This window comes from Phascolarctos cinereus, unplaced genomic scaffold, assembly GCF_003287225.1.
Source record: "Phascolarctos cinereus isolate Bilbo 61053 unplaced genomic scaffold, phaCin_HiC Scaffold_1;HRSCAF=81, whole genome shotgun sequence".
NCBI lineage: Eukaryota > Metazoa > Chordata > Mammalia > Diprotodontia > Phascolarctidae > Phascolarctos > Phascolarctos cinereus.
In genome coordinates this window covers 33,769,657-33,889,100 of record NW_027555514.1, presented here as the reverse complement: position 1 = coordinate 33,889,100, position 119,444 = coordinate 33,769,657, and the positions used below count along the sequence as shown (strand labels likewise).

The 119,444-nt window shown below is 39.0% G+C and overlaps 2 protein-coding genes and 1 pseudogene across 3 annotated transcripts; 2 read left to right on the top strand and 1 right to left on the bottom strand.

The window, feature by feature from the left end:
* The first annotated feature begins 11,390 nt into the window (after nt 1–11,390).
* On the top strand, nt 11,391–62,925 carry RAB5A (RAB5A, member RAS oncogene family). Of its 2 annotated transcripts, XM_078151421.1 has the most exons (7): nt 11,391–11,666; nt 13,718–13,799; nt 14,768–15,023; nt 46,615–46,766; nt 47,165–47,287; nt 50,772–50,865; nt 61,392–62,925. In XM_078151421.1, exons 3-7 carry the CDS (start codon nt 14,861–14,863, stop codon nt 61,505–61,507), a joined length of 648 nt encoding a protein of 215 aa, XP_078007547.1. In that variant the 5' UTR covers nt 11,391–11,666; nt 13,718–13,799; nt 14,768–14,860; the 3' UTR covers nt 61,508–62,925. The 2 variants fall into 2 exon arrangements, with proteins under 2 accessions (XP_078007547.1, XP_020842863.1); XM_020987204.2 differs by lacking the exon at nt 13,718–13,799.
* A 179-nt stretch (nt 62,926–63,104) lies between these two features.
* Nucleotides 63,105–95,385, bottom strand: PP2D1 (protein phosphatase 2C like domain containing 1). The gene is made up of 3 exons (XM_020987202.2): nt 95,264–95,385; nt 81,752–82,890; nt 63,105–64,009 (listed from the first exon to the last, which is right to left on the bottom strand). The coding sequence occupies exons 1-3, from the start codon at nt 95,281–95,283 to the stop codon at nt 63,105–63,107; spliced, it is 2,064 nt and encodes a 687-aa protein (XP_020842861.1). The 5' UTR covers nt 95,284–95,385.
* A 17,004-nt stretch (nt 95,386–112,389) lies between these two features.
* LOC110209034 (small ribosomal subunit protein eS1 pseudogene) lies at nt 112,390–113,179 on the top strand (annotated as a pseudogene).
* The last annotated feature ends 6,265 nt before the right edge of the window (nt 113,180–119,444 follow it).

Below are 119,444 nucleotides of genomic sequence, written 5' to 3'. Positions count from 1 at the left end.
GGCTCATTTTATCTTGGCCCAGAAAGTCTCCCCTAACAATCCAATCAACAAACATTTATTGAATACTTACCATGTGCCAGGCACCGTGCTAAGTGCTAAAAAGATACAAAGAAAAAGCAACAACAGTTCCAGCTCTCAAGAGACTTATATTTAATTGGGGGAGACAATTTATAAATGACTACCTACATATAAGACACACAGAGAAATAGGTAAAAGGTAACCTTAGAGATGAAGGCACTAGAAGCTGGGGCTGCCAGCACAGGCCTCCTAAAGAAGTAGCATTTGATCTGAGTCTTAATTGCAGCCAGCAATTCTAAGAGGTTGGGAAGAAGGGCATGCCAGAGGCATGGGGAACAACAGCAAGGGCAAAAGTAGGGAGACTGAAGATAGAATGTCCCGTATTTTAGGAATAGCATGTATGCCAGTACATCTGAATCATAGACTGCATTAAAGTGTTTAAGATTAGAAAAGTGGGAAGGTGCCAGTCTGTAAAGAGCTTCAAATGTCAGACAAAGTACTTTACATTTAATCCTGGGGGTAACAGTGAGATACTGGAGTTTAATGATTAGAGGGTGGTGTGGTCAGATCTATGTTTTAGGAAAATCACTTTAGCAGGTGTGAAGACTTTGGGCTGAGGAGTTAAGGAAAGGAGACTAATTAGAAAACTATGAAAGAAAGAAAGAAAGAAAGAAAGAGAGAGAGAGAGAGAGAGAGAGAGAGAGAAGAGAGAGAGAGAGAGAGAGAGAGAGAGAAAGAAAGAAAGAAAGAAAGAAAGAAAGAAAGAAAGAAAGAAAGAAAGAAAGAAAGAAAGAAAGAAAGAAAGAAAGAAAGAAAGAAAGAAAGAAAGAAAGAAAGGAAGGAAGGGAGGAAGGGAGGGAGGGAGGAAGGGAGGGAGGGAGGAAGAAAACAATATACACAATGACTATAATCATATAAATAAAAAGAATAACCACCAAAAAAAAAAACCTGAAGCAAATGTTGCAAAATTACAAAAAACAAGAATGTCCTCAAGAGAACTGAGAATATACTTCCCCAACATTTTTGCAGAGGTGAAAGGTACATGGATGTGGAACATTGTTTTTCAGATACTGATTGTTTTTGCTCACTGTTTTTTTCCCCTTCTTCCTCTCTTTTCTTTCTTTCCTTTTTTTCTACTTTTTTATTTTTTCCCAATTGCATATAAAAACAATTTTGACATTTTTTAAATTTTGAGTTCCAAATTCTCTCCCTCCCTCCCCTCTCCCCTCATTGAGAAGGCAAACAATTTGATATAGGTTATACATGTACAGTCACACAAAATATACTTTCATATTAGTCATGTAAAAGAAAACACATACAAAAAAAACAAAAAAAGTTTTTAAAAGTATGCTTCGATCTACATTCAGACTCCATCAGTTCTTTCTCTGGAGGTGGATAGCATTTTTCATTATAAGGCTTTGGAATTGTCTTAGATCATTGTATTGCTGAGAATAGCCAAGTCATTTACAGTTGATCGTTAAACAGTATGGCTGTTACTACGTACAATGTTCTCCCAGTTTTTCTTATTTTACTTTGCATCAGTAAGTCTTCCCAAGTTTTTCTGAAAGCATACTGCTTGTCATTTCTTATAATATAATTGTATTCCATCACTATCATATACCACAGCTAATAAGTCATTCCCTATTTCATGGGCATCCTCTCAATGTCCAATTCTTTGCCACCATAAAAAAGCTGCTATAAATATGTTTTACATTCAGGTACTTTTACCTTTTGCTTTTATCTCTTTGGGATACAGACCTAAAGTGGTCTACTGCTGGGTTAAAGGGTATGTACAGTTTTATAGCCCTTTGGGCATAGTTCCAAATTGCTTTCCAGAATGGTTGAATCCGTTCACAACTCCACCAACAGTGTATTAGTGTCTCAATTTCCCCACATCCCCTCTAACATTGATCATTTCTTTTTTTGGTCATATTAGTCAATCTGATAGGTGTGGGGTCGTTTTACTTGAGTTGTTTTAACTTGCATTTCTCTAAACAATAGTAATTTAGAACATTTTTTCATATAACTATAGATAGCTTTGATTTCTTCATCTGAAAACTTCCTGTTTATATCCTTTGATCATTTCTCAACTGGGAAATTATTTGTATTCTTATAAATTTGACTCAGTTCTCTATATATTTGAGAAATGCAGTCTTTATTAGGAAACTTGCTATAATTTTTTTCACAGTTATGATTACTGTATGTTCCCTCCATCCTTCCCCCACCCTTTTATCCTATTCTCTCTCTCCTTTCACCTGTCCCTCTTCAAAAGTGTTTTGCTTCTGACTACTGCTTCCCCGAATCTGCCCTCCTTCTATCAGTTGCCACTCCTTCTCTTATCCCTTTGCCCTCCTACGTTGCTATAAGGTAAGCTAGATTTCTATACCCAACTGAGTGCATATGTTATTCCTTCTTTGAGTCAATTCTGATAAAAGTAAGGTTCAAGTTCCTCCCTCCCAAATTCCCTATATTCCCCTCCACTGTAAAAGCTCTTTCTTGCCTCTTATGTAAGATAATTTACTCTATTCTACCTCTCCCTTCTCCTAATACATTCCTCTTTCTCACCCCTTAATTTTATTTTTTTAGATATCATCCCATCATATTCAAGTCATAGTTATGCCCTCTCCCTATGTATACTCCTTCTAACTGTCCTAATAATGTTAAAGTTCTTAAAAGTTACAAGTATCATATTCCCATGTAGAAATAGACACCATATAACTTATTGATTCCCTTATGATTTCTCTTTCCTGTTTACCTTTTTATGCATCTCTTGAATCTTGTATTTGAAAATCAAATTTTCTATTCAGCTCTGGTCTTTTCATCAGAAATGCTTGAAAGTTTCATTGAATGTCCATTTTTCCCCCTAAAGGATTTATACTCAGTTTTGCTGGGTAGGTGATTCTTGGTTGTAATCCTAGCTGCTTTGCCCTGTAGAATATCATATTCCAAGCCCTCTGATCCTATAATGTAGAAGCTGCTATATCTTGTGTTATCCTGACTGTAGCTCCACAATATTTGAATTATTCCTTTCTGGCTGCTTGCAATATTTTCTCCTTGACCTGGGAGCTTTGGAAATTGACTGTAATATTCCCAGGAGTTTTCATTTTGGAATCTCTTTCAGGAGACGATCAGTGGATACTTTCCTTGATTCTAGGATATCAGGGCAATTTTCCTTGATAATGCTTTTTGGTTCTTGTTTTTGTTTAAGGACTTTCATGTAGCCCAATAGTTCTTAAATTATCTCTCCTTGACCTATTTTCCAGGTCAATTGTTTTTCTAATGAGATATTTCACATTTTCTTCTATTTTTCATTCTTTTTTATTTTTTTAAGGCAGTTGGGGTTAAGTGACTTGCCATGGGTCACATAGCTAGCAAGTGACGAGTGTTTGGTCTGAGATCAGTTTTGAACTCAGGTCCTCCTGACTTCAGGGCCAGTACTCTATCCCAATTCTAATCTTTAAGGAATTATTTTCTTCAGTAAGCTTTTGTACCTCCTGTTCCAGTTGGCCAATTCTACTTTTTAAGGAGTTTTTTTCTTCAACGGATTTTTGTACCTCTTTTTTCCATGTGGCCAATTCTGCTCTTTTTTGTTTGTTTGTTTTTATTTTTGGTTTTTTTGTTTGTTTCTTTTTGCTTTTTGATGAGGCAATTGGAGTTTAGTGACTTGCCCAGGGTCACATAGCTAGTAAGTGTCAAGTGTCTGAAGCCATATTTGAACTCAGGTCCTCCTGACTCCAAAGCCGGAGCTCTATGCACTGCACATCCTACCTACCCTTCAATTCTGCTTTTTAAGAAGTTCTTTTTGGGGTAGCTAGGTGATTTAGTGGATAGAGCACCAGCCCTAGATTCAGGAGGACCTGAGTTCAAATGTGGCCTCAGACCTATAACACTTACCAGCTGTGTGACCCTGGGAAAGTCACTTAACCCCATTGCCTAACCAAAATGCAAAAAAAAAAAAAGTTCTTCTCCTCAGTGGATTTTTGTGCCTCTTTTACCATTTGGCCTATTCTTTTTTTTTCAGGTGTCATTTTCTTCAGTATTTTTGTTTTGCCTCCTTTACCAAGTTATTGACTCTTTTTTCATAATTTTCTGGCATCATTTTCATCTTTTCCCCAATTTTTCCTCTACCTTTCTTATTTGAGTTTTCAAATCTTTTTGAGCTCTTCTAGGAATTCTTTTTGGGCCTGAGACCAATTTACGTTTTTCATTGAGGCTTCGGATACAGCAATTTTGACTTTGTCATCTTCTTCTGAGTTTGTTTTGATCTTTTCTGTTACCGTACTAATTTCCTGTGGTCAGGTTCTTCTGTTCTTCTTGTTGTTGTTGTTTGCTCATTCTTCCAGACTATTTCTTGACATTTAATTTTATGTTACAGTTGGACTTTGTTCCCAAGGAGCTTCCGTTTTCTTTGAAGCGGTTTGAAGACTAGTTCTAGGGATCTATAAGTTTTCAGTTCTTCCAAAGTGGTGTGATCTTCAGAGAGGCGCATTTATTACACTCTTGGCCTGTGCTCCGGTCTGTGAGCAATCACAAGCGCTCTTTTCCTCCCTGAAGCTGCGATGAAGGATCCCCTCTTCCCTGCAGCTGCAAGCTGGGGTGTCCTAGTGCTCCTCCACACCCTGGGACCATGACTCAGGACTGCGACCCAGATCCGAGTATCAGCAATGCAGCAGAGATCTGCATTCAATGCCAGCAAAGAGACCCTTATATCTGTCTGACCAGTTCTTCCACCCCCTTAATGTTGGCAGACTGAGAGGTCCAGAAGCCACTGATGCCAGTTCAGTCATCCACAAGGCCAACTGCATGGCGCTCTGCTGGGTGCCTGGTGTAGGGTCCAGGGCCTCCCTGCTGGCTTGCCTGGGGTGGCCTGACCTGGAGCACACTCCGCTCTCATCTAGTACAACAGATCTTTTCTGCCAATCTTCTACATTATCCAGGATTAGAAAATTGTTTGACCCTGTGTCCTGTTGTGAGTTCTGCCACTCCAGAATTCTTTTTGAGGCATAAATTTAAAGTAGTTTAGAAGGGAATTTGGGAGAGCTCAGGAGAGTCCCTGCCTTTTCTCCACCATCTTGGCTCAACCTCCCTTCTTTAAAAAAATAATTCTTCTGTATATGGGACAATTTTCTAGGAAGAGACCTAGGGGTGAGTACATGTAATGTAAAAACCAAGGATCAATTTTTTTAAAATTAATAGTATTTTAATAATCCAGGCAAGAGGGGATGAGGGCCTGAATTAGATTGGTAGCTGTGTAGGTGGAGAGAAAAAGACATTTGGAAAAAATATTGTAGAAAAACATTACAAAGATATGGTAATGCTTTGAATATGAGAGATAAGCAAGAGAGAGGAGTCACTCCAAGTCTTCAAAGCTGTTTGAAAGAATGAAGGTCCCCTCAACATTAATAGAGAAGTCAGAAGAGGGAAGCTTTTGAAGAAAAGATAAGTTCTGTGTGGACATATTGATTTTGAAAAGTCTACTGTAGGGGCAATTAGGTGGTGCAGTGGATAGAACACTGGCCCTGGAGTCAGGAGGAACTGATTCAAATTCAGCCTCAGACACTTAGAAGCTGTGCGACTCTGGGCATGTCACTTAACCCCAATTGCCTCTAAAAGGAAAAAAAAAGGAAGGAAGGAAGGAAGGAAGGAAGGAAGGAAGGAAGGAAGGAAGGAAGGAAGGAAGGAAGGAAGGAAGGAAGGAAGGAAGGTCGGTCTACTGTACATCCCATTTGAGATGTCCTAAAGGGTGTTGGTGATGCAGAACTGCAGCTCAGGAGAAAGACTAGGGTTGGACAAATAAATCTGGGAATCGTCTGGTTAGAGATAATTGAACCTATGGAAGTTGATGAGACCAACAAAAGAGAGACCATGGAGAGAAAAAAGATGGAGACCAGAGACTTGTGACACACCCACAGTTACCGGGAGTGACATAGATTAAAATCCATCAAAAGATTGAGAACTAGCAGTCAGATAGGTAGGAGGAAAACTAAGAGAGCAAAAATGAGGATGAAAACCAATACTACTGCTAGACCTATAATCCAAAGGGATCAAAGAAAGGTGAAAATGATCCATATATGTAAAAATAATTATAGCAGCTTTTTTAGTCATATCAAAGAACTGGGAATAAAGGCAGTACCCATCTGCTAGGGAATGACCAGACAAATTATGGTATGTGAATGTAGTGAAATAGCACTGTAAGAAATGATGACAGGGCTGGTTTCAGAGAAACCTGGAAGACATATATGATTCAGAGCAAAATAAGTAGAACCAGTGCTACAATTTATACAAAAACAGTACGACTGTAAAGAAAAACAATTCTGAAAGACATAGGAACTATGGTCAATGCAATGACCAAACTTCAGAGGACCATGATGAAGCCCATTACCCACCTCCTGATAGAGAGGTGAGGGACTCAAGATGCAGGAGGACAAACTGGACAAGGCCAATGTGGGAATGCATTTTGGTTGATTGTATATTTATTACAAGGCTTTCATTGCTCTTTTGTTTTCTTTTTTTCCAGTTTGGGGTTGGGTAGGAGGGAGTAAGAGACTCGGTATAGGATAGCATCCTTCCCCCTCCAACCCAAAAGAGAAAAGCACGTCACTGAAGCATTTTTGAAGGTACAGAAAAGGATAAACAGAAAGAATCACATTGCTGCAGGATAGCTTTAAAAGTTACATGTTGAATTAATTATTAAAAACAAGAGGAAAGCTGTATATAACATGTGAAGTCTGACATACAATCCTCTTTTTCTTGTTCTATATGGAATTGCCCATTTTACTGTCTGTTAAGTTCAGAATAGAAAATATATAGATTTTTAAGAAGAAAAATAAGGCATAGGAAGAGATAGAAAGATAAAAGATTATCATCAGATAAAGCACATTCAGAGTTCTTGAACATGGAAGTAGAATACTTATCGGTGATAACAAGGTCAAAGGTATGACCACTCCTATGCTGAGGTGAAATGGAAGAACAGATCATGAGAGTTGACTTGACTGAGGACCTGGGAACTTTAAGATGAAAGTGGTAGATTTTAGATGAAAGCAAGTTCGTTCACTACGGAGCAGATAGACAGTCCAGAGAAGAAAATGGAAGGGGTGAACAGATCTGGAGGGAATATTGGGAGGTAGAGTTGAAGAGGGTGGGAATGAGGGACAAGGCCAGTAATATTGAGGAGCAGGGTTTGTTCTTCAGTAGCCAGGGGTTCAACATAGAGATAAGGAGAGTAGAAGACACTGAAAGTATGTTAACCACTGGGGAATGAGTCTGCAGAAAGTAATAGTGAATATAGCTTCATAATACACAGTATTACTCTTCCCTCAGCCCATTACCTATTCAATTTTACCTGTTTCCTTTTGAATAAGATATATATCCATCCAGAGACATATTTCAGTCAAGGGTCTTGTTCCACCAACTCAGTGATTACTATGACGTCAAATTTGCCTCCCTGTATTGTAAGCTCTAATTCATCTTTCTTATTTCACATACTTTTCTACAGATATTTATGGCCATTGATCTTGTCATTTTGTCTTGCATGAATTTCTAGTTATTTTTTGTTCTAATCTTCCTGTGTCAGAGCTAGGTACACTATCTAGCTTGGGGAGTATTTTTAAGTCATTTTCTTCCTCTGCCTTCTTTTTCCATTGAAAGACCTTTTCAGTAGACTTGAAAGACATTAGGCAACTAACATTTTTACCCATTCTAAGTGCATTGTGATTGTCTTTTGTCTGAGAAACAGCATGGAGCATTGGACAGAGAGCTGATCTCAGAGTTAGTGGAACCTGGGTTCAAGTTCTGCCCCTGACATATACTGGCTGTACTCCAGGACAAGGGTCAACAGGAATATTTCCCTGAGGTGTGCTGTACCTTTTCATGCAGGCTTCTGGCCTTGAGAATTTCTTGGTCATATCTAAAACACATACCCTGGAAACACAGTAGACCTCTTTATTGTTGTACTGATTGATAAACAGTTGCCTCAGTACCACTGATTTGACAACCCCTGTGGAGGCACACCATTAATCTTTAGAAGACATTCTCACCAGTAGGGTTCTCTCCACCATTCACATGGTCACCTCTCATAACAAGTTCATCATCTCATTACAAGAAGCCTGGAATATTGCAATAAATTCCTGATTCAAGAGGTCTAAGCATTTTTGCATCATGGATTTCTTTGGCAGACCAATGAAGCCTGTGGATTCCATCTCAAATACTGGTTTTAAATAATCAAAGGAAATTAATTTTTTTTAAATTTGAGCTAGAGGCTAGTATAAGTACAGATGCAATTTTTCCCCATTCATGTTCTCCCTGAAATCTACCCGTGAGAATAACTTCGCAAAGAGGAAAAAGGTGTTAAATTTACTAAGCTATCTATAGAAAGGAAGTTGAAATCAGAGAAGCCATGTGAAAAGCAATATACAAGAATCATTGTCATTATTTCCACTTCTCTAAAAATGTATTGAATATTAAAGGTGCTTCTCAGTGGACAGCATTCATCCCGGGCAAGTCATTTGTATGACTGTACTGACTTACATTATGATAGGTGTTTACAAAGGAGAAGTGACCTTAGAAAGGAAGTTAGTGGTCACAAATGAATGAGGAAGGTTACCTTGAGAGGATAGAGATAAAAATGGTACCAGTGGTAAGATTCCAGATGGAAAGACTGTACTTCTCTAATTTTTTTAGTTGTCTCAGACTTGTCTCACTTAATTGTGACCATTCGGTAGATTTTTTCAAACATATTGTATTCACGTAATACATTCATGTTAAGCATATTTATAATGAAAAGGGGTTCAACATTAACAACTCATAAATTTGAAAACCCATTGTGATACTGGTGAGGGTTTCTTTCCAAACATCCTCACATTTACTTTTAAGAAATTGCTGACAGCATTTTCATTTGACAAAACTAACCTGACACACCCAACTTCCTGATTCTTGGTGGAGTCCGAAATGTATTATCATGAGTAATATGTATCATAGTAAAATAATTCAAGAAAGTAATAGGGGTGGTTTAATTTACTTATGATACATCAAACATCTGAGAATAAGACAACGTTAGAATCAAAAAATTTTTTATTATGGTAGCATTAGAGATATATTTAACAAATATTGCTGACAGAGACAGCTAGTAGCCATACATATATGCAGTACTCACACAGACATATCTATTACTTTCTATATAAGCACAGGGAGTGGACCTGGGCTTTCACTGATAAAGGGGACTTTGGTTGAGGGAACTCCCTCTGTCAACCTAGGTTAGCACCTTCTCAATAACTTATTAAAAGAGTGGCCTGGAGCTCCCCGTCTTGGAATCCTTAATTTTCAATATTTGTTCAGTCACCACCTTCTACATGAAGCCTTTCCTGATCTCTATCCACCCCCACAAACCACACTTCCCCCCATTCTCCATGCTGATAGTGGCTTCTCTCCCCTAAAGTACCTTGTATTCTGTGTGTGTGTGTGTGTGTGTGTGTGTGTGCATGTGTGTGCATCAGTCAGTGGCATTTATTAAGTGCCTCTTTGTACATCTTTGTGTGTTAAGTGCTAGTGATACAAAGAAAGGCAAAAATAGTCTTTGGCCTCAAGGAGTTAACATTCTAATGAGGGAGACAACATGTAAATAGCTAAGTGAACAGGGAATTGGACTTGGATTCAAGAAGACTCCAGTTAGAATGCTGCCTTAGGTACCTACTAGCTTTGTGATGCTAAGCTAGTCACTTAACCTCCATTTGCCTGTAATGGGGGTAATGATAGTACCTACCTCCCAGGGGTGTTGTGAGGATGAAATGACATAATATTTGTAACAGCCATTGCAAACCTTGGAATGTAAGATCTATGAACCAAGGTCAAACAGGAGATAGAAAGTTTAAGTATCTTGGGTATCAGTGAACTTTAAATGGATATAGGAATGCATGAATTTAATTCAGGTGATCATTACATATACTACTACTGTGGGCAAGAATCCCTTAGAAGAAATGGAGTAGCCCTCATAGTCAATAAAAGGGTGAGAAAAAGCAGTACTGGGGCATAAAGAAAAGATATGGCTAAAGAAATTATGTATATGTATGTATGTATGTATGTATGTAATGAATATACGGAGTGTAGCATAGTGTCAAGTTTGCAGGCCTGAGTGAATGCTGAGAGTGGGGGATAGTGCCCTGCAAGGTAATTATATGCATATAATCCATCCCATCAGAGTGAAGGGATTCGTTTGGCTTTGGGGTTGGACTAGATGGCAAGTACTGACCCTTTCAATTCTCAAATTCTGTAATCTTGTTAATGTAAGCTCCTTCAGGACAGGTTACTGTTTTGTTTTTGGTTTTTTTTTCCCCCACATGTCCATGTATCAGTCAATAAACATTAATTAAGCATCTACTACGTGCCAGTCACTTTGCTAAGTGCAGGGGATGCAAAAAGAAGCAAAAGGAAATCCCTGCCCTCAAGGAGTTTACAATCTAATGGAGGAGACAAAAAAACAACAAATACATACAAACAGGCTGTGCTTCGGGAAATCAGTAACAATGCTTAGTACACAGTGCCTCGCACACCGTTGGCACTGAATGCGAGTTCACCGACGGGTTCCAGCTAAAGCGCTAGGCTTCTCAGAACGAGATCCCGGCCTCATCACCTTCCTGAGCAGCGGATGGAGATCTCTCCATCCCTCCTTGGCTCAGGACAAGGCCATCGCCTGGCAGAAAGCAAGCTCCTGGAAGTCCGGGCAGTCCCCCTTGCTCTGTGAGCAGCCGGGCAGCCTAGTGAGCTTCAGACACTCAGCAGCTGGGCGACGGCACTGGCCAGGTCACCTCACTGTTCGCAGCCTCTGTTTCCCCATCTGTAAAATGGTGCTGATAACGGCACCTGCCATGATCAATTAGAGGCGCTTTGAACAACTTGATGCGCTATGTACATGGCTCCCGTTACGGTGGTCACTGCTGATGGCACTGGGCCGCCGGGTCCCTGGGGTTCGTGGGGCTCCTCCCGCCCCCACAGACTACACCCCGCGGCGCCCGGGCCGCGCTCAGCCGCCCTTTCCCTGCGAAGCGGGCCCGAGCCTGCGCCTGAGGGTGAAGCGTCCGCGGCGGTGCGCGGCGCGGGGCAGCCCGTGCGGGCCCGTACACCGCGGACCCAAGCTTCCGGGACCCGCGGTGGCGGAGCCGAGCAGAGCGCAGGCCCGAGAAAGCCGGGGAGGGCGCGGCCGCGTCCAGACAGGGGCGGGGCCGAGACTAGCCGAGAGGAGGGGCAGGAGGCGTTGGGCGGGCCCGCGGGCAGGAAGTGACGTTATCGGCTCGCGTTACGTGCGCGGACGTGGCGGCGGCGGCGGTGGGGTTGGCGCCGGGGGGCGGAAGTGGCGGCCGCGCTGGGGCTGGTGTTTGTGTTTTGGTTTCGGAAGGCGCCCGGCGGCTGAGCCCGGGGGAGCCGGAGGAGGAAGGGGCGGAGGAGGAAGCGGCGGCGGCCGTGGGCGCCCGGCTCCGGCCGAGGGGGAGGAGCGGCGGGAGGCGGGGACGGAGCCCGACGGGGGCGGTCCCAGCGGCGCGAACCCCGCACCGGCCAGTCTGAGGGAGGGGAGCGGCGCGAGGAGGTGCAGCAAGGCCGCGGAGGAGACTCCGGCTCCGGGCCTCGTCCTTGAGGAGTCTCCGGCCCCGCCACGCCAGGTAACGAGCGGAGCCGCGCCGCGTCGAGCTGGCCGCGGGCCCCAGGCCCGGCGCAGCCGGTGGTTCTGCTCCCGGCCCAAGATGGCGGCCCGGGCAGCCGGGCCAGGTCGGGGAGGGCTCTCAGGGCCGGCCGAACCTGCCCCGGGCTCGTCCCGGGAGTCTCTCAGCCCCAGCCTCGTCGTCCACCTGTTGGGCTAATGCGGGGTGCGGGGTCCCCTCCTGTGGGGGGCAGGACTCAGCGGGACTTGAGCCCAATCCCGTGCGGACCCCGGGGGCCGCAGACGTTGGGAATGCCCTCGGAAGGCTTCGGGCTACTCCCCTAACCTCTCTGGGCCTCAGTTGCCTCCTCTGCAAAATGACGGGTTTGGATTAAATGATCTTCTCAAGGTCCTTAAAGGAGCTCTGATGAGAAAGTCTGTGCAGAGCCGCTGGCGGGGTGGAGGGGACTTAGTGAAAAATGGGGTGTTGTCTATTATGCGAGAAGCTCATTTTATACAGTAATCTCTGTTGTTTTTTAAAATACTGTAGGCTTCAACTCAATTTTCTTTCCAGGACCTCAGTAGGTGAGTTACCTGTCTGCCTAGGTTGAGAGGAGACACCTAGTTTGCCCACAGATGAAATGCTGACCCCATACTCCTTCCAAAAAGATTATAAAAAAAAAAGACTTTATTGTGTTAATTAAAGAAATTATAGACAAGATACCCTAATTCTGTTTTTGAGGATAAAATAAGGTAATTTTGTAAAGTGCTTTGCAAACCTTAAAGTGCTATATCATTGTTACTTATTATTATGTGAGCCAAAAAATAAGTAATTTTTACTTTGTCTATATTTTTAGTGCTTCAGAATTGTTTTTAAAACCTGCTGGAATGGGGGAGGAAATACCTTTGATAAGTTATCATCCACTTAACTGTCTTTTGCATTCTTAAAATACTATGATAAATAATTTAAATATTCTATTAGAGGTGAGTGATGTGATGTGAGAGCTGTATCTTGTGTAAATATGAAGCCTTGAAAGCCTGTATTTATTATTTTTACTTAATCTGGTCCAACCACCCAACTCAACCTTTTTAAAAAACTTTATGATTAGTTGACTAGAAAACAAATCCCAAGCTTAAATACCAAAATACTAACAGTCACAGAATGAAGTGCAAGCCTCGAAATTTTGGAAAATAGAATGCCTTTAAAGTTGTATGTCCCGAAGCCTTGAAAGCCTCTAGGTGAAGTAAAGAAGGCCATGGATTCAAATCCAATCTTAGTTACTAGCAACTGGAGAAATCATTTAACCTTTCCAACCTCAGTTTACTTATCTGTAAGATGGAGGTGATAACATGGGATAAAATGAGATATTTATTTCTAAAGTGCTTTTCAAACCTTAAAGTGCAATAGAAACTTTAGCTATTATTATAAACCACTATTTCTTACTGCTGTTATTGGCAGCCTGAAAGGCCTAGATTAATTTTATGCAAGTCTGGCCTTTTGATGCAAATTTTAGAATTAACACAGCAATTCATTCAGCTGTGAGCTTCAAACCGAGACATTCTTTTAGTCGAAGTTTAGCATAGTACATATCATCCCACTAACATTTATTAAACACCTAACATACACATAGTAGGTAGTTAATAAATGCTTGTTGAGTTGAAGGATTTAACAAGTGCCTCTATTTGCTAGGCACTGTATTCGTATAGTCAAAAACGTTCCTCCCCCTCAAAGAGCTTACTGTTAGATAATTAACAAGTCTAAACATAACATCCTTGCTCAGTATTTTAATATGCAGTTTTACAAATCATACCACATCACACAAGTAGGGAGTGTTTCAATTGCTGTCAGTCATATCCTGGGTAGGTGTGTTAGTGCATTTTAAGTCTACAAGACATTGCATTGGCGATTAATCATTACCCCCATCATATGGACACCTACTAAGCTGTTTTCCCATTAGTTAAGAATAGTTCTTGCAGGCAGATGTTTCCACCTGTGTTTTATGGACTAAGAACAATTAGTTGTTCGTTCACGTCTGACTCTTCGTTATCCTGTCTGGGGTTTTCTTTGCAAAGATACTGGAGTGATTTGCTGTTTCCTTCTCCAGTGGATTAAGGCAAACAGATGAAGCGACTTGCCTAGGGTCACACAGCTAATGTGAGTGTCTTAAGAATTTGAACCAAGGTCTTTTTGACTCCAGGCCTCGCATTCTATCCACTGAACCACCTGGATGTCAATAGATAATATTTTTTCATCATTGAGAGTATTATTGCTTATATAAACTGCCACATTTTTGTAGGAATTAAAGTATGCTTAAATTCAAGACCTACTAAAACAGTGGGTCAGGAATACTATTGGAGATATCTGTAAGTTCAGTGACTTATTAAGTATACTGTAGAGAGAAAAGTAGCAAGTCTTGGTTAAAGTTGGAAGAAAAAAATTTGGCTATTATCCTTAAATAATGTTATTGTTCACTAACTCTTAAGTTTAAGAAATAGATTGGTGGTTTGTGGTTTTTTTTTGGGGGGGGGGTTGGTTTTGCAAGGCATTTGGGGTTAAGTGACTTGCCCAGGATCGCACAGGTAGTAATTGTAAAGTGTCTGAGGTCAGATTTGAACTTGGGTCCTCCTGACTCCAGGGCCAGTGTTCTCTATCCACTCATCATCTAGCTGCCCCAAGAAATAGATAGTTAAAGGAGAAAAGAAACAGGATGGAGTAGTTTTTCTAAGAGAATAATTTTCTTTAAACCACTCACTGTACTGCCTATATTCATGGGTGATTTAAAACATGTGAATTATATGCTTTTATATATATTGTGTTGAGAAAGATAACTACTGCAAATATATAGCAGTATATCTGTGCAGTCATAAATGAAAAACAAAATACATTTCCATAGCGACAGTGGCATGGGGTGATTTTTGACGATTATAATCCTTGACATTTTCAATTGTGGAATTAAAAATTAGGAAAATTTTTAAAAAATGAATGAGTGTATTTCCCAGAAAATCAGGCAACTATCATATAATATTACACTGTGGTCATTAAAATAATGCATATTGGATTTTATCTGTTTTATTATTTTCTACATTTAATAACTTGATATTCACTTTGGTTTTGATTAACAGGTTATTGGCAATAGAAAGGAAAATATTGACACTTGTATCCTGGAAATCTTCCACTTAAGAAACTGAAATTAGGGACTTTATTCTGATTTGGACATGGCTAACCGAGGAGCAACAAGACCCAATGGGCCAAATACTGGGAATAAAATTTGCCAGTTCAAACTAGTACTTCTTGGCGAATCTGCTGTTGGAAAATCAAGTCTTGTGCTTCGATTTGTGAAGGGTCAATTTCATGAATTTCAAGAGAGTACCATTGGGGGTGAGAATACTTTTTTTCCCTACTGAATTTAATTTAATTCATATACTGGCTTGAATCATGTTTTTGTGATCTTTGTTATTTATAATCTTTATGTAGACTATCTGACATCTTTCCTAAGTATAAAATAATAATACCTTCACTTATAAATGATGGGTAAGATGAGTGAGAGTGTGTGTGTGTGTGTGTGTGTGTGTGTGTCCAGTGTCCTGCAGTTGATTCAGTCACAGTAGCCACTTGCTGATGACATAAATATAGTAATATATTCTTTTACTTTAATTCCATTAAATTTATCACCTTGAAGGGTTCAAATGCTGTAATGTGCAGAATTGTAGATTGAGAACTAAAAAGAGCCTCAAAGGCGGCTATCATGTGTAGCCACCTCACTGAGGCTTCGGGAGGTGAAGTAATTCACATGATATTCCCCATGTCAGAAGTGTCAGAGGCAGAATTTGAGCCAAGATCCTCAGATTCGTCCCCAGAATAACAGATTTCCATTGTATTTTGGCCTTAGCAGTGTGGTATAGTGGGGAGAACACAAAACTTGGGTGTTAAGACCTCCTTTGTAGCTAACCTGATGATTCTCGAAATTTGCTTAACTTTTCTGAGACGCTTCCCACATCTATTAAATGCGTTTAGATACTCCATTTGAGTAGTCATGAAAAATCACTTCCAGAACACAAGTGGGCTGCCCAGAAGGCAATGTGTGCAAATGTATGGGATGCCAAATTAGTAGGGAGAATTTCTGATAGTAGTGGGATGTTTAATACTTGGAATGATGCAAATAGTACAGTTACCCCAATGGTCACTTGGGAAAATGATCCAGTAGTTCTGTATACTCCAACTCTGCTCTGAAATTTGATTTTCTAGTCAATATTGTCTCTTTTTTTGAAAGATGTTTTGGAAATAAAATAATAACATTCTTTACTCTCTACCTGTACATTTTCTAATAGCAGTCAATCCCGACTTACACATCTGTTAGATAACTTATAGGTAGACAAGTTAAAAAAATTCCATATTTTTTTAGGAACAAAGTTTTAAAATAGATATAGATATATATACAGATTATCTGAATTTGATGTAAGGTGGCACTATGTTGAAGGTTCTAAGATATAAATAGAACTGAGTAATATAGGTTTTAAAGATCTCAAGTAAGGTCCTGTCCCCTATCTCCTCCTCCCTAATTTGCTGGTGGTGGTACATTTCAAATAAGGTTATGTAAACCTCTGTATTTTCATTTGAATATAGCAACCATCTTCCTCTCTTAAATTGTTTAACGTTGCTAAGTATTGTTTAAATTCCCATTTTAACATTGGCTGTGAGTTTCAGTGATGAATATTTGCTATAAAGATTTATACAGGGGCAGCTAGGTGGTGCAGTGGATAGAGCTCCAGCCTTGGAGTCAGGAGGACCTGAGTTCAAGTTGTGCCTCAGACACTTGACACTAACTGTATGACCCTGGGCAAGTCACATGACCCTGATTGCCTCACCAAAGGAAGAAAAAAGATCTATACAGTTTCCTTAATATCTTCTGTTTTATGTAGTTCAAGTCACAACACAAACTGACATTTAAATTTCTGTGACAGTGGTTGCTAGGCTTACCATGTTTGGTGTCTTACTACTGTGGAGCAGCTAGGTTCAGGGAATAGCGCTGGACCTAGAGTCTAGAAGACCTAAGTTCAAATTCAACTTCAGGCATTTACGAGCTGTGTGACCCTGAGCAAGTCACTTAACTGAGAGTCTACCTTAGTTTCCTCAGCTATAAAATTTTGTTGTTGTTTAGTTGATCAGTCATGTCTGACTTTTCATGACTCTGTGGACCAACTATCCGTGGGGTTTTCTTGGCAGACATAGTGGTGTGATTTGTTATTTCCTTCTCCAGCGTATCCCTTTGTCAAACAATCAGAGGTTAAGTGACTTGCCTAGGGTCACACAGCTAGGAAGTGTCTGACGTTAGATTTGAACTCGGGTCTGCTTGTAATCCTCTCTGCCTTTTACTGTTATTTGTTATTCTTACTATTTGTAATAACGTGTATGAACAATATGTGTTACTGGTTCTGTAAAATGATAATAACTGACATTCATACAGCTCTTCATAAACTTACTAGAGGGCACAACTTGAAGTTGGGGAGGGAGAAGGTAAGGGGTCACTGAAATACATGTATTTTGCCTTCAAGCCTCACAGAAAGGACAGGTTGGTTTTTTTTAATTAGTTTTTAGTTTTCCACATTTACTTTTATAAGATTTTGAGTTCTAAATTTTTCCCTTCCCCAAGACAGCACACAATCTAATATAGACTATACATGTACAATCATATTAAACATATTTCCACATTAGTCATATTGTGAAAGAAGAATCAGAACAAAAAGGAAAACCACAAGAAAGAAAAAACAGAAGAGGAGAAAGAGAGAAAATAATATGCTTCAATCTGCATTCAGACTCCATAGTTCTTTCTCTGGATGTGGATAGCATTTTCCATCATGAGTCTTTTGGAATTGTCTTAGATTCTTATATTGCTGAGAAGAGCAAAAAAGTCAGTCATCCCACAGTGCTGCTATTACTGTGTACAATATTGTATGTGTGTGTGTGTGTGTGTGTGTGTGTGTTTTGCCAGGCAATGGGGTTAAGTGACTTGCCCAGAGTCACACAGCTAGTGAGTGTTAAGTGTCTGAGGCCAGATTTGAACTCAGGTACTCCTGACTCCAGGGCCAGTGCTCTATCCACTGTGCCACCTAGCAGCCCCTGTGTACAATATTCTCCTGGTTCTGCTCACTTCACTCAGCATCAGTTCATGTAAGTCTTTCCAGGTTTTTCTGAAATCTACCTGCTCATCATTTCTTATGGAACAGTAGTATTCCATTACGTTCATATACCACAACTTGCTCAGCCATTCCCCAATTGATGGGCATTCCCTGAATTTCCAATTCTTTACCACCAAAGAAAGAACAGCTATAAATATTTTTGTACATGAGGGTCCTTTTCCCTTTTTTATGATCTCTTTGGGATATAGACCTAGTAGTGGTATTGTTTTATCAAAGGGTATGCAGTTTTCTAGCCCTTTGGGCATAGCTCCAAATTGCTGTCCAGAATGGTTGGATCAGTTCACAACTCTACCAACAATGCATTAATGTTCCAATTTTCCCACATCCTCTCCAACATTTATCATTTTCCTGTTTTGTCATGTTGGCCAGTCTGATAGGTGTGATGTGGTGCCTCAGAGTTGTTTTGATTTGCATTTCTCTAATCAATAGTAATTTAGAGCATTTAGAAAGGACATTTTTAAAAACGGTACTTAAGGTCACACTGGCTTCTACAGTGCCTTCCAAACAACATTTAGCTCTGTGAGGACCTTACCTGTGGAAAGTGAGGCCAAATGACCTCAGTGGTCACAGATATAGCAAGTATTATAGGAACAATTTGAACCCAGTTCTTCCTCACTCGAAGTCTAGCACTCTGCTATACCATCTATTACCTCTCTTCTGCTTACTATTTATGTTGTCCACTTTTGATGAAATTAGCAGTAATTTAGGGTTTGGGAATTGGGGGGGGGCGCACACACACTTTTAAATTAATCCCTTTGTCACCAAAGAACACTGGTAACTGCAAGGAATGTTAGAGTAGGCTTTGCTCCTATATCTCTGGGTGCACAATATCTATTTAATAAGCCCCTGATGATCTGTCTTTTCACTACATACCCTAATTTCTTCTGTTTTCATAACCCTTAGAATATCCTGAAGACACAAAAGCATTCGTGTTCGTTTTGATTGACTATTAAGTAACATCTGCAAGGGTACACACCAAGTCACTGTCTGATGAAGGAGCCTTAGACTTGCCATCCTGCCTACAGACTCTGGCATACATAGACTGTGGTTCCCTCCAAACTCTCCCACATGTCCAGAGAAACAGCTTAATCAGGAAATAGCAGAGGCCAGTTCTTGAGCTAAATTCAGCATCCATGTTAAAGTACTTGAAAAAATTTCTTAAACCTCCACTTTTTCAGTATCAGCATATGGGGGAGAAGGCAAGTTAAAAGCTGTAATAATAGGATACAGTATATTATCATTGTCCAGTCAGCTCCTTCACAGACTATTACATACTAAAACTATCTAATTACGAACAGCATTTTTGTTTAACACATGACATGGTATCCATCTAGTTTGATGACTTTTATTCCCAGTTGATTCATAGGACAAACTACTGCTCAGTTGTTTGAAATTTAGAGCACACTTATTAGGGACCATATTAAAATGCTAAGGACTTTAATTTTTAATAGAGTGGTTAATAAAACAGATTATTGTAGACAGCTGCATATGCCCTTCAAAAATACATTAATTTACCCCATTCAGCATTTCATGCATGAAACATTTAATTCTTACTGTGATTCAGATAAAAGGCAGCAAAGCTCCATAGATAGCAAGCTAGTCCTGAAGTAAGGAAGACCTGGATTCAGGTCTTGCCTTTGACATATACTGGTTGTGTGACCCTCAAGAAGTCACTTAAGATCTCAGAACTCTAGGCAACTCTCTCCAAGACTAAATTGCAGTTAGGGACAGCTAGGTGTCACAGTGGATAGAGCACTGGACCTGGCGTCAGGAGGACCTGAGTTCAAATGTGACCTCAGATCAGATACTTGGCACTTACTAGCTGTATGACCCTGGGCAAGTCACTTAACCTCAGTTGCTTTACCACAAAAAAAAAAAAGACTAAAGTGCAGAGAAGGTGCTCACCTACTTTGGTAGAGGGAGTCTTATCATGTAGGACTTGCCTTTATCAGTGAAATCACAGGGCGTGTCCCTATCCTTGTCCTACTGTCAGGCATTCTTCTGGACATTAGGCATACAGAGACAAAAATAAAAGTCCTTGCCGTTCAAGAACTTATATTCTTTTGAATTAAGTGACTTGTAGAGGTTTTCTTATGAAAGGTTTAGAGGAAGGACTCCTAGTATATGAACACTAAAGTGACTTTCTAAACTGAAGTGAATACCATCTAGAAAAGCTAAGTCTGAGTAATAAGAACTAGGTCAGAAGAAAGTTTACATGCTGAAGCAAATGGAGCAGTATCAACTTTTCCTCATTGTAGTGGACATTGCCATTTTACCATTGTGGCCTTTAACATTGAGCTTAAGGCAAAGGAGAAGGACTGCCTTTTGAACAATGGCTTCTAAATTTTGTGTTCCTGTTGGGCATTGTGTATGCTCAATCTCAGTATAATTTTTTAGGAAGATTCTTTTCCTTGGAGAAGAAGGAATGGAAAACAGGCATTCTCACTGAGAGAAATATCTTCTAAAGCAATCATACTTCTTTATGCTTGATAACTTTAAAATTTTTAGAGGCTTTGGTTTTAAATAGAAGAATATACTGTTAACTCAGTTGTCATCTTTAGAAGGCATGTAGTCTCCAGGAATATAGCACATTGTGGGGGGGGAGGGTCAGATTAATGCAGATATACTTTGGTTTCAACTTGACCTATAAAGGGAAAAAAGTACTTATGTCCTTGTTAAGTACTAAAAATAAACTTTCGCAAAACTTTGAGGCAGATTTGAGCTTCAAGTAAAGGAAAGCTTCCTAATGAAGATATCTAAAAGTGAGAATGGTCTGCCTTGGCAGGTGCTGGGGTCCACTTCTTTGGCGGTGTTGAGGCAAAAGCTGGAAGACCAGTTATTGGGGAGTGTTGGGGACTGATTCTTGTTCATACAGTTGGAATGGATGATTTATAGGTTTTTTTAACCTAATGGTCTGAGTAATTGACTATCTTCTTTTTGAATTTTACTGCAATTTTTGTTCTTACTTCACCTTCGTTTCTCAATATATTCCTTCCCTTATAACAAAGAATCAAAAAGACAAGGAAAAGCAGCTCAGCAAACACACTGATCAAATCTGATAGTATATGTTGTGTCCCCTGCCAATAGCATTCCACTTCTGCAAAGAAAGGAGGGAGGTACATTTTCTTCTCTTTTGGGGGCTTTAATTATTATAATTATACAGTATTCTTTTTTCATTTTTTTTTTGTCTTTTTAAGTATCATTGTATATATCAATTGTTCTTAAAGTATGATCTAAGGTGGGACCCTTTCAGTGAGACCACAAGGTCAGAACTATTTTCATAATAATACTAAGATGTTTTAATTTCTAGTATGATAAATATAGATAGATATAAATGCATATAAACAAGAGCCCTTTGTGGGTTCTTCAGTTTTTAAGAGTATAAAGGGGTCCTGAGATCAGAAAGTTTGAGAAGCACAGGTCTACATTGTTTTTCTGGTTCTGTTTACTTCACTTTGAATCAGTTCATATGTGTCTTCCTAAGCTTCTTTGCATTCTTCATCATCATTGTTTCTTACGGTACAGTAAGACTCCATTACATTCAAATAACACAATGTGTTTTTGTCACCGTGGATGTCTACTTTGTAACTATTTTCAAGCTCTTATACCTCACAAAGAACTCTCAAGTTGGAAAGTCAGAAGACACGATTTCTGGTTCTGACTGACAGGAATAGCTTTGGCTTTTAGGAGGTCATTCTCTTTGCCTTAGTTTCTTGTTCAGTTATTTAATCATGTCTGACTCTTCATGACGCCATGGACAGCACTATGTATGGTGTTTTGTTGGCAAAGATACTAAAATGGTTTGCCCTTTCCTTCTCCAGTAGATTAAAGCAACCAGAGGTTAAGTGACTTGCCCACGGTCCCCTAGTTAATGTCTGCGGCTGGATTTGAACTCAGGTGTTCGTGACTCCAGACCCAGTGCTCTACCTGCTGAGCTTTACTTATCTGTAATATGAAGAATTATTTCTCCTAAGATTCTAGGTCCAGAAATCCAAGGAATGGGGTATCTCACAAAAGTTCATTTGCTAGGGACCAAAGTTTACTGCTTTAAGCATCAATTTGTTTTTTCCCTTTTAAGCTTCCACACACCCCCTCCATGGAAATCTTTTTTTTCTATTAATTTTTAAATGAATTTATTTTGATTTATCAACAATCACTTCCATAAGCTTTTGAGTTTTAAATTTTTCTCCACCTCCCTCCCCAAGACGGCTCACAGTCAATATAAGCTATACATATTCATTCCTATTAAATATATTTTCAAACTAGTCATGTTGTAAGGAAGAATTAGAACCAATAGGAGGAACCACAAGAAAGAGAAAACAAAACAAAACAGAAGAAAAAAAAGAGCAAATAGTATGCTTCCAACTGCATTCAAACTCCATAGTTCTTTCTCTGGATGTGGATAGCATTTTCCGTCATGAGACTCTTGGAGATGTCTTAGATCCTTGCATTGCTGAGAAGAGCTAAGTCTATCAAAGTTAGTCATCCCACAGGGTGGCTGTTACTGTGTACAACGTTCTCCTGGTTCTGCTTTCATTCAGCATTAGTCTATACAAGCCTTTCCAAGTTTTTCTGAAGTCTGCCTGCTCATCATTTCTTATAGCACAATGGTATTCCATTACATTCATATACCACAACTTTCTCAGCCATTCCCCAATTGGTGGGCATCCTCTCAATTTCCAATTCTTTGCCACCACAAAGAGAACTACTATAAATATTTTTGTATGTGTGTGTTCTTTTCCCATTTGTATGATCTCTTTGGGATATAGCCCTAGAAGTGCTATTGCTGGGTCAAAGAGTATGCACATTTTCGTAGCCCTTTGGGCATAGTTCCAGATTGGTCTCCAGAATGGTTGGATCGGTTCACAGCTCTGCCAACAATGCATCAGTGTTCCGATTTTCCCACATCTTCTCCAACACTTATCATTTTCTTCTTTTGTCATCTTGGCCGATCTGCTAGGTGTGATGTGGTACCTCAGAGTTGTTTGGATTTTCTTTTCTCTAATCAGTAGCGATTTGGAGCATTTTTTCATATGACTATAGAAAGCTTTAATTTCTTCATCTGAGAACTTCCTGTTCATATCCTTTGACCATTCATCAATTGGGGAATGACTTATATTCTTAGAAATTTGACTTAGTTCTCTATATATTTTAGAAATGAGGCTCTTATCAGAGAGACTGGTTGTAAAAATTCTTTCCCAGTTTTCTGCTTTCCTCCTAATCTTGGTTACATTGGTCCCATGGAAATCTTGGTAAAAATCTTGTGACATTCTTTTAGAAGGCTAGTAGGGTTAGGGTGTGGCTCAAAAGATCCACAGCAGTTAGAGCTGCATCTGACATAGAAGCCAGCAGACATTCGGCCACTGTCACCACTTGTCCTTGCTCCGCTTTAGTGGTCACCATCTTCCGGAGCCTGGGCAAGGTGCTAAAGAAGAAGATTAAGTTAAAGGAGCATCATGATGCCTTTCCTCTGCCTGGGCAGAAGCACACCTCTGCAGGAAGGTCTCTGTGATGATGGCTAGATTGTAGAATTTAAGGTCAGTGAGAAGAATGACATGGTTATCATGACGACTAAGGCCAAAGCTAGGCTTGGCACTTCAGTGCTCCTGAAGTCCTGTCTCTACAGCTGCCAGCACCTTGGACCCCTTCCTACCTCCCAGTCCGATCCCACAATTGCTCCCCTGCCTCTGCCTCTCTCAGCTACTAAAACACTTCCAGAAAGTAGAGCTGGGTGTGCCCAGGTCCCGGCACCCAAAGATGATAGAGAGAGCACCCGCAGCAGGAAGGCAGATCACTGAATCGGATACTAGAAAGAGACTTGGGAGAACTTTTGGTCCAGCCTGTACCTTAGCAAGAATCCTTTCTAACAATACTCATTACCTCCTAAAGCAACCCACTGCCGTGGACTGCTCTCGTTTTTTAGGAAGTTTTTTCTTATACCTAAGCTGGCCTTTCAGCAATTTACCATTGTTCCTGTTTCTTCCCTCAAGCTAAATAACAGTAGTTGTCTCCCACTTAACAACCTTTCAAATATTTAGGCTGCTATTATGTACCCTCTGAATGTTCTCTTTTCCAGACTAAACATCTTCATTTCCTTCATTCCGTCCACGTGACATGTTCTACACCCCCTCACCATCCTTATTGCTGTCTAATAACTAACATTTATATGTCGCTTTGTTTTCAAAGCACTTTAAGTTTTCTCTCATTTTATCGTTACAGCAACCCTGGGAGATAGGTCCTATTGTTATCTCCATTTTACAGATGAGGGAAGTGGTGAAGTGATTTGCCCAGTCACACAGCTAGGAAGTGCCTGAAACCAGATTTGAACTGAGGTCTTCCTAACCCCAAGCCCAACACTATCCGCTGTACCACCTAGCTGGCATTCAATTTTATTCATAAAAAAGGAAGGCAAGAATTATAATTTAATCTTTTCTTATTTCGGAATTAAGAATGCTGATTATTGTGTTACCATTTGATAGGCGGTAATGGCCCTATCAAGTCATTGATGCACAATGATCCATTTGCTCCAGTGCTAAATGGCCTCTATAATAGCAAAAGTTGTGCTTTGATAATTCTGTCTGCTTCTTACAGTTTTTGTTATGCCAGTGTGCCTGCTTCTAACGACTGACCTCCCATTCCCTCGCCCCTTCTAATTTCTTGTTAATCTACTGTAGTCCACAATACTTAATAAGCAATCTTTTTTTAATTCTAAGAATAATTAGTTGTTGAATGAGGGCTTGGGGGGGGGGCGGGGGAAATCTTCCGTGGGAAAAGTATATGGACTTTTCAGTGCTAATTTTATTTAGTTAGAAGGCTTTTTTTGCCTGCTTCCTGACTTTTTCATATAGTTGAGTTTGTTGGATAAGTGTTTTCTGTATAAGTGATTCTGTAACAAAAAAGTTTGTGCTTTTAAGCCTAGAGCAAAATATAATGATTTATAAATATTGGAAACATTGAGAACTCATTCCAGGGTGGGGGAGGGAAATGATCTTTCTCTTTTTCCTCTTGACTTAGATTGTAACAGTAAAGTGAAATAACTTGGAACCATCTTAGAGAGACTTTCATTATATTTCTTGGGAGAGTATGAGAAAAGTAGTAGCTATCTATGTGTCTGTAATTCTAAGTATAATCATTAGTTGTCTTGAAGTGTATGAAGGAGTTCTTTAGGAGACCATTTTAGTCATCTCCTTACAGATGAGGATTCCTCAGACTGAATACTGAGTTATTCTGCCCTCCCCATTTAAATTTTGAAAATGAGTCATACTTAATGCCTTATAAACATGGGCAGACAAAATGATATGGAAGATAAATATCCTTAATTTACTAAAAGATGTCACTGTTTCCTAAAGGTGGCAACAATAGTGTGAAAGGACAGAACTAGGAACTTCACTAGGCATTCTGCTAGACCACCCATCTCAAGGTCTAGAAGCTAAGGCTGCTGGAAGTGCTGAACTTACCCACACACTGATAGACTATTACAAATTCTTACAGATCCTAACAAATTGGAAATACTTCTAACTATGGCCCAAGCAACAAGCGTGTGCCAAGCAGGCTGAATTCAAAAAAGATTGACCTTAGGATGATGATTTTTCCAGTTACTGGAACTTTTTTTTTACATTAGAGAGTTTGCTACATTGGCCTATACCTGCACTAGTGAACCATATGTCCTTGGAATATTCATACTGTATTTTATGTTCTATCTCAACTGTGTAGACACCAACAAATTTTCACACATAAGCCTCATATTTCGAAGTTTAAATAAAAATAAACTATTGACAACCTTAAAGCCAAGGGCAGATGACTACTGAAGACCCCAAACCAGTATTTTAGAATACCTTTATTTATGGCCCAAAATCCAAAGCACAATGGATAGCTTATAAACTGAACTCTGTTATGAAACATAAATAGCACCTAGTTTAAAGTAACCAGTCTTCCCTGAGTTTCAGTTCCAAATGACCAATTGCCTATTTTGCATTTTAGCTAGATCTTCTAGAGATATCTTAAACTCAGCATGTCTTTCCTCTTAAACACTCTCCGTTTCCAAAATTATCCATTTCTGTGAAAGGCGCCACCATTCTTCCTCGTATCTTATGTTCATAATTTTGTCATTGTCCTGGACTCCTTTGACACTCAAATTAACAGTTTGCCAAATCTTTCGGTTTCTACCTTCATAACAGAATGCATGTCCAACCCCTGTCTACTCACATTGATAAAACCTTATGTGAGGATCTGATTATTACAGCAGCCTTCTAATTGGTGTCCTGCCCTCCAATCCATCCTACATGCTGCTGCCAAAATAATTTTCCTTAAGGACAAATCTGACTATGTGTCTCCTTTAGTCTATCACCTCTAGCGACTTCCTATTTCCTCTAAGTTAATGCCTTTAGATACCTCTGTTGAGCTTTTAAAAGCCTTACACTGCCTGACCCCAGCCTGCCTTTCTAGCTTTGTTGAACCCTGCTCCCTCTCCCACACGTTGTGTTCTGGCCTGTCCCCTTACCTTTGCATTGGTTATTCCCTGTGCCTGGAATGTACTGCCTCCTCACCTTTTGTGGAATAGTCTCTCTCTTCAACATGCAGTTCTCAAGCACCAAATGGCCTTTACTGATCCCCCCAGCTTTTCGTCTCACCCATACTGCCTTATGTTTTAACTACTTTGTACCTGTTTGTATTGTGTACTTCTTGTCTGTCACCGCCCCCATCAGAATGTAAGCTTCCTACGTGTAGGGATTTTTTGTCATTGTTTATCCTCAGCATCTTATGTAATATCTGGCAAACAGTCCAACAGTAGGCCCTTAATAAATACTTGTTGAACTTGAGAATCAGGATTTTAAATTTTTTTCTGGTCCAAAAGCCTAAACTACTTTTAATTCTTAAGAGGCAGATAACACAAATTACCTTATATATTATGGAAAAGGGGTCTCATAAACATCAAATAATTCATTAGTGTCGAGGAATTCGTTGAAATTACCTTAGTGCAATATCAGTATATTTATTTTCATTGTGGAGTATCCATTTCCTAAAGTAGGTAGAAATTAGTGGAGTTTTTATTGTAATTCTTATGATCCAGTTCTAGACAGTGGATAAAGCACTGGACTTGGAATTAGGATTTAGAACTAGGAATTAGAATTTCGTGAGTTCAAATCCAACCTCAGACATTTACTAGCCATGTGACCCTGGACAAGTCACTTAATCCTATTTGCCTCAGTTTTCTCATGGCAAACCACTTAAACATCTTTGCCAAGAAATCTCCAAAATGGGATCACAGAGGTGGACAGGACTAAAATGACAAAACAACAACGATGATCCATTTCAGTCATTTATTAAATATTTAGTCTGTATGTGTTGGATACAGTGCTAGGCACTGGGAATACAAAGACAATAGGAAACCCATCCCTTCTCTCCTGGATCTTACCTTCTAATGTGTTTGCACCTACACCTCCTTATGAAGTAGTGCAACATAAATTATTTGTAGAGGAAAAGGGAGCAGTAGTTAGAGAATATGGGAGGCCTCACCTAGGAGGGTAGTCCCAAACTGATTCTAAAAAGAAAATCAAGATTCTGAGAGGCTGGGAGTACAGTGCATTACAGGCCTTGGACATAGCTTGTCGAAATACATGGAGTTGGGAAATTGAATCAAATTTAGAGCACAGCTGACTGTCCAGTTTTGCTAGAATGTAGCATATTTGCAAGGAATATGAGATAAAACAGGAAGTGGGTCAGAGCTAAATTGTGTACTTTAAATGCCAGGCTGAGGAATGTATATTTTATTCTGGAAGGTAATAAATGTTAATTGGATTTGGAATTAGTGATCAAATTAATGAGATTCTGTTGTAATTATAATAATTGTTGAGATGCTTTAGGTTAATAATTTGCTATTTCTTCCACCATTCTAGCAGCTGTAATTACATAATGGCTGTTCTTGGGATAGAGTTAGAGCTAAAAGGGATCAGAGACCACTGAGTCCAGCCCTTCCATTTAACAGATGAGGGAGCTGAGGCCCGGGCGGTAGTAATATTGGCTAGTGAGTGTTAGAGGCGGGGTATGAAGCAAGCTTCTCTAACTGTGCTAACCCATTCATTCATTTGATTTTGGTGGGTTTCGTTGTCCCTGTGCATGTTAAAAGGTAATGTAACAATTCATGTTCATAGCCCACTATTTTAATAATTGGTTTTGTGATTGTGGATATAACTATTAAGTCACCAGTATAATAACTGGATTTGTGCCAACCGAGAAGTGATAAACTAGTTTTATGGTGATCAAACTTTCTGTCTGCAAAAGCAACTTTGACGCCAACCTAGAGAAAACTTTCAAGGATGTATTAATCTGAAATGTGTTTTTGTAAAGGAGTATTGTCTTCATCTAAATTTAAACTTGGAAGTAGAATGATATACACTAAAGATATATGTGTGTGTGTGTGTGTGTGTGTGTGTGTGTGTGTGTGTGTGTGTGTGTGTGTGTATATATATATATATATATATATATATAAATAAAATTAAGTAGGGACAGTCTTTTTTTGATTCTTCATTTTTTCCATGCCAATGTTTGGAAGATTTTATGTAGAAAATCCTACTGTTCTAAAGGGGAAGATGTGCCCTTCAGACATGTGTAAAATGTAATAGCTAGTGCTTTTAAGGATTACAAAATCCTTTACAATTATTTAATTTTATCCCCACAACAACCCTGGGGGGCTGGTGCTATTATTACCCCCATTTTAAGGTGAGGATCCAGATCAGACAGGTTAAGTGACTTGTCCAGGGTCACACAGTTGGTAACTGTCTAAGGCCATATTTGAACTGAGGGCTTCCTGACTCCAGATCTCCTGTGCCACTCCCCTTTCCACTGTGCCACCTAGTTTCCTCAATAAAATATTTTGCTGCCTAAATAAAATATTTAGATTCCTCGAATATCAAACTCCTCTGATAATCTGTGTGGTGATAATGGTATATTAGTCTGGATTTTTGCTTAATACCTGTTATCCCTGCCTTCCCATTCCCACTGCTTCCATCTTACTGGATCATTTTATACTGGAATTAGTGGTCTCCTAACTGATCTCCCTGCTTCTTGTCTTTTCCTTTCTCCACCGTATTTTCTAGAGCAGCAAGATGGAACAGTAGGTGGGCATTGAGTCAGGAAGATCTAAGTTAAAAATCCAGCCTCAGACACTTAATAGCCCTTTAACCTTGGGCAAGTCATTTAATCTCTGTTTGCCTCAGTTTCCTCAACTGTAAAATGGGGATAATAACAGCACCTAGCTCCCAAGGTGGTTGTGAGGATTATATGAGATATTTGTAAAGTGCTTAGCACAGTACCTGGCACATTGTAGGAGCTATGTAAATATTTATATCTCTTTTCTTCCCCCCAACACCCATTTTATTTTAGGCACTTTAATCTTCAGAAGAAAAGCAAAACCAATACTTTGACTAACCTCTGTAAAAATTTCTAGTGTCTCTCCTTTGCCTGAGGGAGAAATTTTATCTCCTGTTACTGAGTTACCCAAATGCTCTATGCAGGCTGACATGATTTATTGTAAACACATGTACTTCCTAAAGTCCTATACCTGGGCTGGCCATTTTATGCAGCTGTGAAATAAAAATATAAAATGGCCTTCAGTCCTTCACAGCTCCCTTTCTTTCTTTAGTGACAATGGCAGAGTAGCAAAAGAAAAGTGCTATGACTCATTTGTTGGGCGGCTACGTGGTGCAGTGTATAAGGCACCACGCCTGGAGTCAGGAAAACCTGAATTCAGATCCAGCCTTGGATACTTACTGGCTTTGTGACCCTGGGCAGGTGACTTCACCCTGTTTGCCTCAGTTTCCTCATCTGTAAAATGAGCTGAACAAAGAAATGACAAACTATTCCAGTATCTTTGCCAAGAAAACTCCAAGTGGGGTCATGAAAAAATTGGACCTGACTGAACAACAAAACTCATTTAGTTATTTTTAGACAGTCTGTAACATTAACTTAGCTGCTGTTAACTCTAAATAAGAATTCTTTGTCAAGTGACTAATGAATAGACATATGTGGGATAAGAAGAACATTAAAAGGGAGAATAAATAATGCCAAGGAGAGAATAGCTACAAGCAAAGCAAACTTCTTGATCCTGAATGGAAGGTAAAAAGGTGAGAGAAGGGAGGGGAGGGGAAAGCATACCCTTAACATTTGGAAGAACAGCTGAGCAAATTGTGTAATGTGTAAATTACAAATAAATGTAATAAAGCATTGCTTCATAAGAAATGGTAAAGGAAACTGTTCTAGATGGAGAGAGCAGAATTAGACATGGAGAGCAACATTGTAAACAAAAAAAAAAACTTTGAAAAATTTATTAACTCTGATCAATGTAATAACTAATATCTCTCCAGAAGAGCTACAATGAAGCATATTACCTACCTCCTGATAAATAATGGACACAATGTGCCAAAAGAGACATATACATTGTTGAACATGGCCGCAATGTGGATTTGTTTTGCTTGACTATGTTTCAAGGTTGTTGGATTTTTCCCCATTTCTCCTGGTTGGTATTGGAGGAAGGGGAGTATGGCAGTAGTGATGCCAAAAAGAGGAACGTTGAGACTGTTTTTTTTTTTAATGTTCAGAAGAAAACAGAAGGAAGCACACAAGCAGGATAGTTTTGAAAGTAATGTTTAGAATTGATTGCATTCTCTTTTTTCAAGCGAGCAATATGAAATGGAGATTAATGGTTTCATAGAGAACCCTCTTTTACATTCCTCTTTACATGAAAAGCTTTTGTGGGGTATGGAGGGCGTTTTGTGTTCAGAATTAAAAAATAAACACCCTGTGGAGCACCTTTGTCAAGCAACACAAACGCCATGTAAACGTAACCTCATTTGTAAAAGTGACGGAGAAGAATGATAGAAGCTGATGAAAATTATTACCTCATAAAGAAAAGCAGTAGAGTAATCAACTTGGCTTGGCAAGATACCTAACTGAGCAGTTATTTCAAAGACCTTTAAAAGTGGAAGTGGAAGGAGGGCACAAAGAGAATGCATATGGAAAAGGTCTGCAAAGATTTTAATAAACTTTTTAAAGCTACCACATTTAACGTAATGGTTCCTGGTGTGCTTATAGGAGAAGTAGAAAAATGACTAAAAAAGAACAGAGATGGAAAAAGCAGGCAAAATGGAGCAAGTGTACACAGAAGGAATCTGTGCATAATACAATATGATCAGTTATGAGGATGTGAAAGGATTGATTCACAGGGTATTTGAAGGAGCTGAAGATGTCATAGTTATGAGGGGGACAGACTATTAAATGAAAAAATAAATAGACTAAAAAACTAGTTGCTGCTGACAACTGTCTACTCGCACAGCTTTTGACCCTCTCTTGCTGTTAGGCAAGGCATAAAACCAAGATAGACAGTTGTCAGAGGAGTTCATTAGATCCAGCACGAAGTCCAAATTAGAAAAGCATTCTTTCTTCTCTCTGAATGCTCAGTATCTCTAACCAATGTAATTTGGGCTGAAGTGTTCTATGTCTATTAAGTATCCCTTTCCTCTTGCCCAGAATTATCTCTCCTGACCATATTGATCTTACTGTCCATTCCCTGGTCTAACAACTTAGGGATGTATCGCTGGACCTTTGCCTGTTGCCCTGTAAACAATAGAATAGGCAACCTGATTTCTTTAGTGACTTGTCCTGACAAATGATCCATTATGCTTACCTTTTTACTTGTAACATAAAAAGTTACTAATTCCATAACTGACAAAAATAAGAGGGTTAGTCATTGTGTGGCACAGCATAAGAGACTTGTGAAAGGAAGAAGAGAACGTGGCTAAGTACTGACAAACAAAAGGTGGCTTCTAAATACCTTGGTGCAAATGCATGGATTCTAATTCACAACTGCTTTTCATCCTTCAACATCAGTATGTTGTTTGGCTATCCATCTCTCCCCAGCAACCATTTCAGACTGGATACCTTTCTTTCCTAAATTTCCATCTCTTATCCATCTCATATGATGATCACCACCCTTATCATCTGTCTTCTGCACAGGTTCCCATAGCGTGCTAATTGATCTCCCTACCTCAGTCACTTATTCTCTTTTCCCCACATGTGCCAAATTGTTTGTCCTAAAGCATACATCCGACAATATCATTTGAACCTTTGGTGATTCCCTGTTGCTTCTTAGGGGAAAAAAAATGCTGTTCAGCTGGCTATTTGAAACCTTTCCTAATCTGACAACCTGTCTAGGTTTGTTACACACTGTACCCCTTTATGCCCTCCACATCCTAACCAAACTGGCCTGCTTGCAGTTTCCCAAACCCAGCATTTTATTTACTGCTTTATTTATTTTGTATATGGTTGTGCCTAGAATCTTCTTCACCTGGACCTCAGCTTATGCACCACTTTTTTTTTTGCGCTTAATAGTATTTAATTTCTTCCAATTACATTTAAGGATAGTTTTCACCATTAATTGTTTTATGGTTTTGAGTTCCATATTTTTCTCCCTCCTTCCCCAAGACAGCAAGCAGTCTGATATAGGCTATACATGTACAATCATAGTAAACATTTCCACATTAGTGATGTTGTGAAAGAAGAATCAGAACAAAAGGGAAAAACCACAAGAAAGAGAAAAAAAAGAGAAAAAATCTAGCAGAGGGGGTGGGGCTGGGAGAGTAAACTTGGGGAACATTGTTTGATCTGGTGGCTGGGAAGTAAGGTGGAAGACTGGTTCCCAAGATAAGGCAGAGAGCTTACCTGTCAGAGCTCAGGGTAGTTCTAGAGTTGAGAGTCCAAGGTTCCTGTGGGAAGGAGTTGGAATGGTGGCTGGAATGGAAGTGGCATTGTTTGGAGCCAGTGGCTAAGCATCTGTATGTTTCTTTGTATTTTCACAGCCTAATACCATGCTTTGATAAGTAGACCTTCAGTAAATGACAAAATGTTTAGTTGATGATTCTGAGATGTGACTGCCTTAAATATCAGTCATGGCTTCTTGGACATTTTCTTCAGTATAATTAGATGACAGCAAAGCAGTTGCCGTAGTTGGGAGGAAAAAACAATAGGTTGGCTATGGAAACATTATGAGGTCATTCTAAAGTACAGCTGAGGGTATTTAGTGCAATATAGCTGTAAAAAGCTAGGAAACAGCTGTATTAAACATAAATAAATCAAGGTGACATGGTAAATCAAGAAGGAATTGAGCCAGAGTTTGGCACTGTACGTTTTACTCTTTAGTAGTTAGGTTTCAACTATCTCTACAAATAAAAGTAGTGATGTGGACAATTCAAAATATTTCACCTTTGACTTTAGGGAGTGTATGTGTATCTATGTTTTTAATCTTCATTTGAATATGTATTGTGTTGGAGCTTCTTAAAACTCCATGAGCCTGTCTTAGCTTCTAAAAGAGGTAACAAAAGAAAAACACTGTAATCTTCACTACTGATAGTCATTCTGAATTCCTGCCTCGATTTCTGTTATATGATAAAGAGCATGTTGTAAAATTTTCAGAGGACTCAGGTTCAGATCCCAACTCAGGCAAGTTATTTAACCTCTCTAGGTCTGAGTTTCCTTTCTCTATCATAAGGAGGTTGGACTAGACCAGTTGCCAGCATTTTTTGGTTTTTGTTTTTTAGTATTTTTTCCGAATTACATGTACAGACAATTTTTAACTAAAACAAATTTAGTTCTAAATTCTCTCCCTTCGTTCCCCTTCCAAGACAGTAAGCAGTTTGATGTAGGTTATACATGTGCAGTCATACGAAACATATTTCCATATTATAAGTCATGTGAGAGAAGACACAGACCAAAAAAAGAAAGAAAGAACCCAGGAAAAAAAGTGAAAAGTAGTGTGATTTGATCTGCATTCAGACTCCTTCAGTTCTTTCTCTGAATGTAGATTGGCATTTTTCATAAGTCCTTTGTATGGCTGTGAATAGCTAAGTCATTCACAGTTGATCATTGTACAGTATTGCTCTTACTGTGTACAGTGTTCTCCTGGTTCTGCTCACTTCATTCAGCATCAGTTCATCTGAATCTTTCCAGGTTTTTCTTAAGTTCGCCTGCTTGTCATTTCTTATAGCACAGTAACATTCCATCACAATCATATGCCACAACTTGTTCAGCCATTCCCCAATTGATGGGCATCCCCTCGATTTCCAGTTTTTTGCCACCACAGAAGGAGTTACTCTGAATGTTTTTTGTACAAATAGGTCCTTTTCTCTTTTATGGATCTCTTTGGGTTATGGACCTAGTTGTAGAATTGATGGGTCCAAAGGGTATGCACAGTTTTGTAGCCCTTCTGACATAGTTCCAAATTGCATTCCAGAATGGATCAGTTTACAACTCCACCAACAGTGTGTTAATGTCTCAATTTTCCCACATCCCCTCCAACTTTTATTATTTTCCTTTTCTGTTGCATTAGCCAATCTGATATGTATGAAGTGACACCTCAAAGTTATTTTAATTTGCATTTCTCTAATCATTGATTTAGAGCATTTTTTCATATGACTATGGCTAGCTTTGATTTCTTCTGAAAATTGCCTCTTTGTATTCTTTGACCATTTCTCAATTGAGGAATGACTTGTATTCTTATTAATTTGATTCAGTTCTCTATATATTTGAAAAATGAGGCCTTTATCAGAGACCCTGGTCATAAAAATTGTTTCCCAGCTTTCTGCTTCCCTTCTAATCTTGGTTGCATTGATTTTGTTTGTGCAAACCCTTTTTAATTTAATATAATCAAAGCTATCCATTTTACATCTCATAATACTCTCTTATTTCTTGTTTGGTCATAATTTCTTCCCTCCTCCATAGATCTGACAGGTAGACTATTCCTTGCTTTCCTGATTTGTTTATGACATCTCCCTTTAGGTCTAAATCATATATCCATTTTGACCTTATCTTGATATACAGAGTAAGATGTTGATCTATACCTAGTTTCTGTTTTCCAGTTTCCCAACAAGTTGGTCAAATAGTGATTTCTTGTCCCAAAAGCTTGGGTCTTTAGGTTTTTCAAGCACTAGATTACTGTGGTCATCTACTGCTGTGTATTGGGTACCTGATGTTCTACTGATCTACCACTCTGTTTCTTACCCAGTACCACATAGTTTTGATGATTACCACTGTTTAATACAGTTTGAGATCTGGTCCTGCAAGGCCACCTTTCTTCACATTTTCTTTCTCCTCAGTTCCCTTGACATTCTTGACCTTTTGTTCTTCCAGATGAATTTTTAACTTATTTTTTCTAGCTCTGTAAAATGATTTGGTTGCTTTATTGGTTTAGCACTTGAATAAGTAAATGAATTTAGATAAAATTGCCATTTTTATTATATTAGCTCAGCCTACCAGTGAGCAATTGATATTTTTCCAGTTGTTTAGATCTGACTTGTCAACATTTTTTGTTCCATGAACTCCTTTAAGCAACAACAGGAAAAGAACAAAAACCATGTTGGGAATCTCCAGGGCAAATTTAATATATTACTCATGATAATCTTTCAGATGTATTCATCAAATGCTTACGATTATTTAAATAATAACAGCAACCATTTATATAGCCCTTACTGTGAGCCAGGCACTATGCTGAGTGTTTTACGGTTATTATTGTATTTGAGCTTCATAACAACCCTGGGAGATAGGTGCTATTATTATTCTATCCATTTTTACAGACTAGGAAACTGAGGTAAACAGATTAAATGACTTGCCCAAAGTTACACAGCTATTAAGTGTCTGAAGCTAGGTTTGAACTCGGGTCTTCCTGACTCCAGGCCCAATGCTGTGTCCACTGAACCACTTAGCTACCCCTTAACAAATAACTACTTATAAAATAATTATAAATATTTTATGTGTAACATTCTGTAAGAATTATAAAGGAGTTAATCCAGTTAAGATAGAACTTGAAAGATGTCTCACATAATAATCATATAAACTTAATCTTGATGTTGAAATTTCAATACCAGATAGTTTTAAATCTGGTCAATCAATGAAAATGAAAAGCTAGTTACAATATAAAATACTTGTTTTTATACTGACAGATGACAAGCAACTGTATTAAATGACAAATTCAAAGTATAGTGCAGTAGATAGAACTCTGGGGCTGAAGTCAGGAACCTGACTTCAGATTTGGCCTCAGACATTTACTAACTGTTTGACCCTGAACAAGTAACTTAACCTTTGTCTGCCTCAGTTTCCCCATCGGTAGGGGGATAACAATAGCATCTACCTCCCTGTGTTGTGGTGAGGACCAAATGAGATAGTGATTGGAAAGCACAGGGCCTGGCACATAGTAGGTGCTATATAAATGGTAGCTATTAGCATCGTTGTTAATTATATATGTTGCTTTGTTTTTAACATTGTTTATATGTAAACTAATGTTTGTAAAGAAGGAATCTCTTCACATGTGAATTATTTCTGGCGCACCAACTATACTCTTCCTAACTCTGCTAAATAACAAGCATTGCCAACAAGGTTGTTTGAAAATTGACCAGATAAAAGAATTGTAACATGAGTGAAGGTTAAATTTAAATCTGAAAAAAGCCTTTCTCTTCCACCGAGGGGCTGTATAAGGTTTGTTTCCAGAGAATGTCTGTGGTTTCAGGATGATTGGTAATGCACATGCCCCACAAACATGGTTTTCAAGCAGCCTTCCATTTGCCCTGCAAGAGCACAAGCTTTCTCATAGCATCTTGATCATGCAGTTCCCTAGCTGATGGGCCACAATCAACAGAGGACAGAAGAGCTGTTCCGGTGCAGTGTGTAGAATGCAAATGAGGAAATGCAGTTGTGGCTGACCACCAGTTTGTGTGGGGAGTTGGTTTCCACTCTAATGTTGAACCTTTGTGCTGGTTTGATGACAGTTTGAAAAGCTACAAGAACATGTGCTCAGTCGGAAACGGTTTCGTATAATTGCAGCATGCCCACCAGATTCATTGTGCACATGACCATGATGATTCAAGTCATCACAGAACAAGCCTAGAATACTTCAAATCCACACATTCTTGTCGAAGGTGGGGGATATATTTATTAAGCAGTTATTTACTGCTTAAGGTGCCATTAAAGAATTTTTAGTGTGAGCCTCTAAGATTGCAGAGTGCTAAATGGGAACCACTAGACTTTGTCATCTCTGAGTTCCTTTCCAGCTTATTCAGTCCTTTGAATCCTATGTCTAAGTGCTATTAGAGTAGAAGGACTATTTGCAGTATAGAGGAAGGTGTGGAGATCAAGAAAAATATCACTGGGGCAGCTAGGCGGCACAGTGGATAGAGTACTGGCCCTGGAGTCAGGAGGACCTGAGTTCAAATCCAGTCTCAACACTTAGTAGCTGTGTGACCCTGGGCAAGTCACTTAACCCCATTGCCTAGCAAAACAAAAAAAAAAAGAAAAACATCATGCAAGAGGTAGGATTTCCAAAGACACTAGTTAGCATAGACAAATGTGAACAAAGGTAAGAAATTGTGGAACACAGAAACCATATTTTAGAACTACAACGAATCTAATCCAACCTCATTTTATTCATGAGATAACATATTACTATATATGAAAGTTTATTGTAGCATAACAGTAATAATAGCTAACACTTATATAGCATTTATTATGTAGCAGGCACTGTGCTAAACATTTTACAGATATTATCTCATTTGATACTCACAACAGCCCTGGGAGGTTGGAGCTGTTATTATCCCCATTTTGCAGATGAGGAAACTGAGGCAAACAGGTTGTGCCTTACCAAGGGTCACATAGCTTGTAAGTGTCTGAGGCAGAATTTGAACTTGGGTCTTCCTGACTTCTGTCCCTGTCCACCATCCAGTGTGCCACCCATAAATACATATTTATATGTATTCTCAGTTTTCCTATTTGTTTTTCCTTATATGATCTTCTAAGGAACACTGTTTTAACCTGCTCACTTTGCTCTGTTTTAGGATACTTTACAGAGTAAAGCTCCTTCCTCACACTTTGTATAAATAATCAACTCTGTCCTTATTCCAGAAAAGGCTAGGATGCACAGATTCCTTGATGATAGAGAACGCACTGTGTCTTATAGACACTTTGTGCTTTCCAGAACTCGTCAGGTTCTTAAGAAACATCTACTAAAATAGACTTTACTTGCTTAATGACACACATAGTAAATAGCAAAATCAGGACTTCAACCCAGGTCCTCTGACTCTAAATCCTGCTTTCCTTTCCATTCTTTCATGCTGTCTCTAAATACTTATTGAATTTTACTGAATATAATTTGAGCAAAAGGAAAAGTTCAAAATGATAACTAAAATTTGAGGAGAAGGAAGTTGTTTTTTCATGCCAGAAGGTGGCACCTGAGCAGGACTTTAAAAGGAGAGAACATTTCCAACAGGCAGAAATGTGTAGGAAGTGTATTCCATCCCCAGACTGTGAATGATCTGCAAATTCAAGGAAGATAGGAGAGGGCAAGGTGAACCTTGGGTATAGCTAGAGCAGGTATATTGAAGCTAAAACATAGACTGTATAAAGAAAGGAATGACTAGAAAGGTAAGTTTCTTCCAGATTGTGAAGAATGTGTAATGTCAGGCTAAGGTTTTTGTATTGTATCCTGTAGGTTCTGACAAGTCACTATAGGATGACCATCTTATATGTACATTAGGAAGATTAGTTTGCTTCCATATAATGAATGATAGCCAGACTAGTCTGGGAGTGGTAAGAGCAGATGCAAAAGATAATGCAGAGATAGAATCAACAAAATTTTATAACCACGTGGACATAGGGGTTGAGGGAGAGGAAAGAGTCAAAAATAACTCACATTTCCAGCCTAGGTGACCAGGAGAATGTCAGGGCCATCAACAAAAATGAAGAAGTTGAAATGAAAAGCAAATTTGAGGTGAACAGAGACTGAGTTCAGTTTTGAATATTTTCAGTTGGATATACCTTTAGTATATCTTGATGGAAATATCCAGCAGGCAAGTAGAAATGTAGAACTGTACTTCAAGGGAGAGGTTGGAGGTGGAGGGTTAATTTATAGATTTGAGGTATCTGCACAGAGGTGATTTTTGAAGCCATAACAGTATATGAGATTACTAAAAGAGAGAATGTCAAGGTGCCAAGGACAGAACCCTGGGAAATATCCGTACTTAGGAGATGGGAGAAAACCAACAGAGTCAAGCAGGTCAGAAATGACCAAGAGAAAGCCATGGCAGGTAAACCAGGAGAAGAAAGAATTTCAAAGGTAGAGTGGTCAACAGAATCACAAGTTGTGGAACAGTTAGGAGAATGGAGACTTAAGAAAAGTCCATTGAATTGGTATGTGTCCATGTCATTGTTGACTTTGAGAGTACATTGTCACTAAAGTGACAAGGCTGAAACCAGCTTACAGAGGTTGGAGGAGTGGCTAAATGAACTTAGCAACTGTCAACTCAACTTTTTCTTGAAGTTTAGCAGTCAAGAGTAGCAGAAAGCTACTGTAATTCAGTGTTCCAGAAGTCTTAATGAAGTTGTAAGCTATTAAAGTTTAAAATTTAGGGCATGAGAGAAAATTGGCAAAATTGAAAAGTAGCTGTCAGGTAGGTGGGAAAACAAGCAAGAAAAAAGGCCAAGTAAGCCAGGAGAAGAAAAGAATTGCAAGGATGGAGCAGTCAGTAGAACCACAAGTTGTGGAATGGTCAGTTTTAAGCTTAATATTAAAGCTTAGCACTGCACTAAAACTTTGTTCTTTGGGAGGGTAATATGGCCATGAAAAGGGATGCTTAGGAGAAGGGAGGGTACTGTGGCTTCTGAGCAGAGAAGAATGGTCCACAGAGGGGAGCAGATTGAAGATAACAACATGCAAGACAGATCAGTTGCTCAGTCCCAGAGAACACAGGAGGAAGGGAACCAGAGGCACAAAGGAGGTGTTAAGTAGAGCGTAGAATAAAGACAACTACTTCATCTTCTGAGGTCACCTGTCCTTTCCTCCTTTCCTCTGAATAAGAGAGATTTCAAGCTAAGAAGATATACAAGATGAGGAAGCTTTATTACTAGATCACCTGCCAAATAAGGTGGTCCTAAGGACTAAGTTGGGGGACTAAAAAGGTTTGGAATAGCCACTGTGTGTTGTGGCACAGGGAAGCATTCAGAGATTTAGGAATGTAGATTGAGTTGGAAGAGATCTCAGACCAAATGAAGGCTTAGTGCTAATATGAATTTGTGATGGACCTAGTCAGTACAGTCTGTGACTTCCTCCAGCATTAGGGGTAGCAAAACATAAAGTAGAGGAACACACGTGAGAGGCAGGAGAAATGGGGTGATAGCAGGTACTTGGCTCCAAGCTTTAAACAGTTCTGTCTGTAAAGAAGTGATCAGAGAAGTGTATTTAACCAGTTTCTTTTTGAGACCTAACATATAGTCCTCTAATGTGCACAAATGCATATTGCTTTGCAGGATGTAAAATACACCTGTGGATAGCTAGTATTTCCCTATACACAGATGAAGAGGTATTCGTTCAACAAATACTGAGCACTTACTTTATACAGCTAAGTACTGTGGATAGATCAGCAAAATAGAGAAATAGGTGGTTTGCTTTCAGTATCCCTCTGTTCCCTTTCTCACCTCAGTGGCATTTCCTTCCCAAGCATTAGTTTTATACTCCCTAACCTCCTCCTCTCAAAACAAAAGGTTATCAGACATATATTTGAACTGAAATTCATTCTTACCGAGTGCGGGGACACACAGAAACCACGGGTAATAGTAAACTTCCACAGACTATGACATGCTCCTGGGGAACCAGGATGCAGGATTTTTTGGCCAGCCATGATTGAAAACTGGCTGCAACTGAGTCATCAAACAACTGCTATCATTAGGTTCTGCCCTGCAGAGCAACAAGGAAAGGCTGGAAGAGTGTTAGAGATACATGGGGTACTGAGAGGGTGAGTGATTTGCCCATAGCTATGCTGCCAGCATGTATTACAGGTAGGATCTGAACCCAAGTCCTGCTGGGCTGGCCCTCTATCCACTAAGTAGAATAAGATCAACTCTGAAGACTACAGAGCTTGCTGTGGCGTGTATTTACTGAAGGAATCCATTCTGCCTCTGTATAAGTCTTAAAGAACTCCTGTAATATGTACAGCTTCTTGTGCAATCTAGGCCTGTTATATAATGATCATTTAATAATAAAGGGAATTTGAAGAAGAAATGGAAGAGAGGGGCCTAGTGAGCCATTCAGATGGAATTGTGCTCAGTGAGCTTCCAGTTTCAAAGACTTAACAGGAAATTAGCAGCTATAGTTTATTTTCCCCAAGTCTCTTTTAACAAGCCAGCCATCCTTTCCCTCAGCACCCAGTAATGACTAAAGCAGGTTTACTACCATGTTACTGCCAGACCTGTTCTCACTGTGCCATCTTCCCTTCCCACTTTCAACGTAGACTTTTCCCTGCCCTTTTACAGGTCCTTATTGCTGCTTGCTTACTGATCTTTGCCTCCTGTCTTTTCCCTCTTCTAGTATTTGTCCATTTTGACCCATATTAGTCACTTGTTCTAAACTTTCAATAGTTCCTGATTTCCTACAGAGTGAAGTCCATACTTCTCACCTGATAATTCATGGTCTTCCACAGTCTTATTCCAGTTCATGCCAGACATTATGCTATGATTTGAGGGATATACGTGTGGAAAATGATACAGTCCCTAACTTCACAAAATCCCTGACTTGTTATTTGTTGCTCTTGTTTCCAACTAGATCGGAGACTCCTTGAGTACAGTGGATAGAAGGGTGGACTTTAAGTCAGGAAAAATTGGGTTGGAATGCTGCCTCATATTTACTGTGTGACTTTGAGATTACCTACCATTACAGTTGTGGCAGTGAAAGTGTGCTGCCATTTTATCCTGTTGTATTTTGCCTGGGATTCTTGAGCTGTCTAAGGAGTAACTGGAAATAGAATAGAAACAACAGCTTCCATTTTTAAAATCTTTTTTTTACAAGTTTTTTGATTGTTTGTACTTGCAAATACATTTTTCTGTGAAAATAGTGTTATAAATGGATTAGCTTTTCATGCTAACCTTCAGAACTATCTAACCTACAATGCACCTATATCATATATTATGGAAACTAACCACCTGTTATTACAATGGTTGGCAGATTGTTGCCCACCTTAAAAATGCAAAAATCATTCTTAGCTCACAAGTCATGCGAAACAGTGTCAGGCCAATGCCAGCTCTGGTTTGCTGACCTCTTCTTTATGTATGTTTCTATGAGAACATGGATTCCAAATCCCAGCTTGAGATACTTAAAAGAAATCTAAGGGGCTATGTGGTAATTTTTTTCCCCTAAAGAATTAACCTAAGCACAGGCTTTTAGACATTCTGTTTATCAGCTCAGGTGTATTTTTTCGGCAGGGTCAATGTGATATGTATCTTGGGTGCCACTCACGGATCCCTTCCAGGCATTAGTAATGACCTTGTTCGTGCTGTGTCTCTATAGGCTTTCCTTCGCACTTCTTGTATGCTTTTATGCTACTTTGTGTTAGGGTTTTTTATCTAAATCTTAGGAATAAAGCAGAAATCCCTTTTCATCTAACCACTTGTGTCTCCCCTTCAATGGGCCTTAGTGTTTGGCGAAGTGAAGTTAATGGGAGAAGTGTTTCATGTTAGGCATCCTTCACTTATGGCTCCATTCATGGATCCAGCACTGCTTGTATTGTATGATAGAATCTGATAATATTTGTATCAGTGCCCTGGAGGTGATAAAAAATTCAAGTGTTCAGGGCAGGAGCCATCTTTTAATACAATCTAAACGTGTCAGTTGCCCATCAAAATTTTCCTTATTTTGTGTTTAAGCCTTTCCATGATGAATTGACAGTTAGCTTAACTGCTACATATGTCTTCTCAGGTATTCTTAACTTCTGTGGTTTTAGAGGCCAACCCGCCCATTAAGGCAGACTTGCTATTGCCTCTTTGGTTTATTCTCGATTTAGAAGATAGAAATGGACACTTTTACAGCCGTCAATCAACAGACATTTTTAATCATTTGTGTGCAAGGCCCTGTTCTAGGAGTTGGAGATAAAAAGACAAAAAGAAATAGTCCCTGCCCTCAGAGAGCTTACATTCAGCTGAAGGTATGCAACATGCTATGTGGAAATAAGCACAGTTATTCGAAGTCGCCTCAAAAGGAGCAAGCACCAAGAATGCTGGGATCAGGGAGAGCCTCCCTAAGCCCTTGGCCCTTGAGCTTTGCTTTTGAGGGAGCTGGGAAGTCCGAGAGGGCAAAAATGGGAAAGGAGCAAATTTCAGACAGAAAGGTTAGAGGGCAGGCTAGGCAGTGCCTCATTCTGGGGAACTGCAAGGAGGCTATTTTGGCTACAACGGGATTCGTTAAAAGAAGTAAGATGAAAGAAGGTTGGAGAGGTAGGAGGGAGCCATGTTGTGTCGGGCTTTAAATGATAGGACAAGGACTTTCTGTTTTAAGAAACAATCGAGGAAGTCACTGAAGATGTTTAAGGAAGGACTGCCTTGATCAGGTCTGTGTTTTATGTATATCAGTTTGGCAGTGGTGTGTGAACAGCAGCTAGAGAGGTGAGAGATTAGAAACAGGATAAGCAATTAAGAGGCTATTTCAGCAGTCCAGGGGAGAGATAAGTAGGGCCTGAATTAAGAGGAGTTACATTGTGAGTGGAGAGATTTAAGAGTCAAGCAAGTGGAATTAATAACACCTGGCCACTGTTTGGTCATATTTTCCTTTTCAGTACCATCTGTACAAAAATCCATAGCAGCAGGTATCCAAAAAAACTTAGAAACAGTCCATTTGTCCAGTCATTGAGGAATGGCTGAACAAGTTGAGATTTGAATTTAATGGAATATTGTTACATAATAGGAAATAACAGATATGAAGAATACAAAGAAATATGGAAAGTACTTATATGAAATAATGCAGAGTGAGAAAACAATCAAAATCACTATACATACAAACTATAACTAGGTAAAAATAACAAAATCCAGGGAAAAATAGAAGAAAAAATCAAAAGGGGTCATAAGCAAACAGATTTTTTACTGTTATTTTGTGAAAGATGACAAACTTATTTTTAAGCAAATTAAAGATTTTTTTGATGTGGATCAAATTTACATTTATATGAATGTTTATATTTGCAAATTCCTAAATCCAGAATAAAACATTTTAAATGAGAAATATATTGAATCATGCTATTTAAGCATATGGGCTCAAATATGACTATTTTTATAAAGTTGTTTTGAGCTCTGCTCACAAGGATTGTGAAGCAGACTTTGTGTGTAATCCTCATCCCATGGTCTCCCTCATCCCCACCCCAGTACTAAGCCGAAAATCTTACCTTTTTATTAAAGAAACAGGAGTTTAATTTCAAACGTTTTTAGTTTCATTGTCTTTATAAAAGCAGGTTATTTATATCATGAAATAAACAAAGTTACTTGTCTTCATGATTTTCCTTTTCGAATAGCAATAAATCCCATATCCTCTAGTAAAACATATTAATTTTTTAAAGCTGTATTAAATAGTTAAGAACATGTGATAACCAGAAGATCTTCCTTCTCTTACCGACATACCATTTCCTTAAGGTATTTCTTTCTTGTTCTTTAATTTTTCGTTTTCCATTCGTTTAGCTGTGTGCGTATAGTTCTTCCTTTTTGACAACAAAATATTTTTTGATCCTACCCTATATTCTTTCAAAAACAAATTGACATGACTGACAACAAACTTTAAAACTAATGTTGAGTTTTGTTATTTTATATTTTCAAAATATTAAATTTATGATTATATTAGAATTTGAAATCAGTCAGGTTTGAAGTTCAAGATAATAAAGTCATAACTATTTTAGATATGTTCATTTTTATTCAGAGGGGGATCTCAGGCACATTGCTTGTGCAGTATCTGAAAAGTTCGTAGACATAATATCATCTCTCTGCTTTCAGTGTCTAATAATGGAAAGGACAGGCAAAACACCTTTGAATGGACTCTACAAAGTAGAGATTTGCATTTTCATATACAGTCCCCTCCATTTATTCTAGTATATGGAAATGTTCAATTTGTTTAGTATTTGCATTCAGTTTTTAAAGATTAATCTAATGTAAAATTAACATAAGACAGTTGCCTCATGATTGGGCAGTTTTCTTGGATTGACATTGCTGTATGAGGAATTTCCCTGATCCCTTCTTCTATTCTCTTTTTTAAAAAATGTTTTTTGTTTTATAAGTTCCCTCCTCCTTGAGAAAGCAAGGACTTTTGATATAGATTATACATGTGCAGTTGTGCAAAACATTTCTGTATTGACAATATTGCAAAAGAGAACACAGACTAAAAAGGAGAATAACAAGTATGGTTCGATCTGCGTTCAGACACCATCAGTTCTCTCTCTAGAGGCATATAGCATTTTTTCATCATAAATCCTTCCGAGTTCTCTTGGATCATTGTATTGCTGAAATAGCTAAGTCAATCACAGTTTCTTCTGTTTGCTCTTAACCAGTTTTTTCATCTCTTTCTGTGTACCTAGGGCATTATATTTCTTTGCACATGTGAATTAATAAGTTACAAGATTGTAAGCTCTTGGGGGCAGTTAGGTGGCGCAGTTGATAGAGCACCTGGCCTTGGAGTCAGGAGAACCTGAGTTCAAATCCGATTTCAGACCAGACTTGACACATACTAGCTATGTGACCCTGGGCAAGTCACTTAACCCCAATTACCTGAACAAAAACAAAAACAAAAAAAGATTGTAAGCGCTTTCAAGGCAATTCTCCCCCCCCCCATTTTTGTATCCATAGCACCTAGTGCACACAGTACCGTATAGTGTTTAAAAAAATAAGTGTTTTTTTAATTTGATTTATTATAGTAGCTGTATCTTAGATGAGATAGTTTACCCTGCTTTGTACCTATACACACGCACGCGCACACACACACACTCTCTCTCTCTCTCTCTCTCTCTCTCTCTGTCTCTCTCTCTCTCTCTCTCTCTCTCTCTCTCTCTCTCTCTCTCTCTCTCTCTCTCTCTAATGAGCCCAGGAATTAAGTGGGCAAGCCCAACTGTCTTGTGGTGGCACTGAGTGGAGGTGTGATGGCAGATGACAATTTATAAAGTAGCAGAATGGGAGTGTGTGCCTATGATGACAGCCTAAATGCCATTAAAAATAGTCTCCATAAGTGCCTGATGCCTTGCCTACATAAATAACCAAAATTGTGAGCTTGCTCTAGTATTTGGTTCTTAAGGCTTCAGCTTATTCTAATTACTCCTTTTTTATTGGTTTCTTTTCAGTGCACCCATTGGACCATTTTTCTTGGGTTGTTCATTTTTAGAATTAAAAAAAAATGTCTTAGAGCTGTCGGTTTATCCACGCTGAGAGAATATCCAAAATTATAAGAGAAATTATAGAGAAATTTTTCTGTTAGATTTTTTTTAGATGAAAATGCAGGTGAATCCCATTGTTGGTAATTAAAAGTTTTATCTCCCCAGTTCCAATAACAGACTTTACATTTCATATATGTGTGTGTGTGTGTGTGTGTGTACATATATATGTATATGTGTATATATGTATATATATACATATATATATATACACACATATATAAAACAGGCATTTTTTAAGCATTTACTATGTACTAGGCACTGTGCTAAGTATTTTACAAATATCATCTCATTTGATCCTCACAAAAATATATTGTTATCCTCATTTTACAAATGAGGAACTGAGTCAGAAGTTGAGTGAATTGGCCAGAGCTCTATCCACCTACCTACAAGCTTGCATCTTGCCCCTTTCAAATACACTTCTGTATTAATTAAATGTGGAAATACATAATCTAATTATATGAACTTTAATAAAATCAGCGGTTAACTTATTTCAAGCTCTTTTTTTCTATTTTTCAGCTGCTTTTCTAACCCAGACTGTATGTCTGGATGATACAACAGTAAAATTTGAAATATGGGATACAGCTGGACAAGAAAGATATCATAGCTTAGCACCAATGTATTACAGAGGCGCACAAGCAGCAATAGTTGTATATGATATCACAAATGAGGTAAGTATAAAATGTCTATAATTTATACTCAGTCAGCTAGGTGGCATAGTAGGACAGAGTGCCTGGCCTGAAGTAAGGAAGATCGAGGTGGGAATCTGGCCTCAGTATGAATTTTGATTCTATAACCCTTCATTCAAGAGAAACTCTGAAATACCTATGTGAAAACATGGAAAGGCCAAACATAATATTGTTTCTGTCAAATTTTCATCAATTAAAGAAATTGATTTTTTTAGAGGAAAATTTGTTGAACAGTGCTGTTAATCGTATTTAAGAGCTTATTTCTGATGAGGTCATACCCAACAATTTTAAAAGGCCTATTTTAGAGATAAATTAACTAGCTTAAATGACTCTTAGTTGATGATTTTGTGTTGTTGTTTTTTTTTCCTCCAATTAACCAGGAGTCCTTTGCAAGAGCAAAAAACTGGGTTAAAGAACTTCAGAGGCAAGCAAGTCCTAATATTGTAATAGCTTTAGCAGGGAACAAGGCTGATCTAGCAAATAAAAGAGCTGTAGATTTCCAGGTATGTTATGTTTTAACTTTTTAACTTAAAAGCAAATATCATTAAAGAATATTTTTTCTGAACTCATTTTTCAGTTGAAATTACAGATTAAAGAACATACAAATCTGTTTTGACATAACTGATGAATAAGTTTATAATAAATATTATCTGAATTTTCATGGTATTTTAATTTACTAATTGATCAAGGAATTTTACTAATATTCATTTAGTAAAGGCAGGCATTGTTAGAGGATAACTCTTACTGGTAAGGATTGATCTGTTAAGCACTTTGTCACTGATTTAAACCGTTGTCATTAAGGGCAGCTAGGTGGTACAATGGATAGAGCACCGTCCCTGGAGTCAGGAGGACCTGAGTTCAAATCCAGCCCCAGGCACTTGACACTTACCAGCTCTGTGACTCTGGGCAAGTCACTTAACCCCATTGCCTAACAAACAATTAAAATAAAATGTTCTTATTATGAAAGTATAGAAAGCTATAGTTGTATTCTCTTCTTAAGTCCTGAAAGCTATCTCAGACTTCATCTTTTCCTAAAGCCTTTGGTGGGACAGCTGTTGCGCACACCAGGGTGGGAAGTTTGTGGGAGGAGGTAAAGTGAAATTTGGCAAAGGGGGCAGGGTTGTTGTATTTGTTTGGTTTTTATTGTTCATTGAATTGAGGAACATTGTTATTTGAAGAAGATAGTTGCACACAGTACTGGTTTCTGTAAATGATAACATTACTTGCAAGCCATTTTTTGCATGTTCTCAAGAGTAGAAAATATATCTTGTTACATACTGGTCTTTTCTGATGTGGTCACCATTATTTTGCTTTTACTTCACACCTTACTATTGCTGCATAGCATCTTAATTGGTTTCACTGATTCCATTTCCTTCCTTCCTAACCCATCCTCCACATAACTGCCAAATTGATATTCATACAGTACAGGTCTACCCTTATCACTTCTTCTGCTTAAGAAACTTTTAGTAACATCCCACTGCATTTAGGGTAAGATACTCAAACTTCCACTGTTTGGGCATTTAAAGCCCTTTTCACTTCAGACTCTTTAAGCAGTTTCACATTTTTCTTCCTTGTGTACTCTTTGCTTCAGCCAAATCAACCAATTTGCTGCTCCCTTTAGGCTGTCCCCCGTGCTTGAAATGTTCTGCCTCTTTGGCTTTCAACCCTTAAGGATTTTTTCAAGGCTCAACTCTAGCACCACCTCCTGAAGTGGAGTCTCAAGGTTGTTAGCAGCCAGTCCCCTCCAGTCCACATCACTAAGGGTTTATTAGTATATCCTGTATGTACTTAGATAGGATCTTGTGATTTTCCCCCAGTAAAATATAAGCCCCTTTAAGGGGCAGCTAGGTGGTGCAGTGGATAGAGCACCAGCCCTGAATTCCGGAGTACCTGAGTTCAAATCTGGCCTCAGACACATAACACTTACTAGCTGTGTGACCCTGGGCAAGTCACTTAACCCCATTGCCTAGCCAAAAAAAAAAAAAATAGAGAGCCTATTTTACTTTATCTGTATGCCTTGTTGGTTGATTTCATATATACCATCTATGACTTAGTATAAGTTCTCACTAGAATTAAAATTGTGGTTTGTGTGTGTGTATATCTACATCTAGACAGGTATATATCAGGTCCTGCATTTTGCTCACTATGTGACCATGGACAAGTGTTTTAACCCATCAGTGCTGCACAGCAACTCTCAAAAGAGTGTAAGTTCTTGATCTGCATCACTGGAGAGAGTTTTTATATTGGGAATTTCCCACGCTGATAGATATCATAGGCCAGAACATTTTGGGGAGGGGTAGAGGGGGGAACTGTGTAGTCATTTTAAAAACCAGGTAAATGGTAGGAAGCTAACATTGTATATGTATTTGTTTTGTTTTGTTTTTCCCTCTGCCTGTGTGCAAACAAAAGGGGGAGGGGCATAAAGAAAAATGTTCATCAATGTCTGTGGCCTTAAGAACCCATTTTACCCTGGGGCTCTACTCTTTCACCTGCAAACCCCAGAATTTCCCTCTTTGATACCACATCTCTCTCTCTCTCTCTCTCTCCTCTCTCTCTCTCTCTCTCTCTCTCTCTCTCTTCTCTCTCTCTCTATCTATCTATCTATCTATCTATCTATTTCTCTATCTCTGTCTCTCTTTCATCTCTCTCTCATATCTCTTCCTTTGCTCCTTGAAAATACTCTGCAGCCCTTGAGTAGTTCTACTCGTTATTACTGGGGAAAATGTAAGGAGAAATGGAATGTGGTGGAAGGTAAAAGATAATAGTGCCTCTTGTCTGGTTGGCTCAAATCTCTCTCTCAATTTTCTCTGGAATTTTCTGGCCCCATCTTTCCTGGGCCAAATGTTCTAACAAATTTTAGATTTTATAGTTGATCAAAATTTGGTTTAAAATGTTAGATGTATTAATGCTTTTAGAATATACTTCATCATTTGTCATTCTAGGTGTGTGAGCTCTCCTTATATGCTTCTTTCTTGCGCTCTTCCACACATGGTCTTTATTTAGGTATTCATATGTAATAGGACCTACTCATCTGTCTCAGCATAAGCATTGTAGCCATGGACCCTATGGGATTGTTATGTGTACTCCCTTCCATGGCCTCAGAGTCCTTTGTTGGTATGGTTTTTCTTCTCTGTTGCCCTAGACTGGCATCTTTCTGGAGTGTGTTTCCAGGAAGCACTATTTAATCTAACATGCCGTGTTACCCTTTCCTAAGTTCCAAGACCCTAAGTTCCTTCCCATCACTAGTGTTTTCCTGTCATCTTCTGTTTTTTTTCTCTCTCACCCCACTACCAGTGCACCCCACCCCCACACCCACTCCCCAACTGCTTCTTTATTTCAACACCTTTTTTTTTTCCACCCCAAATTTCTGTTTCTAGACCCATTTTAAAAGTAGAGATAGTACCTCATACCTGGGGATTGGGTTACATTGGACATCTTTTCCTGGTCCACCTGCTTATTACACTTAATTACACCTATTTCCTTATATTCAACTTTCAGACTCAAATCATGATAGAGTCTTACTCATTCTTTTGAAGGATGGATTTCTGGACTCTGAGCTTTCATGAAGGGGGGGGACCTCCTTTGTACATACAATAATTAATACCATTAAGGCTAGTTATAGCACCATAGGTGAAGCAGAATTCTTTGTACAGAGTAAACGTTTTTACCTTGAATGCGTTAACATTTAAAAGCAAATTCCTCAGGATTAGAAATTAAACAGTTGTATTAGACATAGGGAAGAGATAGTTACAAAGTTATGTAAAATATATTCCAGAATAAAAAGATAGGGAAAATGCTTGCAAATAATACTGGAAGTTTTGTCATATTGTTGATTTTTATAGAAAAGGTACGGATACTCTTCCCAAAACCTAATGAAATTTCTCTGTTCCAGTGTGACAAGGTTTAAACCAACAATAGATAATAGGAAAATAGAGGCTGGTGTATAAAAAAAAATATAATGATAAAATCAATTTTCTTTTTTAACAGGAAGCACAGTCTTATGCAGATGACAACAGTTTATTATTCATGGAGACGTCAGCTAAAACATCAATGAATGTAAATGAAATATTCATGGCAATAGGTAAGACTGCCTTCTATTTTTAAATGACAGAAGTTAACATTAAACATGTTTTTGGGGCAGTTAGTTGGTGCAGTGGATAAAACACTGGCCCTGGTGTCAGGAGGACGCGAGTTCAAATTTGGCATCAGACAAATAGTCACTAGCTGTGTGACACTGGACAAGTCACTTAACCCCAATTGCCTCACCCCCCCAAAAAAATTCTTAAATTTTATATCTATGTTAACTATTTACTCTCCTCTTTTTATTGTCTTGGACTCCCATTTATAATGTGCTGCTTTCAAAGCTCCTTTCACAAAGCAGGGTCTTTTTTAATTTAGTAATAATATTGTGCCATTTGTAGTCACTTGATAAATATTTGAGTTTGTATTCCAGGAGTTCTTTATTTCTTCCCTGGGTGTTCTGCTTGTACTTCAGATGAGTTGGTACCAACCGAGTGATAGTTCCTCTTCTGTGTCCTTGGGGTCAAAACAGTTTAGCTATGGACATGTATAACTAAGAAACGTAGCTACCATAGGTTTTTGATATTTTATGGTTTTCTACAAAAATAGAACTGTTTTCTTAATTTCATTAACCTTAATGGCCTTCCCTTATACTTGACCTAATTTGCTAAGTACCTTTTCACAGAAGCCATTCTTGGGGATTGAATTTAAAAGCTCACATATAACCTTGCCTTTAACCTTCAGTTGTCTGACATCTTAAGAGGGAAGAGGCCTTAAATTGGCTTCTTAGTTTTCTTAGCGTTCCTTGATGTTTTTGTGTGTCATTACCTTCTTACAAGAATATTAGAGTGAAAAATAGTAATATGGTGCTACTGGCCTATCAACCTGTGGTTCTTTTCTCCCATTTAGCTGTTTGTCTGGCAGCTCGTTTCTGAGTTCTTCCAGGTTCCCCTTTCCATTAGAATAATGCCCTATATCCACATATGGTTAGTAAGACTCACTTTAAAAAAAAAATGGTTGCAGCTTATCCCCTAAATTAGATGGCCTAGTGTATGCACAGAGATTGAAGTGGAAAAGCCAGAGGGCAAGATCACAACTTGTGGAAGAGACCACCAAGATCTGGAGCAGAGATCCTGAAGGTCAGGACAGCATTTAGTTTGCGCACATGATTTCATTTTGCTCATGACACATGCCTTCATTGTCTTTCGATGTCAGGTTAAAGAAATCTGATCATATTCTTAGTTTCTTAAAAGACTGGTCTAAAGTTTAGGATATAACTTTTTTTGCAACATTATTTTAGTGATCTGAACTCTGGTGGACAGCCTACCCTTGAAGACCACATTCTTACTTTTCCCTTAACATCATCCTTTTAAAAACATATTTAAGCAGAATGTAAGATAGATTTTGAGCTGGTAAATCTCAAATGGATTTGGTTTTGTTTTTCCCCCATCTGTATGAACACTTCAGACCTACTTCAGGACAATTATATATAAACCAACCTTAATATTTAAATTTTTCCATAGCTCAAAGAGTATAAAAAATAAACCATTCAGAATAGAATGTTGTGTCCTTTCAGTCATGTCTGACTCTTTGTGACCCCATTTGGAGCTTACTTGGTAAAGATAACTGTAGTGGTTTGCCATTTCCTTCTCCATCTCATGTTATAGATGAGCAACTGAGGCAAACAGGATTAAGTGACTTGCTCAGGGCCACGTAGCTAGTAAGTATCTGGGGCCAGACTTTAACTAAGGAAAATGAGTCTTCTTGATTCCAGGCCCGTTGTACTCTTCACTGTGCCTCCTAGCCACTCTCAGAATGGAATGAGCTCTACATTAATGAAGAAAATCCATGGTAACCACATAGTATAAAAATGATAGTTCCCCAAGTATTTTTGTGCTTTGTATTTGCTTAAGATGTAAATTCCCAAAATAACAGCAGTGAATCCATTTGACTAGAATATAAGTAGCCATTTCTCAACTTTATCTTCTAGTCATGTCATGATAGAAGTATCAAGAATATCATCTTCTAAAATCTGTGCTATTTTTGACAGTTTGGGGTCTATCACTTTTTGAGAGTAGGAAGGAAACTGAAAATAATTAACTTGTCCCCTTCAGAGGGTACTGTTGAAGGAGAACAAAGCCTGGGCAGCTGTTTGAGGACCTCTTTTGTGTGCCTGCCCAGCATGGCTGTACTGGAGATAAAAGGTGGTAGTTAGCCCCAGGCCCAGTAGTAGTCTGAGAGAATAACAATCTCACCCTCCCTTCAAGCAAGAAGAGGCTCCAGCAGCAGATGGCATGCTACGGAAATGAAGGGAGCACCCACGAGGGTGGATTGGCTGTGCATTGTTTCTTCTCCCACTGGCACAGTAATTGGTAGGAGTCTACCCATGTTTGTAAAGGTGCTGAGAGCACAGTATTTCCACTGTTTGATTTTCCCATTACTTATTTTGGAAAAGCAACTCAATGTAGTGGTCATAGAGCCAGCCTCAGAGGAAGGAACCTGAGTCCAGGTTTCTTCACATACTTCGCTAAGCATTTATTGAGCATCTACTATGTGCCAGGCACTGTGCTGAGCCCTGTGGATACAAAGAACGGCCAACAACAGTCCCTGCCCTTGAGCAGCTCACAATCCAGTGGGGGAGACATTGAGCAGACAAACATAAAGAAACAAGATAGAGAAGGCACTAGAATTAAGAGAGGCTGGAGAAGGTGAGATTTCAGCTGGGACTTGAAGGAAACCAGGAGACAGAGATGATGAAGAGCATTCCAGGAGAACAGTTGGACAAAATGCCTGGAGCTGAGAAATGGAATGTCTTATTTTGTGGAACAGCAAGGATGCCAGAGTCAAAAAGTACGTGGCAGTGTGTAAGCTATAAGAGGAGTGGAAAATTGGTGGGGTGGGGCTAGGTTTCAAGGGCTTTGAATGCCAAGCAGAGGATTTTGTATTTAATCTTGAAAGTGATTACAAGCTACTGGACTTTATTGAGTTTGGAAATTACATGATTGGAACCACTGTTGAGGAAAAGGACTGAATGAATGGATGACGCAGTGGAATAGGAAAAGACCTGGGGCATATAGACCATCCGGCAGGCTGCCACAATAGTACAGGCAGGGAGGTGATGAGGACGTGTGCTAGAATGATGGCAGTGTCAGAGAGAAGTTCCAGAGGTGAAATTGATAGGCCTTGACTGCAGATTATCTGTGAGGGCTGAGATCGTGAGAAGTTAAGGATTAAGTTAGGTTATACTAATTTGCATTTGTGGAAGGAGTTCCTCACCAGAAGTTCACAGGTCAGGTTAAACAAATTATTTTGCAGTTTAGTCCTAATTAAATGTTTTGTTATTTCATTTATGTTTCCTGCCTGAACTGTTGGTAGAAAATTTGATAGAAACTTGAACCTTGTTCAAATATCAGCCTAACCGATATTTCCCCAGAAAATTTTAAGGGTTCCTGACAAGGCTAGTTCAGATAACCTTAGCTTGATCCAAAGCATTAACTTGTCCTAAACTAACCTCAATAAATGTAATGCTGGACCTACCTTACACTGAACCTGGAATTGCCATGAATTTGGTGCTTGCTTGGAGAAGAAATAACTATACCGTAAGAATTCATGAAAGGGATGATTTCAGAGAAACCTGGGGAAACTTCTTTTTTTTCCCATTTTCATTGCTTTTTTTGCTTATTTAAGTTTCAGATTCTTTCCTCTCCTCTTCTTCCCTTCTTCCATTCATTGAGAAGTCATACAAAATTAATTCCAACAAGAAAGGAGAAAAAGGAAGAAAGAGAAAACATGTTTCAGTCTACACTATCAGCTTTCTGGAGGTAGTCAGAATGTTTCATCTTGAGGCCTTTGGAATTATGGGTTGGTCATTGTATTGGTCGGAGTTATTACTAAGTCTTTGAAAGTTGATTGTCTTTACAATATTATTGCGGTATAAATTATTCTCTTGGTTTTGCTCACTTCATTTTGTAGAAGTTCAAACAAGTCTCAGGTTTTTCTGAAACTATCCACTTCATCTTTTCTTATGGCACAATAGTATTCCACCACCTTGATATACCATAACTTGTTCAGCCATTCCCTAATTGATAGGCATCCTTTCCGTTTCCAGATCTTTGCTACCACAAAAAGAACCACCACAAATGTTTTTTGTAAATACAGGTCCTTTTCCTCTTTCTTTGATCTATTTGGGGCATAGACCTAGTACTGGTATCTATCCTAGGTCAGAGTTTGTGGATAGTTTAATAGCTTTTGGGGCATAATTCCAAATTGCTTTCCAGAAGGTTGAATTAGTTCACAGCTCCACCAGCAGTAGATTAAAGTACTTGTTTTCCCACTGTCCTTCCAGCATTTGTCATTTTCCTTTTTCTGTTTGTTTTGTTTTGTCAAATTAGCCAGTCTGAGAGGTATGAAGTATACCTTAAAGGTTGTTTTAATTTGCATTTTTCTATTAGTGATTTAGACAATTTTTTTTTAATATGGCTATTGATAGCTTGAATTTCTTCCTCTGAAAACTGTCTGTCCTTTGGTCCTTTGACCATTTATCATTTGGGGAATGGCTCTAAATCTTATAAATTTGACTCAGACCTTCCTCAGAGAAACTTACTGCAAAGATTTTTTAATCTGGGAAAACTTATATGTAGTGAACCATTCTGCCTTCTTTAATATAAATAGCTATAATTACTGTATGGTTTAAATGGAGAGTGACAAATATTCTTTTGTGGTGGCTGTCCAGTCATTTCATTTGGGTCAGACTCTTTGTGACCCCCATTTGGGGTTTTCTTGGCAAAGATAATGAAATGGATTGCCATTTCCTTCTTCAGATCATTTGGAGATGAAGAAGTGAGGCATAGCTAAGTGACTTGCCCAGGGTCACACAACTAGTAAGTGTCTGAGGCCAGGTTTGAACTCAGGAAAATGAGTCTTCCTGCTTTAAGGCCCAGTGCTCTTATCTACTGCACCACCTAACTACCTTACATATTTTTAGGTTCAGGGTTATCTCTTCAGACATCTGCATCTCATAGCCATAACTGTAATACTGGGACAGAAAGAGAGTGCACTTAGAAGCATTATGATCCATTTTTGGCTTATCTCATCCAATTCCCTTCTCTCTTCTTCCTGTTCTATCCTTTTAGCCTACCTCAAATCTCACATTTTCCATGAGTTACCCAGCTCTGTTGACTCTAAGGCCAACTTTCTTTCTGATACACCATATTATCCATTCTTAATACTGCTACTCTGGCCATGTCACTTCTCTATTCAAAGGAGTGCCTACCAAGTCAGATTCATGTTCCTTTGCCTGGCATTCTTGACCTTCCACAACTGGGAACCATCTGACCTTCCAGTAAGGAGGGTTGCAGCGTGGTGAAGTAGAAAACGGTGTTGGAGTTGGAATCAAAGGGCTTGGGTATGAATCCTAATTCTACCAGTACTGTGAGTTCCTTGCCTTATCTGGGACCTTAGTCTCCTCACTTTTAAAATGAGGTATTTGAAATATGTAACCCCTTAAGTCCTTTCTAGTGCTGAATCTATGATCTCATATTTTCATATCGATCCTCTTCATATACTTCATGGTCCAACAAAACTGGACTTTCCTTTGACCCCCAACAATACACCATTTGTTTTCTTAATTCAATATTTAACTTCCAGACTTCATATTCCACTTTGTCTCTCAACTTCCTAATATACTTATCATGAAAATCCATGCAGGACTAACTGCCTGTGTTTGTTTATGTCTGGCTCCTTGAGGGCAAGGACATAGTCCTCAGGCACTTTGTAAACTTTGTTCAGTTTAATTGACCGGCACCAGGTAGGTTATCACATCAACTCTGTGATTCCCAGTATGAAAAGTGCTGGTTCATTTGATCGAGTAATAATAGATTCCGTCTCCTAGAAATTGGGCTTTCCATCAGTTTCTGTGGCCCATTTTTGACCCTTATCACCTAGAAATCTTTAATACCCTGTTGTAATGTGAATTCTACAACTTATTGAATTTACCCTTTAAGTTTTAATATTCTTTTGTTTGAGGTGATTATGTGGAGGTAATGCTTTTAAATTGTTGTACATGGATAGAGATATCACTTATGTTGAGGATATAGCACAAAAAAATTGTCAGATGTTTGATATAACAGGGAAATCACAGCTTTAAGCTTCTTTGAAGATTTTTAAGTACTCCATGCTCATTTGGATTTGGGGATTTGGGTGAGGTCTCAAGGAAGGAATAGTTTCTTTTTTTAAAAAAATCATTATACTTTATTTTAACATTGTTTTTTAAAATTTTTTTGAGTTCTCAGTTCCCTCCAGCACCTCCCCCATCCATTGAGAAAGCAAACAGTATTAGTTATACATGTGAAGTCATGCAAAACGTATTTCCATATTAGCCATGTGCCAAAAGAAAAAGTGGAAAGAAGTATTCTTCAATCTGTACTCATAGTTACTTCATCATTTCTCTCTCTCTCGAAGTAGATAGCATTTTTTCTTCATGAGTCCTTTGGAATTGTCTTAAATCATGGTATTGTTTAAAGTATAATGAAATTTTTCACAGCTGATCATTGCCATTACTGTCCACTTCACTTTGCATCACATCATAAAGTTTTTCCGAAATAGTCCCCTTCATTGTTTCTTATACCACAATAGTATCCCCTCACAATCTTGTGCCACAGCTTGTTCAGGGGAAGCCCAGTTGATGGATATCCCCTCAGTTTCCAATTCTTTGCGACCATAAAAGCTGATATTTTTATACACGTAGGTCCTTTTTCAATTTTCTTTGATTTCTTTGGGATACAGAACTATTTTCGGCATTGCCGAGTCAGAGGGCATGCAATTTTATGGTTTGGGCATAGTTCCAAATTGTTCTCCAAAATGGTTGCACCAGTTCACAACTCCATCAACATAATTAATGTCCCTATTTTCCACATCCCCTCCAACTTTTGTCATTTTCCTTTTCTGTCAATTTAGCCAGTCTGATAGGTGTGAATTAGGACCACAGTTGTTTAAATTTGCATTTCTCTAGATAATAGTGATTTAAAGGATTTTTTCATATATTTTGATAGTTTTGATTTCTTCTTCTGAAACCTGCCTGTTCATATCCAGCTGGAGAATGGCTCTTATTTTTGTGAATTGGGCTCAGTTATTTACATATTTGAGAAATGAGGCCTAATTTATCAAAGAAACTTGATGTGAAAAAAATGTTCCCCTGTTTCTTGCTTTCCTTCTACTCTTGTCTGCATTGGTTTTATTTGTGTAAAACCTTTTTTAATTTCATGTAATCAGAATTATATATTTTACCTCCCTTGATCCTCTCCATCTCTTGTTTAGTTATAAACTCTTTCCTTATCCATAGATCTGACAGGTAAATGCTTCCATGATCTTCTAATTTGCTGTCTTCCTTTATGTCTAAATTATGTACCCATTTTGACCTTATCTTGATATATGGTGTGAGTTCTTGGTCTGTGCCTGATTTTTGCCAGACTGCTTTCCAGTGTTCCCAGTAACTTTGTTAAATAGTAAGTTATTGCCCCAAAAGCTTGAATCTTTGGATTTATTAAACATTAAATTACTGTGGTCATTTACTACTGTGTATTCTGTACCTAATCTGTTCTTCTGATCCACCACTCTATTTCTTATCTAGTACCAGATTGTTTCAATGATTACTACTTTGAAATACAATTTGAGATCTGATACTGGTAGGCCATTTTCTTTCTTTTTTTTTTTTAATATAAATTTATTTATTTTTAGTTATCAACATTCACTTCCACAAGTTTTTGAGTTCCAAAGTTTCACCCCATCTCCCCCCTCCCCCCACCCCAAGATGGCATGCATCCTGAATATCCCTTCCCCTAGTCTGACCGCTCTTCTGTCTCTCCCCCCTTTTCCTTATCCTTTTCCCCTTCTGTTTTCCTGTAGGGCAGGATAGACTTCTGTACCCCATTTCCTGTATTTCTTATTTCCCAGTAGCATGTGAAAACATTTTTTTTAAACATATGTTTTTAAAACTTGAGATTTCAAATTTTCTGTCTTCCTCCCTCCCCACCCACCCTCATTGAAAAGGCAAGCAACTCAATATAAGTTGTACATGTGCAGTTATGCAAAACACTTCCATAGTAGACATGTTGTGAAAAACTAACTCTATTTCCCTTAATCCTATCCTTCTTTCTCATTTATTCTATTCTTTCTTTTAACCCTGGCCCTCCTCAGAAGTATTTACTTCGGATTACCCCCTTTTCCAATCTGGCCTCCTCTCTATCATCCCCTTGCCCTCTTGTCCCCTTCTCCCCCTATTTTCCTGTAGGGTAAGACAGATTTCCATACCCAATTGAATGTGTATCTTATTCCCTCCTTAAGCCAAATCCTATGAGAATAAGATTCCCTCATTCCCTCTCACCTTCCCCCGTTTCCCCTCCACTGTAAGAGACTTTCCTGGGTTTGTTTTTTTTTGTAGTCTACTTTCTTTCACAGTTTCTTTTTCGTTACTTCCCTTTATATTCTCGACCTTTTGTTTTCCAGATAAGTGTTTTGGTTTCTATATAAAATAATTATTTTATAGTTTTGTATGTACTGGATAAGTAAATTAATTTAGATAGAGTTGTCATTTTTATTATATTGGGCCTACCCATGAGCAATTAATATTTCTCTAGTTGTTTAGATCTGTATTTGTGTGAAGTGTTTTGTATTTGTAATTGTGTTCATATAATTCCTGGATTTGTCTTAACAGGTAGACTTCCAGGTAACCCAGAGAAATGCTCATGGTTTATGTAGTTTTATTTTATATCCTACAGCTTTGCAAAAGCTGTTGTTTCAAATAGTTTTTTAGTTGATTCTTTAGGGTTCTCTTAAATATCTCATCATATTGTCTACAAAAATTGATAGTTTTGTTTCCTCATTGCCTATCCTTTAGTTTCTTTTTGCCACCTTGTACCCTCTGGGCCAGCCTCCTGCCTCCATGTCACAGACCTCTTCTGCTGACCTCCTAAGTTGTTTTAGGCTGGGAAAATGTCCTACCTTGACCTTTTGTTGGGTCTGCCACTCTACAATTCGAATTGAGGTATTATTTTAAAGTTGTTTAGAGAGGAATGTTGGGAGCGTTTAGTTGTAGTGCTTCCTCCACTCCACCATCTTGTCTCCCCACCAGAAGGAATAGTTTAACTTTAATATTTAAACTGCTTTGCTCCATGAGATCACTTAAAATTCTGATATTAAAGATGAAAATTAAGAGAAGAAAAAGTTCCTCCCATCTTGAATTTTAAAGATCTTATTATAGCATTCCGTGTTATTTTCCTACTAAGTACTGATGACAGTTATTAGTAATAAATCCAAATTATTGGGGAGCATGAAATATAGTGAAAAGAAAACTAGACTTATAGAACTGAATTTAGAGTCATACGACCTGCATTCAAATCCTAGTTTTGCTAAATTGTGTTAGCTGTGCCTTTAGGGCAGGTCACTAAACCCCTTGTATGTCTGTCTGTCTCCCACTGTTTCCGTGTCTCCCTCCCTTTCCCTTTCTCTCTCCTTCTTCCTCCTCTCCTCCCTTCCTCCACCCCCTCGTCTCTCTTCCTCTCTTTCCCTCTCTTTCTCCCCCCTCTCTCCTTCTCTCCCCTATCCTTTCTCTCCATGGCATAGTAGATCAGACATTGGTCTTTGTGTCAGGCAGATTGGATTCATATCCCTACACACACGTGCGCGCGTGCACTTACACTTTGCATCCCCTCTACACATACTTTACTGTGTGACCTTCATCTATCACATAAGGGGTTAGGGTAGACAGTCTCTGAGAACCCCACCCATGATAATCTCTGGTCTCGTGTTCTCCTTATTTTATACTATTCCCATGCCCACGTTTTTCTCCCTTGTGTGTATATTCTTTCCTAATAATGTTCAAATATTTCTATAATTAGCACATTTGTTTTTATACTTATAACTTGCAAATGCTACACTGATCTTTTAGGGTAGTGTGTGATATTTCATACTTTATTTTCTACTCATTTCAGTAGTAAAGAGAATTCTAGAATGATGAAAATCATAACTATATTTATCAATTTGGGCTTTTAAATAATTGATTTAGAGTAGTATACTTAGAGCTTATTCACAGTATTCATCAAAGTACTAAATATCACACTTTGAAGTTGTTATTTGAGGTTTTAAAAAAAAGTTTCTCCAAATCAGGATTAATTTATATATTAATCATATCAGCCAGTTAGTGGTCTCTACTCTGATCTTTGGCCCAGCCATAATGATAAATATAGTAACCTTCAGAAGTTTAGAGAGAACCTATAAACAGGGCTTTTCTCATTTTGACACCATTCTAACTCTTGTTTTGGCAGCTTTTCCCTAGCAGGAATCTGGTACAGGAGAAACATCTCTCCTCTTTCCAGTGTTAAGCAGCATCCTTCCAACATCGTGGTGCCATTGGTTGTGATCTCTATCAAATGGAATCGGGGCTAGGGGGAGGGGAAGGTGACAGAGTCTCAACTTTTATCCATAAAACAATTGATTGGAGTCATAAAGTGACTTTCTTTCCTTTTAAATGTATATGTAGCTGGGGTAAACTGTAGTTGTTTTAATCTTGGTTCTTGTTGTTTACTCTTTCAGCCAAAAAGTTGCCGAAGAATGAACCACAGAATCCAGGAGCCAATTCTGCCAGAGGAAGAGGTGTAGATCTTACCGAACCCACACAACCAACTAGGAGTCAGTGTTGTAGTAACTAAACTATCTGGAATATTCTTCTGCTTCCTAATTATTAATAACAGTGGAATTGGAGCATTTAACCTGGCCCAGTACAACTTCCAAAAAGGAGAAGAGACTTATAATATAGTCAAGTTTCTAATACAGAATTATTTTATGTGTTTTGAACTTAATTTTTAATAACATGCATGTGTCACTATTTGACTAATGTTTCAGCAATAGAAGGGGCAAATGGAAGCTCTTAATATTTGCTTCATTGGAAGGTTGGGGTGGGGAATCAGTTCTTGCCATTAGAAATATAGAAGAATTATTGTACGGACCCACAATTAACCAGCTAGTTGCTCTAAATTTCCGTGTTGATGCAGATATAATCTATGACACAGAATTGGGACTCCTCAAATTGTTCTTTTAAAATAAATTCTTTCTAGAAGCAGGTCCTAAAGATACTTCTGCTTATCTGCAGTATTCATAAAAATGATAGTTTCTGCCGGTATCTATTTTAAGTGTACATTCCACATTTTAGTAATTTAACCATTTAAAAAAGAAAAAAGAAAAAAAATAGCTTAGCCATCCATGTCTTCAGAAAAAAATGAACCTTAGTTGGTACATGGTATCCAAATTATTGCTCCTGTCCTGTTTTTAAATGGTGATAAAAATCAAGGTTATCCCCATTTTCTCTTATAAAGACAAAACTAATAAACGCAACTTGACAGAGAAGTGTTTTCCTTCAAACATAAGAACTCTTCAACTAAAATGAAACAAACCAAGTGTCTGTGATTTCTCTTTAATCACTGCTAGCCATTTACATGGGGTGGTTCTGTTTTGTTTTGTGGTGGGGGGTTTTTGATCCCTTTGGACATAATCTAGTCAATGCACTAACAATTATGTACATTCAACTTGATTATTTTAAACTTGGATCTTCAAATGTACTGTAAATAGAGTACTGCATCGTAGTCTCCATTTATGTTTAATACGTTCTGTAATATTTAAGAGTTGCTTAAAAGTATGCAAAATGTACAGTTACTAAAACAGCTAATTATTTCCTCCTCACTGCTTCCCTCCCCTTCTCCCTTGGATTTGAGGGGAATTTCAGTTATTCCTCCATGGCTAGAACAGTAATAAAATGAAGCTGCTGTGTCTGTAACATGAGTACTGCTATCTGTCAATAACGAACTCTACAGCCTTGTTTTCTAAAGTTCATTTTACTTTGATCTGTTCCATATATTGCACTAATTCTTTTAGTTATTTTCATTATATGAAATCTACCAAGTGTGTCAGAGAAAATTTAATCTATTTAAATGTTGAACTGCTAGTGGAAACTTACTTGTGCAGGTTGTAAATTTGCAGTAATTGGGGCTTATTAGCAAGGAAAATGAGAGTTCACCAGTGTTTAGTTTTATATTGAGGTGCTCAGGTTTTAATAAAGTGGTATAAAACAGGACTGTATTTATCATTCTTTTTTTTTAATCACAAAACTTTTATTGTACCATATATGTTAAAGAGAAACAGTTCCCTTCTTCCCCCTCCCCTACAACCCCCCCACACACATACACATCCACACACGATATGTATTGAAAGCAAGGTTATGCAGTACTATACAAATATAGTACCTATGGTTTCTTATGGTACATGCTTCTGTGATCCAGAAGAGAAGGTGGATCTGATTTCACTTCCACATAGCTGATAGCCACATCCATTGAGAATTATTACCAGCACAGTAATGTTCTCCCTAGAACCTGCTGTAAGAGCAGCTTTGACGAGTCCATGACTTACATATTCTGCTGCATAATCAAAGAAATTCCTGTTTATTTCTTCCTCTGCTATACTTGAATTTGATGATTCATGAGATGTGCTGCTATTTGTTTCATCACTATCCTCAATACCATACAAATAAAAAGGTCTTGAACTTGAAATTTCTGTTTTACTATTTAACGTAGATTTTGAATCCTTATGTTTATCCGATCTTTCTAAAGTTGGAGAACTTCCTTTTTTGCTATTTACTTGTGAATTTTCATTCGTGCTCTGCTGGGACGTTTTCTGGAGAAATGCTGAAGTATTACTGTACAATAATTTGATTTTACTGTCTGGTATACTAGTAGTTGAAGATGATATACTGGGTAAAAAAGGGACTCTGTGTAAGAGTGGTCTGTACATTTCTTGCTTAGTCGTTTTATATATTTCCTCATATATGCTAAATAACGACATCGCTATTGCTGCAGCTTCGTTTTTATCTATGACATTCCAAAGTCCAGTAGTAGCAACAATGAGGAATTGACACGTATCATCTATAGGGACAGAGATTGCTTGGGGTACTGGAATAACAGACTTTCTCAGATTTGGATTTCCATGAAACCCAAGCCCACGAGTTATTTGCACAATCCCTTCAGTGAATCCATTTGGTTCATTGCTGCTGATTTTTCCTCCTTCCTTTAATACACGATGTCTTTCACTTAGGCTTCTAGTTGTATGTTCTTTTGTAAGCAGATAGGCTTGCCCACCTTTGCATAAGACTACATGTACATTACCTAAAGTTTTTTTAAAAGAAAAAAGTAGTGATTCAATTTTATAGTGGCTAAATACAGCAGTTATGATGTGCATCGTACTGTTTTTAAAGTCAAACAACTTATATATTTTCAAAGTAAATAATATCAAAACATTCCTTAATACTAATAAATTGGTTAGGTTTTACAGTAGGGCTAACATAACTTTTTAAAATGTGTTTACAGTAACCCCAATTTTAAAATATAATTCTTAGTCTAGAAAGAGAGAGGGTGACTGTAGCGAGTAGAATGAAGTCATGAAGACCTGGACTGACATACCATCTCCAGCCCTATACAGCTTGACAAGTCATGGCATGAACCTTCCTTTACTCAAATATAAAATAGGGATAATAATTTTAATTTTCACTAAGTGGTTATCAGGATCAAATGAGAATATTCTAGGTAAAGCACTTCACAAAGTTTAAGGTGACGCAATAGTCTAGTCATACAAAAAGTCTAGTGTTTTGGGTTTTTCCCCTTGGGTAAGTTGATAGTGACATAGTTGAAATGACACTGGCCTTAACCATGTAATCTTTTTTGGGGAGGCAATCAGGGTTAAGTGACTTGCCCAGGGTCACACAACTAGTAAGTGTCAAGTATCTGAGGTTGAATTTGAACTCACATTTTCCTATTGAGGGTCGGTACTCTAACCACTGTGCCACTTAGCTTCCCCATCAGCAATGTAATATCTTGATTCCAATCCTGGCTTCCGCACTACTCAGCTGTGGGATCTTAGACAAGTCATGGGATTTTTGATGCCTTTTAAAGAAGGCAGGTTCAATGATAAGGTTTCTTCCAGCACTAATTCTCAAAATATATTGTTATTCTGAAATTTTGAGCGTTTTAGGATTTTTCAGTAATGTTGCTACATATGAATATCCGAGAAAGTACATTGCTTTATGCCTATTTTTGTAGAATGCTTTTATAGATGAGATGCTGATTAGCAAAGGTTAAACTAATAGCTTCAGCATTTAATTCAATGTAAAACTCAATTTTTATGAAAAATGTCCATGATTAAAATCTAAAGCTTGTTTGCTGCTGATCAATAAAATAAACCGTTCTCCTGATGCTTTTGTTGATAATCCACAGCCGACTTAACGTCTTTTTCTTAGTAAGGCAGGTAATTTTTTAATGGCTTTGGCAGATTAAATAATTGGTTAAATTAATAGACCATTTGAGAACAAAAGTGTTAAAAGATGCCCAACCTAGTAATGTTCATTACCTTATTCACAGACATCAGCTGTAATATCCACATTGAAAATGAAATATACTGCATTTTTAAGAAAATCCAACATAGAAAATATAAAGTACTGAGGAATGATTATTTCTATTACTGAATAACTTTAAATATTATTTCAGGATGCCTTAAAAGAGTTTTACTGCATTCAAATTTTTATTTTGTTTACAAATTTTAAGTTATATCTTTTTCAGGATCACAGTTCTGTAAAAGTGAGGGACAACAATATTGCTTCAGTTGTTTTGAGATTTCCCGACATTTATGTAACTTTGTAAAAGAGGATCATTAAATGATTTTAAAATTGGATTATCTTAATATTTTTGGGATGCTTTTATTAGCTAACAGAACTGTCACTAATGGTATGCAGAGCTTACTTTCATTGAATTGAACAGAAGTTAGGGACAATCATTAGAGTGGAGGTGACAAACGGAATATACTTGATAGCTCTCAGAAAACTGGAGAGCTATAAATGTGAAAAGAATTGCTCAGCATATTTTTTAATTTTGCTTTTAATACAGAGTGTAATGTAACTGAACACAAAAACTTGGCCCCAAAATATTTTCTAGTAGCTTGGCCTCCAGCAGGACATGCTATTTATATAATGAAATTAATGAAAATACTTTTTTTTTATTGCTAGCCTGTCAAATTGTCACTGGCTGTTAGCAAAATTTCATGGATCTTAGAATATTAAGCTTGGAAGGGCCTTTGAAATCATGTACTCCTAATTCCATCATTTTACAGCTGAGGAAACTGAAGCCCAAAGTAATATACCTAGCATGTGGAAGAGCCAGGAGTTGAATGGAGACCCTCTGATTCCTGTTAGCCAAGGGTTCTATCTAGTAACATTCCCAGTAAATGTAGCAAGTCAGTCTGAAAGTTAGACTGAGGAATGTTGGTATGGATGGAATATAACTATGGCAGGGGACAGGTCTTTTGCGTTAGGGAAGGAGAAGGGCATTAGTGGTTCATTACATGTTGAGAGTGTGCCATAGTGGATAGAAAACTGGTCTGAGGCGGTGAGACCTGATTACGACACAGCTACTGACCATGAGCAAATCACATAACCACCCGGGGTAACCAAACAGCTTCAAACTATAAATTGCGATGAGTAGCATTTGTACTTTTTGACAATTGTTGTATTCCATAATTCACATCTATATGGCATTTGAAAGGAAGCCTTTGTTCAAGAACTGCCTTGGAATCATTGAATATGCTTCACAGTTTCCTTAATGAAATTCAGCCTCTTTTCTTCCTACCCACTTCATTGTCTTAAGAAATATGTACTGTTCTAACAACTCAGTGATTGGCTGTCATCCAACTAGATGTTAGTTGACAATCAGCAGTCCTCTTCTACTTGGGATTTTCCCCCATTTGCGATTGTTGGAACTAATTCTTGATTGGTGGCAGTTCTCATTAAGGAAATCCTGTCGTCTTGTTTACTACCTCTGTGACTGGGCAAGGGACTTCAACCTCCCAGAGCTCCACTTTCCTCATCCATAATGAAAAGGTTGGAGTACATAGTCTCCGAGTTCCCTTTCAGCTCTAAACTCGTGAGCCACTAGCTCTGGATTTGGAAGATGAATTCAAATCCCATTTCTGGTGCCATCTGTGTGACCCTTATCAAATTACTTATCCTCTCTGGGTCTCCCTTTCCTTATCTATAAAGTGAAGGCTTTGGACTAGATTACTATCCTTTTCAGTTCTAGATCTGTGGTGCTATGATCTCAGATGTCAGTCAGCAAACGGGAGCTTCTGTCAGAGTTTAGCATCTATAGGAAATCCCTCTTCCATTACATCCTCACTGACAAACACCTTTGACATTAATGAAAATGGTCAACAATCATTGAATGATGTTACCTCTTGTTATATCTGTCAAGCAATCTTATACCGTGTTAACGTATGCATATAGGAAATGCTTTGAGACAAGCCTTTAAGTTTGCACCGTGATCCAAGTCAGACTTCTGTAATCAAATGAGGAACATACCGGGATCCTATATTTTCTACTTTTCAAATAATGTGTGGCTATGACATTGTAATACGCTATAGAAAATCATTTGCAAAAGCTTATCTACAGTAAAACTTTCCAGGCCTGTAATTCTTGGAGAATTCAGGTTCTCATGTACTTTATGATGAGTTATTTTATTTTTCATTGTGGATAGCTTCAATACTGGTGTATGTCATGCTCACAAGGATTTTATGGGTATAAGAACAGCACGTGACTCAATAGTCATTAATGTTTTCCCCCCTTTTTTACATAGTGATTTTCCCTCAGTAATTCGATATATTCCTCTTTTAGTCAGATAAGGCTAAAAAGCCTTCAGAATTCTATCTCCTTCAGCATGGGTTTCCTCTCCATCTATTGCTCTGTCACAGGTGTTTTCTTCATTTCGATCTTCATTGGTGCCATTTTCACTTCCTCATATAGCATAAGGATCTGTGATGTGAGTCCAAATGTGATGATTCTACTGTCAAAGGGTCTTATGGCAAGCCTTCTGCAATCTTAATTTTTCCCCTCCCCTGTTTATCACTTTTCTGAGGCAATCATGCTCTTAATTTTCCTCCATTTTCATTCTTAGGATTTTGAAAACAATTTTTTTTTGAATTTTAAACTTAGGTTGCCTTTGGCTACCATGTCTTTCTGTGTGGCAAGGAGCTGAAGTGTTTGCTGGCTCAAGTAACTTGTAAACTTTTGCCTTCCTTAATATAGTCCTTTGCTTTACATTGCTTCAACTTGGTTAGAAGCCAGGGTCTTTTCCTTTATCTGTTTGCATTTTTCAGTATAACTACTTGGAGTAGGTCAATTAGATTTGAAATTACATACGGCAACTTCCCATCTTCATTCTCATTTTCTTATTTTTCTATTTAACAAGTCAATTGTCTGACTACCTACAAACATCTGATTCTGATGAGACAGTCCATATCAGTAACCAGTCATTTCCTTTCAACATAACATGGATTTCATTTTTTGCAATGGAGTTCATTGTCTTCTGTGTCCAGCATCGTTTAAGCCTCCTCTTGAAGAAGTTTTTTTATAATATATAGAATGCTTCTGTATAGTCTAAAAGCTTCTGGCATCATTGCTTAATCTGAAGTATTTCCAGCATCATCTCCTATTCCCGTTTCTGCATTGACCTCACCAAATAGCAAGGTATATATTGACATGATTGCAGTAACTACTCATTTACAGATGAAGAAACTGAGGCCCAGATATGTTAAGCAGTTTGCCGAGGGTTATAAAGGTAGTATCAAAGGTGAGTTTTGAATGTAGGTCCTGATTCCAAAGCTCATATTCTTCATCTTAGGAAATTCTTTTGTAGACTTTAATTTTCCAGCCTGCAACAGATGTTAGCATATAAGCTATATTTCGCTTCATGGTGTTGATTTTGTTTGGTTTTGTCTTGTTTTGTTTTGGTTTTTTGCTTATTTTCGTGAGCACAGTAAGATGAAATTATTAAATCTGCTAGAAGTTATGTTTGCGTTTTCTTTGGACTCAAAATGAAACCAGCTCCTTGCCTCCCCAAGGAGAACCTGTGAACCATTCTTGCATGTTTCTGAACTTCATGTATAATGAAAACGTCTGTCTTGATGTGATACAGTTCTTTCAATAGTATTATCAACTCAGTCATTGGACAAGAATCTCACCAGCAGATTATTGAGAGTAAACGTTTATAGACAATCTAAAAACAATCCCCATGGATTGGATGGAGGGCCATCTGACATTCTTCCTTTGTGCAATGTCATGGCCAAGAATTGATTCATCACCTAACATCTAGCTTACTGGTAATGACTCTGTACTTGACTAAGCAGGCTAATCCTTGGTCAGAAGGCAGAATCTGCCCCCATGATTTTCTCTCAAAGCCTTTCCAGCTTGGTAGTACTTGTCAAGAGTTTTAACTCTGCTAGTAGTTTTTTTTGTTCTTGTGTTTTGTTTTGTTTTAAGCTAGAGTCAACTGCCATCCACATGAGGCATCAGACTGGGCCTTTTTGTAGTGCTACAAGGTCTACAGAACACTTCATTCTCATTGTGATTAACTCACAGGTTAGCTCTTCTGGTTATCACAGCAACAATGTGTGTAGATCAGTAGCAGAGCCAGGGAGTGAAAATATTATCCCCACTTTATAGATGAGGAAACTAAAACAAGTGATTTGCCTAGGTCTCCTAGCCAATAGTGGGCCTGGAACTTGAACCAATGTTTTCTGATGCTAAGTGTAGCACACTTTACCCAAAACTGGGTTCCCTTCCTGCCCCCTCAAAAAAAAAAAAAAAGCAAAGCTATCTTCCCCGACTTTCCCGAAAAAAAGGGACAGGCAATCCTGTCATGGTGGTAGAGGATCGTCTAATCTCAGTTCTCTTTGTGATTGGTTAGAGAACAATCCCAGTAGTTTTGCTCCAATCTAAGAGGAGCTAATGGTTTATCTATGGACTGTGATCTTAGGACCAGTAGTCCTGTCTTGAAGGAGTCTTAAATTCCAGCATAGCCTTGAAAGTGACCTGGATCTTAGGCAAGCTGGGCCTGCTTTTGATTAAAGCCCTACCTTAAGGTTAAGCCTGTTCTTTATTAAAATGCCAGAACTGGGTCAAAACTTGATGGGCTTCGACAATCCAGGAAATCCAGGAAAACACAGGTCAAGTCCTGCCTCTGACACATGCTGGCTGTGTGACCCAACGCCCTTAACCTCCCAGTGCCCTAGGCAACTCTCTGAGACTACAAGTGGCTTAGGAAAAAATATTAAAATTAATCTGGAAGAACAAAAAGGTCAAAAAATATCAAGGGAATCAATGAAGAAAAAGGGAGAAGGGGGGTGGGTCAGATAGGTGGCACAGTGGATAGAGCGCTGGCCCTGGATTCAGAAGGACCCGAGTTCAAATGCGGCCTCAGACACATAACACTTACTAGCTGTGTGACCCTGGGCAAGTCAACACCACTGCCTATACCCCACCCCCAAAAAAGGGGGGGGGGGGAAAGGGAGAGGGAAGGCAGCCTACCAAGACCAGATCTCAGACTATGTTACAAAACAGTAATCATCAAAACATTCTGGTACTAAATAAGAAATAAAATGATTGATCAGTAAAATAGATTAGGTTTATAATACACAGAAGTAACTGAACACAGTAATCTGGTGTTTGAGAAACCCAAAGATCCAAGCTTTGGGGGCAAGAGCTCACTATTTGTTTTTTTAAATCTGGTAAAACTAGAAAGCAGTCTGGTAGATAGTAGGCATAGACCAACATCTCTCACACTGTATTACCAAGATAAAATGAGAATGGGTACATGATTTAGACATAAGCAAATTAGGGGAACATGGGAAATTGTGTCTGTCAAATCTATGGATAGAGAAAGGTTTCATGACCAACAAGAGACAGAGAGGATCATGGGAGGTAAAATGGATAATTTTGATTATGTGAAATTGTTTTAAAGGTCCAAAATTAGAAGGAAAATAGAAAAGGGGGTGCGGGGAAATTTACAACAAATTTCTCTAGTGAAGGTCTCATTTCTCAAATTTATAGGGAACTAAGTGGAATTTATAAAAAGAAGAGCCGTTTTCCAGTTGATAAACGATTAAAGACTATGAACAAGCAGATTTTAGAAGAAAAAAATCACAGCTATCAATAGTGACCTGAAAAAGGAAACGCTCTAAATCACTCGTGATTACAGAAATGCAAATTAAAAGAACTCTGAGGTACCGCCTCACACCTGTCAGATTAGTGAAGATGACAGAAAAGGCAAATGACACGCTGGAGAGAATGTGGAAAAATTGGGACACAAATGCGTCGTTGGTGAAATTGTGAACTGATCCAACCATTCTGGAAAACAATTTGGAACTACACCCAAAGGGCTACAAAGTGAAACCATTACTAGGTCTGTAACCCAAAGAGATAAAAAAAAAAAAAGAAAAGGAACCTATTTGTAAAAAATGTGTGTATGTATGTGTATGTGTGTGTGTGTGTGTGTGTGTGTGTGTGTGTGTGTGTGTGTGTGTATATATATACATATATAATCAGCTTTTTTCTGTTTTCAAATATTTGTTTCAATTATATGTAAAAACAATTTTAACATGTTTTTTTAATTTTGAGTTCCAAATTCTCTCCTTCCCCTCCCCCCTCAATGAGAAGGCAAGCAATTTGATATAGGTTATACATGTGCAGTCATGCAAAACATATTTCCATATTGGTTAGCTGATTGTCCTTTGTCCTCAAAGAGAACCCAAGTGGCATCACTATTGGAGTCAAGGTACAGCGTACCCAACTGTGGCTGGTCAGACCATGATGAGCTTGCAAGTCTCTACCACGAGTCAGGCACAAATAGTCAATGTGAACATCTGGAGTGGAGATGTCTCTAAATTTGCACAGCTCATGTTTCCTTTGAGCTACTGCACTTCTGCTTTGCTTATAGAATACAGCACCTTCTTTGATGTGGGAATGCCATGCTAGGCAATCCTGTGCCTCCCATGTCTCAAAATGAATTCCAGAGTTCTTCAGAGAGACCTTGAGAGTGTCTTTGTATTGTGTCTTCTGACCTCCATGTGAGCACTTCCCTTGTGTGAGTTCTCCATAAAAGAGACTTTTTAGGGAAATGTACTTTTGGCATTTGAGCAACATGGCCAGCCCATTGGAGTTGTGATCTTTGTAGTAAGGTTTGAATGCTTGGCATTCAGCTTGAGAAAGGACCTCAATGTCTCATACCTTATCTTGCCAGGTGATCTTCAGAATCTACCTAAGACAATTCAAATAGAAGTGATTCATTTTCCTGGCATGGCACTGGTATACTGTCCAGGTTTCACAGGCATACAACAATGAGGTCAGCACAATGGCTCTGTAGACCTTCAGTTTGATAGGAAGCATGATAACCGCCTCTCCCATGCTTTCCTTCAGAGCTTCCCAAACACCAAGTTAGCTCTGGCAATATGTGTGTCAACCTCATCATCTAGGTGTACATCTCTGAAAAGTATATTCCTAGGACAAGAGAACTGATCCACAACGTTCTAAATTTCTCCATTAGCTGTAACCAGTGGTTCCAACATGAGGTGGTGCTAGCTGGTGGAGAACCTCTGTTTTCTTGGTGTCATTAGGCCAAAATTAGCACAAGGTGCAGAGGATCCATTTATGCTTTGTTCTGTCTCATCTTCAGATGCTGCATTGAGTGCACAATCATCTGAAGAAAAAGGTCATGCACCAACTCTCCCTCCACTTTAGTCTTGGCTTTTAGCCTTTTCAAGTTAAATAATTTACCATCAGTTTGGTAGCTGTCCTTGATGCCGTTTTTATCTTCATTGAAAGCATCCAACAACATTGCTGAAAACAACATGCTAAAAAACATGGGAGCGAGCACACAGCCCTGTTTTACTCCATTGGTGACTGGGAAAGCATGACAGCATTTTTCATTATCCAGAACCCATGAAGCATGACATCATGAAATTAAAGTACAATACTGATGAACTCCTCTGGGCAACCAAATTTTGCCATGATCCGCAAGCCTTGGAAACTGACAGTATCAAAGGCCTTGGACAGATTGACAAACATTGTGTACAGACCTCTAGTCAGCTCCTGGCATTTCTCCTGGAGTTGCTGGACAGCAAAACCATATCAATCATTCCTCTGACCTTTCTCAAGCCACACTGGCTCTCAAGTAGATGACCATCTTCCAGGTGAAGGATCAGCCTTTTAAGAAGGACTCTGGCAAGAATCTTGCCAGCAATGACTAAGAGAGATACCCCTCCTGTGATTGTCACAGGACAATTTATTTCTCTTTCCTCGATAAAGATGGACAATTGAGGCATCCTTGAACTCCTGGGGGATAACCTCCTCTTGCCATATAACCCAGAAAATTTCAGAAAGCTTTGGCATGAGCAATGGGCCTCCTGCCTTGTAAATCTCAGCTGGAATAGAATCAGCACCAGCTGCTTTGCCACATGAGAGGAGCCTAATGGCATTCAAAACCTTTCTTCAATTGGAAGTTCAGCTAGAGAGGGATTGACTTCAACTTGAGGTAAATGGTCAGATGCTTCAGCATTGACTGATGACAGTCTGTTGAGAACAGTATGGAAGTGTTCAGCCCATTTCTTCAGGATCATGTCCTTATCACTAATCAATGTGGCTCTGTCAGTACTGGGTTTTTGAGATGCACCATAGGTCTTTGGCCCATAAATAGCTTTTAGGGAATCATAAAAGCCCTTTGGACTGTTACTATCAGCATAAAACTGAACTTCATCTTCCTTCTCACTGAGCCAAGAATCCTTCATCTCTCTGAGTTTCTCTTGCACTTTACCTTTGATAGAGTTAAATGCTGCCTTCTTATAGATGGATGAACTATCCTGCTGGCAAACCCTATGGAGTTCATGTTTTTCATTTACCAGCTTGTGAATTTCTCTTTCATTTTCATTAAACCAATCGATATCGGTGAGTGTTCTGGCCCAGGTGAGTAAATGAAGTGTTGTACACCAAATCTCTGGAAGCTGCCCACTCCTTTTCTACTCCACTGTTGCCAACCATGTGTTAGCTCAGTTTTCTCTCCAAATTAGCAACCAATCATTCACACTTGGAGAAGGGCTCTAATCTTTTGACATTAAGTCTTCTAGCAGTCACCTTGCCTTGGGGCAGCCACTTTTGTTGGCTGCAAATGTTTAGCTTGGAGAGGATAAGTCTCTGATCAGTCCAGCCCTCTGTGCCACATGTTTCCATCACTCTCACATCCTGCCCGTCTTTTCTCCTTACAATGACATAGTCTATTAAACGCCAATGTTTGCTGCAAGGGTGCATCCGTGAAGTTTTATTGCATTTAGGTAAATGAAAGACAGTGTTGGTGATGAGAAGGTCATGAGATGCGTACAACTCTTTAGCAGAAAGTCACTGTTGCTGTTGCTGTTTTTGACTCCATTCCTCTGTAGGACTCCCTGGCATGTCTGATAGTCTGTGCCTACTCTGGTGTTACAGTCGGTCACCCGGAGTTATAAGCTTCTCCTCTTTTGGTCCATTGATGATGAAGATATCCAGATCTTAATAGGATTGTTCTTTAGCCTCATGCAGGTTCATCATGGTGGGAGCATAGGCACTGATGATGTAGCATAGTGCTTTCCTGCAAACGACAATCACTGTCACGCATGTGTCCCTCCTTTTGGGAGGCATACAAGCTTGTTGTCTAGATTAGTTTTAATTCCAAAACCCACACAAGCTTTACAGTGCTCCCCTTCACTGTGGCCACTTCAGAAAAATGTGAATCCAGCTCCGACTTTGGGCAGCTGGCCTTTACTTGCCAGCCTTGTTCCACTCAAGGCTGCTATTTGAATGGGATACCTACTGAGTTCTCTGAAAACAAGAGCTGTTCTTTCCGGTCTTTTGTGTCCCCCACAAGCATTCACATATCCCATGTCCCGATGGTGAGTGGAAACATCTTCACGAAAGTTTTTTGTACATTTTGTGTGTGTGTGTGTGTGTTTCAATCTTAGGGTAGGTTCTTTGCCCAACTCAGCTAGAAGGCCAGGGTTGAGTGAAGCAGACAATTTTTAAGGCACGTTTTCCAGCCCCTTCCATATGCTAGGAGGAGAGCAGTGTATTCCTTTAAAGGGACTGCTTAGACACCCAGGGTGCTACGAAGTCCCACTGCTACCTCAGTCCAGTGAGAAAATGATCCTATGGCCTGGGCCACCTGTGGGCAGGGTTGTGACTACAGTTCCCAGTGTATCTACACCTGCTGCTTCATCACTTGCCTGTCACCACAGGACTCTGAGGTAAGTAAAAATGGTAAAATGGTATGGGTGATGTCTTGACTTCCACATAAATTGTATGTAAGTGAGGCAGAGTTGTGCAAAGTCATGAGCCTCACTATCTTTTCCAGTCATTGAAGTCCAGTGGCAAGACAAAAGTCAAGACAACTGGCGAGGGCCCAGGATGCAGTGAATGGTCTTGGAGTCTTCGATTTCTAACCAATCTCTGAGCACTCAGCATGCCTGCTTCAGCTGCCTTCATAGCCATTGGAACAAATTATTCTCATCTGCTTATTCTGCCGGAGGAAATCTTAACATGTTTGGGATAGACCACCACTAACTCACTGATGGGTTTGAGACCCCTCAGTTAACCTCAACCTAATTTAGCCTGTCTGCACAATGGTCTACCAGGGTGTGGTTGCTGTGCATGCTACAGTTTCTTGGAGTCACAGGTAAGAATTAGGTGAATCAGATAGACACCAAAGGTGGAAAGTAGCCCTGAAAGGGGCTCAGCAGCCCTCACCCCAGAGGTATCAGTCTTCCCTGAACACCTACACCCCATTTCCATGTTAGTCACATTGTGAAAGAAAACACAGACCAAAGGAGGAAAAAAAGAAGGAAGAAAAAGAAAGTTTTTTAAAAGTATGCTTCAATCTGCTTTCAGACTCTGGAGGTGGATAGCATTTTCCATCATAAGTCCTTCAGTTGTCTTGGATCATTGTATTGCTGAGAATAGCTAAGGCATTCACAGCTGATCATCTTATTATATTGCTGTTTCTGTGTACAATGTTCTCCTGCTTCTGCTCACTTTGCATCAGCTTATATATGTCTTTCCAGGTTTTTCTGAAAGCATCTCCATCATTTCTTATAGCAATACAAAATATGTTCAACATATAATATTCTATATGTAGTAGTATTCCCTCACATTCATATACCACAACTTGTTCAGCCATTGCCCAACTGATGAGCATCCCCTCAATTTCCAATTCTTGGCCACCACGAAAAGAACTTACAGCAGCTGTGATCAATATCATGATCCACAATAGTTCCAAAGGACTTATGATTAAAAAAAATGCTATCCACCAATTAACTCAGTACAGACTAAAGCATATTTTGTTCTCTTTATATATTTTCTTGCTTTTTTTGCAACATATTAATATGGACACATATAGTGGGTATCATATGGCTTGCTTTTTCTTTTGTAACATTTTAAGTTTTAAAATGTCTCCCTCTTCACCCCAAGGGAAGGCCACCATTTGACACAGATTTATAATATATGTAAAACCATGCTATGCATATTTCTATTTATCAGTTCTTTCTCTAGAGGTGGATAGCATTTTCATAGGTCTTTTGCAGATGACTTAAGCATTTGTAATACTTAGAATAACTTGGTTGCTCATAATTATTCTTTGCACAATATTGGTGTTACTATATACAACATTCTCTTGGTTCTGTTCATTTCAGTTTTCATTATTTTGTGAAAGTCTTTCTATGTTTTTTTTAATCAACCTGCATATCATTTCTTACAGCACAGTAATATTCCCTCACAATCATATACCACAACTTGTTCAGCCATCCCCCAACTGGTAGACATTCTTCCAATTTCCAGTTCTTTGACACCACGAAGAGAGCTGCTACAAACATTTTAGAACATATAGGTTCTTTTCCTTTTCAGTGGGTAGGGTGAGAGCAGGGGAGAAATTGAGAACTCAAAATCTTAAAAATAAATATTAAAGAGAAGGGGCAAAATGATGATATAAGTGGCACAGAAGTGCATGGGTGGAGGGGGTTTGCTTATCTGGGAATCTCTCTCCACCAATTAAATCATAGGTACAGTCCTTATTAAAAAAAAAAAGATTTTATATATATATATATATATATATATATATATATATATACAATTCAGCTTGTCATATGACAAGGCAACTTTGCTCAATTAATGGTAGAAGCATTAGATTTAGTCAATAGATCTGGATTCAAAGATCTTGAGTTTGAATACTTCAATGTGTGACCCTAGGAAAGTCACTTTACCTTTCTGAGACTGTTTCCTAATTTGGAAAATTAGGACACTACTACTCTCACTTGTATATGTTTAAAAAGGGTTATTATAAGACAGGCACTCTGCAAACTTTTAAGTACTACAGAAATAGACACTCTTAGCATGATGTGTTTGGAGAATTGATTGGTAAAATTAGCTTCCTCTTATTTTTTTTAATAGCAGTAGAAATTCATAAGAGATCATGTGTCCTGATCAGTTAGTAAATGACATGTACAAAGAGCAACTTTAAATTTTACTTACATTATCTTTGAGTCTCACAACAGCCCTGTGAATTAAGTAGTCCGAATGACCTTTCCAGGTTTATTACTCATTACTCCTCTTCTGGCACTGTGCAACCCAGCTGAGCTGGCTGTTCCCTCCCCACCCCCACCTTTGTGGAATATGCTACCTCCTCACCTCGGCCTCTTAGATTTTCCAGCTTACTTTACCAAAATAGTCAAGCCAATTTGAACCATTACACTTAGAGTTTCCTTAAGAAATGAGGCCTTAAGAAATGAGGAAATTTGGTTCCAAAGAAGATATGAGCAAAGGGACCACTTTCTTTTCTTTGCAAAAGAATTCTAATTCACTGGTTAGTTTTACCAAATTCTAATTCACTCTAATTCACTGGTTAGTTTAACCAAACTGTTTTTTTCCCCTTTCTTTTTTATTCTTTGTTGCAAGTGATGCTTTTTGGGAAAGGGAATGGGAAAGAAGGTATTTTGGAACTGAAAATTATGTAAAAACAAGACATTAATCATTTTTAAATTTACAACTATTAAAAAAAGAAGAAACATAGTTTTAGTTATCTTGAAAAGAAGCAATGGGCTTGTGTTGTTAATTAAATGGGAAAAAAATGTTATTGGTTATCTTAAGTTCCAAAGACATTTTAGAACAGGCATTCTTAACATGGGTCTTTGGGCCCATCCCAGGGGTCCATGGACAGATTTTAGGGGATCAGTGAACTTGAAGGGGGAAAAATAATATCTAACCTCTAACTAAAATTTAGCCTTTCCTCCTATTATGAATGTAGGCAATAAACATTATTTGGAGACGGGGTCTCTAGGCTTCACCAAGCTGCCACAGGGATCCATGACATGAAAAAGGTTGTTTCTGAGATTATCCTTTCCTCAACTTCAATTTCATTAAATCTACATTTTCTTTTTCCCTGCTTGAGTCCTCACTGCTGCTCACATCCTTCAGCTGATCTTGCTGATTGCTAATCTTTTCTCCACCACGTTCCTTTCTCCCCAACTCCACAAATGCAATACTCTTCCTCTCCCCCAGCCCCTCCTGTTTACCTTCTGCTTCACTGAGAAGACTGAGGAGATCCTATGATAGTTTCCTCAACTCTCTTCTGTTGCTACTCAGAACTTCCTTCTTTCTTTCCCCCTTCATTTCTGTTATAGCTAACATCTTGTTAAGGTGCAGTCTTCTACTCCATACCCTTAATCTCAGGATTCAGCTCCAATGATCATTCTTCTCTCTCTCTCATGAATCCTAAATATCCATTCATTCCCACCTACTTAGAAACATTCTTAGGTTTTTCCAATTTTCAAAATTCATATCCCATTTTCCTCCTCCCCTTCAGGTCCAAATTTCTTCAAAACATCGTCTATACCTGTTGTCTCCACTGCCTCACCCTCTCCTACCATCGATCTTACAGTGCATTGTGGTTAGCCTACTGCATTGGGAATTAGAAAGACCTGAGTTTGACTTCCATCCCATAGACACTAGGGGCAACCTGTTTTGTACTCAATTTCTTTATCTGCAAAAAAGGGAATAAGAAGTGCACGTACCTCACAATGGTTGTTATGAGGATCAAATAAGATAACATGTATAAATTGCTTTGCAAACTTTGCAACGCTATATAAGTGCTAGCTTTATTATTACAACTATTACTACTGAAAACTTTGAAAAACGAAGAGCACCAAACACATCCTCATTGCCAAACCCACTGGCCTTTTCCAGGCCTCCATCACTCAGCAGATTTTGACACGGCGAACTCCTCCCTCCCCTCCCCACCTCCAACACTGGTTACTCTCACCTTCCTTGGTTTCAAAGGCACTACACTTACCTAGTTTTGCTCCTTCCTTTCTGACCACTCCCCCTTTCTCTTTTCTTATCTCTCTTTTTTCCCATCCTCTTAAATTCGGTAGTCCCCAAAGTGTTATTATCTTCAAACCCCTTCCTCTTTTCTCTCAATACTCTTTCCCTTTGCAATCTTCCTTGCTAGGGCTTCAGCTCTCATCTATACAAATGACTTGAATGTCTATGCCACCAACCCTGATTTAGCTCCAGATCCACATTTTCACCTGCCTACATAATATTTCTACTTGCAACTCCTATCAGCCCACCAAATTCAACATATCAGAATCCCAAATTGTGGAACTATGCCCAAAGGAGTATAAAACTGTGCATACCCTTTGACTTAGCAATACCACTACTAAGTCTATCCCAAAAAGATCACACAAAAAAAAGGAAAAGGACTTATATGTATAAAAATATTGATAGCAGCTCTTTTTGTAATGTCAAACTGGACATTGAGATGTCCATCAATTGGAGAATAGCTGAACAAGTTGTACTATATGATTGTGATGGAATTAGAATACTATTGTACTATAAGAAATGATGAGTAAGATGCTTTCAGGAAAACCTGGAAAGACTTACATGAACTGATACAAAGTGAAGTGAGCAGAACCAAGACAACATTTTACATAGTAATAGCAATATTGTATGATTATTAACTGTGAAGGCCTCAGCTATTCTCAGCAATACAATGATCTAAGACAATTCTGAAGGACTCATGACGAAAAAGGCTATCCACCTCCAGAGAAAGAACTGAAGTCTGAATGCAGATTGAAGCATACCCTTTTAACTTTCCATATTTTTCTTGTTATTTTTTTGGTCTGTGTTTTTTCACAACATGACTAATATGGAAATAAGTTTTGCATGACTGCACATGTATAACCTATATCAAATTGCTTGCCTTCTCAATGAGAGGAGGAGAAAAAGGAGGGAGGAAGAGAATTTAAAACTCAAAATTAAAAAAAAAAACAAATGTTTAAAAAAAATTACATGTAATTAGAAAAAATAAAATATTTGGAAAAAACCAAATTGTTCTATTTCCCTTTAACTATGCTTCTTCTCTTGATTTAATTTTTTTTTTTTGTCATTGGCACCACCATTCACCTCATCTTACAAATTCCTAATCTTGATATTCTCTATGTCAGGGGTGGAGAACCTGCGGCCTAGAGGCCCCATGTGGCCCTCTACTTCCTCAAGTGCAGCCCTTTGACTGAATCCAAACTTCTCAGAACAAATCCCTTAATAAAAGGATTTGTTCTATAAAACTTGGACTCAAAGGTCCTCACTTGAGGACATAGAGGGCCATGTGTGGCCTCAAGGCTGAGGCCCCAGGTTCCACTTTGCTCTGTCTTTCCCTCACATCTTTAATCAGTTACAGAATCCTTTCAGTTCTCTAACTACCTTGTCTCAGACTTCTCTTCTCTCCTGTATAGTTCTATTGTCACTACCCTATTAGAGTTACTCTCTCCTGACAGATCTTCCCAAATCTACCCTCTTCCCTGCTTCCTTGCAAATCATCCTACATAACTCTCCTTGATACATCTTTATGTTGAGATCTGGCCATGTTGCTCTTCTGCTCAAAACCATTTAGTGGCTTCCATGCCAATCAGGCATATAACATACTTTGTTCTCCATGGTCTAGCACAATGCCAACTTCTCCAATTTTATCTTAAATGATTGCCCTCCAAATATCCTACAGTCCAGCCCAACTAAACTATTCCTAATGTCAACTAGGTGGCGTAGCGGATGGAGCACCAGCCCTGAAGTCCAGAGGACCTGAGTTCAAATCTGACCTCAGACACTTAACACTTGCTGTGTGACCCTAGGCGAGTCACTTGACCCCAGTTGCCTCACCAAAGAACAGCTAAACTATTCCTTGTCTGTGTGTATACCCTGCATATTCCTGCTTCGATGTCTTTGCTGACAGTTTCCTTTGCTGGAATGCTCTCCTCTTTTCTGCCCTCTACCCCAAACTATTGGATTGCTACCAAACCAAATTGGACCGAAGTCCAATTCAAAGTCTACCTCATCTAGAAAGTCCTCACTGGTTTGACCCAGTAAGTAATAACTTGTCCCCAGACTTCCCACAGTTCTTTTCTTTCCCTTCTTGTATGTACTCATTCTGAATTATTTAGTGTTGTTCTTATTTATGTATATGTTACCTCCTCTACTAGACAGTAGTCTCCTTGGAGGAGGAAACCATGTCTTACCTCAAAAATTGACATCTCTCCCAGGGCACAACACAATGCTCTACTCTCCGTTGTTGCTCTTCAGTTATATCTGACTCTTCATGAACCCATTTGGGGTTTTCTTGGCAAAGATATTGGAATAGTTTGCCATTTCCTTTCCCAGCTCATTTTACAAACTGAGGCAAACATGGTTAAATGATTTGCCCAGAATCACACAACTAGTAACTATCTGAGGCCAGATTTGAACTCAAGAAGATGAGTCTTCCTGGCACCAGGCCCAGCACTCCTATCTACTGTGCCACCTAGCTGCCCTTACTCTCAGAGTCACTTGATAAATGTTTGTAGAATTGAACTGAATAATATTGAAATTTGGCATGTATTGGTCATATATTAGTTTCCTCACTAAACATTTTCTTTGCTACTAAGAAATAAAATAAGGCCAACTTTTGGCTATCACTGGGCAACTTACTTACCAACATTAGCAATATGTAATACTCCAAAGTTACTTTCAAATTGTTTGGAACGCTGAAAACCCTTCTCTTCTTCCATCTCCATTTCTGAATCCTCAGTGAAATTGAAAGTTTGCCAAGTGGTACTGCTACCAAAATCGTCCCCACATTCCAGCAAACAGGCAACAGCTGAACAGCCGCTCCAGTAGAAATTGGATGCTTCCTTCCTCCCAAGTTTCAAAACTCTATCCATCCTCCAGAAAGCTTTAGCAAAGGCCCTATGGATCCACTCATAATCATAGCTGGAAGCTGAAATCTTTCTCTTTTGGGAAGAAAACAAGTATTCTTGTCTCCTGTAAGCCTCCTTAAACACTGTGTCAAAAGAACCAACAAATCTTTGTTCTCTCTTGGTCAGCTTATAGGAATAATCATATTGAGCAAGTTGGTCCAGAAAAAATTTAGGGAGCTCTACAGCAGTGATTTCAGCTGCCATGGAGCCATGATGTCCATCAAACAAGCCGAAAAAACACGCATTGGATTTTTTCCCATATCTGCCTTGGAAGGTATATCTGTCTTCCATTACTGATCTCCATGACTTGTTCTGATCTTCGCAGATGGCAACAGCATTAATTAGTGGATTTTTTGTTTTCCTAAGGTGCACAGAGCTATTGAAAGAATTGCGAAGAATCTTGTAATAGGAAGGTATGTGCTGCATACATAGGAGCTCACAAGCATTGTCAATGTTTTGTCTGGTTTTTTCATTGTACAAATAGGCTTCAATTAATGTAGAGATTAGAAAATGCCTCTGTGTTATAACCTTATGTCTTTCTGTTTTTTCCCCAGCTGTCATCTTATAGCCCATCACAGCTATGGCTTTGTGCTGTCTTTTATGGGCAAAAAATTCAGATGGACGAAGTTCTTGGTGGCATAATGAACAGGGAATGGTGAGCCTGTAAGCATCTCTGAACTTATGGCTTGATCTTTTAAAGAGTGGGGTGTTCTGAGGTGTTCCTGCTTCTGCTTTTTGGAAAGTTCCACTTATTGAAAACTCTGAGGATTCTCTTTGGAATACTGAACTTTCAGACTTAGTGTCAGCTTCTAGCTCCCTCTCCTCCTTGATTGAAATTTTCGAAACATTCGGTAGCTTAGACCTCCGTAGTAATCTGCAAACAGAGGGAGAGATGTTAACAAATGCAGGAAGCAACCAGAAACTTCAACTGTCTCTCTGAGCAGATCCTTCTCCTAGGGCAATGTGCAGAGACTTGACTTAATACAAGCACCATTAGGATGTGTATGCTTGTATTAGAGAGACAGTATGCTGTGGTGGCTAGAGTCAGGAAGATCTGGATTCAAATTCTGACCCTGACATTTATTGGCTATATAATCATAAACAAGTCATTTAACCTTTCTTGGCCTTGGCCTGTATTCCCTCCTTTGTAAGGTGGAAATAAGAACAGCAACTCTTCAAAAAAAAAAAAAAGAATAGTACCTCTCTCCCAGGGTTATTGTGAGGATAAAATGAGGCAATATTTGTAAAGCACTTTGTGACTTGAAATGTTATGCAAATGCTAGCTATTTTTAATAATTATTATTGATACAGCAATAATCCTTATGTCAGCTCTGTGTAATAATCAGATCACTGATTTGTTATAGCAAAGATCAGAATTAATAAAAAGAGTAAAGAATAATAATGAAAAAAAATAGGGCCTGAAGTTGAAATAACTCAATCTTGAACTAATTAAATAAGTACTTAAAAATTAATAATGGACAGTAGAAGCCAATTATAAAAAATGTTATGAAGAGATTTAACTGATGTATATCAATTGGTATTGCAGGGATACCAAAAAAGCCTAAAAAGGACTTTGATAAGCATATACTTGCCTTACTAACCAAACTCAAAGAGAGATGGTAGACAAAGGCAATGCTAGTTTAAGAAATAAACTTGGTAATAAAATGTTATGAAGATGATGGATGCTTATGAGTAGTACTACCTTTTAAAGCAAAAAAAAAAAGCAGTGGAGGGTACAGTAAAAAAAAAAAGGCTTAGTAAGAAATCCAAATAAGCAGTCATTCCATGCCCCAAGACATTTAAAATTGAAAATGGAAGGATAACAAACAGAATAAAATGGAAAAGATCTGCAAAGATTTCTTTTATACCAAACTTTTCACCAGAAAGTACAGTAGAGCCACCACACTTGAATTCTAATACCATAGTCCTATATGTGTTTATAGAAAGGAAATTAAACAAAATAAAGAAAAGCAGCTGGATTGTATCAAGGGAAAGGAAATAAATCTGTCCTAGAGGTTACAGGATTATGACGTAGTTGAGGGATTGATTCACAGAGATCTGGAAAGAGGTGAAGATGCCAAGGATTAGATTAAATTGAACATGTGTTAGGTATTTAACCATGTTCCAGGAAAGGGAGTAGAAGATAATTTTAGACCTTATTAATAACAACAACAGCAAGATAATCAAGGAACCATAAATAGCTACTAATCTATATGTTTATGTTTCCAACTATAATCTTTATGAGATTCAACTACCTACTTAGCTATCTCTGTATCTATCTTTTATCTGTCTATCAAGAATACAGGCATATCTTGGGGATATTATGGGTTTGGTTTCAGACCACCACAGTAAAGCAAATATTATAATAAATTGAATATCACAATAAAGCGAGGCACAAGTTTTTTGGTGCATATAAAAGTTATATGTAAACCATAATGTAGTCTATTAAGTGTGCAATAGTATTATGTCCAAAAAAAGCAATGGATACACCTTAATCAAAAAAATACTGGATTGCTAAAAAATGTTAACCATCATCTAAGCCTTCAGCTAGTAGTAATCTTTTTGCTGGTGAAGGGTCTTGCCTCAATGTTACTGGCTGCTGAATGATCAGGGTGATGTTTGCCAAAGGTTGGAGTGGCTATGGCAATTTCTTAAAATAAGACAACGATGAAGTTTGACAAATCAATGGACTCTTCCTTTAAGTTGAACACTTAGGGGCAGCTATGTGGCCTAGTGAATAGAGCACCAGCCCTGGAGTGAGGAGACCTGAGTTCAAATCCAGCCACAGACACTTGATGCTTACTAGTTGTGTGACCCTGGGCAAGTCACTTTACCCTGATTGTTTTGCCAATTAATAATAATAATAATAATAATAATAATAATAATAATAAGAAGAAGAAGAAGAAGAAGAAGAAGAAGAAGAAGAACACTTAGAGGTCATTGTAGGACTTAACTGGCTTAATTTCAATATTGGTGTGTCTCAGAGAATAGGGAGGCCAAAGGAGAGGGGGAGAGATGGGGGAATGGCCTGATTGGTAGAGCAGTCCAAATACACTCAACAGTTATCGACTAAATTTGCCATCTTATTATACGCATGGTTTGTGGCACCCCAAAACAATTGCTCCAAAAGTCATTGATCTCAGGTCACCATGACTGATATAATAATAATGAAAAAGCTTGAAATACTGTGAGAATTATCAAAATGTGACACAGAGACATGATATGAGCACATGGTGCTGGAAAAATAGTGCCTATTGATATGCTTCATACAAGGTTGCCACAAACTTTCAATTTAAAAAAACAAACAAACAACAAAAACCCCACAATATCTGTGAAGCACAGTAAAGCGAAGTATGTCTGTATTATTCATGAGGGCATTAGCAGAAAAAAGGGAGGCAATCACAATCAATAGTGCCAAATGGACCTCATCAGGGCCAGCTAGAGCACCAGATGTATAGCATTTGAGTCAGGAAGGTGTTGCTATTCAGTCATTTCCCTCTTCATGACCTTATTTGGGATTTTCCTGGCAAAGGTGCTGGAATGGTTTGCTATTTCCTTCTCCAGCCCATTTTAAAGACAAGGAACTGATGCAAATTGGGCAAACTTGCCCAGAGACACAAAGTGGCTGAGGCCAGATCTGAACTCCCAGAAAATGAGTCTTCTTTACTTAAGGCTTGGCACTCTGTAGCTTGCTCCATAGCTGTCCCTGGAGTCAGGAAGACCTGAGTTCAAATCCAAAACTCAGATACTTACTTTCCTGTATGACCCTGGGCAAGTCACTGAACCTCTGTTTACTTCAGTTGCCTCATATATAAAATAGGAATAATATTTGTATCTACTTCCTAAGATTGTTATGAGGCTAAAAATAGATATTTGTAAAGTATTTCAAAAACCTTGAAGTTATATGAATGCTGGCTATTCTTTAAAATTGTCTTTACCATCATTCAACTGGCTAGATGTAGTGAATACAAAATGACACTGTGCCAAGTGTTTTGTTTTTTTCTCTCATATTTTATTTTTTCTCAATTGCACGTAAAAAAATTTAACATCCATTTTTAAAAATTGAGTTCCAGATTCCTTCCCTCTCCTCCCCCCTCAATAAGAAGGCAAGCAATTTTATATAGATTATACAGGTGAAGTCCTAAAAATAATATTTCCATATTAACCATGTTGCAAAGGAAAACACAAAGAAGGAGGAGGAGCAGAAACAGCAGCACCACCAGCAGCAGCAGCAGAAGAAGAAGAGGAAGAAGAAGAAGAAGATGATGATGATGATGATGATGATGTAAAGTTTAATGATTTAAAGTTTAAAGATGTAATGCTTCAATCTGCTTCTTTCAAACTTCATCAGTTCTTTCTCTAGAAATGGACAGCCTGTTTCATCATAAATCCTTCAGAGCTATCTTGGATCATTGCATTGCTGAGAATAGCTAAGTCTTCCACAGCTGATCATTGCACAATGTTGCTGTTACTGTGTACAATGTTCTCCTGGTTTTGTTTACTTTGCATCAGTTCATTTCTTATAGCACAATAGTATTCCATCACAATCATATTCCACAACTTGTTCAGTCATTCCCCAATTGATGAGCATCGCCTCAATTTCTAATTCTTTGGCACCACAAAAAGATCTGCCATAAATATTTTTGTACACATAAATGCTTTTTCTCATGATCTCTTTGGGACACAAACTAGTAGAGGCATTACTGAGTCAAAGGGTATGCATGGTTTTATAGCCTTTTGGGAATAGTTCCAAATTGCTTTCCAAAATCGTTAAATAGGTTCACAATTCTACTAACAATGCATCAATATCCCAATTTTCCCACATTCCTACCAATCTGATAGGTGTGAGGTGATACCTCAGAGTTGTTTTAGTTTGCATTTCTCTAAACAATAGTGATTTAGAACATTTTTGCATGACCATAATTTCTTTATCTGAAAAGGTTCAAATTATTGGACCACTTAATCAATTGGGAAATGACTTGTATTCTTACAAATCTGACTCAGTTCTCTATATGTTTGAGAAATGAGGCCTTTATCAGAGACATTTTCCCTGTTTCCTGCTTTTCTTATAATCTTGGCTGCTTTGGTTTTCTTTGTGCAAAACCTTTTTAATTTAATATAATCAAAATCATCCATTTTACATTTTGTAATGTGCTCTATCACTTCTTTGGTCAAAATTCTTCCCTTATCTATAGATCTGAGAGTTAAACTATTCCATTCTCTCCTAATTATGCTTTATGTCCTTTATGTCTAAATCATATACCCATTTTGACCTTATCTTGGCATAGGGTGCAAAATGCTAGTCTATACCTAGTTTCTGCCAGACTGCTTTCCAGTTTTCCCAGCAATTTTTGTCAGATGATGAGTTCTTGTCCCAAAAGCTGGGATCTTTGGGTTTCTCAAACACTAGATTACTAGGGTCATTTACTACTATGTATTGTGTACCTAATTTATTCCACTGATCTACCACTCAATTTCTTAGCCAGTACTAGATTATGTTTTCTATTTTTTATGATTACCACTTTGTAATACTGTTTGAGATTTGGTGTTGCTAGGCCACCTTCCCTCACATTTCTTTTTCATTGATTCCTTTGATATCCTTAGCTTTTTGTTCCTCCAGATGAATTTTTATTTTTTCTAGCTCTATGAAATAGTTATTTGGTAATTTCATTGGTATGACACTGAATAAGTAAATTAATGTAGATAAAATTGTCATTTTTTTTTATTATATTGTCTTGGCCTACCCATGAGCAATTATTATTTCTCCAGTTGTTTAGATCTGACTTTGTTGAAAAGCGTTTTGTAATTTTGTTTTTATATTTCCTGGATTTCTTCATAAAACCAGCTCCTAGTTTTATTTATTAGTTCAATAGTTTTCTTACTTTCAATTTTGTTAATCTCTTCTTTGATTTTCAGAATTTCCAATTTGGTTTTTAATTGGGTATTTTTAATTGCATTTAATTGATCTGCTTTTTCTCTGTTTTATTGATGTAAGTCTTTAGATATAAATTTTCTCCTAAGTACTGCTTTGGCTTCATTTGATAAGTTTTAATATGTTGCCTCATTGTTGTCATTCTCTTTAATGAAATTATTGATTGTTTCTATGATTTGTTCTTTGACCCACTAATTCTTTAGGATTAGATTATTTTGTTTCCAATTAAATTTTAATCTATGTCTCTACAGCCCTTTATTGGATACAATTTTTATTGTAATATGGTCTGAAAAGAGTACATTTAATATTTTTGCTTTTCTGTATTTGCTGGGAGGTTTTTAATATCTTAATACATCCTTAATTTTTGTGAAGGTACCATGTACAGTTGAGAAAAAGATATATTCCTTCCTATTCCCATTCAGTTTTCTCCAGAGGTATATTATATCTCACTTTTCTAAAATTCTATTCATCTTTTTAACTTCTTTCTTCTTCTTCTTCTTTTTTTGTAGTTGTTATATTTATCTAGTTCTGAGAAGGGAAAGTTGAGGTCTCCCACTAGCATAGTTTTACTATTTCCTTCTGTAACTCATTTAACTTTTCCTTTAAGAATTTGGATGCTATTACTAGCTGTGTGACCCTAGGCAAGTCACTTAACCCTGATTGCCTCACTAAAAAGCAAAAAATTTAAAAAATTTAAAAAAAAGAATTTGGGTGCTATGCCGTTTGATGCATATGTGTTTAGTATTGATATTACTTCCTTGTCTATAGTTTGCGATAGTACCTTATAGCAAAATGTAGTTTCCCTGACAATCTCTTTTAATTAGGTCAATTTTTGCTTTGTCTGAGATCATTATTGCTGCCCCCACTTTTTTTTTTTAACTTCAACTGAAGCATAATAGATTCTGCTCTAGCTCCTGATTTTTACTCTGTATGTCTCTCTATTTCCAGTGTTTCTAGGGGCAACTAGAGCAATGGATAGAGCACTGGCCCTGATGTCAGGAGGACCTGAGTTCAAATCTGGCCTCAGACACATAACACTTACTAGCTGTGTGACTTTGAGCAAGTCGCTTAACCCCAATTGCCTCACCAGAAAAAAAAAAAAGAATCAAGTGTTTCTTATAAACAACATATTGTTGGATTCTGTTTTTTAATCCATTCTATTATCTGCTTCCATTTTGTGTGTGAGTTCATTCCATTCACTTTCACAGTTATGATTCCTGACTCTTTTTGTAAGTCTGTTTTGCTTCTGACTACTACCTCCCTTAATATGCCCTCCCCTTCATCAGCCCCACTCACCCTTTTTGTCCCCATCCCCTCCTATTTCTTTCTGTGGTACTATATACTTATCTGAGTATGTATGTTATTTTCTCTTTGAGCCAATTCTGATGAAAATAGGGTTCAAGCCTCCATTTTCCCATTGTGAGAGGTAAGAAATTATTATATTTTCATATAAGGAAATTGAGAGAAAGGGTAGCTCCAGGTCAGAGGTTCTAGAACTGGCTAAAAAATGGATGGAATTGGTTGTTTGGTTAAAGAGATTGGAAGTAGGACAAAGCTTAAGCTTTACTTGGAGTGCACAGGGGTAATGGGCTTATTGATACTAACTTCTCCACCCAAAGGGGAACAATAGCACAAAACTAGGCACATTTCATATGTCAGCGGGAGGAGGGACATGTTATGAGGTGGGAGTATGAGGAAGATTGTAACCTGGAAGAGCAGGGACCAATCACGGCTCTGAAGGGAGGGACGGGAAGGAACTAACTGCATAAGTCTTGCTCTGGCATCTGTCAGTGTGTATGGGGATTTTTTGGGGGGTACCACACACACACACACACACACACACACACACACATACACACACACACACACACCTGCTTCTTGCAAGAACTGTAAATTAAGAGGGGCAGCTATATATAGGCGCAGTGGATAGAGCACCAGCCCTGGAGTCAGGAGGACCTGAGTTCAAATTTGGCCTCAGACACATAATACTTATGTGTGACCTTGGGCAAGTCACTTAACCCCATTGCCTAGCCAAAAAAAAAAAACGAATTGTAAATTAACATCTTCTTTGCTCACTTCCGTTTAAGTTTTGTTTCTTAAGGGAGGACAGAACTCTGCATGATATGTTTTTAGGGGAGCAAGGGAGTTGCAGCTGCACGCTCGGGCTTAACTCCTAATCCTACCAAGGAGTGACTGAACCCAGTTTCTCACATCCTCCACTGTAAAAGTTCTTCCCTTCATGCCTTTTTTATGAGAGATGAATATGCAGTCATTGCTTTCCTGGCATGTGCTCTAGTTTTTACACGAGAAGGAACCCTGTTTCCTGTAACAGCTAGCCCACTCCTCTTAGCCTTGGAACTGTGAGCAGATCCCCCACTCTCCTACAGACACAAATGCACGTGTCCTTCTACCCTGGAACTGAGACCTGGACCTCTACTTCCCTGTGAGCAACCAAGCCACAAGCATTCTTTTCCACCCTGGAGGCCCCTACTCTCCTATGGCTGCAAGTGCTTATACTCCTTTCTGCCTTGGAATTGAGCCCAGGGCCCCTGCTCCCTTGTTAGTGACCACAAACACTCTTCTCCACCTTATAACTGTAACCAGGGTCCTTGCTGCCCTGTGGCAGCTTCTCTTCACCCTTGAACTATGACCCAGAACTGCATCTGGGCAATGCAACAGGGCTCTGAATCCAGTGCCAGCAAAAGGTTGCCTGCAATCTTTTGCTAATCAGTTGTCCAATCCCCTTAACATCTGTTGGCTGAGGGCTCTTCAAAGCTGCTGTTGACATCTTCAAGACCCACTGCTGGCTTTGCCACTGTGCAGCAGGCCTGATTACCACCCTATGAGACAGAACTTTCCTTCCAACCTCCCAAGTTGTCTTGGGCTGGAACATTGTTTCACTCCAACCTTTCATTGGCTCTACTGCTGCAGAATTCTATTTGAGACAATATTTTAAAATTGTTTAGAGTACGATTTGGGAGAGTTCAGGTGAGTTCCTGCCTCTCTTCTGCCATCTCGGCTCTGCTCATGTGCCTATTGTTTGCTAATTATGAAAAAAAAACCATTTGATTCAGTGGAACAAAATATTGCCTTAAAGGCTTCCTTCCAGCAAGATTTCTTCCTTCCATATATCAAAATCATTTAACATTTCTTAAAAATTATAGCCACAGAGGCAGCTAGGCGGCGCAGTGGATAGAACACCAGCCCTGGATTCAGCAGTACCTGAAACATAACACTTACTAGCTGTGTGATCCTGGGCAAGTCACTTGACCCCATTGCCTAACCAAAAAACAAAACAAAACAAAAACAAAACAAAACAAATTATAGCCACAGAAATAACCTTTTTCAATGACCCTTTAATCCCAAACATTAGCTAGAGCGTAAAACATGGAAATGCATGTTCCCAAAGGTATTTGTCACTGAGATGAAGTAATTCAGGGTAAAGTCTAAGTTGAAGAAGAGATATTTCCTGAGGATAATGAGGTCCTCTATGCTAAGGGTATCAAATGTAAATAGAAACTGGGGCCCCTAAACTATATATAAAGACCACGATAGGCCACATATTGACTTAGAAAATCACATATGAACATTATCTGTTTATTGTGTTTTTATTTATTTTGTTAAATATTTCCCAATTACATTTGAATCTGGTTCACACACTTGGGAATGTTGTAAGCAGGCCATATGTGCTCCTGTTTAAACATAACATTAGATCTTTCGTATCAATTCCTGCAACACTGCAGAGGTTCCTGGAAGAGGTCTGTAACCACTAAAAAGAGTCTTTCCTGACCATAGACATGGGAACAACCAAATGGATGAGGTATCAACCAATCACTCACTGAACAAACATTTATTATGCACTTACTATTTGCCAGAGAAAGTATTTAAGCACTGTGGATCCAATGAAAAAGCCATTGACCTCAAGAAGCTTACATTCAATTAGAGGAAACAACATGGATATAAATTATGTATATGCCAGATATGAACAAAGTTAGCACAGGTAGCTGAGGAGAAAATAGCCTCCTTCAAAAAGAAGTGTTTGAGGGCAGCTAGGTGGTGCAGTGAATACAGCACTGTCCCTGAAGTCAGGAGGACCTGAGTTCAAATCTGACCTCAGACCAAACACTTGACACTTACTAGCTGTGTGACCCTGGGCAAATCACTTAACCCAAATTGCCAAAAAAAAAAAAAAAGAGTGCTTGGACTGAGTCTTGAAGGAAACTAGGAATTCTATGAAGCAGAGGTAAGAAAGGAGAGCATTCTGGGCCTCATACAGGATGGTCCATCTGCCCCGTGAAAATGTGGCAGATGGAGCATTGTGTGCAAGGAAAAGCAAGTAGGCCAGTAAGGTTAAACTGTGGAATGTGTGGAAGGGAATAATGTGTAAGAAGACCTTTAAATGTCAGAGAAATTTATATTAGACCTTAGACATAATAGGGAGCCACTGCAATATACTGGGGGGGGGGGTGGGGAATGACATGGTCAGAAATGCACTCTATTGAGATCATTTTAGCAACAATGTGATGGAGGAATTGGAGAGGAATGAAACAGGTGAGGAGACCAATTAGGAGCCTATTGAAATAGTCTAGGCAAAAGGTGATGAAGGCATAAATCTGAGTGGTAGCTATGTGAGCAGAGAGGAAGGGACACGTACAAAAGGTATCCTGGGGATAAAAATGTGTGTGTTCAGCAAAGACTAGAGAGTGACACAAAGGTTGAAAAGTGGGTGACTTCAAGCATGATGCTGTCCTCTATAGCAATATGAAAGTTGAGAAGGGGGGAGGCTTTGGGGGTGAAGATAATGAGCTCTGTGTTCTATATGTTGAGTTTGAGATGCTCACACGCTATTTGGTTTGAAATGTCCAATAGGCGCTAGGTGAGTTTATGCTAGAACTCAGGAGAATAGGGCTAAGTAGATAAGATCTAGGAATGATCTGGATAGAAATTATAATTGAAGCCTAAGGAGCTAATGAGATCACTAAAGAGAGAAAAAAGAAGGGAGCACAGGGCAGAGACTTGGGGTATAGCCATTATTAATGGTTATGGCATAATGAAGGTCCAGCAAAGAAGACTGAGAAGTAGTAGTCATACAGGTATAAAAGGAATCAGGAAAAAGCAGCATTCTGAAAACCCAAAGAGGAGAGAGTATTTAGAAGTATTCATGATCGACACTGTTAAAGGCTACAGAGAGGTCAAGAAGAATGAGGAATGAGAAAATCCCAGTTGATCTGGTGATTAAGAGATCTTGGGTAACCTTGGAGGGAGCAATTTCAATTGAATGAGGTAGAGAGTTAGCTTGCAGAGGATTTAGAAAAGAAGGAGGGGAGGGGAAGTAGAGGGACTGAGTATAGATGGCTTTTTCAAGGAGTTTAGCTAAGGACAGGAGAGATATAGGAACTTAGAACCAAGGAAGAATTTTTTGAGAATAGAGAACAGGGCAGCTAGGTGGTGCAGTAAATAGAGCACTGGCCCTGGAGTCAGGAAGACCTGAGTTCAAATTTGATCTTAGCCCAAACACTTGACACTTACTAGTTGTGTGACCCTGGGCAAGTCACTTAACCCCAATTGCCTTGCCAAACCAAAAAAAAAAAATTTAAAAAAAGAATAGAGGAGAACTAGGTGTTTTGTAGGCAATGAGGAAAACGATAAGGAGATAAGGAAAGATTGAAGATTAGATGGGAGATGATAGTGGAGACTCTCTGCTGGAGCAAATGAGAATAGACAGGATTAAAGGCACATGGAGATAAATTGGTCTTGGCAAGGAAAAAGGCCTCTTCCTCAGGGACTAGAATTGAAGAGGAGATAATGGTGAATGGTCATAAATTGATTATGAAAATTAGAAGAGAAGAGAGAGCTGACAGTGGGCTTCAATTTTTTTGGCGAAGTATGACATGAGATCCTTACCTGAATGTGTGTGTGTGTGTGTGTGTGTGTGTGTGTGTGTGTGTGTGTGCAGGAGGTAGCATTGTAGCAAGTTTGAGGAGAGGAGAGAATAGCTGCTCTGGTGAATGAGATAGAGAGGAAGAGAAGCATTGCCTTGCTGCAGCAAGAGCCTGCTTAAAATTAGGTAACATACATATATAATAGTTCCTCTTTTCTCTAGCAGTAACGAGTGCTTCAGCAGCCTAGAAACCCCATATTTTTCTAAGGTGTATTTAATCTCAGCATAACAACCCAGGTGAACCTTCTCCCCCTAGCCCACACTACACTCACATCACCTCCTCTGTCCAGCCCTGATTTTCAAAGGGGAAGAGATGACCTCATTATCCTGAGTCATTTCCTCCTTCTACAAAGCAGAGTTAAACTCTCCATCCCCACTCCCACTGCCCAGCAGCCCATCCTTCAACAGAGAAGAAACCTCAAGTCTTCTACCTATTTTTCCCATAATAGCCTCCCTCATTTAAATCCAATTCACTTGCAAGTCATGACATCTCCTTCCTGATATCTAGGACAAAAAAAGTAGCCAAATTCCAGATAAATCTCATTCCCCCAATCCCTACAGCTGCTTATCTAAGGCATAAAAATGAGCAGTTGTGTTTTTACCCTTATGGGAGGCCTTGCTTATATTAGCAAAGGTAAGGGGATTACCAAGGGAAGGATCTTTGCAAAGACAGCCAGATGTAGTGAATAGAGTGTTGGTTTCGGAGTTCAAAAGTCTTGGGTTCCATCCTGGCCTCAGACATTTCCTAGCTGTGGGATCTTGGGCAAACCTCTTTGAGCTTTAGTTTCCTCCTCTTTAAAACAAGGATTAAAATGCCACCTATCTTGCAAGGTAATAGTGAGGACCAAACCAGATAGTGTATACAGAATATTTTGTAAACCTTTAAGTGCTGTATAAATGTGAACTGGTATTGTTGCAGCTTTCAAATGAGACAAGGTACATAAAGGCCTTTACAAACCTTAAAAATGTCAGCTACTATTATGAAGTATTGAACAACAGAATTAACACATATTACAAAGTCCCAGAGAAAAAGAAAAGGAAAAAAAAAAAAGCAAAACAGCCTAGCATGCCAGATTGACTATAAACCCAAATAGTAGATTCCTGCAAGGTAACAAGTTTGTAGCAACAAAATTTCCCCCAAGTCATAAATACCTAATGTTACTAAGGAGACAGCCTGTCTCATTTTACAAATTTATAGCACAAAAATATTTGGCAAATGAAATCCCTCCAGTATCTCCTCTGGCACTCATTTGATATGCCTTGGTTTCAAGATTTCATTTGCTTTTTGGAAGAGCTGGAAAGAGCTGGATAAAGGAGCAGGGCATATAATTTCAGTCTGGCTGTCTTTTCCCCCTGAAGCCCAAGAAAACTTACCCACTAAGATTTTCTGACATGTTGTTTGGGGATCATTGTGCCGTTCTTCTCTTCCTCCCCCCTTCCCAAAAGTTCTTACGGGAGCTCAGCAGGTCTTCAAGAGTAGAATTTCCTGTTTGGAATGCTCACTATAGCAACTGTATCCTTAGCCACAAGTCACTTTGTAGTTCTGGGTGGCTATGGCTTTTGAGCAATAGAGGCCAAATGGTGGGGTTGAGGAATGAAGATCTCATCCTCAGAATTAAAGCAAGAAACAGCACAGTCTTAAGGTTCCCCTTGGAGAATCATCACTCAGGAACCTGCCATGTGTGAGTATAAAATAAGAGGACTTGATTTTTGGGTACCTATAACTGAGTTTATACATTTGTAAGAGAGGCAGAGGCCAGGGCATGTATCACACTAGAACGGACTAGAATGAATGCTCTGCGCCATGGGACCTGAGCCTGCCCCAGTCCAGCAGATCAGGTAGGCTCTCTGAGTGCCCCATTACATAATTATTGGTGTCTTCAAATCAGTCGCCTGGGGACTTCTTCCAAAGATGCTGCCTTTGCTACAAATACATTGGAAATGATCTTCAGGGGCAGTTAGGTGGCGCAGTGGACAGAACATCGGCCCTGGAGTCAGGAGTACCTGAGTTCAAATCTGGCCTCTAATACATAACACTTACTAGCTGACCCTGGGCAAATTACTTAACCCCGATTGCCTACCCAAAAAATAAAATAATAAAGAATTTTCAGAGCCTGAGAATGTTATTTAGACTATTCGGTTCAATTCCACAAATTGACTAAGCCTCTTCTATGTGAAAGTCGTTATAAATAAATAAAGGATACTGTGCCTATCCTCAAGGAGCTTACATTCTATTCTACTCTGGGGTTAAGCCTATACACAATAAATAATTAAGAATTGTACAAAAGTATAGCAAAATAATTTTAAGAGGGATTTCTAAAAATTGGGTGGGGAGAATCAGGAAAGATTTCATGGAGTTGGCCCTCTATCGTTTTAAAGAAATCTAAGGGTTAAAAAAAAATAACAAAAAAAAAAAAGGGAAAGAAATCTAAGAGTTCTGAGAGGTAGTGCAAAGGTGTGGAGTGGGAGATGGAATATGGTATGTGTGAACCAGCTTAGACCAGTTAGTTAATGCCAGTTAGACTAGAATGGAGAGCATGAAGTGAAACAATATGAAAAAACAATAACAACAACAACCTGGAAAGGTATGGCAGAGCCAGACTGGTTAAGGGTTTTAAATGCTAGGCTAAGAAATGTGTGTTTTATCTCATAGTCAATGAGATAAGGAGATTTAGAAGATGTTATAGTAAGTTAAGTGAAGATCTGTGTTTTCGGAAATAGCAGTTTGGTAGCTGTGGAAGGTGGATTGATAAGGGAAGAGACTAGAAGTAGAGACCAGTTGGGAACCCATTCATTTCAATAGTCCAGTATGAGATGGTGAGGTGATAAAACCAGGGCAGGGGTCATATGAGCAGGGAGAAGGAAATAGATGTCAAAAAGGTGGTAGAAATAAGATTAATCCTGGAAACAGGGAGGTATGGCTTTGTGGGAAGAGCTGCCAGCAGGGAACACCTTTCCCCCTTGTTTTCCCTTCACCATAGCCAGGGTCTCCCAGACCCCATCTGGGCCACTTGGCAAGATTAAGGACATGGCTGCTATCACCACTTGGGCAGGTTGGCAGTCACCAGCTACCACCTTTCCAGCAAAATAGAGAACCTACCACCAGGCCTTACCATCTGTTCTGCCATTATATGCCCTCCGAATCCTCAGGTATTGTCATTGACCTGCTGATCACCCTACTTATGAATCCTTGGGACTTCGGGGACTTTCTATTTGCCCTACAGATGAACTCTTTTCCATAGGTTGTCTCCCTCAATTAGAGTGTGAGCTTATTGAAAGTGGAGAGACTGTCCCATTTTTTTTTCATTTATTTCCCTAGGGCTTTGCACAGTGCTTGGCACATAGAGAATGATTTGAGTCATTAATGAGACTTTGTAACTGATTGCATATAGGTGAGATCTAAAGTATCAAGGATGAGTCTTGAGCTATGAACCTAGGTTACTTGAAAAATGGTGGTATCATCAACAGAAATGGAGAAGTTTGGTGGAAGAATGACCTTGAAGAAAAATATACCATTTAGGGTTTTAAAAATACCAGATAAATAGAATTTAGATAGCCTATGGCACCTAATAACAGAGTATTATGAGAATATTATTGTGCTGCATAACATTCCATTCTGTGGGATTAGGGTGGAGTTAGATTGTGATGTACCTGTAAGGATGGAATTAATACCATTGAGGTCCATGGCTAGCCTAGATCGTTGCTGACCAGATGTTTTGATTTGATGGCACTGAAATATAAGTCAACATTCTAGTAGGTTTTTGATGATGTATATTGCTCTCCTAAGTTCAAGCTTTCCAAACCACTTTGCCTTTTAAAATAGCAGTGAGGAGCCTTGTGAATAGAGAGATACAGACAGAAAAAGAAAAAGCATCTGTGCACCCAAGGATGCAGGAAAACTGGACAAGAGAGGGCCACAATTCTACAGGCAGCAGGACATAGCCTGGAAGTGAGGAGAAAGGAAGGAGGTATTTTGCCCAGTTATGGCTAGAGAGAGAATTTCTTAATTAAACACGGAACAAAAGTGATTGTAAAAGACAAAATGTACAGTTTTGGTTACATAACATTGAAAAGCTTTTCACAAACAAAATCAATGCAGCCAGCATTAGAAGAAAAGCAGTTAATTGTGGAAACTAGTTGTAGCAAATACAGTTAATAGAAGATCCATTCATTCAACAGATATGTAGCCAAGGGACATTGGCAAAAAATTTCCAAAAGAAGAAAGATAAGTTAGGTACAATCATATGAAAAAATGCCCCATATCACTAACAATAGGAGATAAATTAAAACAACTCTAGATTTTCACTTCACATCCACCAAATTGACAAAGATAACAAAATGACAAGAGATGAAAATGGTAATTATCAAAGGGCCTAAGTGAAGACTGGCACATTAATGTATTATTTGTAGAGAGCTGTGACTTGGTCCAACCATTCTAGAAAACAATTTAAAATTATTTCCCCCAAAAAACAACAAAATGCACATGCCCTTTGACTTAGCAGTATCACTGCCAGGCAATATACACCAAAGAAATTAAAGACAGAGAGAAAAGTCCTATAAAAACAAAAATATTTATTGCAATAGTTTTTGTAAGAGCAAAGAATGGGGCAGGGAATGGGGAATAGATGCCCAATAATTGGGCCTCTCTGCAGAAAAGTGGTGGACTATGCATGTGAAATGAAGCATACATTTTTAGACATGGCCATTATGTTTTGTTTTTGGTTTTGGTTTTTTGTTGTTGTTTTTTGTTGGTTTTTTTTTTACCTGACTATACTTAGTGGTTACAAGAGAAGATCCTATTGTTGGTGATGTCCATACCAAGGGACAGTGATTTTTTTTAAATGACAATAAAACATATTACAAATAAAATTAAAAATAAAGAACTTTTTAAATTTAAATTTTTTAAATGTAAAAATTTTAAAACCAACTTTCTTTAAAAGACAGGTGAAGAATACAGAGTTGTGGATTGGGGTAGTTGTGGGACCTGCAATCAAGGCTAGGGCCCATAAATTTAAGAACCAGGTGGCCCAGGTAGGTATCCTCATTATGGCAATTAGGGCAAGCCATCATTTTTCATGCTGTAGACTAAGGTCATCTAGCCCACTAGTGTAACTAGTCCTGGGCTCAGGTTGGGAAAAAAGTAGTCTTGGAAGGGACAGCAGATGAAACAGTCACGTCGGGGCAAATAGAGGTTTCTAGTTCCTAGGGAAAGGCCATTCTGGGCTGATGTGGACCCGGGTTTGCAATGTTGGGACCTAATTGGCCCACTGGTGCATTGTCAGCACTTAGTCACTCGCTTAAACTGGCCTTGGGGGTAGGAAAGCTGAGATACCTCCTCCTTTCCCAGCAAAAACCAAAACAAAACAAAATAAAAATTCCAAACATAGCCATGATTCTTCAATAACAAGAAAAGTCTGGCTGTAAGCACACTGTAAGGGGGTGGCTATGAAAATAAGGTCACAGGGATTAAAAAAAAATACAGCACCACACATTTTGGGAACAATTAAATGGAATCAGGCAGGCACTGTGAGGAAGCTATCTGGTTGAAAAAGTCTTTAAATTCAAATCTCCATCTCAGTAATACAGATGGAGATAAGGGTGGCATTGGTCCTCGGCAAGCTTTAGCCCTCTCAGTATTTGAATTAATGGGTCCATGGATAAGTTTCAGAGGTTCCATTAACTTAGATGGGAAAAAATGCATCTTTGTTTTCACTAACCTTTGGTTTCTTTGTAAACCTGTGTGACTTATTTATGCATTTAAAAACAGCATTCTGAGAAGCCCACAGGTATTACCAGACTCTCAATATTTGGGTCCACTACACAAAAAAGGTGAAGAAAAGGGCAGCTAGGTGGCACAGTGGATAGAGCTCTGGCCCTGGAGTCAAGAGGACCTGAGTTCAGATCCAGCCTCGGACACTTGACACTTACTATTTGTGTGACCCTGGACAAATTACTTAACCCTGTTGCCTAACCAAAAACAAAAAAAGACATGGCTTGAGGCTGGCGTTGGTAGAGGGGAAGTTTAGAGAATGGCATGGAGTGAGGGGAGCTTGAAGGGACATGGAAGGAGAGTGAAAATTACGGTTCTGTGTTTAGACAGGGAGTGATTCTGTCTCATGACACTGGGTCTGATTGGGAACTTCTAATTTTTTTTTTGTGGGAAGAAGGGGAGGATATATAGGTGGGAGAGGACAGGATAAAAGACAGTCAGTGAGCAATAGCTTCCTTCTTCCCTCCATCCTTCACAAAGCTACCAAATAATCTTCCTAATGTACAGGTCCAATCTAACCATGTCACTCTCCTGGGAGAAAAAATGCAACCAGCCTTACATAGCTCTTCTTGCCTTTTCAATATGTTGAATATTATTGATCAGAGCAACATTATTATGGGTTATGCCTGTACATATTCTTGCCTAATCAAATTATTTCTAGAGAAGTTTTAAAATGAATTCCAACCTACCAATTGATCTTATCAATGGTATCAATGCTACTAGTCCTTCCAATGATGCAGCTCCCATCCCATTCACGCCCACTTAGCCTGTACCAGTCTTGTTTATGCTCTCCAGCAGATACAAGTCAAGGGTCCACCCAAGGTGCTGAGAGCCCTCCTCAAGTTACTGGGACATTATATTGTAATGCCTATGGATGTAGGGGTTGTCCTTGCTGAAAGTACAGGTGACCAAAGATAACATCATGGTTATCTTTGCCCCCTTTGTCTCTGGGAATTTAATCAATTAGCTACACCCTGTTAACAATCAGCTTGGCTTTTGGCCTTGGCCATATGAATTCTTAACTTGAGGTACCGAAATTGGTTACATTTATTTTGACAATAGTATTTCAATATAATTGCTTTCCTTTGTATTACTATGTGTTCTATTTTATACATTAAAAAACATGATTCTGAGAATGAGTCCATAGGTTTCACCAGGATATCCAAAGAGATCTTGGTCGAGGATCAATACCTGTCAGGTCTATGTGGTTCCTTTCTCTGCTACCTTATTTATGTAGTTTATATGTCAGGAATTCAGTCATAATAATCCAGAACTCTCAGGAAAATTCCTGATGTTTAGGTAGATGTCTCTCTGCCCTAATATAAATTTATATTTATCTCTTGTTGTCCGACTCTTCATGACCTCATTTGGGGTTTTCTTGGCAAAGGTACTGGGGTGGTTTGCCATTTCCTTCTCCAGCTCATTGTGTAAATGAAGAAACTGAGACAAACAGGGTTAAATGACTTGCCCAGGATCACACAGCTGGTGTCTGAGGCCAAATTTGAACTGACTCCAGGCCCCATGCTTTATCCACTGTACCACCTTGCTGCTCTTTATATCTATGTCTAGACAACCTTTAAATTCCTTGTGGTTGAGGAAAAAATTCAGGGTGCCAGAAGTGTTTGTATAAAGAAACAAGGCTACTAAGCCACAGTGTCTGTTGATAGGCACTGGGGAGGGGAACCTGGAGAAGGAAAATATTTTTACTTGGGACTTCCATCAGTCCCTAAAGACATAGGTGCAAGTGTGGTTTCAGCCCCAGTCTTCCACCCTGAGATGCCTAGAGGCATGGTGCTCTTCCTCCAGCTCTACCTTCTCAGACACGTATCAGTCCTACCTTTTGTTCTTCCTTCTATCTGTGCCCCATGCTGCTTAATTCTTTGTATCTCATCTCTCCAAGTCCCCACTCCTTAGTCTATATCTCTAGGTTTCCTTTCATCTATCTCTGCCTCTCTTTCTCTGTCTTTCCATATCCCTCTCTTCTCTTCTCTTTTCTCCTCTCCTTGAACAGCTCCGTCTTGGCTTAACTGGGACTAATTTTTCCTGGCTCACCACTGAAATGCTGGCATCCAAATTGGATTGCTATTTTAAATAAAAACCACAAGGCATGACTAAGTTTCTTCAGTAAATCTCAACACACTTTCTGTTGCACCTAGGTGAACTGCCTTTGATTGATTGTTTCAATGGAGAAGTCTAAACTTTGTTCATACCCAGTTCATTCAGATGAATAGCAATAGAATATGCAGGCACTTTCTTACTTTTCCTATATGGGCCAGCCTATTTTTTTCCAGTGTTATTTAACCACTACATTGTATTGATAGCCACTCATCTGATCTTAGTGAACAGGAAAGATTAAAAGTTGGGTTTTCCCTACCTAGCCATCACCCTGGTGATTCTGCACATACCCAGCTATGTGAAAGTGCTAAGTGCTGAGCTTTCTAAGGCTCTCAGAGTTACTGATCTTCTATCCCTTAGCTTCACTTGTTTCTATAGGACACCACTGATTTATTGTCAAAGGATAAGTGGATTGTAGATTTACTGAAACAGAAATTACCTCTGAACCTCCACCTACTAGCAAACTCTCCCTCTTTCTTTGGATTTGCTATATTTCAACAATCCTTAGTCATGCAGTATTGTTACACTGGAGATGGCTCTCCATAGAAGTAGACACATCTGCTTGGATACTGTATTCAGCATCTACTTATAGCATAAAATCAATGAACAAGTGGACAGTACATAATAAAAAGGAAAGCATGCATAATAACACTTCTACCAAGAGACTGCAAGCCTGCCATTTTTCTAAACCCCAGAAAGCCCCCTTAGACAGTATGAAAATTGATTCAAGATTTTCAGGTTACATGATAAGATGAAGAACTAGATATTTTCTCTATTCCTCACAAACTCTCAGAAATTCCCCAAAAGAGGAGTTATGTAGAAAAGGTAAAACAATTGCAGACATCTCAACAGGCAAAGACACCAAGAGGTTGATTAAGGCAACAATCTGATGAATTAAGAGCACAAAAGATAATCCCTAATATGCTTTCTCAGTACCCCCTTCCCTCTCCAGACCCCAAACTCTGGCAGAGTGACAAAACCTAGCCAGTGTTCTTGTGCTCTGGGATCAACCCAGCAATTTTCTTGCTGCTATTTTAGTCTCTGTCAGCAAACTGGCCCATGTTTTCACCCCACCATTCTGTGGCAAAAAAGCAGCAGACCTCAATTGTGCCCACCCCATTGTGTGGGAAGGTACAGGAAAGTAGAAATGTTTGTGCTTTGCCTAGGGCATGGCCAAATGAAACAGCAGTGCTCAGCCAGGAAACTGAGGCAGAAAGTCAGCACACGTTGGGGGTTGCACCAGACCTGAAGGAAAGGGCACTAGCACCTACCTCAATTGGGGCCAGTTTAGTTTCCCTTAGCCCCAGAAGTCGTTTGGGGGCAGGAACCGAGGATGGTGAAAAAGTAATTCCCCAATGTGGGAAGAGGCTGAGATGCCTTTGAGGTTCAGATCCCATAGGACCTGACATCAAAGGGGAAGGAGCCAGAAAGTGAGAGATAGGAGAATATATGGGGCAAAAAACCCCCTGAAATTACCAAGTATCTGAGGAGATAGAAAGTTCAGATAAAAACTTAGAGCACATGCAGTTAAATCAATGAAGAAGATATTAAAACAGAAGAGAAGATGGCCTCTAGAACATCTAAATGAGTTTGAGACTCATTACAAGACAAATGAAATTGAACTAACCCTTAATTGAGCAAAGAACCCTGCAGATTCCCAAGAAAACATAGTGTCACAGCAAAATACTCTTGAATCGTTCAAGCAAAAAATAAGAATTTTGAAAACAAATTAAAAAGGGAACAAATTGCAGTATTTATGGCCCACTGAGCAGAAATAATTAGCAGAATAGAAAAACTTGAATCCACGTCATTGACTGTTTCCAAAAAAACCAGCTTAAAGATCATAAATATTCTAGAACACGACAATTAAAAGAAGAAGAAATACTATGAGAAAACTGCCCAGAACTTCCAAATACAGAAAATAGTGCCAATTTAAAGAACCCTAGATCAACTCCAGGAAAAAAAAAACACCCCAAAACTATTCTGCAAACTCAATGTGCCTAACCACTAACAAAATTCTATATGTGAGACATGTAGAGTTAAATTCAACTATTCCAATTTCAGAAACTGCTTCAACCTAGGAGTTGTAGGAAATAAGCATGTTGAATTTATTTTCCAGCTGATACTCCTCTTTAAGTAGGAAATAGGGGCCTGCTTGATGCCCAACTCATGTTTCACGTGAGGCTCGTCTTTAGATAAAGAGACAAAAAGCAGGAAAGCATCTTGGGCCTAGACCAGGGGAAAGAACTGGGCATCTGGAAGGATCTGAGAAAAGATCTAAGTTACCATTGGAAGTGATATTCTTGGTCTTGACTGTCTTTTTTTTTTGGCAATTGGGGTTAAGTGACTTGCCCAGGGTCACGCAGCTAGTAAGTGTCAAGTGTTTGGTCTGAGGTCGGATTTGAACTCAGGTCCTCACTCTATCCATTGTGCCACCTAGCTGCCTCTTGGTCTTGACTGTCTTGTCCTGTTAAGAGTAACTAAATCTCATCTGGCCATAGCTAGCCAGTTAGAGAGCAGGCTAATTAGACTCAGTAGCTATCCTTGGCAGAGATGGCCACCCACCACCATTGTCAGTCCTGGCATCCCTTGCTCTCTGACCTTGGCCTTCAATACGACATCTCTGTCTCTGGTGTTCTCTCCTCATGTTCTGTCACCAGCTCTAGCCAAGTCTGCATCATTCTGAGTAGGGTAGAGGAAGAGCAGATGGAGCAAGGAGGCGGGGGTGGGGAGCCTATCTGCGCATTTCTTCTGTGACAGCTTTTACACAGTGTCTCTTGCAGACTTCCCTATTGCAATGATTTATAGATTGTTCACAACCTCTACGGGCATCTCCATTGCCTTTTGGGTTACCCTCAGCTTCAATTCTTTGTAGATTGTAGTATTCTAGAGTGATAGCCCCATAGTTCTATAGGAGTTCATAGCCATACAAAGTTACTGGGAGACTATTCGTATGGATATCCACTAGGTGTGGCTGGTATATGAACAAGGCATTCTGGCACTGTGATGATCAGTCTAGTGTGTGCTAGCACACCCCACCCATGTTCTATGCATGCCTATGGAAATTTCCCATAGGCAATCAGCCTACTCTCTTCCTCACATTCAATTCTGGGTCAAGCTCAGTGTTCATTTGTCACGTCTGATGGACTAGCTCTATGTGTTGTCCATTCTGCTGTATATCTTTTCTAGACAATAGACATTCTTCACCCATTTCATTTTTCTTGTGGATTTTCATGCCACACTTAAAAAAACCACTCCTTAGAGTGGTTATAAGCCATGGGAGTATCAGATTTAGATAAAAAAAAAAAGATGGAGTTCAAAATCAGCTCTGCCACTTACTACCTATGTGGCTCTGGACAAGTTATTTAATCTCTGAGTTTATTCCTCTATAAATAGGAAACTGGATTGGATGCTCTTTAAGGTCCCTTGTAACTTTAAATCCAAGAAATAGGAGAATGGAGATATTTAATAGGATTTTTTTTTAACTCTTAGATTCATTACCAAAGCAGATACAAAAAGTTGAGGCTATAACACTTATGGCTGTAGAAGGCAACTAGGAAAGTTGACAGTTGATTCAAGCAAGATATTGGCCTTTCCAGGTAAATTGAAATTTCAGAAAAGATACATTTAAAAGAGTTGGATTGATGTACCAGAAAATTTGACATTCTTAAAACCATTCACAAAGTCTCCCTCCTCTCATATCTCTCTCTCTCTCTCTCTCTCTCTCTCTCTCTCTCTCTCTCTCTCTCTCTCTCTCTCTCTCTCTCTCTCTCCCCTCCATCTTTCTTTCCCTTCTGTCTCCCTATTTCTCTGTCTCTCTTCTTGTCTCCATGTGTCTCTCTGTCTCTGTGTCTGTCTGTCTCTGTCTCTCTCCCTTTCTCAACTATTGGCCTAAGTTCTCAGTCTTTTCTTTTCCAAATACAGGTTCACAATAGGGCCAAGTTATAAAATGATTAAAGGGACACTGGGTATGCTCTATATGTTGCATATCTATATTAAGGAGTCCATTACATTAAAGCCTTCGAGAAGTTTAGAAGAGGGAGTGGCTAGAGGGCTACTTTTGGAATCAGGAAGACTTGAGTTCAAATCCTATCTCTGACACTAACTACGAAACCACAGTTGAGTCACTTGGCCTTCTTTGCCATGTCTCATGCAAATCTCTGTAACTGGCAGCTTATTTTCAGATCTGTATCAATTGGTGTGCATTTCTCCATCAAGATTTCCCATTCAGATGAGATCACAGATCTGAGCCCCCAAGCAAATAAACAACCAAAAAAGATAGTTACAAACAATAGTTGTAAAAGTTGAGGTTTCAGCTACTAGAAGATGTGGAACAGAGCTATATTTAGCATTCATTTAAGGCATGTCTCTTTGCATATCACTGTGATTCTGGTACAGGCTGTTACTGTTTCTGTGAAAGCTGGCTCCTGCATGAGCTAAGTGGGTCTGTAGAACAGAAAATGAAGTGGGTGGTTTGCTGACAGCTCTTATAAATACCCCAGTATTTATTTAATGGAAGAAACACACAGAAGGAACATACAATGCATTAAAGGAAGGAACACAACTTAACTCCATTCATCCCCTCAGCCCAGCACCAGGACTGCTCTGTACAGGGAGCTCCCATTGGGGCCAGCTGTAGCTTTGTGCTCAGAAGGACACCTGCCTAGCTTTTGGAGGAGGGGAGAGAATGAGAATAATGAAGCTTTTGTAAAAGACCAAGTGGTTTGTTTTAGCAGAATTTTTTCTGATATAGATATTCAAATGTTTTAAAATTAATTTACTGAAAGTCTAGTGTCCTCTCTTTGGAGCACTTACAGAATGTTCCTGGTTTAGGGAGACCTGCCCCATAAACAGTCCTTCAGAAGAATGAAGTAGAATCACTCGGGATCTTCCCTGCAAAGAACTTGAGGGTTTTCATAACTTTGAATCAGGAGGCTGGAGGAGTAGGGAAAACAAAAAAAAACAAAACACTGAATTTGGACTCAGATGATCTAGGTTTAAATGTTGGCTTGTTGTGTGATAGAGGTTAAGCCACATCGACTCTCTGCTCTTCATTCATATGCCGTCATACTACAACAATTCTCTGATCTCCAAGGATGTAGAAGGCTGCTTATCCATGCCTGCCCATCAGAGACATCTCTTACGCATGTCCTCCAAAGAATTTTCCACAGCAAGACGACTCAATATTCCATCACAGTGTATAGAACACAGTGACCTGCCCACTGATTGGCTCACACTCACCGTGTCAATAATTCATTGTTTTTTCTTGTCATCCATTTCTTCAATAACATCTTTGCCCCATTTCTCCTGTATACATTGTTTGTTATATGTCACAACCTGCTCATGCCCACCCCTGTGTATCTTTCCATGATGTCACTACCTTCCTAATGTCCACTGGCAGCGACGCCAGTGGCTTAAGAGAGGCATGAATGAAACGAGGATTAGAAAAGGAGCAAAGCTGGTCATGTGGTGAAAGCCAGGAATAACAGATAGGTAGTTTCAATATCCCAGTAGTGCCTGTGATATGCACAAACATGTTTCAGTACTTGTTTTCTGGGACCATTATTGGTTTTCCAGTGGCTCAGAATTCCTCTTCCTTTTTAGGAAGGAAGGAAACAGGCCTTTATTAAGCACCTACTATGTGCCAGGCACTGCATTAAACACTTTTCAAATATTATTTCATTTCATCCTCACACCCTGGGAGGTAGGTGCTGTTATTATCCCTGTTTTATAGTTGAGGCAACTGAGACAGACAGAGGTTAAGTGACTTGCCCAGGGTCACACAGTTAGTAAGTGTCTGAGGCTAAATTTGAACTCAGTCTTCCTGACTCCAGGCCCAGCACTCTATCTACTGAGCCACCAGTTGCTTCTTATTGAGTCCTAGCATGTTAATCAATCAAACAGTCAACCTTTATTAAGTGCCTACTATGTGCCAGGCAAAACACTGGGGATTTTTTTTTTAAAGAGCTAAAAGTGGGGCAGTAGGTGGCGCAGTGGACAGAGCCCTGGCCCTGAAGTCAGGAGAATCTGAGTTCAAATCTGGCCTCAGACCAAATACTTGACACTTACTAGCTGTGTGACCCTGGGCAAGTCACTTAACCCCAATTGCCTAAAAAAAATTTTCTTTTAAATTAAAAAAAAAAGAGCTAAAAGATAGTCCTTATCCTCAAGGAATTTACAATCTAATGGGAGAGACAACAGGCAAACAAACATATACAAAGTGAGCTATACACATGACAAACAGGAAATAATTGAAAGAAGGAAAGCACTAGAATTAAGAAGGGTTGGAGGCTTCCTGTAGGAGGTGGCATTTTAGTGGGAACTTGAAGTCAGGGAGGTCCCTAGTGGGAGTGGAAGAGCAAGAGCATTCCAGGCATGAGGGACAGACAGAGCAAATGCTCAGGGCATATATTCTTTGGTTCTGCTTATTTTATCCCGCGTCAGTCCAGCTAACCTTTCATATTTCTCTGAATCACTCATCTATATCCTTTCTTGCTGCTATGGTCAGAGAGTCCCCAGGTGATAAGCAGCCAGTTGGTTCCATTTCCTTGCTACGCCATGAAGGGCCACTGGAATCTATTGGCTCTTTATTTCTGCCTCTGTAAGGTCATCTAATCCACCACTGCTACTCTCCAACTGTTTTTAAGAGATGAGTAATATGAGGTTCAGAGTATTTAAGAGGCCTGTCTAAGGTCACGGAGATGATCATTGGCAAGACTGGGATTCAAAGGAACCAAAATTTAGTGCTAGAAGAGACTTTAGATGTCAGTCATAGGGTCATGCATCTAAAGATGGATGGGACCTCAAAAGCCACACATCCCAACTCATTCATTTGACATTTGAGGAAACTGAGGCCAGAGGGGTTAAGTGACTTAAGATCACACAGGTAGATGCTACTACTACTATTAATAATAATAATAAATTATATATATATATATTTATATATACATATATAGCACTTACTATGTGCCAGGCACTGTGCTAAACACTGGAGCGCAGATTCAAACCCAGTCCAAATTCTTAGCTTCTTCTTTTTTCTTCCAGGATTTGGTCATTTAAGTGGCCAGGTTCCAGACACAACCAACTGTTTAGGGCATAGGGGTGAGCTTGGATCCAGAGCCAGGCTTTCTTGTTGTCCCAAGTTCTGGGTTAAGGCTATTAAATAGGATTGAACAACTCAGTCTATGAAAAGTAACTGGAAACAGATGGGGAGGGTCCATCTGCAGAGCCAACTCTGAGTGGTTAGGCAATGACCTTGGAAGGACAGGGATAATTTAAGGCTTTTGTTGAACAAGTAAATATGATTCTCACTACTCAACAGGACAGAGTAAAAAGAGAGTGGAGCCCATTGAGGGGCAAAATGTATCAGAGAGGGACAATTTGGCAGACACTTGTGAAGAGGGTTGAAATCTCTTTATCTAAGATGTAAGTTACCCATATGTATTCTAGAACTGTAATTTCCCTGTCTACAATTTGCACTCATGTATATTTTTACTTGGTTCTCTGATCACCTGTGCTGAACTCTTAAAAGAGTCTTTAACTGGAAAGTGACCATTTCAGTACATGACATGGAGGGGAAAATAGATACAGAAAGGGAATAGCTCTATGCTGTCCCTACAAGGACTGGAAATAGCTTCTTACTTTTCATTAGTTCATACAATCACAGAATTTGAGGGTCAAAGGTAACCCTAGCTGTCATCTAGTCCAACCCATTTAGGGAAGTAATACAGCATTTCTGCATGAAAACCTACAGAAAGGAAATTGTCTCTCTCATTTTCATATGCTGTGTCTTACATTTTTTGTTAAAGTGAGTAATAACAGAGTAGCTGGATGTTGCAGTGGATACTAAGATACTGGCCTAGGATTCAGGAAGACCTGAGTTCAAATCTGGCCTCAGACACTGACACTTACTAGCTGTGTGACCCTGGGCAAGTCACTTTACCCCATCTCGCAAAAAAAAAAAATTAAAAAATAAAGTTAACCTATCAGATTGGCTAAAATGATAGAAGAGGGAAATGACAAATGTTGAAGGGGTAGAGGGGATATAGAAAAATTGGGACACTAATACATTGTTCATGGAACTGTGAACTAATCCATTTTTGAGAGCAATCTGGAAGTATGCCCAAGAGTTACAAAACTGTGTATGCCCTTTCACCCAGCAATACCACTATTAAGTCTGTTTCCCAAGGTGATCAGGAAAAAAGGAAAAGAATCTGTATGTTCTAAAATATTTATAGCAGCTCTCTTTGTGCCAGCAAAGAACTGGAAAATGAGGGAATGCCCATTAATTGGAGAATAGTTAAATAAGTTGTGGTAAATGATTGTGATGGAATACTACTGTGCTATGAGAAATGATGAGCGGGTTGATTTTTAGGAAAAAACATAGAAAAATGTACATGAAATAATGAAAAGTAAAGTGAGCAGAACCAAGAGAATGATATATACTGTAATAGTGATATTGTTCAGAGAACAACTATGAATGACTGTTATTCTGAGTATTATAAATATGCAAATTAGCTACAGAGAACCCCCAAGGAAGATGCTATCCACCTCCAGGGAAAGAACTGATGAATAGAAGTATGCATAGTATGGGTGTGTGTGTGTGTGTGTGTGTGTGTATAAAATGGTGGTTTTCTCTATGTGGAGTGGGGAAGCAGGGACACAGTTCAGAATTTAAAATGAACAAAAAACAAATTAAATTAAAAATAAAGTGAACAATACCTTGTGTGATCCCAGTGATACTTTTTGGAATTGATTAGGCCCAAGAACAGATGAGGGAAAAAAGTAGGAAAAGTTGCCACCAAAGTTAACCTCCAACCATGCTTAGTAGTCACTTGGGTCCTGAAGTCCTTGAGATTTAATGAGTTCTGGGTTAGCCTAATCCACAGGAGAGATGATAATGCATGTATACAGGGAAATGGACAATTCCACTGGAACAGAGTGTGGGGGGGAAGGGCAAAGGACTTTTGTATTCCCTATATGCTTTCCACAAGTCTCTGCTGGTCTCCATGGCAGCAATAGCCATAGATAGGGAAGGAAGGAAACTACTTCCTTGTAAATTTCAAAGTAAGACATCAAGGAGCTAATAGTTTGGAGATATTTTCTTTTCTTTTTTTGGTGGGGCAATTGAGGTTAAGTGACTTGCCCAGGGTCACACAGCTGGTAAGTGCTATGCTGTCTGAGGGCAGATTTGAACTCAGGTCCTCCTGATCTCCAGGGCCAGTGCTCTATCCACTGTGCCACCATGCTGTCCCTGGAGATGTTTTCTAAAAGAATTCAGCTACATCACATATACCACTCATCATGGTTTCAAAGAATAATGTTAGATTTCAGAGTAAAATTATGTTACTCTAATGTCTACTCTCAATTTGTTTTTAAGTTAAAACTGTGATGGACTTTTAGAAGTATTGCCCTGCCATGTGTTGAGATACATTGCCCTGGCTTTTTTTTTTTAACCTGAAAAATTCAACTCAATTCAATTTGCATTTGCTAGTGCAATGCTAGGTACTGAGGATACAAAGAGAAAACCTGACATGGCCTCTGCACACACATAGATAAGTAACTACAAGATAATTTGAGTTGGAGGGAGTGGGAACTAGTGCCCAGGGGCACAAAGAAAGGCTTCCTGTAGGGCTATGGCCCCTAAACTGAGACTTGAAGGAAGCAAAAGATTCTAAGAGGTGGAGATGAGAAAGCCTAGTCTTCTGGGGTTTGGCAAAGAGATGATGCAAAGGCTTGGAGGTGTGAAATGGAATGCTGATTTTGATGAACAAGAAGTAGGCCAGTTTGGCTGGAATAGGGTGTGCTTGAAGGAGGAGTACCTCAATAGTGGAAAAGTAGGTCTGAGCCTGAAAATGAAAGACATAAATATCATGGCCTAGAGGCAATGGGGAGCTACAGTCAGCCTTTCTATTGGAAAGTGACATAGTCATACCTATGCTTTAGGAATATTCATTTGTTTGGAGACTATGTGCCTGAACACCAGAATAAGTATTGGGGATACAAATACAAAAATGAAGACCTTGGAATTTATACCTTCTCGATATCCCATCCCTCTGATTGGAGAGGGTAGAGATGGAGCTGCACCCCAAATTTTCATTTAAGGAAGGCCCCAAGGACACCTAACCCTTCCATTCCCAGCTCAGCTGCTTCCTTCTGGACTACAATGTCATACCCCTCCTCCTTTTCAACTGTTTGTGTGTCATCTTTCCCCTTCAGATTGTAAGCTCCTTGAGGGCAATGGTTGTCTCATTGCTTAGCACAGTACTAGACACAAAGAAATAAAAAACAACAGAAAGGGAAAGATAAGAGATCTCAAGAAAATTAGAGATATCAATGGGAAATTTCATGCAGAAATGGAAATGATAAAAGACCAAAATGGTAGGGATTTAACTGAAGTAGAAGAGATTAAAAAGAGGTGCTAGAATACACAGAAGAACCAAGTAAGAAAGATCTTTACATCACTGATAACTATTAGGGTGTGGTGGTTGATCTAGTGTCTAACGTCCTGGAGAGTGAAGTCAAGTGAGCCCTAGGAAGCATTGGTAACAATAAGGCTAGTGGAGACAACGGAGTTGTCCAAAAGATGGCTTTTGGCTTTCAGAGCAGAGGGATTATGACAGTAGGCAAGAACAAGGGCCCCACCAAAGGCAGCAACAAAGGAGCCAAGGAGAAAGTGGTTGATCCATTTCCAAAAAAGGATTGGTATGATGTAAAAGGACCAGTTACGTTCAACATTCGCCATATTGGCAAGACACTGGTTACGAGGACCCTGGGAACAAAAATTGCCTCTGACGGTTTCAAGGGCCAAGTTTTTGAAGTGAGCCTTGCTGATCTGCAGAATGATGAGGTTGCTTTTTGTAAATTCAAGTTAATTACTGAAGATGTTCAGGATAAAAATTGTTTGACTACTTTCCATGGAACGGACCTTACCCGGGACAAAATGTGCTCCATGGTCAAAAAGTGGCAGACTATGATTGAAGCCCATGTTGATATCAAACTACCAATGGGTACTGGCTCTGCCTCTTTTGTGTTGGTTTTACCAAAAAGCTCACCAAGCAGATCCCTATGACCTCTTATGCCCAGCACCAGCAGGTCCATCAAACTCATAAGAAAATGATGGAGATCATGACCTGAGAGGTGCAGACAAATGACTTGAAAGAAGTTGTCAATAAATTCTAGACAACATTGGAAAAGACATGGAAAAGGCTTGCCAGTCCATTTACCCTTTCCATGATGCATTTGTCCGAAAAGTCAAGATGCTCAAAAAGCCCAAATTTGAATTGGGAAAGCTAATGGAACTGAATGGTGAAGGTGGTGGCTGTGGAAAACCTTCAGGAGATGAAATGGGCACAAAAGTAGAAAGGGTTGATGGCTATGAACCCCCAGTTCAAGAATCTGTTTAAGAACTTTTAAAGATTGACAAATGAAAATTTATCATTGTGATGAAAAAAAAATCCTAAAAGATGATGCTGTCAAAATGCTGCACCCAATATGCCAGCAGAGTTGGAAAACACAACAGTGGCCATTGGATTGGAAAAGATCAGTTTACATCCCAATCCTAAAGAAGGGCAATACCAAAGAATGTTCAAATTACTGAATAATTTCACTCATTTCACACAACATTGAGGTTATGCTTAAGATTCTGCAAGGTAGGCTTCAGTATTATGTGAACTGAGAATTACCAGAAAAGCAGTCTGGTCTTCAAAGAGGCAGAGGAACTAGAGACCAAATTGCCAACATTTGCTGGATTATGGAGAAAACAAGGGAGTTCCAGAAAAACTACTTCAGCTTCATTGACTACTACATTCAAGCCTTTGACTATGTGGCTCACAACAAAACGTGGTGAGTCCTCAAAGAAATGGGAGTACCAGATTATCTTAGTCATCTCCTGAGGAACCTATATTCGGGCCAAGAAGCAACAGTTAGAACAGAATATGGAACAACTAATTGGTTTAACATGGGAAAAGGAGTATGACAAAGGTGTATATTGCCACCTTATTTAACTTATGTTCAGAGTACATCATGCAATATGCCAGGCTGGATGAACCAAAAGCCAGAATTAAGGTTGCTGAGGAAAATATCAACAATCTCAGATATGTAAACGATACCACTCTGATGACAGAAAGTAAAGAGGGATTAAGAAGTCTCTTGTTGAAGGTGAAAGAGGAAAGTGTAAAAGCTGGCTTGAAGCTTAACCACAAAAAACCTAAGATCTTGACAACTGGTCCCATCATTTTCTGATGGAGACAGAAGAAATGGGAGCAGTGTCAGATTTAATATTCCTGATCACTGCAGATGGTGACTGCAACCATGAAATTAAAAGATTCTTGTTCCTTTTAAGGAAAGCTATGGGAAATCTGAACAGCATACTACAAAGCAGAGGCATCACTTTGCTGACAAAGGTCCATATAATCAAAGCTATGGTTTTTCTAGTACCAATGTATGGCTGTGAGAGTTGGACTTAAAGGGAAACTGAGTGCTGCAGAATTGATATTTTTGAATTGTGGTGCTAGGAAAGGCTTTTGAGAGTCCATTGGACATCAAGGAGATCAAATCAATCAATACTTATATAAATTAATTGAGGCTACTCATTGGAAGGTCAAATACTGAAGCTGAAGCTTAAATAGTTTGGCCATATAATGAAAAGACAAGACTCATTGGAAAACACCCTGATGTTGGGAAAGATTGAAGACAAAAGGAGAAGGGGACGAGAGATGATGAGATGAATAGATAATGTCACAGAAACAATAAATGTAAACTTGGACAAACTTCAAGAGATAGTGGAACATAGATAGGCCTGACATGCTATGGTCACAAAGACTACTGAACAGCAACAGGCCGGGATCTGATAACTGTTTTTTTAATTTTAGGCAATTGGGGTTAAGTGACTTGCTCAGGGTCACATCGCTAGTAAGTGTCAAGTGTTTGATCTGAGGCTGGATTTGAACTCAGGTCCTCCTCATTTTGGGGCTGGTGCTCTGTCCACTGTGCCACTTAGGTGCCCCCTCTGATATTGTTAAATGGTGAATAGAGCAATAGGTGAGTAGATTAATGCAGCCTTAAGAATAGGATGGGTAGTATTGTTTAGATTATGATTTCAGAACTGCAAAGGGGAATAGAATGGGGCAAGTTTGCTATAGCAAGGCTGCTGTGGAGTAAAATAAAGCGTGGCTGGAGTTTCCTTAGATAGGTTGGGCCATGTGAGGAAATCAACAATCAGGACAGCTGGGCCAACAGGTTAAATCTTCTAGGCAATGGTGTCTTATCTCTGTGGTAAGTAGGCGAGAGATACCTAATGCTTAGCATAGTGCCTCACACATTATGGGCACTTAATACAGATACTTGTTCTGGGAGTAAAATGAAAACTAGCTGGAGTCTGCTTAAACCTTGGGAAGCTCCTTCCTCTCTTCCCAGAAGTGAGGGGACTATTGGTGCAGAATATTGTATATGTTGTCTGTCATAGTTGATGTCTTGGTTTTATTAAACTGCTTTATGTTGTCTTTTGGAAAATAATAGTAAATTTAATTGGTATAAATCACAAGAATTTAAATGGGGAAAGCAAAGTTAGAAATTTACAGGTGTCAAACTATTGACCAACAGAGGTGCCCTCCAGATGCCCTTGACCCCATAGGGGAAGGCATCACTTGAAAATCAAGATCTTATAAAAACCAGTTATCAATCACTTTTTTAGAAAGAAAAAGAGAATTACAATTTGGTAGTGTTGAAGATGATGAATTGGAGAGAGGAGAGGAAAAGCTGGATGCTAGGGGAACAATTAAAAATCTATTTCAGTAATCCTGGGGAAAGGCTCAGAGGAGCTAAAGTAGGGTGGTGACCATAGAAGTTGAGGCAGGGAGATGGATGTAAGGGGTGCCTTGGAGGTAGATGACGAGATTAGGAAATTGATTAGCCATGGAGCCAGGGGTTGTGAGGAAACTGGGAAACTTGAGGTTGATACTGAGGTTTTGGACCATCAAAACACGAACAATCCGTTAAGTGAGGCTTGGGCTGTATCCTATTTTTGGCCAATCAAAGCCAGAGTGATTAGGATTTAAGGGCATAATCAAGTAGCTCCATTTGAATTTTAATGGGCTTTATCAAAGCCTAAGTGAGTGTAAATAATAATTGTTTCTCTTCCATCCCGAAACTCTGAGGGTTTTCCCCTCCCAGACTGATTCTTTTGTGAAGACAAACTAGACCACCTTTTGACTTAATTCTTACCTAGCCTTTAATTACAGAATGGGCGTTGCCTCAGACAAATTGAGACCTGGGAAAGACCTTAGCTTAAAAGAGCCTAGGTCTCCCACTGCATCCGAGGTCATCGGCAGGCATCTTGTTCTATGTCTTGCCATTGGACTCTGATGTCTCTGAAGTGAGACTGGTCACTTTGCACAACCCTGCTTCACTTAAGTCCAATTCACTTGCAAGTCAGGACTATTCCCCTTCTGGTCTTCTTCTGGAAGGAACGGTGAGCACCACCAACAATAAAGTTTTGGGCCTGGCTGTGGGAGGGATGGCAGGAAGAAGTCATGTTCTCATAAGGCCAACAGCAATGTACTCAATGGAGGGAGGGAAGCACTTTACATCTTACTAGAGCTCGTAATTCCACAGAATCTATAGAATGCCTTGTTGTCCATTGTTTTCCTAATAGGCTGCTATTTCCCTGCTACTAATGTCTCTCCTTTAGAAATGTCAGGATGGCAGAAATTATGTGGGCTATGGGTCTTCTCCTTCTGATGTCAGGAGCTCCCTTCAAGGCTCAGCTGAAATGACCCCCCCCATCTCCCTCCCCATCCTTTCCCACTCCATTTCTATTGCCTTTTTTGAGATTACTTTACCTACAACTTAACCAAGTAAATGAGTTCTTGGGTTTGTTATCCATTTGCTAATAGATATATATTTGTGTCTAAGATTATGTTCTTAAAGTACTTCACTCTTTCAAGCAAGCTGGGGAAATCACACATACAAAGATAAACTCTGGTATAAAATAATGAATGACAAGTGTACAAGAGATGCAAGTGAAGTGGTATGGAAGATACAAGCAGGAGAGATTATTGCTAGCTATGGTGTGGGGGTGGGCATCAGGAAAGGCTTAAAGGAAGAGACAGCATTTGAGCTGGGCGCCAAGAAGCCATAGCACGTATAGTGGCCACACCCTGGTAAAACCATCTTGGCAGACGTGCTAAACCAGGTTGAGGGCATTGATTTAGAGTTGAAAGTAGTCATCAAGTCTAACCCCACCCCGCTCCCATTTTGTAGATACTAATACTGAGGCTCTGAAAAGCTAAAAGACTTGCCCAAGGTCACACAGGTAATGAGTTACTATAATAAACTGCAAGTAGAAAATTTTTTTTTTACTATTTTTAGCTAATGTTGTGGTCAATTCCACATTCTAAGCAACTAAGTAAATGACTTATTGGGTTTGTCATCCACTTACAAATAGTTATATATTTGTATATAAGATTAGGTTCTTAAAGTACTTCCTTCTTTCAAGATGATATGAGGAATATATATATGTGTGTGCATATGTGTGTATATACACGTACTCCAAAAAATGGTTGGGGATGAGATGAAAATGTTAAAATGTTTTTAATTTTAATGGAGTAGCAAACTTAGAGAAACCAACAAGACCAGACTGTTAGAAGTTTGTTTTTTTTTAGTCAATTGGGGTTAAGTGACTTGCCCAGGGTCACACAGCTAGTAAGTGTCAAGTGTTTGGTCTGAGGCTGGATTTGAACTCAGGTCTTCCTGACTTCAGGGCCAGTGCCCTATCCAAGCACCATCTAGCTGCCCTAGACATTTAAATCATTTAAATCATGTCCTTTTCTCCCCTAGTTTGAAGTCTCTGTTAATAGTAAGGGGCAGGACGGTACATTTTCCAAGTCAGCCCTCTTCCTTCAGCCTGTGAATGACATTGTCCATATGACCTATAGGATTTGGGTAAAGATAGAAAGAGCAAACGGCATGTAAAAACTAAAATTCTCAGAAGTTTAAGGTGAATTATAGGTCCAAAATTTGTTGTTCTTCCTGTAGCTCTGTTAATAGGGTTAAATACACAAGGTTTGAGTTAGTTTTCACCACATGAGCTTGTTACTAGAGAAGCAAATTGAGGAGGTGGTACTAAATTGTATTGAGTCTTATTCCTGGAAGATTTTAGCAGAATTACCTTGGAATCTCTACAAGTGACTTGGAACCAGAGAAGCAGATCCACTAGAAGGATGCTCCTTCAGAGCTACCTGAGGCCTATTCCAGGATGTCCAAGGGAAGATGTTTCCAGGAACCAGAAGACTACATGGGATCAAATGTGTGGACTGAATAAAAGATAGGCATGGGTTACCAGATTACTAGAAGACTTGATGTTATCTAATATTGATGATCATTATTATATTGCTTCTGCTTGTGTTGTTTTGTGGTGTTTATGTTTACTGAGTGGCCTTAGTGATACGTAAATCTCCTCTGTTAAATTAGTTCTTAGAGATGAGTCCTCTAAATGGTTTCATCTGTGACCTGACTTAGTTTACCTATAGAATCTATTTAACCAGGTTTGTCTCTGTAAGGAATATATGATATTATGACTCTGCTCAACGAAGTTTGTTTAACTTTTATAACACTGATTTTTGTGTGATTTTTGTATGGTTTTTTGTAATATTCATGGCCACAATATACTTGTTTACCGTTGCTGGTTTAAGTGTTCCACCTTATAGCTAGTAATCTTACTCAAATGGATTGGGCATGAGCAGCAGAGATTAGGATGATGCAGTTGAGGATAGAGGACTATACAGGTGTGATTGTGGTGTTGAACCATGAACACACTTAGCACCAAAGAGGGGCTTGTACAAAGTCAGCCACTGGGACAGAGTCAGTCTAGGTGAACCTTGTTCAACCTCTGAGTGCTCAGCTAGCCTGCAGGAGAGGGCTTCTTGGTCCACTTAGCATTATTTCCATCTCCTGCAAACTAATTCCATCTCCTACAAACTCATTCCCATCCCCTGGGGGCTACTCCCATCTCCCAATGATGCTATGATGGGGGAGGCTCCATCTTTTTTCAGTTGTGTCCCACCTGTTCAGGGTTTTCTCGGCAAAGATTTTGGAGTGGTTTGTCCTATCCTTCTACAGCTCATTTCACAGATGAGGAAACTGAGGAAAGCAGGGTTAAGTGACTTGCCCAGCATCACACAGCTAGTAAGCGTCTGAAATTTGAACTCAGGAAGATGAATCTTCCCGACTCCAAGTCCAGTTCTCTATCCACCGCACCACCTAGTTGCAAATTGTTTTAATCCTGTCTAATAAAAGCAATTCAATGTTGGAATTTGGAGGCTTGCCTCACTCCAACTACTTGATGCTTTGGGGTGCCAAAGGAGTTTATGCTCCTTTTGTATAATTACCTGAGTTTGCCTTTACTTGACCAGGGAGAGACCTGAATCAGGATTTTCTTTTACAACCATTTCGGTTTCCTTATACAGGTCATTCCTGGGCTCTGGGCCTCAGTTTCTTCATTTGTAAAATGAGGGTATTGGACTAAATGTCCTCTGAGGTCCCTTCTAACTGAAAGGGGGGAAGAGAGCAAGCATTTACATAGCGCCTCCTGTGTTTTAGGTGCATTTGCTCAAGGTCTGTGACTGTAGGTCATCAGGTTCCTTCCTCACCTGTAAAACGGATTTGGACCGC

Coding starts and splice junctions, on each gene's coding strand:
- PP2D1 (XM_020987202.2), bottom strand. CDS start 95,283: ATGTCAGAAAATCTTAGTGG. Junction 82,891..95,263: donor ATGTCAGAAAATCTTAGTGG/GTAAGTTTTCTT, acceptor CTCTGTTTGCAG/ATTACTACGGAGGTCTAAGC. Junction 64,010..81,751: donor ATTACATATTGCTAATGTTG/GTAAGTAAGTTG, acceptor AAAAAACTTTAG/GTAATGTACATGTAGTCTTA.
- RAB5A (XM_020987204.2), top strand. CDS start 14,861: ATGGCTAACCGAGGAGCAACAAGACCCAATGGGCCAAATACTGGGAAT. Junction 15,024..46,614: donor TCAAGAGAGTACCATTGGGG/GTGAGAATACTT, acceptor TCTATTTTTCAG/CTGCTTTTCTAACCCAGACT. Junction 46,767..47,164: donor TATATGATATCACAAATGAG/GTAAGTATAAAA, acceptor CCAATTAACCAG/GAGTCCTTTGCAAGAGCAAA.